Source organism: Argiope bruennichi, chromosome X2 (genome assembly GCF_947563725.1).
Source record: "Argiope bruennichi chromosome X2, qqArgBrue1.1, whole genome shotgun sequence".
Lineage (NCBI taxonomy): Eukaryota > Metazoa > Arthropoda > Arachnida > Araneae > Araneidae > Argiope > Argiope bruennichi.
The window spans coordinates 35711879-35856057 of NC_079163.1; the positions used below are offsets into that span (position 1 = coordinate 35711879).

Sequence of the window (144179 nt, forward strand, 5' to 3'; positions counted from 1 at the left end):
AAAGATATGAATGCGAACAAGTTTTCAAATTTTACAAAACTAATTTTATCAATCAATTTTCAGATAAATTGCGTAGGTTATCAAATGATATTTCTAAATGTAATGTATACATAATCGTATGCTACTCGCTCTCTTCATGAGTATGCTTTCTTTTGCAGATCCCGAATGAGTCCACTTGCACAGTATTTTGTAGAGCTGGAAAGTAGATAAATATGTGTATGTTTCTTTCAGAACTGTATTCAAGCGATTAATTTTTGTAACAAGGAGTAATATAATGAGCTATGGCTTTTCAAATATTTAAAGGCACAGGATTTGAAAATGATATTTTTACGCAGGGTGTTTCAAAACATAACATATCCACTTGTAAAGGTATTAGGAATCTATAAAATAAGCCAAATTCCCTTTGTAAAGAATGGATGTAGGAGCCAACAGGATGAGCTAAAGGGCGATGTTCGTCAGTGCTATTGTTGGATTATAGCTCCACTCTTTAAGTCTTCAGCTGTGGTCGAAGAAAATACAATAGTTTATGAATTCTAGGATGATGGACATGCCGATCTAATCGCAAGAATCTCTGTCGTCGCTGCAAGTGCTTAGGAAATACTGGATCTTTTAAAAAGATTTAGTCAATCCATGTGTCACCGCTGCAAATGCTTAGGAAATAATGGATGTCTTAGAGAGAGTTATTCAATATATGTACAGCCACAGTGCAATCTACATGCTTTTTATGCTGTTGTTGAGAAAATAGAGGCGTGCCTGTATATCCAAGTGCAAAATATCAAATTTACAGAAAGAATTTGAATTCCCTTACTGGCTTGTCATTTCTGTATCTTCCTGCTCCTTGTAGCTAACCAGAATAGCTTTTACGGACATATATTTCAACCTGATTCTGCCTTACGTGTGAACTTCCACTGCTGCATTTTGTGGAGCGAAGTTGTATTATCTGTTCACAGTGCAGAATTACATGGCTAGTCCCAAAATAACCGTTGCATTGCTTACAAAATAAATATATATAAACGTATACTTTCTTCCTCCACTAATAATTCGTATGCTACGATTTGAGCTACCTTGTATATTTAGGATAAATAACGGAAGTGGAGTGTTAGACCAAAAAGTATTATATATATAAGTAACTTATTAAACTATATGTGAAATTAAATACATTTTTATTTATAATTAAATTTTCACGATACCGAAGTGAATGTATTTGAATTGCTACAATAAGAAAGTACGTTGTGAAAGTGAATTAACTTGGAAAAGATGTAAAAAATGCCCCCCCCCCATGTTTTTTTTCTTAAACTTGAATCCGAGATCTCCTTTTGATATTCTTTGGTAGCAATAATTGCACTAAAAACCGTTTTTTAAATTGCATCTCAAAAGTTATAATGCGCTAAAGTTATTATACTTTATTCCATAGCGTGGTCGAATAGTTACTGGAATATGTTTTTGTAAATGTTTTTAACAATTTATTTGTTAACATTCTTAATTCTAACATTATCCGTAAATTCAATCAGTAAATCAGTAAATTTAAAAACATCAAATAAACATTTTGATAATACTTCATACCTTAAAAAAAATTGTGATGTTTTAATATAAATTTCAGTATTATTAATTTTGTTTACACACTGCAACTTAACTATACATTAAATTATTTAATGCATACCTGAGAAGTTCTGATAATGGTTTTAAATGCTTTCAATATATTTTTTTAAGTAATACTTTTTATTTAATAAAAAATAAGAATGTTCTGGATTAATTTTCAATTATATTAAAGCTGATAACAACATTTGCTGAACCAAACACATAGCGCCGTGACATGAAACTGGTTATATTAAGCTTTTAGCTCGGTTTTCGAATTTTTAATTTTTGATGCAATTTCCACAAATGAATGAAAAATTGATGCCTTTGTCTCATTTAAAATAGGCTAGACTTTTCGTTTTTTTTTAAATTTATAATTGCTCTTCCACTGATTTCAAACTAACGAGGCGAAGAATTTAAAAGAGAATTAAAAGAATCTAACTCAAAGGAATCATTCATTCATACCGATACGGTTTATTCACAAGGATGACAGGATCAGGAGCATTCATTTCTGGCAATGATATATAAAACGCCACCATATTAGATATAACACTTCTAAATAAGAAAACACAATGGATAGATAGTTATAAAATGATAGAAAGATGGACTCTTAAGCTCTTAACTCATGTTTCGTATTTTTAATTTTTGATGCAATTTCTATACATGGATGAAAAATTCATCTCATTTATCTCATTTGAAATAGGCTAGACTTTTCGTTTTTTATTTATTTATTTATAATTGCTCTTCCACTGATTTCAAACGAGCGAGGCGAAAAATTTGTAAGTGTATTAAGAGAATTCAACTCAAAGAAATCATTCATTTATACCGATACGGTTCATTCACAGGGATGACAGGATCAGGAGCACTCATTCCTGGCAATGATATATAAAACGCCACCATATTAGAGATAACACCTCTAAATGAGAAAACACAATGGATAGATAGTTTTAAAATGACAGAAAGACAGATTGCTCCGGGAACAAAAGAGACTTCTTAGTTTCACGCCCTCATTCTTTTATTTTTTGAGCTAAGGAACATCAACTTTTCTATTTACATTTCTTTGAATCTGTGTCCTCTTTCCATGAACTTTTAAAATTCAAATTTTTACTTATGTCGCGTGTGAACAAATTATAGACTTTTAAATTTTCTTGCGAATTAAGATATATGATAGTATTTGTTCAGCAGCTGATAAAGAAGTAATAAATAGGTTATTTTTAGATCGCATCTGGCAGTCGTTCAGTTTCCCATTCAGTCATGCTAAATGAGATAAATTTAGAGAAATAAAGGTTAAATGAACTCTTAGTCTTGTACTTTTAAAAAGTACTATTATCTAACTTACAAAAAAAAAACCCCTAATCTTCCCTTTTCCTACTAAATTATTTCTTTATTTTTTTAAGTAAATTAGTTAAAATTCGTCTTAATTAATACATTTTTCTACTATATATAAACTACAGCATTGTAAAATTTATTATTGACTTATATCAATGGAAAAATATTGCTGAGTTTAAAGAATTTGTCCGAGGTTGAAACCCAGCAGTGTAACACGCTTTTAATGACTTCACTACTGCATTCTTTCTTCCTTTCTTTTTTTTTTTACTGCTTTTAAGTTATTGATTAATCAATTTCAAGCAAAGTTTGCATATTTTCGTTTGTGAAAATAAAAGGAAACACGTGAATCATAGTTGTTAAGCTCAAATTTTTCTCAAGGAGAAAAAAAGAAGGTCCAATATAATAATGGTAATTCTCATTCTTTTATGATGTGTTGGTTACTAAGATGTATAAATCTGAAATTATATGCCATTATTCTTCTTGAATAGAATTGCTAATCTCTCTAACAAGCTAAGATTGAAATTTATCAATTTTGCGAAGTAATGTAAATTTGTTTGTAGCAATGAAGTGAAATATTTAGACATTCTTTAGAATAAATCTTTTTTTAAGAAAAGGGTGCATTACTTATGAAATATTATTGAAATGATTTACGGAAATGATGCTGCTTGATAGTATATCAAATATTTAGGAAACACTGTTGTCTGGAACGAATGTTAATGTTTTTTAACCTAAATTATCTGTTTTTAATAATAGAATTAATATCTTAAAAATTGATTTGCTTACTTCGTATAACGTGTAAAAATCGTTTGATATTCATATAGACATTCTTTAGAATAAATCTTTTTTTAAGAAAAGGGTGCATTACTTATGAAATATTATTGAAATGATTTACGGAAATGATGCTGCTTGATAGTATATCAAATATTTAGGAAACACTGTTGTCTGGAACGAATGTTAATGTTTTTTAACCTAAATTATCTGTTTTTAATAATAGAATTAATATCTTAAAAATTGATTTGCTTACTTCGTATAACGTGTAAAAATCGTTTGATATTCATATAGACATTCTTTAGAATAAATCTTTTTTTAAGAAAAGGGTGCATTACTTATGAAATATTATTGAAATGATTTACGGAAATGATGCTGCTTGATAGTATATCAAATATTTAGGAAACACTGTTGTCTGGAACGAATGTTAATGTTTTTTAACCTAAATTATCTGTTTTTAATAATAGAATTAATATCTTAAAAATTGATTTGCTTACTTCGTATAACGTGTAAAAATCGTTTGATATTCATATAGTTCCGCATAAAATTCTTATCAATGGACCATTGATTACATTAGTATTTTTATTATCATTAAGTGGATACTGAATTTAAGATGCTTACGTTTATAAGCAACTTCAGTTTCATCTGAATATATAGGTGATGAGACGAGGCACCAAAAACACAATTCGTTTTGAAATGTAGCAAACAGTTGTCTACACAATGTGCGAGTAAATATTTAACATTTTATATATTTGATCTAACTGTATACTTATAAGGAATTTTCCTCTCTCCTGCAGAAAGCAGGACTTCTAATAAAACTAATCATTAATGTTTAGCATAATATTTTAATATTCCGGATGACAAAATTAAATTCTTTAAATAGTTTATTGATGTGTTTTTTTTAATTCTTATGGAGTTTTTTTTTTCAATATATCCGGAATTTTGTGTTGATTTTACATTGGAAAATAATCTCTTGAGACTCAGAAAATTCTATTGCAACCCCAGTGCAAAAAAGGAAAAAAAAAAGATTATATAAAAATTCCTAATAAATTCGAAATAATTAGATAAAAAAAAATTCTTGAGTGTAATACAGTTTGGAGTCCAGGGTATTTCATGAAAAAAAAAATGTATTTACTACCAACGCATAATACTCGAAATCATTTTTTAAAGAATTTCTTTGACACTAAAATAAAATTTCAAGAAAAGGTTATTTTCGTTTTTTTTTTCTCTTAATTGATTTTTTTCCTTTTGTTACTTCCTTTAAAAAATAACTTGCATACTGGTTAGATCCCTATGCAGTATTTCAGAAAAAATAAGATCTTTTGTTTAAAAAAATAGTAAAATACTGCTTTTGTTCTTTAAGAAGTAAGAATGATATTGGTATTATCTTTTATTCGTAAATTTCTAGAATTTGCGCTTTGTATTGACACTTCACATGTTTTAAAAACACATTTCCGTATCGATATAAAAAGTGTTAAAGAGACACTGTATGAAATCAAGAATAAAATAATTAAAAGAAGTGCAAAAAACTATAAATGACAGCTAAAAATGTTAAAAAGAAAACATTATATTTCACAACAGATACCAGCATCTTTTTAATGCATAAGCAGGTGTATGTGTTGCCTCTGATCTTTTATAACAATAATGGTTGTTTGGTAATGTTTAGACGAAAGCTTTTAACAAAGAACCGTTTTAGAAACCGTTCAATGGCGTAAAAGAAAGTTTTAATGGAGTAGAAAAAGCAAAATACCGCTCTAATGATTGAAAATGGGAGTTGACTTCCACAAAATATAAATATTTATGAGCGAGTCGTCAACATTAAAAGCATAACCTTTTCTAATATGACAATTTACACCTACAGAGCAATGAACCTTATTGTTAAAATAACGACATAATGGCATATATCTTATTAGCCAGGAAATTCTGCTTGGGCCAGAATTGTCAGGATTTGAGTTATTGGTGCTTGCATCTAAAACGAATGAAAAATTTTTTAAAAAATTATAGAAAATAGAAGTACCTGAAAAAATAATTATTATATATGACGACAAATATTTACCCATTGGAAATGTTTTTTATATTATTTACCGTTAGGTACAGTAAACGTTTTTTTTTTTTTGTTTTGTTTTTGTTATGTAAAGTTTTCCGTTTTCCAGTTAGCAAATAAACTCTCCCAACAACCCTTCGAACTCTTTCTAACAATAAACAAGTAAGGAACTAACTAATTGAGAACTTACAACATTGGTTGAAATTGAAAACCTTAAAAGAAATGGATTTTGTTGGTTTTGAACCGAGTCATATAAATATTTCTTAACATGGCAATTTATATGTAAGAATGATACGGTCAATTTTTTAAAAATTTAATGTAGTGCATTTAATATCACAGCAGTGTTTTTATGATTAAATGAATGTAATATTCATCAATGAATGGGGAAAAAATGCTTTCTAAAACAATAATTTCTCAATTCATTTAATTCCAGGCAACAAATCTTAAACAACAACAACAAAACATCAAGGGTACCTTGAAATTATTTACTGGATATACATTAATTTAGATATGTGTATTCCAGATATTTAATTGGTATAAATCAGCATTTGTAATTGTCTCTGATTGTGAATTTGAAATTTTACTTTTTTTTTTTTGGAGATATGAGAATCACAACAAAATCAGTGGAAGTTGAGTAAAGGTTTTCTTTAGGATAGACGTCCTTTCTGATTTATTGACTTGAATTATTTCAATCATTCCGATGAAAAAAATACCACTGCGTAACAAACTAATAGCATTTATTACAATTTTGCAAATTTTAGATGAAAGAGCTGACTTTTTCGTAAATTAATAACGAATATTTCTGATTTTTTTCATATCTGCTATGAACATGCTGTCTTAGGTTCATATCAGATGCAAATAATAATAATAATAATAATTCACTATGGGTTTCATCCTCTTCTAAAGTTTGCAAAGTTGGGATAGATTAGTGGTAATTGTTGATTGATTGTATAATCTCTCAATATTCTTCTAACCTTGTTACTGAACATCATAAAAATGTGTTATTTTTGATGTTTAGAACGCCTGGTTTTGACAATGATGAAAATATTCTATTGGGGTTATATTCTAAAGATTTTTAGAGCTCAAACTTTAAAATATTTGCCCCATGTTAAGAAGTAAGGAACATTATTTCAAAAATATATTTATTTGAATACAAATGGAACTTAAAATTCCAAAAATATCAAAGCTTATTTACTCACGCTTATAAAAATTTACAATGAACTCTATGTTAGAATTAAGGATGTTGCTATTTAGAGAACAAGTCCTTATTTTTTGTGATAATTCTGAAATATAATAATAAAAGCAGAACCCATTTGAAATAAATCTAAATTAACAAGTTCCCAGTAATATATCAAATATATTAGCAAAAATCAAAATAATGAAATCACATTTATTTTATCCAAGTTTTAGCGAAACTAAAACGAAACATACTTTTAAAATCGCTCAGGTTTATAACTTAATGAACGAACTAATAGTAAATGTTTCCTTGATGCTGAGTATTTCTAAAATTTCTTAAAACCTTATTTTATAACTTTAGGAAGTAATATTTTTCAAAATCTCTAAAAATGAAATTTTCTCGGAAAACTTACAGAACTTTAAATTTAAAACAACCTTCATCTAACGTAAATGGAATACGGTTGCTTGTTAGTGTTTCCTCTTTAAACTGAGATCGATGCGCGAGAAGGAGCCAGCGAAGAATGATTTCGATGCCAAAACTTGGCGCAGAATTTGGCGCCACCAATCCTCGCTCCAGAAATCTTGCAACCACTTCAACGAGCAGCTTGGATTTGAAGGCGGCGGTCAAAACTCCGTTTTGGGGTTTTCTTTTCTCGCCAGTGTTTATCATCTGGGAATAACGCTTGAAAACTATCGTTGGAAGAAAATTACCTCGACAATTCTAGCTCTTAAAATTCGCCCTGGCCATCCAAGATAAATAGAAAAGTGACGTCACGACGGTCACTTAGAGAACCATGGCCGAAGCTGTCGCCGGAGCTATCCATCATAATACCACGGCTAACTCTTCTCAAGGTAAAAATTGGAATTTTAATATCTTTCAAAGAAGTTTTAAGGATGAATATTTATTTAAAAAAGCGAAATCTGAAATTTGAATGCCTTAATTTGCATCAAAACACCAAGAACAGTTTGCAACAAATCATGAATAATTAATTACTCTGAAGTTTCTAAATGTTATACAGACAAAATTAAAAATTAATTTTCATATTTATTAGCTAAAAAAACATATCTTCAATTATTCTCAGACTCAATTTACTATTTTAACATATAAAATATTTTCTTGCGTGATTTTTTTGCCTACTCTGCAACATTTCAAATTTTCTGTTTTTCATTAAATTTCGTAAACGGGCGTTTAAAAGCGGTATTTCAAAATATTTTTCTTCTAATGCAGAGTAAATCCCAAGGGTGGTATCCAAGAAATAAATGTGTAAATAAATTCAGAAATGTTTAATATTTTTAACATGGGCGTCAAAAATATTGAGAATATTTAAAACCATTATCAGAACTTTTCAGGTGTGCATTAAATAATTTAATATATATATTATTCGCAATGTGTAAAGAAAATTATTTACATTAAAATATCTATAAAAGCATCAAAATTTTTTTAATGATATGAAATATTATTAAAATCTTCATTTGATCTTTTTAATGATGGTCGAATTTACTGATAATGTTAGTATTAAAAATATTCAAATGGAGAGTTAAGTCAGCTTTCCATTTTTTAAATGGAAATATAAACAATGGTTTCCATATACTTTATATGGATAAAATAAATGATACTTTATTAAAGTGATTTTAAAAGGATACTTTATTAAAGGGATTTTAAAACGATACTTTATTAAAGGGATTTTAAAAGGATACTTTATTGAGCGTTAACTCCTCAGGTCATGTGTGTCTCATCTGTCACTTCCACTAAAAATGACATTTCGCAATATGATACTTTCTGGGTGAATAAGATGAAGTAAATTTCGGCACATTTCCAAAAGAACATAAAGATTCAGATGAGTAAGTGATCCCACCTAGTCTAAGCCAAATTTCACCCTTTCCCCACCCCCTCGTTATGTCTGTAAAACAGATTAAAAATCTGCATATGCAAAAAGTTTAATGGCAATCCTTGAAGATCAACGAATTATTTATTTCAACTTCGAAGCGGAGATTCTCACCGAATAAATCTGCAGAGTAAAAGTTTTGGTGTTTGTCCAAAATGACACAGCATATACGAAAAGGAGGGGGGGGGGGAGTTGTTCCAAAACGAGCCATTAATCTTTTGTTTTTAAAAAAATGTTAGAAACGCAAATTCATAAACAAATAAAATCGATTTTTTTGAAGATAAAACGTCTAAAAATAAATAGGAATTAAGAAGTTAAAGTCGAAGTTTTTCATTCATTTTGGCTCATCAATATGTTAACATTGGAGAGCAAAAAGATTTAAGGAGGTTTAAATCTCCTTGCTCAGCGAAAGTTAAGTCATTTATTTTAGCATACAAGACAGGATCAAACTATCTCCAGAGACCAAAAGACGATAAAATACTTTTGATGTCTGTCCAAAAAGATGAATAGTGGTGAATCTGTGATACTACTCAACCTTTAAGATAAGTCATTGTAGAACAAAGTGATAAAGTCAGTAAAATCATTGAAGGAACCAGATATATTGTAAAAAGAAGATAAAAATTATGGTAGCATACCTTCCAAGAAGTGAGTGTACAGTTGTATTTGAAGCTCTGGTTTTGGGCCAGAGCCAGAAAGGTTCCCGCTGATGCCTGTTGAGTTAAGGGTGATTTGCAACGATTCTGTTCGATAAGCTGACTTAAATTATAACAGCTTGTTTATAACGAAGGTTGTGAAGGTGATTTTGTCTGTCACTATGGTCATTTTTCTCAGCGTGCTTATACACGAGAGTGTTTTTTTTTTATTCCGTAAAAATTGTTTGACTCACTCAGTAGTTGCAGGAAGCTTGACGTGAGGATGCTTTAAAATGTTTTTGTTGTTGTTTCCGTGTAAGATGATTTTAAAATTTATATTCTATGATTAAGAATATTAAATATAGATTATTCTGCTGACTACTTTTCTCCTTCAAACAGACTTCTTTAAATGTATTTATAGCATAATTTTAATAGAAATTAACTTTATTTTAAGAATATTAATTTTTGCGCATCAGCAAACTGGGTATATTTTCAGTTCTAATGATTTAGTAACTAAAAATGAAATATTTATCTACTTATTGAAGATTTCATTTAAAAATACTTTTAAGCCATTTCATTTGCTGCGGTAGTTACATATTTTATTCATATAATATTGAATTACTTTTTTATTGTTAATTCTGTATTATTTTGAATATTTTTTGATAGGTCATTTACAACATCAGCAAATTTTGTTACAAATATAGATACGTTTATCTGCCCAGTACAAAAGTAATACAGTTTACCATAAATATTTAAAAAATATTCATGGAAGAATCATTTTGTTTTTCATTCAATCTACCGTTGCTTCATTTTGTTAAATAATAATTCAAAATCATAATGTCAGTCATTGTGTCCAATTTTCAATTGTTGTATAATTTTATTTGCTATTTTCCTTTGGTTTGAAAACTCATTAATAAAAATTTCAATTTAAGATTTCGTTAAGAAAATATGATGCAGATTGTGCCGCTTTAAGAAGCGTAATACGATAAAATTAGGATAATTATTTTATTGTGAACTAACAAATTTAAAATCATTCAAAGTTTTAGTTTCATTCGTAATTTTGATTTCCTTTCTATTCACTTCTAAAGAAAATGACTAATTATTATGAAAAATATTTGAAATATGAGAGTAAGAAGACCAACTGGTTTTCTTTCATTTCTTTTTCACTAATAAAGAATAGATTAATTTATATTCAGTTACAAAATTATTCATTCAATGATTGAAAAGCTCGCATTTAAATAAATGTATGAAGTAACTTTGCTTGTGAGATAAGGCGGAAATATATAGGTGCAGATAAAATTTCTATGGAATTTCGAATCAAGCATTTTTTCCCTTGCTTGTTATATATTCAAATGCTATCTGCATTGTTCGGCATTGTTTTAAATACAAAGAAATCAAATTTATTCGAAATAACAAGGGAACTTTTTCTTGCATAATATTAAATAAAGAATAGATAGTAAGAGGAAGATAAAAAAAAAATGAAGAAATTCTGAAACTATATTAGATAGCTATCTCGGCCTTCAGAACGAAAACGGGTTAATCGGTTTTCATGACTGAAATGTTAACGATGAATATTTTTTTTTTAATGAAGCATTCTAGTCATAGAAGTTTAATTAAAAAATCACGTGTAATTAAAATATTTTCATTTATGGTTTAAGGTTTAGGAATAGAATTATCTCGTATATTAATTTATTAGCCACCCAAAAATTTAAAAAATGAATAAAGATAATGGATTTAGTTTCCTTAATGAAGTGATGAAAACTTTCATTTTGTATGACGAGTGTATTACATTGAAAAAGAAAGCACGAATACACATTTAATAAATTATAACATCAATATTTTCTCTAAAAGGACCCGAGTGGAATAATGAATGAATTCACATTTTAATAAATAATAATAGCAATATTTTCTCCAAAAGGAACCGAGTGGAATAATGAATGAATTCACATTTTAACAAATAATAACAGCAATATTTTCTCCAAAAAGAATCGAGTGGAATAATGAATGAATTCACATTTTAATAAATAATAATAGCAATATTTTCTCCAAAAAGAATCGAGTTGATGTTCATCTATAATAATATCTTTGACTAATTTGAACAGTGTTTTATCAACTGCTAGAAGTGTTATGGTTAGTAATATTTACTATGAATAAAAATTTGATATTTGAATTGAATAATGCGCAAAATTTGATTTCAAAAATTACGTAAATAATGATATCATACTTATAAACAGAGAAATGCTTTTAGAATATTTACATAGCTGAAAAAAAGATTTAAATTTAATAGTGAAACTTTAAAATGCTGCATGAAAGTATTTTGATTTATATTGAGTAATTCATGTTGAATAAAAGAATTTTATATGTTATAGTAAATAATCATAGTGCATCATTCGTTTTCACCAGTAATATAAGATACTTCAATTACAACAGTTTTTAAAGTCGTTATTTGTTCTCAGAAGGAACTGTGTTTGTGTATATTTTATTTTTAAAAAATTAAAATATCGTTATTCTTGTATATTAAAATATTTAACTGATATCTTGTTGATTGATATATTAATTTATTGATACATTAATTGGCTTAATTAAGTAATTGTCTGGATCCAATAAAAATTTGAGCAAAATTTTAGAAATTATCTCTGAAAAAAAATTGGCCTTGGTTTTTGGATAATCTCTGTTGATTGAAAAATTCGTTCTTTTTCTAATTGAAACATCAAGCACTACATCTTAATTAAGGTATTTGAATCTATTAGAAAATATATTTTATAAACACTGAAATTGAACAATTTAACAAGTGCCTATATCCGGTGTAAGGCAGCTGAATTTCTTCAGATCTATACTATTTATGAAATAAACCTGTTTTCAGTTTCAAAATGAAGCCTAATTCAATTTAATAAATATTGTTGGATATGCACTCTGGTTCTCAACACCTCAATTTCAAAACGTAACAAATAATTTGAAATTCTAATAAAAATATTGAAACTTCATCTTAATTGAGATGTTCAAATCATTAGTGGGTCTGGGAGCAGGGGCATATTGGTAAGGTCTCGGCTTTGAGGTTGGAGTATTCCAGGTTCGAGGCCCATTTCATGTGATCAACCACCGTGCATACGGGTCTGTGCATTCAAAATCTAGCGGGCTCCAAATTTCTTACTCGTGCTAGTGTGAGGTGGAAATTTTGAACAGAAAACGCCAACTCAGGTATCATCCTTGACATCAGACCACTGCTAAGGATTTAGAGGTCTGCTCTACTAGTTTTTCTTTAAAACGGGACATTAATATAACAACTTAAACACGAGTGGGCCAACTGACCATGTTTCGTTAAACTAATTTAAGCAACGTATTTTATGAATATTGAAATTGAACTATTTAAAAGATGCCGAAATCCAGTATGGAACAGTCAAAATTCTTTAGATCTAATCTGCTTGTGGAAGAAAATATCGTTTCAGATTAATGAAAATTCCGGAATGGTCCATTTTGATTCCCAAACCCTTAATTTCAAAATATGTAGAAACAAAAGTAGAGTTATATCGCCATATTGATAGAATTAATGCCGAAATCCATTCAGTTCAAAGACTTTTATCTTCTCTCTAAGAAACTATTGTAATAAAAATGACAGTTAACAATCGAATAAAATGTCTAATTCGAAACCAAATCTATCTGTTTTGGAATTCCGGGGAGGCAATCATGAAGATTAAGTTGTTCAATTTCATGGAACGCTGCTTGCGCTTATTTTCACAACACGATGACATAAAGACAATAGACTCATCGATTTCGCATTAGAGGCTTCTTAGTTGTAGACCTCTGACTTTCTCATAGAATATCATTAGGGAACATGTTTGATATCGAATGAAATCGGGATTCTTATCTTGACAAGTTTGACGAGTTGCTTGTATTACAAAATGCCAACTGGAAAGAGAAACATTTTAGATAAAACTTCTATTAGCGACTATTTTTATGCACTTTATTTGTCTTAAAATATCGAGATTATGATATTAAGGCTCTAACTTATGGCAAATATTGGGAAATTATAATAATTATGATCACAACAAAATATTTTTGAATTATCTTCATACTCTTTTAGAACCAACACAAAGCTCGCAAAATCGATGATTTGTAAATATAATGAAAATAAAAAAAATGTAATTTCATTAAAAATATATTTAATATGCTATATAATTTACATTCCTATTGTCTTTATTTCAAGGACGAATTTCGAGCTATGCAGCTTAGGCAGTTGCCTAAAGCCGCCAGGCTGAGAAGGGGCCACAAACAAATCAGTTGAAAAATGTTATTTTTCTAGCTGCCAAATAAATAAATTGTTAGATTTATAAAATAATTTATAATAAATTAGAACGATAAAATATTAGAATAATATTAACATTTTTATCAAGTATAATTGATCAGTTTCCCATATGTTTCATTACATTCACTTAGTTATTAGAATATTTATAAAATAGAACATCTGCTTCTATAATATTAGGTACAAACGCGGATACCTGACAGTCTGAGTTATAATAGATAAATAAAATCAAATACATATTCGTAAAGTTAATCAAATAAAAAATATCTTAAAATTATAATTAATAATCAATAACTTGATATTAATATTCGGAAAAATGAAATAAATTGACCATCTTATTAAAAAAGGGGCCTCATAATGTGCTCTCCTTAGGACCTCAAATGCTTATATCCACTACCACATAATTTATTAAAATCATTTAAAAAGCATGATGTTTTTATTGTTTCATCACGGCTTTATGAATCAATTCCAAATAAAGGTTAGCTAATCCATTGTTGTTATTAATCATTTACTTAAAAGATCCAGATTCAGTTTAAAAAATAAATTACATATTCAATTACAAAAATTTATTGTAATTCTCAGAATTATCTGATGAATTTACACATAGCTTAATCACCATCAAGTCATCAAACATTCCACTTTTTAAAGCGGTTATTTAAACTAAATCAATTTGCATTAGCTTGTACTATAGATTCTTTTACTCTTAAATCTCTGCAAAAAAAAAAAAAAAAATGTTCAAAATCACTTTTGAAATCCTAAAATATACTTAAAATGTATTGCTGTGATTTTTTAGTTATACTTTCCTTTTTAACTTCTTAAGGTCGTATCCCGAATTAATTCGTTATAAGTTGTTCATGCAATTTCTTTACCCTTAGATAACTCGGGCTGATTTAATTGCATCAAATACATTGAAAAAATCTTAAGTTTTTAGCAGTTAATTAAAACATAATGTGATCCTTAAACGGTTAATACCATAGTCTGATGAAATGCTGTAAAGTATGTTTGTGAAAAAGATGGAAAAATCGTGCTTAATTCTCGAAAGAAAGGAAAAAAAAATCTATGGGATGTTTTTTTCTGAATTACTTGACATCTTGTAAAAATTTATGTGTTCAAGAACTGTAAGATAACAAAAAGATGAGTCTGACGTAATAACATACTTGAGAAACAATGATATGTGGATTGAACCAACTCTTTTCACTTTTTTTTATTCTTAAAATTTAATAATAACTTAATATAAATTTTTAATTATTTCAATATTTTTTGTAATTATCTTTGATTGAAAGATAATTCCGTCTTTTGTACCTACGCACATATTAAAGATACTAGTAGAAATATTTGCTTTGTTTCACTTGTAATGTGAATTTTCAAGTGGACCTGTATGTACAGAAAATATGCTAACTTTAATAAAGCTTTTAAATATTCTGTATAATATTTCTGGCAAAACTAATATATTTCGATGTTTGAAAAAAGCATTAAATAAACTTTTGTTTGATAATGTTATCCTGTAATAAAGTTCGGGTGACCACTTGCTTATCATTTGCAGCAAAGAAAATCGCTTCATTGTTAAAACATTAAAAGAAGACCAGTTCATGCTTCAAAATGTGTTTCACCTATTTGACTCTAGAATCCTTTGACATGGGCTTAACTGCGTCACTGCCAAAAATAAGACAACGATTATTTCGATGTTAGATAACATTCGTAGTGACATTTACCGTATGAATGTGACTAATTGACTAAGTGATTGTGACTAAGGGACTAACTCAACTTAAAACCTAAAATCTTATGGTTAATAATTCATAAAAATAATCAAAAATTTATTTTCAGCTTCTATCTCTAGACCACCAATAATTCAACTAAATTGCTTTGTTTAAATATAAAAATTCATGGCAATAAAAAAGATTTCACCAAAAATTTAAAATTTACTTTCCTTACCCATGTAACCTAATTAAATATATTCTTTATATATGAAAATAAGATGTTTTGTAAGCTGCAAATATTTACATTCTTATAATAAGAAATTCAAAAAAAAATATATTCAGTGTTTATAATTAATTTTATTTGAGCTATTTGATTTTTAAGAAAATGCAATTCTGGGATCTTTTAATTTATTGATGTATGGAATAACGTTTCTAAAATAATTAAAAAAAATTTCGAGCGTTTTAAAGAGTGCTTTTCTAAAACATTAGTAACAACTTTTAATTATTATGGATGATTTCTGTTTAAATTTATGCATGCCTCTATAATATTATTGTTAATAGGTAGACCGATTTTTCAAGGTTAGACATATGTCATAATAACAACTACTCTATTTGTTTTGCAGTTTCCTTGAAATAAAATAACAAAAAATTTCATCAGCTGTTTGTTATTAAGTTCTCTAGTAGGAAAAGATCAATTGGAATTTTGCGTTGGTGTCTGAGGGGCAGGTGTTTTTCCTAAGAGGTCAACACGTTTTCGACCCGAGTGCTTTTTGCCATAATTAAACTAAATCACGTCTTGACTTCCAAACGTACTACGTGTATCCGGAACTGAATCTCTGGAGTGAAAACCGCAAATTGAATTGAAACTATTAGAAGATTAATCTTTGAAGAACACCCATCAATACAACACTTGATGGTTTTAAAATTCGTGATTTTAGACTTTAACTATCGGCTACCGAATATGTCATGAAACTTTGAAAAACTTTTATTTGGGTTTTTAAAGTTCCAAAGGATTTCTATATTCTTTTATTATTTTATATAAAATACTCTATATTCCTATATAAAAAATATCAACTGGTTATAAAAGTATCCAGGAGATATGATTAAAAAAATTGGATTATCTTATTTTCTGAAGTAGTTCTACATTTAATATTGTTTTCTTTGTATGCAAATTATTTTTTTAATAAAGTTTGCTGCTTAGTGTTTGTGGAATTGTTAGAATGAAATATTTTGAAACTTCATTTAAAAAAATGCTTCTAAGATGTCTCAGCGCATAATATATGTAATGCAGTTTATTTAACAAGTAACTGTTACAAATTCTCGTGTTGCGGGGATAAATCCCGCGTTTTTATTAAAATAATTTTATTCACTTATTACAATAAAATAGTTGATCAAGAAAGTAATTATTCATGAAATTTCCAATACATTAATAAAAAAGAGCACTTGAAAATTTCTATTCTTTTCTTTTTATGGTGCGTCAAACATATATAGACAGAAATCGTTTCAAACACTTCTGTTTATCATTCTTAGATTTATTTCTTTGAATTTTTATTCTTAGGTTAAATACATATATACATATATTTATATATATATACATATATACATTAATATACATATATTTTTTTAATGTTATAGTATATCATCTTAATGAAAATCTATTTACCAAAAGAAAATGTTATTTCATCTTCTTCAGCAAGTTCCATTGCTTTATAAAAATAGTAAAAGAAACTGGACATACATTCTGTAGATTTTTTTAGCTTAGGTCTGTAATTTTTTTTGTTAATTATAACTATACGGAATCATTTCATACTTAAAGAGGCTTGAAATGAAAAATAAAGAAGTCAAGATCCTATTCTACGGGAGATTAATCGTGTTAGTGGTCTAGTACTTATTATGTCATATCACCAAGGGCAAAATATACTCAACTCGATGAACTAAAGAAGCTAAATGAAATGAACATCTTTCAAGTGTTATATTCAGCTTCTGCCAGTGATTCAAAATTGGGAAGCCTTACGTTATTATCTACAACTATCTTTAAAATGTGGCATTAATCTCGCAAGTAATCAACAATGAAGTTGAAATCCGAATATCATTTAATCAGTCACACTTACAGGAAGGTTTGTACCGTGGTCGGTGATAGCTATTAGGTTTCAAACTTAGTTCCTGCCAGTGCTGTCACAGCTGTCCTGTCATGCAGATTATTTCGTGTGCTTTCAATACGGGTCGAAGTTTTCGTTTGCGATCTTTTAATCAGTCAGATATTTGCTTGGATTGTCAACATCTTGTTGTAATTTTTTTAAAAATTACGTTACAATCTTTTCTGAGTTAAGCTATTTTGAGCAGAGACAGCAATCAAGCCAAATAAACTCGCTTTTATCGATGCATGATGTACAACTCGCTGTCAAAAAGGCAGACGGTACTTCCGAAATTTTATTTTATAAACAAGTGTGGGTGTGGTTCAGTCATGCATTTTAGCAGTGTTACGCCGACTACTAAACGTGCCCTACTTTCCAGGACTATTACATACCCTGACATCAGAAATTCTAGTCGTGTCAGACGGCACGAAAGGATCCAGTAAATTTCATTAGCAGTAAGTGAGAAAATAGAGACCACTAGACTGCCCTGTCTTTAAAGTAATTTGTGGGATTCTATTCATGGTTGTTTTGACAGCGTGGAAGAGGACCTCTTCTTTATTAAATGAACACACTAAAAATTCTAATTATTTCTTTGCCTGTGACTTTAAAATATGAACACATTTTCATTATTTATTCACATCATTTGGTACTTAATTTGATGAGGGCACGAATGGAAAAGGAAGCAAGAGCCGGACTTCATTTCGCATTTTTGTGTACTTTTTGTATAGACATATTTTAGGCTTTTTATGCAATTATTATATTTTCATGTCGTAAGCTGTGGTTTTTTAAATAACACTAATAATATTTTGTTTTATTTACCACGATTTCAAATTAATAGAAATTAACTTTAGATCAAAAAAGCTGAATTTTAATTGTTTAAATTCTGGGTTACCTTTCTAAATGTTAAAGTTAATTTTTGAAGTACTTATAAACTTTTTTATATACTGGTTGGAGCCTCTTTTGCATCTTTTGACGTTAAAATAAATAAATTTCTTTTGCAAATAGAATTTTTCCTGCGTGTTTATGGTTTAATAATTTTATTCACATTTTTCTTCCCATGGCAATGCAATTTCTGAAACGCCTAACTTTTATAACTTAAGAATGTAATGTTTTTATTACTTGTTCGTTATTTAATCTATTACTATCCAGCATCATACTATTTGCGTTGAATACTAACTTTCAAATGTTATTTTATTGAGATATTTTTTATTGATGATTCAAAACTGTTTTTGTTTCTTTATCTATGTGTTTAATGCAATATGACCAATTATGATTTTTTTTCTTTAAAGCAAACTTTAGTCAATCGATAAATTTAGTCATCATTTCATCTATTATTTTCACAAATTTCTTAGAGGATATATTATTTTTATAAAGATACATCACCTTTTAATTAAGATCAAAAACATTGTATTATCCACAGTATTTCAAAGCTTAAAAAAATTAGTAAACTATCTGAATCTAACTTCTTCTAACACAGCTTAAGTTTAAAAGTAGCGTTTTTTGTCACTATATACATATATAATCTTTCATCACTGTTATATACATAAATACAACATTATAAAAGAAACTGTGGTACATATTCAGAAGCTGTTTCGAAGCATATATTGAAGAGCAATTAAGTCTAAGCAAGTTAATGAAATCAACTAATTAAGAATTATATCGGCTAATTAATACTTATATTTTATTTTTAGGATGATAGAGAAATATTTGTTACAAAATTAATTATACTTTAAAATATGAATGCTAAAATCCTGCACTTTTTTTACTCCATTTGAACATTAATTTTATTATTTCTATTTTAATCGGATGTTTTCTACTGACACTAATTTTATTATTTCTATTTTAATCAGATATTTACCATGAATCACATCTCTAAATTAGTACCAGACTAGAACCACATCTCCTAAGAGTTAATAAAGTTACTGAAACGAATTTTAATGACGAAAGTGTCAAATGAAAAGGGTTAGAATTGTATTTTTTTTCTCTCTGAACGGAAATTTGAAATTAAAAAAAATTTATTTATATGATAGACGTCAAACTTAAATTTATGCTTATATAAACAATTGTTTCATTCTAATGTATGAATAAATATTATTTCTTTTTATGCTTGTATAAATATTCTTTCATTTTAGAGTTGTATAAACATTATTTTTATGCTTATATAAAGCTTTCATTTTTTATTCTTCAATAAATATTCTTCCGTTCTTTATCCTTTTGAAAAATTATATGTCTACAATAATTTTTTTGAATCATCTGTTTTAAAAATCGTCTTTTCGTGTAATGACTTTTCCATTTCAACCTCTTTGAAAGATATAGAAAAAAATTTGGTTCGAGTGTTTTTATATCTTGGCTTTTCTACATTTTTGTAAAGAATTTACTTTTGCAAAAAGTTTTCTCCTCTATCTTTGTAGTTGAAATACTTATAAGGCTCAACTGCCGAAAGGCAAATGTGTAAGAAACTTAGTGATATCGTTATCAGATAGTTTCTTTTTAACTTCCCCGCTATCAACGCATAAATCATTATTTAGAAGGAAAGGAATAGTCGTTATCGTGAAGTGTTACTGCTGTATGTTTAGATGTTTTTGATCACCTTTTGGCGAGTTTCTATGTTTGGAATGCATTTCATCACAACAGATTACAATTCTGTGAAAAAATAGCAAGCTAGATTATTTTTCTTGAAATATCTAGTTCAAAACTTTCCAAAAAATATATGGAGATCTAAAAACGAAACTTAGATATGATTTTGAGTAAAATTTTCTGAAAGTAATGCCTTTCCATCTTTCTTGTAATTTAACATAGTGAAATAATATTCATAAATATTATTGTATGCTCGTTATTTTTACAGTAAGGTGTTAGTAAAATGAGGTCAGTGTATTTTGCTGTAGCTTGTATTAGTGGATTACAACGAATAAAAAATTTATCATTTACAGAAAAAAATTATGAAATTATACATGAGACAAATAATTTGAAGAAACAAATTTTCCATCTTTGAATGAAAAATATAAATAAAATAATATATTGGAGGGAAATGTAGTTAAATGATTTTGGATTTAAAAAATTATAATTTTTGAGGAGAAATACAAATAAAATATTTTTTGGAGAAAAACAGAAATAAAATTTGGATGATAATTAATAGTATTCGTAATCAGCAAGAAATTTTCTATATTTGACATTCGAAACATAAGCATTATCGCATTTATGCTTATTAAGTGCGAAAGTGCTCAAGTTCTGATTAAAAGCAGAATTGTTCTAGAATAAATTAGGAGGAGTTATGGTTTTTTTAAACTACCAAAACTGTTATTTTTGTCGTATGATTCCGCTATTCAATTAACAACTTATTAAATATCCCCCATTATTAAAAAACAAAGGAAGAATGCTAATGTAATTTGATTACTTGACACGAATGAAAAGCTGGTTTTATAGTCCCAGCTTGCAGATATAAATGAACGATATTTATTAAATATCATCCCTCCTATTTTTAAAACAAATACATTTGCTTTCAATGTTTTATAAAAGCATCATATGTTAAATCTGACGAAACATTTTATTTACACAAAACACTTGTATAAGTTAGCTACATCATGTTCCAAATTGTACGTGATATACGACTGTTGTATGTTTTTACAAAATGCATATGTTTTTATACTTTCCAGATGTTGCATTAATATTTTATATGTTTTGATGATATGTGACTTTTGGCATACGGCTTTTTAATAAAACATCTTAAATCACGATTGACTATATAATATGTTCAATAATTATTGATTAATAAATAAATTGATGTTGAATTATAATAAATTCATTATTTTTCGTTTATAACTCACACATGATGAACAAATGTACAATGCATATACAATTTTAATTCATTATTCCAGAAAGTTTTCCTAAGAGGATTTTTCAAATATTGCTTCTGGGAGAGTGATAAAATTATCTAGAACAATATCTGAATTTTTTAAAAATGTCTGAATTTCCAGCCCCCCTTTTCTTTTTACCCTCCCTTCATTCCATTTGCTAATGTTTCTTCCATACAAAACAGTTTATAATGGCGGTGTTAAATCATTAATAAGAATATATGTTTTTGAAAATATGAGATATTTTTATGAGCAGAAGGTATCATAAATCATAAAACTAAATATTTCCTTTTTTAATATCGGCATCGTAAATTGATAATTTACACTTTTTGTAAATATTCATCATTCACAAATTCTATTTAAACTCTAAACTTCTGAAAATATTTTACAGCGATTTGAATTTATAATCGTTGCTTTCTGCCCGACAGTAGCTTGAATCTTCACTATTTTGCTTTTCCCCTTAATCATTATATAATATGATGTTGAAAAATTGCCTCATTTTAAAATCATTGTATTGTAACTCAGAATACCATAGCTTAGAATATTCTGTCACTGAACGATTCTTGTTATGATGATAAATTTTTCTAAATTCGGAAGTTTACCTTAAACGCGCTATGAAGCATATATACATTAAGGCATTCCATGACTACTCGAAAGATTTATGTGTAACGGCTTTAACTATTTTCTTCCTTTAAATAATAAAAACACACAGTTAAATTGCAGTTGCATGAATCTTTTAAATACGTTTTGTGAAAGTTAAAAAAAAGACAGCTTTTTTCAGTAAGTGCAGATATTTTTCTTGATTATACTTCTCAGTATTAGAACTTCTGAAACATTTTCGGATCTAAATGAGAAATATTATTCCTAATCAAGCATCGAAGGAAACAGAACGCATGAAATTGCTTTGTCAGTGAATAGAGAACATATTTAGCAACCACTTTTTATTCCATGTAAATGAGCAGACGTTCGTGAGCGGAATGTTAATGGTTTGTATTATTTTCATCTATTTCCATCGATTCAATTACTTAAACGTTTAACAGCTTCCTTGTGAAAAAAAATGTGACTGTATTTCTGACAACATGACATATATTTAATTTGTTGGAAAGCATTTTTTATTCGATTCATATATATGGTCGGTATTATCACATGAGGTCCCAATGGTCGTTTATAATTATCTTAAAGGAAATGTATTCATATAAAATATCAATATTTCAATCGATCATGGAGTCGAAAACGCAAATTGCATGTGTGTTACACGGGGCTCTTAGTCGTAGCTTTTAGTAAAAGTAAACAAAACAACAGTTGAATTTACAGCAAAAATACAAATTTACTATAGTTCAACAGCCTAGATGTGCGAGTAACAATAAGTAAAGTGCATATCACTTCAGATGGTAAATTCCTTTGAAAACTTACTTTTTCTTCAAAGGTCAGCGGTTGATATTGCATCCTACTCGTCATTATCGTATCTGATATAGAGCTGTTATTCTGTTGTAAATTTGTATTCGATTGCATTCAGTGCTTGATCTGGTGTATCCTGTTTTGTTTACTTAATTCACCGACAAACATTCTTTATTCTTCCTAGGTCATTCTTTGAATTGTAGAGCTGCAAATTGGCTAACCTTTGTTGTTCATTCTGTTGCAAATTGCTTTGTTTCTGTGTTCTGACTGACTCTTAAGATTTATAAGGTTGACCTTTCGGATCGCTATTTATAAACCTTTTTAAAGGGTTTTACAGGACCGGGTGTTATTTGAGATTACTTAATTATTCAGTTATTTTATGAGTTAAGTTGATAAATCTGGAGAGTTTCAGATAGGACCTTGAAGTAAGGAAAAGTTCAATATGATTCTTAAATCAGAACCAACCCTATATTTAAATAACAGATGATTTAGAATAATGCTCTTGAAAATTTATGGCTATGTAATCCTAAACAGAAATAAAATTTCATATACATGACTCTGTACAAACTTGTGAAAAAGAAATATCATAGATATTTTAAATTTTTAGAGCAAATTATTTTGCTCTAATTTTAATTATTTTGCATAATTTATTATTAATTTTTAATTATTTTGCATAGATATTTTAAATTTTTAGCAAGAAGTAAAAAAAAATCTAGAAATACTTCATATTAATTTTTTTTTTATTTATCACGTATTAATCATTTACTCAGTTAAATAATTACAAATACTCATTAATTTTTCTGCTCATTAATTTTTAACTAATTGCTATCTATAGATCCATCAATGCATAGAAAGGCACTAGCAAGAACTAACTATTATATTTTATATATCTTGTAGTGAAAAATTAAGTTATATTATTTAATACAGTTAAAACCCTTATTCTGTTTAAAAAAAGAAGGCAAAATGTGTTACTTGATCATATTTAGTTTAGTATTTTCTGATAGATTATTAAATTATGATAACCAAACTGACCATTATTTTTCCCATGCATAATTCTTTTAAGGCGTTCTGAGATTGTCTGCATGCTTTTATGATTTTCTCGGGATTATTTTTGGAGTCTGCTTTGGATTATGAATATACATTTGAAAAGAAAGATTTTAAAAAGAAGCAGAAAAAACAATGAGACGTCTTTCCACTGAATGCATAATTTATGGAAATGAGCACTAATGACGTTAGATGCTGATGTAGAACTCATTTCTATTGTTTTTAGAGAAATGGAATAGATTTCCGTGTTCCCTATTTGAAGAAGAATGGGTGACATCAAGGAAATTTTTAACATTTAAATTTTGCTTGAATAATTCTATTGAGATTGCAATTTTCTCGCAAAAAAATTATGCTTTGAAAAATGGCAGTAGGCCAACTTTTCTATATTTAAATCAGTTAAGAATTTAAAAGAAAAGTTAGAAGAAATCTTTGTATAATTTGCCATTGCTCACTGATTCATCGTAAAAACTGTTTTAATGGTAGATCTAAAGAAAGAAAAAGTATTTTTAGCAGATTACTGATGGCTTTATAATATCTTAACTAATAATAACTGACATGTTTAACAAACTATTATATTTTTATGATTTTCGTAATTGATATGTAGTACATGCTGATAACGAAAATCAATAAGAAAACAGTTATTATTGATTACCGGAAACAGAATGAACGCATGTTTTTTTTCATTGTGACAACGAAAATGATAGTCTTTGGTGCGTTAATCTGTAGATTACTTGGAGCGTTGTAAGTAATGGAACATGCTTCCATTAAGAATCTTGATGACATTCCGGGGAGAGGCCTAAACAATGCAGCTTTTTTTTTTTTGAAACAAGAAAATTTATGCCTCTGAGGGGGGATTGAGTTATTGATTGATGTTTTAAATCTCTCAGAGGAGTAGCGTTGAGGTCAATGCACTGCAGAAATCCTAGATGCATTAGGCAAATTTGCACATAGTGATTGCTTTCTTATTTTCATGGGAAAAGTGAGTTTGTTGGTATCCATCAAATACATAATTCGAATTGCATTAAATTTTTTAAGTGCATTTGCTCGAAATATTGAATTTTTTAGACCTTTTGAAATACATTTTGAAAACCTAGGCTTGTAATATGGAATGGAATGAAATATACTTAATGGAATATACTTAATATGAAATATACTTAATGGAATATACTTAATATGAAATATACTTAATGGAATATACTTAATATGAAATATACTTAATGGAATATACTTAATATGAAATATACTTAAATGGAATTGAAACTTTCAAAGATTTTTCCCTTAATTATACATAAATGCGTTTTAAGGATTTTTAAAGTAATATTCTATTTCATAGATATTTCAATTTAGAGATCAAAACCTAAAATTCATAACTGTTTTATAAAGCAAATTTATATTCATAGAACTTTATAGTATATATTATTCAAAAAATGTACAATGATTTACAAAGCTCACTTTATCAGATTTTGAGTGCATGTTCATTGAAATATTTCGGGCCATATTATATAAAAATTTAAATCAAAATCATGCTATGATTTTATTATAAGAATATTTTTCATTTGTCTGTCCAAGTTTGATTAAAAACCATTTTTATTTTAATTAGTAAGATATTGTATGTAATATACTGCGTCTAATGAATTGTCTTGTTGTTTTAAAAATTTCTTTCATAGATTAGTTTTAATCTCATATTTTTGTATAGATCCATTTTTAATTTTTTCGGTTGAGTTCTAGCTAAACTGCCTTCATTCTATATTACCGCACATTAATCAATATAAAGCTTTCATCTCTGTTCGGTTTTTAGAAGTTTCTTAAAAATATTTTAAATTCATGTTAATTTCTGTTAATTTATAATTATTTTTAATATATATTTGTTTCAAGTATTATTAAAATGCTACTATCTGCTCTTATTGTTTATTTATTATTAACCCTCAGATAGAAGAAATTTTATTAACTTTTATCTACTGGATTGATAAATTTTATATTCTGAAATGATTGTAATTCAAGAATTCCATTTAGAATAAATGAAATTAGACAAGCGAAGATAATTTTCTTGTAGCAATTTTTATTATCTGTTACGATTTTTCATTTATACTTTCAATTAATGATAAACTAAACTATTTTTAAAAATATTTTCAATACATAATCATTTGATGGAAAGACTAGCTTGGATGATTTTTGAGCTAAAAATCTAAATTATGGTATGAATAGCTATAAAATAAAGCAGTAACAAAATCTTTTCATTGTAGATCTTTCGAAATTTTCAGATGCTATCTGAAAATTACTAATACTACAGTCAAATGATTTTAAAATACTAAATTAATAGCGTCGTTGTCTAGAGAATTTTTATGGACTAAGAAATTTATTAATTAAATTAAGCGAAGGCATATCAAACACTGTTATTAAAAATTTTAATTTAAACATTACATTAAATTGAATAAAAGAATGGAGAATATGAAATTCTTATCAAAAATTTAATAATAATTGTAACAAGCAGTTTCATAATTGTAATTGTAAAAATTAATATTAATTGTAACAAACAGTTTCACAGTGGTAATAGAAAAATTAAATATTAATTGTTCAACGTCGCTTATATTCAATGCTTTTCGTTTCATCTGAGGGCATCTATATATTTCTTGATTTTTATTAAGTGTTTTAAAAGAATTTTACTACTGATGGAGTTATTGGATTTATGATGGTTTAGAAATTTGGTCATTGTAGACATCTTTACAATATTTGAATTCACAATGGCATCTAAAACTTCAACCACATCTCTTAACTGACTCACTTCACCTATTTGTCCCACAATGATAGATTAAGTGTATCAGAAACACATGCATGGCGTATTTTTGATGGAAGGGGCTTCTACTTTGCAGCTCTCAAATGTCGAAACTGAACGTTTGCCAAATTTCCATTTCTCGTTGAAATATTCAAGATTTACTGACTAAGAATCAACAAAAGTATATACCTGCTGAATGATTTTTACATTTTGAAACTGGACTGGCCTTGAAAATATTCGTAGATTTTATTTGTAGCATGTATTCGTAAATAGAATATTTGCGGTTTGGAGTGAGGCTGAATTACGCCATAGCTGTAAATAAAATATATCTAATTCGGTAATTATTTATTGATAGAGATTACTATTAATAATGAGCGCAGTTTTTCATTTCAAAACAAAAGTTACAAGGGATGCTCTGCGAAAAAAGAAAGGAATGCGATCAACCCAAAGAATGCAATTTACCCAATCAATTTATCCAGCGATCACGTCCCAGGCAAAATGACTCCATCCATAATTAGAATCTCATAAATTCGGAGAATACTGAAAAGAATGACCTGAACACGGAAAAATGCTTTTGTACTAATCAAAGCGCAGTTACTTAAGGTAATAATTCAGCGTTTACCTTCAAAGACAGGAGTTATGATGATCAAACAAAAACGTGCGGTAAAAATGCCTGTACTTAGATATTAACGTGTATAAGGAAAATATAAGACATAATTCACCTTTATACAATGCTACCAAGTATTTAATTGAGGCTTTATTTTTTGGAGATTTCATAATACCCTTTAAGATCTTTCTGGAATACGATTCAGGGACAAAAAAACCTAACGCAAGACAGTTTTTGAAGTATTAACCCTTTCTAGGGCCGTGGGAAGTATGCTTCCCACCAAATTTATCAATCTTTGTATGAAATTATGTAGATTGGCATAAGTTCTGACAAATTTTTTTAGTAAGTCAGAAACTTAGATGCTTCAGTTCTTTATCTCAGATAAAATGATGTGTCTTTATTTGTTACTTAATTATTAATTAACCAAATTAATTAATTAATCAAATTAAATTTATCTAATAAGCTAAATGAATCTCTTTTCTTATTCTAATTTCAAGCCTAAAAATATTTTAACATAATATGACTAGAAAAAAATGGCCCTTTAAAGGGTTAAAGTATTTTCAGTTATACCTGAAGCAAGTATAATATATTATAAAAATCGTGCATTATAAAATACAATTTAACACTATGAAATACAATTACTTTAATATAAACAATGGCTGTATATAGTTCTAGTATATAGTGTATCAACATGAGCAGCAAATGAATAAGTATGTCAATGGAGAAAACTTGAATATATATAGCAAAAAATCGTTTTTTTTTCATGGGCGATCAATTGAAAGTGTTTACTTTCATCTATAAGTACCTAGAACGTGATTCGAAGTATAAAATCTCACAGATACAAACAATTGCTCTTCCCCTTTTGACCTACAATATCTGACGTGCTCTTTAGTTTCATTAGTATTCTTTGTTTCCGTCCTTTGTTCATGTTTCTTTTCAAGCCTTTATCTCTTTTCCTAATCTTGTCTTCTAAATCGAAACTTATTATGTTAGAGGACATCAATCTCGATGTCGTCTGTACAATGAACTTCCATTATTTTATCATAAAATTTAGTATCATATCACTTCTTCTCCATCATATGAGAGCTTAATTGAAAGTATTTTCATTTTTATCTATAAAATGAATACCTTTTGCCGTTAGTTTCTCAAAACACGAAACTGCATTAAAAAATCATTGAAAGTAAAATGAAAATCAACGCTTTATGGCTTGTCTGGTCAGAAATGTGATTTTCTTGTTACAAATGTTTTTTAAATAATCATTTTTGCATTTTTGTTTTTGCATGTAACTTTAATTGGCAAATCAAAGTCCAAACATATACTTTTGCTTATATTTAAAGAAACTATCCAAGTAAATGGTGTCCCAAATATTGTGGCCAAATATAAGTAAATGGCGATTTATTCCTCATCAAGATTTAAGAATTTACTAAAATTAGAAAATACAAGTGGAACTGAAATCATGTTATTGTTATTCAAATTTGTTAAAATATTTTTGATTATGCAATATACTTTACATTTTTCTATAGCAATAACTGTGGTTTTTCGATTACATTAACTCTCGTCAGTTTGGGTGTGCAAATAAAGGGATAAAGGCCATTTAAAAATTTCAAATAAATAAGCAAAGTACAAGTAAAGTAATACAACAAAAATATTATAAAAAACCAAAGTAAAGTAAAATAACTAAAATTAAAATATATAAACAATAATACAAGTTAGTTTGTGAAAGGTCATTCGACAAATCGGAGAACAGAGAAATCAGAAAGAGATTTGAAACTTTCGGTTTTGAGACGCAGTCCAATTCTCGATAACAATCGAAAATAGTTTGAACAAAGATAATTGTCTTTTATTTTGTTTTTGGAGGATTTTAAAAGTCTATATACTTTTGTATTCGTTATCCCGTTTGTGCTTTCAAGGTCCTGTCGAATATATATGAAAATATCTGGAAGACCAAACCTCGCTTGGCAGTTTTTATTTTATTTTATTTTACTGTAAAATCGTGTTTTTTCGGAGATAATATTTAGATAAGAATCACATACTAATTACATATGAATATTTTTCAGTCTTACCTACATATGAATATTTTTCAGTCTTACCTACATATTAATTGGTCATTTCAATAAAAATAAATTATGAATGCACTTTGTTTAACACGTTATTCGAAACAATCTGCTATATTATAGTATTCATTTTACAATTTATCTAACATTACTCATATTTTTGAACTTGTAACGATTTTTACCATGGTGAAATCGGGCCCGGGATGGCGCTGTATGACATTGTCAGCATGAGATCAAATAGAAAAAGGCTCTAATAGTTGGTTATTAAAAAATGTTGTTTTTTTCGTAAAATCAAGGGGTTTTTTTCAGGAAAGACACCCATATAGATAAATTTTAAAAGTAAAAATATTAAATATAAATACATAAGTAAAAAAATAAAGCAAAAAGAGCTAATCGCACCGAGGACCCTCAACATATGCGTTATCCATGTTGTTCTTACCAATATACTGCACTACCCACACTTCGAAGCGGATGTTGAATGTACTTATTCTAATTGTTAGTTATTAAAAAAAACTTTTATGTGCAAAATCGATTTTTTTTTCAGAAATCAGATAAACCTGTACTGATAAACTTAAAAATCAAAGCATTATCTAAATATAAAATTTGTTCCAAATCGTTAGAACCGTTTCCGAGATACACGAAATAAATTTAAGTATATACAAGAATTGATCGTTTAAAATTATAAGATCTGATGGTAAACTAGTAGTGAAATTTCAGAAATCCTTCATTTTACAAAAGATGTTTCAAATGTTCAAATTTTGCAATGAATTTTATGAAGGAAGTATATATGGGGAATATTCTGAGATCATGTCAAACAAAACAGCCCGTTATTTTGTTCATTCCCACAAAATCCCCAACTTTTGCCCCTAGGTTACCGTACCTCTGAGACACTAACAAACCATATCACTAATGGTACCATCATTAAAGACTAGCTTCAAATTTCACCCCGGGTTCACTCAGGGTATCTACTTCCTAATGAGTCGCTTGGGACATTTGTTTGGGACGACAGGCTATTATGTGGAAACAGGAAAACAGACGCTCCCTTATTTTCGAACTAATAGCTCGTTATAAGAATAAGTCTAGCAAAATATGAAACTCTAGCTTTGTATGAAATTTTGAAAATGGATGCGTACTTTGACAAATACTTCATGTATTAATTTAATTTTTTTTACTTACCTTTATCAGCTATAAAAAAATATTAATTAATTCTTAAATATTTGTGAGTTGTCTGTTTAGTTAATTATTAGAATACGATGCAAGATATTTAGAGTCACATCCCGGCATAGATTTCTGTTTCGACAAAAAAAATCCAGCCTTTTTCTTCCCTAACAGACTTTTTTTTATTTGTTCAGTTGTTTCTAGTTTTGCTTAAATTTGCAAGATTTGTGCAGCAGCATCAGGCCATCTTATATATAACATAAGCCAGAAGAGATCTGGCATAAATAATTTATTATTAATTTGCATTTTGTATCTTCCTTTCCTAAGGAGGCAAGCTACAGTTTTTAAAAATTTAATACATCTTTTCTAATTCTTGAATTATTTTTGAGAAAACCAATCCACTAGCGAAAAATATATATGTGAAACCAGCTTCAATACAACAAATAATTTTATGAAAATTTCATTCAATTAATAAATAAAATTGATTGTTTTAAATGCAATGAAGGTCATTTATAAATGAATGATAAATATCCATTTTGTAAGTATTATTACTTGGATAGAAAAATGCAGTTTTTATTCATAAATTATTATTTATTGTTGAAATATGAATAAAACTCTTATTTTCTACACTTGAAGTATGTAACAAATTGATGGAATCCAGTTCATCAATGAATTAAACAAATTATTTAATCAATAAATAGTATTTTGTTCTTAACTGATGTAGTTTTTAGTATCGATTGTTTCTTTAAATTTGATAGTTACAGGTTCATGAATAACAGTTTTTGAATATTATTAAGTAAACCAAAAATTAGGATCTGTTCGTTGTCAGCATCCAACAATACTTCAAAGCTATCATTCTCAAATCTGATCACGGCTCAAAATTTCGAGGACATTTTCAAAATAAATATTGCATAACTTCAAAACAGCCAAGTAAGCCAAATTTTCAATCAAAATCACATATTGTCTCCTTAATTTAATTTAATGACAATATTTTGCTGCAAAATGATCATTACTGATACACTGGGTAAGTATGATATCAAGTACACTGGTTACCAAAAATTAAATATACAATTTTTTATAGTTGTAAGAAGAAGTCTCATAAATCATCTCCTCCCAATGCTGCATACAAACCATTATTACTAAACGTTTGACGAAACTGGTGTCGTTCTGATCTTTCACATATGTGCGTAACGATCTTTTTTTCTGGTAGCAAAAAAAAGATTCAACGGGAGGATAAGGAATAGAACAACGGTCACTCTTTCGTGACTCGTAAAAAGAGCTGTCCACGCAAAGAGTAAATGCCGTGACGAGCATTCATGATTTGTATTTGAAGACTGCCGAGCTAAGAACATCTATTACATTTCTAATACGTTACAATCCATGTTTTCTCTCTTCTCTGAGTTTCTCTAAAGATTTGCCAACATACTTTCTGTTTAAGCGAGTTGTTAATAACCATGTTTTCCCAATCTTTTGTTTACTTTGCGAACTTGTATTCGTTTCAGGATTATTTTCCCCCTAAATGGAAGCTCTCTGGTCTCGATGAGTTAAAGCGTCTCATATAATGAAAATAGAACCAAGGAAATTGGCTTGCTCAATAACTTATGAGAAATTTGTTTCAACTTCTAAATGATGTTTGAAAAATTAAATTGTTTACGTAAAAGTGTATTCTAAAAAGCATTTGAAAAAAATCTTGTATATATCTACCTAGTTGAAATATATTTGAAACAATAATAATCTTTGAAAGCGATTCGGTCAACATAAAAAAAAAACAAAAAACATAAATATTCATTTATTGTATTTTATAATTAATCATTAATTTAATGATTATAGGTGATACTGAATTTGAAATTATCGGGTTAATAGTGAATTTTTTCCTTAAAAAATAATGAAATTATTTGTATTTGAAAATTAAATAATAAGCTATATTGTTTTTTATTTAATTTTAAAATGTGAAGAATTTAAATAAAATTACGAACAGGAGATATTAGTTATGTTTGCATGATATATCAGGAAAATATATTTACGTCGGAATTTCAAATGCATTTATGTGGTAATAATTTGGCAAGCGTGAATAAAATATGTAACTTTTAATTACGATCTTTTAAACCCTGGAGCACACAACATTTACTTTTCCATTTAATAAGAGAAGTTATTATTTTCAATGTTTAACCACGGAGCTTAAAACCAAAAACATTTCACTGTTACGAACTGAATCAAGGTTATATCTTTTAAACAGTCTGATATAAGAAACAAATTTACAACTAAGGGGCATTAGTTCAAAAATGCTAATTTTTAAGTAGAATCTACGAGAGTCGTTATTTTTCGCATTTCTAAAAATGAGCTCAAACTCATTATCATCTAATAACGTCATAAATCTTCTAATCCCTAAAATATAAATGCAAATATTACATTAACATTTTAGTTATTTTCTAAACATTAAAGAAATCTAACCTTCATTAATTAAGAACAAATTATATGCTTTATATATTACGCTTTCATAAATCCAATTTCTCTCATAATTCCTTTGTGACACTATTAATTAGCCTGTCATTTTTCAAGGTGAATTATTTCTAACAGTTAAAAGGAGAAAAATTTTCCGTGAATATTAATGCGAATATTCATCTTGAAGCTATTATAATGTAATTAATAACTCTGCCATCATGGATTTTATGGTGTTAATCTGTCACAGTACGCATGCCCTAGATTACTGAGTTATCGAAAGCAGAATATGAGCTTTATTTTACCATTAAAATACTAGAAAATGCATTTTTAGTCTTGTATTAATCAGAGAAAAATATTTATACACTCTACAGTGAGAATAATTTCGTTCAAATAGGGTCCAATCCCTTTAGGATTCTAAACTTTTCAAATTTTCAATTTTCTCTGAAAATCTGGTGTGTGATATTCAGAGGGTTAAAGATGTAAATGAAGTTAGTTATTGGTTTGTAATCGCCTTAGAAATAAGCATGCTGTCGGAAGGAACTAAGAAATTATTATATTAATATGCTAAATTAAATTTTTATGAAAGTGGTACGTCGTTGATATGCTCTTCTACTTTTCGTAATTCTACCTAATCGTATAATGAAATTTCTGACTCTACCTAATACTATATAGCGATAGAATTACTTGTAGTGACACTTTCCTTTGTTATTTTTAATATAAAAGTTTTAATTATTAATTTGCGAGCTAAACCTCTCTTTGAGAAGAAATAATTTCTTTCTTAGAAAAGGAAATTTTTCTTGCTCAAGATTATAGCTGTCCATTAAAACAAACATTTAAAATTCGAAACACACTTGACCCCAGTATCAGTATGGTGTTTTAAGGAAATGAATGAAATTAAAATTATTTCATTACAATACGATATTTTTTAAATTTTCACTCAGTTTCTTCAAAACTTACGCTGTAAATTTCATAAATGTTAAATTATATTTTGCCTTAAATATTTAAAATTTGAAATTAGAAGGGTTTTCAAATATTATCATTTATCTAGTTAAAATATATTAGTATTTTTTACTGTGCGAAACATAACACCAAAAATTCAATTAAATGCAAAAAATAACTCCCTAAATTATATATATATATATTTCTAGAATCTAATTTCTACAAAGCTAGTGTTTTTTGTTGTTGTTGTTGTTGTTATAACGAAAGTTGTTTTTGAGATAGTCGATTGAAAAATCTGATGATTTTTGTAGCTGACAATTTCAACCTTCATTCATTTTGTATCCCTAATTAACGAAATTTTGACAGATTTGAGATGAAAATTTAAGAGAAATGTATTTGTATTCAATAAAAATACTTCTTATTGTAACATTTACATTCTGAAGCAGTTTATTATTAACTAGAAATGCCCTTGTTGATTGGCTGTTATTTTGTTAACAGATCTTATTGTCATAGATTAATTAACGAAAATTGTAGTCAAAAATCTCATGAACATTGGCAAAAAGCTTAAGAAATTAAAAAAATTGTATTTTTTTTACATTTTAGATGTAATATACAGTAAGATTAAAGGTTTTATTTGCAAGGAAATAAAAATTCCTTTCGATGGGCTCTTCCATATCCATAATGTTTACAAACATTGAAATCAAGACTAATCACTAAAATCGAATTGAAACAAATGGTGATCCACTAACATAAATAAAAAAAATGCGTTGCCAAAATGAAAAATATTAGCAGTGCCTTCAATTTAATCCATTAAGGGAGAATATAATAAATCGGTACAAATTTTATTCATTCATGCTTAGTTTATTAGCGCATCTATAAATAAGCCGCTTTAAACAAAAAGACAAAAATCTCCTGAGTTGTTTGCCTCCAAAAAAGAAGTTGAAGCTTACACATCCGAAAATATCACAGATAAAAGGAACGGGGATATTTTTAAATTTCGCCTAACGTTACAGACTGGAGTGGACGATTATATATGATATTACTAAAATCTGATCTTTTATTATTATTTTACTAAATCTATCTTTATATCGTAGAATATTAAAATGCTCTATTAATTGACAAAAATACGAAAAATTATTAATTTTATAAAAATGTTTCTAAATATTCATATCAATATTAAAAAAATTCTGACCACAAGCGCAAAAATAATTCCAAAGAAAATATGTAGCCCTCCAAAGCATCTCTTGCCAAGATCCATTTGCAAAAGTCTGTCACGTTTATATCTTCTTTTTTTCTGCAATCGAAAGACAATCTTCTCGAAGTCATTCCTTTTTGTGTATTGACAAATATACAATCACAGTTATGGTTATTTGCTGAGTAACTTTCATCTATTGTTTGTAGAAATTTATTTCTGTTCGACGAACCCTTTTCACCCTCCAACAGCATCCCTTTGGCTCCTTCCTATTGACTAACGCAGCTTCTGGATGGGTAGCGGCCTGAAAGTTGGAGATATGCCAGAAGAAGAGCAACCCCGTCTCCTCGAATTCCTTCCATTGATTGGTTCATTCCATCTTAATTCCCTTCAAAACTTTCCTCACTAATGAAGAAAAAAAATAAGAATCTGATTACCGCAATTATGGTAAAAAAATTGTAATTAAAAGGTTAGGGAGTGCTCCCATTTGGAGTGTGGTTCAGGGAAATGAGACTTAGAAAGAAATACTGGAACATTTCATGAGCATAGAGAAATAAAACAGGGTAAAAATGAAGATAATTTAGATCTATAAATAAGACTTTCATTTTGCAGAGACAATTGATGAATGGAAACTTGGAAGTAGCTCCGTTTGGAGTCTTCAATCAACCTTTTTGGTGTTCTAGTTATACATAGTTCTGGTTCTAAAAAAATCCAGGATTATCTATTAAATAGATCGTAATTTTCAAGATTTGAAGAAAAATCTGTGAAGTTCTTTTAATTTCTCAGATTTTCAAATAATTTAAAATAACGAGATTAATGACAAGTACAGAATTTGACTTCTATGATTATAACACAGTCATGCACACTATATGATCAACATTATCTGGACATTTTCAGATTTATAAATTTTTCCGAATTTCTCCAGAAAAGTTATACGAATTGTCTTTGAATATCGAATATATGAAAAAAAAATATACTTTAACTGACATTTTACTGTGAAGACTCAGCCAGTGGAATATCTAGGGTACCAAACAGAAATTGTAGAAGAAAGGGATATAACTCACCGATTTTCACAAAAATCAGATAATGAATTGGAATTTTCAAAAATCGTTTACGCGCATATTTATAAAAAATAGTGCGTATATATGGGAATATATAAATGTTTTTATTTAAATACCAAAATTTTCTGTAAGTATTCTGCTTAAAAAACGCAGAATTTTCAGTCAAATTATATGATCTATGAATATCGTATTTTATCAACCCGTTTCTCTATTGGAATGAATTCATGTTCACTGATAAACATCAAATGTGCCACATTAATATATTTCTTAAATTCAATGCACATTATAATGAAGGGCAAAAGAAGTAGAACCAAAGTGAAATTAAGACATGCCTTAGTATTAGAAAACATGCTCATTCATGTTTATTATGTGTGTTCTGTAATGTTTATTTTTGGCATGAGAACGGCAAAGGTAAACGCATACTTTTTTGCCAAATCTGCGCGAAATATTTGGTAACCTGCCATTTACAGATCTATACTATATTTTAACCACCTCCATACATTTGAAGCAGCATTACAAAAAATGACTCTTATGATATAAAACTCACAACCAGTTATCATATCATTTAAAGCAACGAACCTTTAATGATGAGGATTGCTAGTTACCTTTATCTGATGATTTCATTAAAATGACTCTAGGGCTACAAAACTCTCACCCAAACACCACATCATTTAGAGGCACAATGAACTAATAATGATGAGGATTGCTAGTTATGTTTATCTGATGATTTCATTAAAATAACTCTTGTGCTATAAAACTCTCACCCAGTCACTATATCATTTAAAGCTGCAACGAACCTTTAATGATGAGGATTGCTAGTTACCTTTATCTGATGATTTCATTAAAATGACTCTAGGGCTATAAAACTCTCACCCAATCACCACATCATTTAGAGGCACAATGAACTAATAATGATGAGGATTGCTAGTTATATTTATCTGATGATTTCATTTAAATAACTCTTGTACTATAAAACTCTCATCCAGTCACTGTATCATTTAGAGTCACAATGAACCTTTAATGATGAGAATTGCTAGTTATGTTTATCTGATGATTTCATTAAAATATTTAGATATAGTTAAACAAATTAAGTAAAATAAGAAAAAAAATATTAATAATAAAGTAGAAATCATCTGGCTGAAACTTGGAAAACTGGTCGAACAAGATTTTTATCCTATTGAACTATTTATAAAGCAAATTCTTAGTTAAAACGAGAGAAAATATGATGTTTGCCTTCTTTTTAAATGACATAATGAGGTCTATATATAGTTTAACATGGCGCTCACCTGGCAGTCAAAAGTATATTTATCTGTTGGTATATAAATGAATAAAACATCCGCAAGACGGAAGTTTCCTAATTCAAATTAGTCACGAACATATAAATTATTAATGCTAGATGTAAAACTAATAATCGATATAATGTAGACATGAAAATTTCTTCCGTGATTTTGAAATATTTAATATAATTATCCTTGTGAAAGTAATCTATTGCGATCAGTATTCAAAGGTTAATTAACTTCGTGTATTTCGATATTCTTTTAATTAGGATAGAAATTAGTGGTATTAAAGTACTTTAATCATAGAGCAGTCAATGACTTATAAATAAAAAACGCACCTCAATTTTTATTTCTGAATGAAAAATTTAATAATAAAAGATAAGTTGTTTATTATGGAAATCAAAAAATATATCAAAAAGGAATTAAATTTTTTATTGCATTAGCTTTTTTTAAGTTTTGGTTCGTGAAATGTGTTGCATTTATTTAACTAAAACTCATCTAATAGCCATGAATTAGTTGCCCTTGCACGGAAGGTTCTTTTCTTCAAAGTAGGTTTTAAAATTTCCATATTGCATGCAACCTTTATGTCCTAAATATCTCCGTTAAGAATTCGTCCTTCACGTAAAGTACTGAAAAATGCCTCACGCACTGTAAAACTGTACAAATTGGTATTGATCGAATTTCATCCCTCAGTTTTTTAAACGTTTAAGAAATATCCAAAAGCTTTATTTTTTCAATTTAAAAATTTTCGCTTACAGTGTTAATGAAAACATCCTTGCCATTTTCGATCAAAAACTTGTATGCGTGATTCAGCGAGATAGCACCATTTATGTTGAGGCAATTTTGCTTTCCAACTGTGCTGGTAAAAGCTTTTTCCATTAAAACATTGCTAAATGGTTGTAACGAAGTAGAACAAATACCGGGAAGAAATAATAGAGAGTTCTTCAACATAATCCTTTCTTTTGCTGAAAAAAGTTTTATTTAATCGTTATTTGTTTTATAATTAAATGTTTTATGATAATTTTACATCAGAATGACATTAACAAAGACATGTATCAATTTTGTTTCTGATGTATTATTATTTCCCGAATTTTTATAAATACTCAACATTTTTTTATAAAAGGAGAGTAACTAAAACTAACAAATTTTAATAAATATCTTTTTTTGCATTAATCTCTTTAAAAATTGTAAAACTTATGTATATAAAGTGTTTATAAGACGTCTATTAAAAATGTATTCATTTTACTCAAGCATAGAATTTAAGTATTAGTAAAATGGAGGACCTATTTTAAATTTGTTAGAATAGTATATCTACATTGATTGTGGATTACTAGAGTAGTATATCAGCATTGATTTTGGATCACTAGAATAGTATATCTACATTGATTGTGGATTACTAGACTAGTATATCTGCATTGATTTTAGATCACTAGACTAGTGTTTCTGCATTGATTTTAGATCATTGGAATAGTATATCTGTATTGATTTTAGATCACTGGAATAGTATATCTACATTGATTGTGGATTACTAGAACAGTATATCTGCATTGATTTTGGATCACTAGAATAGTATATTTTCATTGATTGTGGATTACTAGACCAGTATATCTGCATTGATTTTAGATCACTAGAACAGTATACCTACATTGATTTTAGACCACTAGAATAGTATATCTACATTGATTTTAGATCATTAGAATAGTATAACTGCTTTGATTTTAGAGACATTACAAATGATCTATAATTTAAAATCTATTTCACATACCTTTTATACTTTTCTTACCGGATCAACTCTTTTAGCCTTGAACAACGCATAAATTATGCTTTAATTGCTCGATATAGTTAAGAGTGTGTTTATATTATGTCTCAGCATATGAATAACAATCCGTTTCAAAGCTACTGCAATTTGGCTTTTTCCCAAGATTTGCGCTAAAATAATTTGCATGAAAATAATAACTGAAAATAGATCTTGATTGCTTACATTGAAAACAAGAAATCTTTTGGGGTTTGCGGGTTAAGTGGAATTAATTTTGAATTGTTTACTTTCGCGTGATAACATATCGTGAAGAGGCAATGAATCTGAAAACTGCGTTAAGATTCAAAATAAATGATTTCTTTTTTGATATTGTTAATTCCGATAAGATAAGAAAACACTTTAACATTCTTCAACGGACAAAGTATTTCTATTTTTAATGTATTCGACAGATAATTTTTCAATGAACGAATCTTTATTTTTTTTTTATATAGAAATATGTTAGAATAAATACTATTCTGACAATTCTACTATTCTGAAGTAGAATAAATACTATTCAGTAAATACTATTCTATTCTAATACTGTTTTTAAATATTATTCTGATATAGAATAAATACTATTCAATTCTATTCTATTCTGACATACTATTCTGATTCTGACTATTCTGATATTCTTCTTCATATTATCAAAAATCTGAAAATCCTCGTAGAATATTTTTGAAAATTTTAAACATTTCCTTAAAATTAATTTTTTATTGGCACACAATTTTATGCAGATTGTAATAAACATATTGTATCCTTTATAACGCAGGAAAAAGTGCATTTTAACGGTATGTCTTGGTATTTGGGAATTTTCGGAAGTCATTTTAATAAATGATGGCTATTAAGATGTTTGAAATAGACTAGTGAAGATTAGTATTCGTGAGCTTTGAGTCATCTACTCAGAATAACTCTATCCCTCTGTTATTGATTTTGCTCTACAAAAGACTAAAAATTCTATGGTTTTCAACCTTTTAAAGAGAAAATATTGTAATCATTAAAAATTTGACTAATATCTTATCGTTTCAAAATTCATTGAGTTTGTAAAACAAATATTTGGAATTATGACCGCCTGTTTCTGTAAACAAAACACACAAAAACTAAAGCTAACGATCTAGGTGATTGAAATTAGCTATGCGGTCTTTTGAACCAAAATTTTCGATTTCTACCAAATATTGAACAAAACCAACTGACGAGAAATCCTTCCGTGTTCGTTGAATCAAAAATGCAATGACCAATGAAAAAGTTGAATCAAAAATGCAATGACCAAGACAGAAGCAATTTGTCATTGCTTTATGATATCTGAATCAAATTTGGGACAAAATTCGCCTTCTATTTCTGAATGAAATCTCTGTGTCGGTCTGCTTATCCGTGTGCATGTGAACGCATTAATTGAAGAAAAGAGCAAACTAGATAAATGAAATTTTGTATGTGGCCTTTACACCACAATTGTAATTCTGTTTCTAAATTTGAAATAAATCTGTGGGAAGAAGACGACAAAAGGAGTACTTGATATTCTTTGCTATTTGACGAAACTAAATACAAAATACCTCAAATGGAGAAAAGATTCAAAAAAGTACATGAGAAAACATGCGTTCTGGTTAAGTTAATTGAGTTTGCAGAAAACAAAAGATGTTGCCTAGTTGTTATATAATGCAATGCAATTATAAGTAAGATATATTTTATAAAATTTATTTCTGAGTGAGTAATACAAGAAAGCACCATGTAATTGATTTTTATTTGTGTTTTTAGAAAGTGATAAAGGCATTCTCAGTAAAATATGAACAGCAAAATTAAAAGATGTTATAAAAAACATCAGGAAGAGGCTATTTATTTCTATATTATTCAATGCTAACTTGAGTGTAAGAGTAATATTTTATAAAATAGATTTTATAAAATAGATTTTATCTGTTTTTTTAGAGAATGAAAACGTTTTCTCTGTAAAATATGAACAGAATTATTAAATGATTTTATAGAAAACATTATAAAGTTGTTGATTGTTATTCAATTAAATTATGTTTTTGAGAAAGTGGTAAATGAGTTCTCAGTAAAATACAAACAGTAAACTTAAATGATGTTATCTAAAACATCTCGAAGAGGCTATTTATTTCTATATTATTCAATGCAAACTTGAATGTGATGTACTTTATAAAATAGCTTTTGTGCTTTTTTTAGAAAATGAAAATGTTTTCTCTGTAAAATATGAAGAGGATTATTAAGTGAATAATAGAAAACATTACAAAGTTGTTGATTGTTATTCAATGCTAGTTTAAGTATGATATACTTGACAATATTCATTTTTAAGTAAACAATACATGAAATCAAATGTCATAAATTTTAGTGGTCTTTTTAGAAAATGATGAAATCATTTTCCATCAGATGCAAACAAAATAATTGGCGTTGTTTGAAAGCTCAAAGAATTACTTTACTTATGTTTGCACAAAATATGAGCATTAAATCAATCAAAACACTCATATATATATTTTTATACCTCAAGGGAAAGGATTTTCAATTCCCAGGGATTTTAATCAATAATGACGCCAATACATTATGCTTTTGGTATGAATTGCCTAGTTTCAGGTTATATTTTTCAACAAGAGTCACGCCTTCAGTGGTCGTTCTGCTCTATTCATTATCTGTTTTTGCATTGGGATGAAGCCAAGAAGCAGTTGTTTCCAGAGTAATCGATGTTTTCACGCCGCAGCTTTTATAGGTTTCTAGGACGTCCCCTCCAAAAAAAGTGTACTAGTTTTTTGTTATGGAAATATTATTTTAGTTGAGAAAGAAAAATAATTTAATTTTAAGTGGATAACAATTGAGATGGAACGTTCTCGATCACTAAAGCCTTTGGAATTTCAGTTATAAATAGATTTTTTGTGTCTTTTTTTTAAATTAGATTTTACTGACCAGTTGTTTCTTTGGCCACTTCGGTCTGTACTAGCTACTGGTGACAAAGTTTGGAAGTTCATGTGTTTAGTACATCCACCAATTACTCAGTTTAGCTCGTTGCTTTTTGAAAGAAATGTTTACTATGCCGAATCAAAATATTCATATGATTTCACCAATGGAACGTAAATATTGCAAAAATTACTTTTTTTCTCATAACATTTCTTGATACTATTAAAAGATGGTGTTAGAATAAGCACACTGCAGACTAACTAATAGCCTTATTCTGTACAAATTATTCTTTATATTACTAATTGAACTACAAAAGTTTAAGTGTGAAATTGTATTTTGCTGCCTCTTTGACCACTATGAAGTGATTATCATTTGACTAGGACAAAGGCACAAACTTTTTATTTAGAAGGAATTATGAATATTTTTTCCCTAATGATTTTCTTAAACTGAGAGACAATTCGGTGACCTTTATTTGTATAACTATTTGACGTTTGGTCATACGGTTTAGGAGGAGGAAATTCAATTCAAACCGTCGGGGGGGTTGGTAGACAAATATATTTTGAAAGTCAGAAATTTTCCCTATCTCATTCTTCAGCGGATTGAATGACAGATGAAATATAATATTCCTGAGTTTTAACCAAACATCTCTCTATGATTTGATAAATAAAATTATACAATATAGTATTTATAAGTGGTTCACTCTTTATATTATTCCAGAAATGTTAAGAAAACTTGCCCATAGCTAGATAGAGAATTTCATTTTCCCAAAAAACTTCTCTAAGCAAGAATTTATATAAGTTGGTAACTTATGATTTTTATTGCTGCTACTTCAGCAATGTGTTGGACTTTTGAATCTGTTATTTCCAACGACGAAAAGATAGATGATTTGGCAACAGAACCACAGGGAAACAGTAGCCACTAGCCTATTGCTAAATCTCTAAATAATATGAATTATGAAAATGTTGGCGGATTTTTTTTGTTATAAATTTGTCTAAAGATTTTCCTCGTTCTCCAAATACTACAAAAATGAATATATTTATTTTTTTAAAAACGGAAAAAACTACGGAATCTTGTAAATAACTTGTTCTCATATAAACTTGATAACTCGCTTTCATAAAAATTTGAGTTTTAATCTTAAAAATTATTTTATTGTGTTTTTTTTTGTTGTGATTTTTAATGTTTGTTATCACAGTGTCCAGATCAGAGATATATCCCTAGGACAAAAATTCAACACTTCGTTGTACCTTTAACCACTGTGTAAGGTTTTAAAAAATGATTTAAAATATTAAAATAAAACTTTTGATCTTTCAAAATATGTAATAAATGCAAAACATAGCAGAGTTAAGTTCAACATTCACAACGTAATTGTAATATTGTAGATGAAACCAGTAAAAAATTAAAACCGAAAATGAGTCACTTTCCTCTCAATATAAAAAAATGATTTGTTTGTATTATGAAACAGCAGAAAAATATTTGTTTCTTAATACATAATATTGAAATATTTGTTTTTTAATATATAATACTGAAATATCTGTTTCAATAAAATGTTATTTGAAAAATATTAGTTTTCTTATAACAAATCTAATACGTGTTGTGATGCGATAATCGTAACTAGAAATCGGTAGCCCTAATAAAAAAGAATTAAAAATAAATTCACTCTAAAATTAATATACTATATAAATATAGGTTCAATAATTATAAGGAACTTGCATCAATTTTAATCTATTTACCCCTAAAAAATTTTTAAATGAATGTCGTATAGCTTCAAAATTTAAATATTACATGATATTAGAGTGTCTCAGAAGTTTCTTTCCTATTTCTAATATGAAACAAATACACAATATTTACTGTTTAAGATATTATCTACTTTGTTACATAAGAACCTTATTAATTACCTTCTTCCATCTGTCAGGAAGCCTCATTATGCTTTTTTTCCCCAAAATTGTTGTGTTTGGATAAGAAATAATCCTCGAGGTGCGCTTTTATTTCGCTTATGTATTCAAAGCCCTTTTCGCGAAGAGAATTTTTCAAGGACAAAAAAAGTAATAATCAGATGGATCGAGATCTGGAGAGTATGCAGGATGCAGTAAAACAACCCTAGTCAAACCGTATGAGCTTCTTTCTTTCGACTAATGCTATAGGTGGTCTCGCGTTGTCATGATGAAAAACAAACGCCTAGTCGGTTCAATAATTTTGGCCGTTTCTTTGCTATTGCAGCTTTCAATTATCCATTTGATGACAGCATTTCTTCGAATTTATTGTTTCACCTTCAGGAAGGAGCTCAGAGAAAATGACACCTTTTCAATCTTACCAAATGGACAAAAGAACTTTTTGGGGTGTAGTCTCGGATTTGTAACAGTTGAAGGCCTTTTGTCTTTGTGTGTGTGTTTTCTCTGCACATTTTTATATAAAATCCAAGTTTAGTCTCCAGTGACAAGCCTCTTTAAAAACGGATCATTTCGCGCGATGAAAAAGAAACTTTTGGGACACCCTAATAATTTTCCCTATTAATGGCCTTTTAAAGTTAAAATGCTACACAAATATGAATAAAAATTGCTTTAAAACCAAACAAATTATTTACAAATGTTTATATAAATGAATGCAATGAAAAGAAAGTTTTGTAATCGCACCGAAATTTGTAAACAATAAGCTCTAAGAAAGAAGTTAAAGACTGTATCTTTCTATCTCAGGTGTTTCTGCTGCCTATATTTTCAAAAGTTTTCAGAAATTCTGTAATTAGGGAAATACCCCCTATTTTATGAGAATGAAATTGAAGAATCGATTTTTTGAAGGCACAGATGTTTCCACTTTCCTTAAGGGCGCTTGAAGCTTGCATTAATTCTTACTTAAGAATTAAATACGGTGTTTTAATGGTTAGCTGCTGGGTAAATGGTATACCTAAAATGAGATGACCTTTCAAGAATTCAGTTATTTGGTCGCTTTAGTAGATGATTCTATAACAATGCAGTTAAGTTATCGCAAACAGTTGAAAATTAAGTGACATAAAAAAAATTTTTTTTGATAGTCAATTCAGGCCAAGCCCTTCGATAATGATAGCGATGAAAAATTTATTTTTTTAATTGTTAAATAAAATCAAAGCATTCAAAAGTAAGACTGATAAAAGTAAGTTTTAATTGTATGTATTTGTTGCATAAATGTTTGGTACTATGCTAAAGAATTTACATGGTTTGGTACTATACTAAGGAATGTATTACGGAGAACAAAAATTGTTCTTCGTAGTATCAATAACAGCATGTATGTATTGGATTGTACCGAACTTTATCTATCAGATATACGCACATTGATTTTTTTTAATGTTTCAAATTGCTTTTGTAGTAACGGAAATGATTTTCTGCATGATAATATTAAAAAATGCTAGATTTTTTTTTTAACAATTTTGTTTTCCAATTTTGACCAGATTTGCTATTTGCAGAATTCCATTTCGAAACTTTAATTCACTTTTTTCGTTGACCAAATATATTAATTTACCTGCTCTGCTAAGACGATATTGGGATATTTTATCGTTTGCTGGAAGTACGTTTAATATCTCCATTGCAACCAAATTAATATAAATCTGAATCAATTTAAAAATACCATTATTACTGTAAAAATTGAATAAAACCTATTGCATAGCCGCAAGGAGCTATCCCAGCCTTGGTTTAGTATTCCGGATAATCTGAACGACCGGGTCATTAAGAAAGTTAAAACGAGTTCTGTAGTGTGCATTAATGTACATTCTGTAGTGCATTAAAACTGCATTATTGGTACGTTTTATGCGCCCATCTCTGACTCAGATGTATAATCTGTCATTAGAATAGAGGTAACAGTCCAAGATGATTATTATACCCAACAGGAAAGTGAAAAGCAACCACTATACAGAAGATATCATTCCCATATTTGAGATGCTTCTTTTTGGAAAACCTAATGGATAATGATTATAAAACAGAAAGATTGTTTTTGTGTCATTAATGGACTCATTTGATATGTGCCCTTGTGTAAATAGTTGTCAGTTCATCTATATATTATAAAATAAAACATCGTATTTTGTAATATGTAATAAATTCATTCCTAATTAAGATTATTTCCCGTACTGAATTTATAAAACACTGTGTCACTCAATGCTCTCTTTTTTGAGAGCATCGAGTGACAGTTTACGATCAACATTGGTGAGATGGTCCATGAACTGAAATGAGCTAATCGGAACTTAAACAGATTAGTTAAGTAAGCAGCTTGATGTCTTTTTTTTTTCTACACCCTTGTACTTAACTCTACTTGTTTCATGTTTATAAGAATGTAGTTTTGAAATCAAAATTTGAATCAATGCCTGACTAGAATTTCCACTTTTTGTACACGTATTTGTTCTCGATGACAATGCATAATTTTAACATTTTCATAATTATAAGTTAATGATTAACGTAATTAAATTTGGATTCCATCCACGTCGCTTTATTTGGTAGTGCATTTGACAAGAAAAAATAGTTTCAGGATTCCATAATATTTGTAATTATGAATTATAAATGAAAGGTGAAAGACTAAAAAAATGATTTAGAAACTCTAATTTTTAGTACTCTTATAGAAGTACGTTTTAAAAAACTGCTTTTGTTAAATTTATCTCCCGATGGTGCAAGATTGATGAAATGGCGAAGAATGGAAAGACTATTTTTTGCTAGTACTACCACGTCCAAAATAATAAAGGATAAACTATGTATTATTCACTATTAAGGAATATTTATGTTTTATACATATAAACTTTTGTGTGACATAAAAGTCTGAAGAATGTGGTACTTCTTCAGATGTTGCCAATCTTAAAACTGACTACAGTTCAAAATTACTAGCATCAATCCTGAATAGTTCCAACTAAACTCAAAAGTTAGTATATTAGTATTAAAAGCACCAATATTTTCCATCTTTGGTAATGACTGCCTTTAATAACTGGAAGTTTCTTAACAATAATTGTTTAACTGTTATGTTCTGACGAGGATATACATTGGAAAAATAAATGGCTAAGTTTTAAAGTTAATAAACATGTTATTCTTATGTTAGAAGCATTTTTTATACAGCTGGTATTGCCCTAAAGCGTGGAACAGTATTCTCCCATTCCTAAATCCCCAGGATACAAATTCCCCATAAGGCATGGATGTTACTATAGCAACACATCCCACCCTCCTATCTATCCATATGTTCGGAGACTAGAGCCATTTTTACAGCGTAAAACAAAGGATATATTTTGATATTTGAATGGCTTGTAACTTTATTCGTATTATAAGCTACAATATTTGGAAATTTAGACTCTAGTTTTTATTTTGTTACTCTTAAGTCATAGGGAAGCTATCTAATTTGTGCTTATTTATTTTACACAAATTATTTTATTTAATATTTTGTAAAAAGTTTGGTTCAGGAATTTTTAAAGCCTAAACGTTTTTATTTCCATGATAAAACGATTAAACTAATGTAAGAAAAAGTAAACCGAATAGAAAAAACATTTCTCAAGAAATGCCCTATTCAATGTTTTGAGAAAGAGTATTATTTATGTTTTTCGCAACAAAGTTAAACCAAGTTAAAACGTATTTAAAATCAAGACAAAATAATTTTGTAAACTTCAAAACCCAAATCTATTTTCTTTGCATCAGTAATGCTTTATAAATAATTTTCAGATTTGAAAATAAAACAATATAAGTTTTTCTTTTTAGTTTATTTATTTCATGTTATATGTTTTATATATTTATTGTTTTATTTATTTAAAATCTCAAAAAAGTTAATAATAAAACAGTTGTAATAAAATGCGAATAATAAGTCAGACTGATGAACTATTACCCTTTTCCTGATGATAAAAGTTTAATTCGGACGGAATAATATAAGTTTAGCCGTGTTTTATTTGAGCTGAAACATTTTCTATTGAAAACGTCTAACACAGAAAAGGCAGCAATTAATCTCACCTATCAACACATTTTTTAACCAATTTTTGATCGATGTGTTGTAGCGAGAAGATGTTAGCCACTCCCCTTCTCTTTGTGAGTTTTTTTAGTGAATCATGCCTCAAATTGAAAAAGCATTACAGCATTTTTCGAATAAGTTTTCTCAAATTTATTGATTTATGAGTGCTTAACTGATTATAATGATTACGAATCCTTTGAGAAAGATTTGAGGATTCTGTGACGATTTATATTTCAAGGAAGTTGCAGATTTCTCAGCTGTTGGAAAATTTCTCTCAAATTCCTAGAATTGGCATTTAAAAGATATTTGTTACCTCTGCTAGAAATATTCAGCACAATTTATCATGGTTTCCATTATAATTAGTTTGCCGCTTCGCATTATTGATGTAAATAAAAGTTAAATACATTGAAAGTTTGTACGCTATAAAAATCCAAACTACTCGATATAATTTCTTTAAACTTTGCTCAATATATTTTGAAACATAAGGAAAATTTTATTGCAGATTTTTTTTATTATTATTTTAACAATAAATTTTAGTAAATAAAAATAATGATTCCATGTAAAGAATTTCATTTTCTAATGAATGGAAATAGTATGGGTATTTTAAATAATTTTATTTATTTGCCTCCGAGTTGCTATTCGAAGTATTCAATTATTTTTTATTATTTTTTTTATTCTTCAAAACCACTTATAACATTAAGAAAAAAATCAGCTTTCAGTTATTTTTAATTATCGTTTGGCATAGTTTATTACTTTTCTGGAAGTTACGAAGTTTAAAAATCGTTTGATGCAACTGATATTCTTCATAAAAAAAATTTCGTGACCTATTATATATTATATTAAAATATATTGCATCAATCTTATTTACATATATATTTGCTGGAAAAAAAAGTTGAAATTCGAAAAAATTTCAAAAATTATTTGATTTGGTCTAATTTTTCGAGAAATTGCTATGTTGAAAAATAGTTTAGTGCAACTGATATTCTCTTTTTAATCAAAATTAGCCTCAGACGATAAGAGAGCTTTATGTATTTTTAATAACTTCCGATTGGTAAATCAAAACGTTTGTTCATTGCAAAAACAATGAAATGAGAAATATTGCATATAAATATATTCTTTAAATAACTTGCATAAATATAAAAAGAAAGTTTGTATGTATGTCTGTTTCTCTTCTATAGAATATTAATTTACAGTTGTGTTTACAGTTAGCTAGTTATATATTTTAATCGAATGCGTCACAATTTAAAATTAAAGTTGGATGTATTTTCATTCCACGTAACTCCGGTTAAGTCATTAGTAGTGCATAAAATTATGCCACATTATTATATGCACTTTATCCATTTTGAAAAGATACGGTTTAATAATTTAAAAATAAATATAAGGTGTTTTTAAGTAGTGTTCTGGATAAGTTAACACGCATACATTATTTTTATCTATTTAGAAAATTATTTTTTAAGTATAGTTTTGATTTCCACAAGATGAGGTGAAGACCGCCTTTTTAAGAATTCGTTTCCTTTCCGATAAAATGTATTAAAAAAATTATTTTTTCTAAAATAATATCCCCTCTACTTCAAATAAGAAATAACTTGGCGATTCTGAAATTGACCGTTATTTTCGACCTGTCTTTCAACAATTTTTATCATTATATTTTTGTTTTATTTTATAGTTTCCCCCTGCATTAGTAACTTTAGAATGTTAAATAAACAGCGTAATGTAGTTAAATAAGTTCTAAACATAAATAGAGTGCAGTTAAGAAAAGTTTTTTTAATCACTTGAAAACAATTTTTCATTAATTTACTAAAATGTTAATTTAACTTCAGATTTAGATCGCATTGCACTAGAGAACCTACGATCATACAAAATTTTGTTCTCAAAACATTTTTCAAATCAGACGTTAGAAATGCCCTAAAGTCTTGGTTTTCTTAAAATATAAAAATACGCCCCCCCCCTAAATATAATTTTTTTTCACTATTAATACTGTCTATTAATACCTTCAGGTTTTTTTTTATCTAGATATTTTGTCTTTATTTAATTAATTGTTAAAACTAATTTTATCAGTAAAAAAGGAATATTACGCATCTAAAAAAAAAGTTTTCTAAGTTACTTAAGAAATGCCGTTTGCATTTATTTGATTAAAAAAGTTAATTTTTTATGTTTTGTAATTCAAACAAAAATAAATCGTTCGACCAGGTGAAAGAGTGATTTTAAAAATATTTTTAGATGGGATGTACCATCAGAAATTCCCCTCATGTATGGATGTCCCTAAAATATAAGCCCCCCTTTAAATATGAAAGGGAAGTTCCGACCCTAAAAGCGACTGTATCGGTGCGCGAGCGGCGGGTCGTGATTGGCTGTCCTCTGTTCTGCTTCCTCTGCAGTGGTCCTAGCGTCTTGCGGCCGAATTCAATTCTCTTGCTCTTGCCATCGCTGCAACTTTTCGTGCAGGTGAGTTACTTCCATCCATTCTTAGCATCATGGGAAAGACAACTTTGCCAGAAACTGTAGAACGGGAACAAAATATACAGTTGCGCTCAGAACCCGAAATTAAAAGTTGCATTCGTTAAAAAACTTTTTAAGATCGATTTAGAGTTCTGTTTGAAAATATAAATTCTTGCACTTTCATCTTTTGTTATTGCCTTCTAATTGAGGTTGCGAGAAAAACGCGAAGAAGAACTAAATTTTTAAAAAATATACTTGTTTTTTAGGAAGCTATTTTTTTTTTAATTCTTTTTGAAAAAAGTGTGAGACTTATTTTAATAATTTGTTAGATGTTAGATAAATTATTGATTAGATAAATTTTGATATGTTGTCATCATCTTATTTTTTTATGATTTAAGGTCATCATCTTATTTTTAAAATTATTTATTAACTTTTTGTGGTTTTTAAATAACGTTATTTTAGGGGATTTTTAAAGACTTTATTGAGATCTAAATTTTAATTACACTAAAGAAATTTTTGAAAGCTATTTTCAAAAATTACTATGACTTTTTTCTTATTAAATTTTCGAAAATTAATATGACTTTTTCTTATTAAATTTTCAAAAAATACTATTACTTTTTCTTATTAAATTTTCAAAAATTACTATGTTATTTCTATGAATTTTGACAGTTTTCAGTGGAAAAAAAATATAGTTAAATTATTTTTTTCGGTAAGTTTTAATTTTGATAAAGCGTCATTTATTTTTTAAAGAATTTGAAACATTTTTTCTAGGCTTGTATTTTTAAAAAATTTTAGCTTCAACTGACTGTCATTTTTCAGAACTGATAGTCTACATAAATATTAAAATTTACCATGACACCAGCAATTTTTTTCCAAAATTTCTTAAAATGACAGAATTTTATTTTATATAAATCTCTGAAGTGACATTCCGTAGAGTTATTGAAAGTGTTTTGCACATTCTCATTAAAAAAATCAACCACTTGTTTTTGATAAGACCGCTTGAGTACTGAACTGAATTATGTTTCATTTCTATGAATAGCTTTGCATTAATTGTTAAACAATTTATAAATATAGCAAAAAGTATTTGAGATGAAACGCATGTGGCTTGCTCTTGAAATATAATCGCTAACTCTTCTGTTATAACCATAAGGGAAACTAGACTACGCATTTGAATTATACATTCACATTACATTTGTATTCAAAATCAGAGAATTTTACTCACAATTATTACATTTTATTCTGGAGAATGCAAATGGTTTGAAATGAAAATACGTGGTCAAAAGGTGTAGCACTTAAGTCGCTGGAATTTCCGTAATCGCTGTAACATTTATAACAATAACAAAAATATTAATCAATTTGTACTATAAATTTAAGTTTCCAGGATAATTTAGCTTCAAGTGAAATTTAAAAAAAAAATCTTTAGCTTGGTTGACGCTATAAATAGAATTAACGTTCGCTTTACCTTACTACTAAACTAGTTTTGACAGTCTAGTGATTCTACTATCTTTCCGTTTCATTTATACATTAATAATATCTAGTTTCATTTTCCCTTTTTTTAAAATGAATTCCGTTAAATAATCTATTCTCATACAATGACATTTCGGGTTCGTGCCTCGAATTTGAGAATTTTTGAAAAGGGAAATCTGTAATTTTTTCAAAGTGATAATTAATCTAAAATAAACAAGCTCTTGAACATAGTTAAGTGTTTCAGGTGTCAGTTAAGTTCTTATGTAGATTGGAGTAACAAATAAAATTTTTTATTTGATTAGGAGGTTACATAAATCAGTAATTATCGCAAGGAGTTAACTACATTAAAATCATCCCGTTGAGGATTTTTCCCTTTTTTTTAAATTATGACAGCTGTAAAGGAAAAAAAAATATTTTGAAATTGTCCAGTTAGGTAGTCATACCAATATATTTTCATATTTTTTTAAGTAAAAAGTTCAGATGCAGAACATATTCATAAATATAAATTTAATTGTTTCGAATAGCTTTGGAAATTTATAGATGCTGATATCTCTCTATAATATCCGTATAAATATAAATTCCCCAATAATATTGCTGCGTTATCTTCATGATATTGCACGTCCTTCAGAATGTAGAACATCATAGTGGTACAATATTACAGAGTAGAATACAATATTTTGCGTTAGTAGGATTGTCAACATAAACTGCTTATAAAATACTTCTTTTATGGAAAAAAGGTTTTGTCTTTTTATATGCGAGCGAAGGTAATCAAAAGTTGAATAATTAATTATACGGTCTTCGTTCTAGGAAATGTTATGACGTATGCGCATCTCACAGAAATTTCTTAAAAGTCTAAATATATGGTAAATATCGCTGTATATTTTATGCGTATAATTACATACCTAAATTAATGAAATTCCAATTACTTGTAGAATTCTAGTTTAAGTAAATTATATTATTTAAACCAGGGGTAGAAACACGAATTCTCATTTGTGTTAAAATGTTCGAAAACTTCATTATGATATCTTAAGAATTGATATGAGATCTATCAACTACAATTATAATTGTACAGTTCATTAGAAATATTTTCATATAAATTAAGTTTTATCGCTATATAATTGTAAAGATCCTTAGAAATATTTCTGTGTAAATTATTTGTTTCTGAAATATTAAGTTGCAAACTTTGACATGAATTAATTGATTAATTTTAGCATAAACATATCATTTGGATTCCACCCTTAATATAATGCCTTTCTTAGTCGATCTTATTGCCAAACACACTAGCTCACCGCAGAGCAGAAAGCTCAATGTTTACAATTACCGATTTCCGTTTTGTCCTAGATAGAAAATTTTCATAATATGTTCGTAATTCGATAAACTTTAGTTTTTAAAAATAAGTCTGCTTGTTACCATTGCCATTTCCTTTCCTCACACTTGCGAAAGAATCCTGGTGAAAAGCAGAATGATTGCGTAGAATTCAGTCATTTGAATTCTACGCAATCACTTTAAATAATTCTTCACTTTTTGAATTCTTCAAAAATATGTGTTTGGAATTAAAAGCACGCGCATTTCCCCATCAGCCATAGTTATATATTTCGATAAACAGCAAAAGTTTATTTACTTAAAAACACGACATCTTAAAAAAATATGCGTGTGTATGTTTTGAACGAGTATATATAACGAAACGTGTGTTGCTTGTCAAACGGAATCATATTGATCTCTTTTTGTCTGACAGGATGGTGAAAAGCAAAATAAACAGCCAGGATCAAATAGTAAATTGTCCTCCGTTAATGAATTCTTGCACGCACGCTGTTTTTACTAGCAATAATATGGAATCATGGTCACTATAACGTTCTTGTTTCAAATTACAGAACTCATCCTTACAATTCGTAAATGTGCTGGAGCGAAAAGTATAATTCGTGAACGTGACGTTAATCCAACAAAACAAAACTAATGTTTTAATAGCATGAGGGGTACTATTTTATTATGAACAATTTTAAGATTATTCAAACATCAAAGAATGAACCATAAGTTACATCTTCCCCATCACCACCACCACCAAAAAAATTCCTTACAGCATTCTCATTAAAACGTGCAATTGTTGATATTATATAATACAGTATTTTGATTATTGAAAATTATCCTAAAAATATTAGCAATATGTTTGCGATCTAGAGAAACGTACAAACGTTTTCGCATCCCGTTTGAGTTACTGAGGCAATACGCTTGAGAATTATTTTTAGAAATTTCCTAATATTAGCTTCGATTTAATATAAAAATTGTAGAATTTTTTTTATTGAAAAATAAGAATTATTGGCTAAATATGATAAATACGTTTCTTTTGATTAAAAACTCACTAAATTTTCATTTCTCTCGTATTAAATGAGTTGCATCGAAAATAGCAATCCTATAAACTATTTTGAAAGGAAGAATAACTATATTTCTAAGATCACATTCGTGAGATGAGTCCTGTATGCGTCATACATTGGCACATAGTAAAACTGCTTCCTTTAGCCTTGTTGCTGATATGTACTGGAGCGTACTAGACAATTAAGCCAATTCCCTTCTACATCTATCCAATCAAATTCCCTTTACATTTGAAGAATAGCACCGACTTAATACATTTCTTAAAAACCTCCCTTTTAGATTTATTTTATACTTAACTTTTTTAATAAATAAATTAATGGAATTGTGTTATTTTCCCGACTGCTGGAAAACAGCTGTGGTTGTCCCTATTCCAAAACCAAACTCTGATTTGACTTTACCTCAAAATTTCCGTCCCATCTCGCTACTTAGTAGCTTGAGCAAAGTGTACGAATCTGTGCTCCTCAAACGCCTGAATCAATTTCTCAGCGACAAAAATATTTTAATTTCCGAGCAATTCGGATTTCGTAAAAACCTGTCGACGAATCACCAGCTAATTCGTGTTACAGAATTGATTCACAGTGGCTTTGAGAAGTCCCAAACCACAGGTGCACTTTTTCTGGACGTAGCCAAAGCCTTTGACAAAATTTGGCACGAAGGGCTTTTATTCAAGTGCATGCGACTTGGATTTTCGGCGCAATTTGTCAAAATTTTACGCTCGTACCTACTTTCTCGTAATTTTCGGGTACGAGTTAACGATGTAATTTCTTCCCCCAGACCAATCCGAAGCGGTTGTGCGCAAGGAAGTTTACTCTCTCCAACTCTTTTTAACATTTATGTTAACGATCTACCTAGAGCTAGCAATTGTCACTTAGCAATTTTTGCAGACGATACCGCCATTCTTACACAGCATAGGGACCCAAACATAGTCATATCAAACATTCAACAGTACATGACCATTTTGCAGTGCTGGCTCATCGGCTGGAAAATAAAAGTCAACCCAAGTAAATGCGCGTGCCTCCTGTTTACTAAAAAAGTAAATATGCCTGACCTAGCCCCTATCCAAATTTTTGGCCAACCCGTCCCCTTTGTAAATGAATACAAATACTTAGGGTTAATTTTAGACGCAAAATTAAGCTTTAATAGTCATATTAAAGCAGCCCTCACCAAAGCTACTAGAACGAGTGTTAAACTCAACAGCTTAATTTCTCCTAGGAGTAAGCTATCGATTAGGCTCAAGCTTCTGCTCTACAAAGCTGTTTTAAGACCAATAATGATGTACGGCTCCCAAATATGGGGGGCGACATCAGCCACAAACATTAAGAGGTTGCAAGTTTTTCAAAATAGGCATCTGATGAAGATTGTTGACGCCCCCTGGTATATCAGGAGAAAGATCTTACATGACGATCTCAAAATTGAACCTGTTTCGGAATTTATTAGAAGAACATCAATAAATTTCTTCGAAAAACTGCCCCAGATTCGTAACAAGTTACTTAATCTACCTGCTTATGATCCTGCAGTACCCAGCTCTAGGAAAAGACCTAGAGCTGCAATAGACAATGTCTATGTAAATTTTCCCTCAGTTAAAAAACTGAGAATTAATTAACTCTGTTACCAATCTGGTGGATTAAATTTTTCAAAATTATTTGTTTTGGCCTCAGATAGCTACGATGAGCTACACGCGTGAAATTCCTTGAAATTTTTCCTTCAGAAAGTTTAGTTCCAAAAAAGCCCCAATAGTTAAGGCACGTGCAACGTAATTCCACTAAAGTTCTATTTTACCCCATAAATAATTTAAATATTATTTTTAAATTAATTAATTGTATCAAAAATGATAATAATATGAATTAAATACCAAATTTCATGACGTTAGAGCTTTATTGCGCTCGTCCAAACTAGTTCAATTAAATTTAACTTTTCCCTAAACTAACAAATTAAAGTATCTATTCCAAATTATGATGTGGAGGTGCTCGTGACCACTTTGTCACATCGCGGAACTCCGAAACATCACGACGTTGCCGTTGCCGTTAATACATTTCATTTCTCATCACCAAAGAAGAATCTTACGGAATCCTGCTGTCCTCTATATGTGATCATTTTAACTAATTTTTTAATTGCTCATAAATGTCCTACAAAACATTTGAAGTTCTGTTTTTAGGTAATATTTAATTTAGAAAATAAAAAGAAAAGTCGGAAATTGGAAAGCTATTTTGTTAATTTGTAAAATGCTAATGAATTTTCTGGATGTAATACGTAAAGAAGAGTCATTAACTTTTTGTATACATTGTGTATTTGCGATAATTAAAATATATTAGTAAAACCAGTTCTACTAAGTTTAATCATACATTTTAATCTAAGAAATACGCATTTTAGTGCTGGGAGTTACGTAAAAGCTTTATAGTCCCACGTGCATGAAAGGAGCACGTGGTGCAAAAGTGCACGTGCTGCAAAGGTACACGCGGTGCAAAGGTGCACGTGTTGCAAAGGTGCACGTGTTGCAAAGGTGCACATGGAGTTCCAGATGCGTCAAAGGCGCATCTGAAGCATGTAGAGCCGCAAAACTCCCACTGTGGTATTGAATAGGTGTTTACAAAATAATGTAATGTATCAATCAGATGAAATATGTCTTCATCATCTGTCTTCAACATGCCTCAAAACTCCCACTGTGGTAATGAATAGGTGTTTACAAAATAATGTAATGTATCAATCAAATGAAATATGTATTCACCATCTGACCTGTATACTCCGACTTTAATGACCTTTAAATAGCCTCCAAATTGGAAATGAACTTACGAATTTTAGGTATACATGAAAAAACTGCGTAAGCAAATGCTAAATTTTCTACTATATAAATTAAATGCCGTATACCAAGTCAGCATTTGTAGAAATGAAATCAAAAATTATAAAAAGTGAAAATGGAATGAAAATTCAATTAATTTAGCTGAAAAAAATCTTTTACGGATAAAAAAAAGTACAAAATAAACGGTTAAATATAATTTTAATGAAATGGCATTTCAGCATGTTTTTATTTTATTCGTTTAACATTTTATGAGAAATTTATAAGGTGTATTGCTGGTTTTTATTTTTTGAACGTCAAAAAAAATTTGGAAGAAGTCTATAAAATTTAAATCACAAGTTATTAACAAACTGCAAAAAAAATATTAATGAAAAGCGGCTTACAAATAAAACTTCGCATTTAAATGCAGTATTATTTTTTAAAACTTTATTACATTGATTTTATTTTTTGAATGACCTTTTTCGTACATATATTTATTTTACAATTTTATAATCTTTTGAAAACTCCGAGTAAAGAATAATATTTGCAGATTACTTTTTCTGATAGAATTCTTTTGTGAAATAAAATATATAACTGAACATTTTATTCAAATATTTTATTAAATCTGTTTTACGAGTTTTTATCGAAGATCTCTTTTATCTATCTAGAAAAATGTAATGTTAAATTCTCCCTAAAGGGGAGAATATTCGTTCCGATTGTAAGGAATTCTTTAAGGCTTTAAAATTTAATACTTAAACTTACAGCTATAAATTTAAATAACTTAATTTATTTACCGATAGAAAATAAAAAATATTTAAAGTATATGTACGTAAAACTTTAATTATTTTTTATTATTTTACTCCAGTTATAGATTTTTAACTCATACTTAAATTAATAATTACTTTTAATTATTTTCATTGAAAACGTGTAATCTAAAAGATTAAGAACTTATTTTTAGTCTTTAAATTAAATATATATATATATATATATATATATATATATATATATATATATATGAGTGAAATATTTTTATTCTATAGTGAATTTACGTATCATTTAGAAATTATGTTCATTTTTAAAAACGGGATTCAACACAAGGTTATTGAAAAAGTTAGTAAACTTACTATTTTTATAAAATTGATTGTTAAAATTGAAATATATCCTTCCTAATTTACAGCAAAATGTGACTTGATTATTAATTTACAAAAACAGTTCAACTGCAAGGTTATGTTAAACTATATCTTAGTTTTGAATTAAAATGAAGAACAAAATAGCTATCTTTTGGCTCAGAGGTAACGTTCTGAAAAAAAATGCTCTTATTTTGGTGCATTTCATTTCTACAAAATGATAGTTTTTTCCTCACCAATTAATAAATTTTTTTGAATTCGAAGAAAAACATTTAAAGAGTTTTATTCGAGATCAATTCAGCAATATCTTCTGTCAGATAATAAAATCGAATTTTTCAATAAAGAGAGAGAAAATTATTTAAATTTTTTTTAAAAAAATTATCTTTTCATTAAGAAATAAATAATGAGTTTGGTTTACGACGATTACAAGCGTCTAATTTAAATTCAGAAATGCGTATATCAAATTTTTGCACTTCAATATTCTTGTGATGACAAATTGACGAGATCCATGGAAATCCTTTTCTTAAAATTCAGTGGCATTCATCAGATTTGATATTATTGTTATATTGCCATATACTAATGCAATATAGATATTTTGAATTCTGTTTGAAATCTTGTCACACGAGGAATATTCAATTTTGCGCAGTCTTAAGTTTTAATGGGATTTACAGTAAATGCTAAATGTTAAATCAAAATAATGTTGGATCTAATAATGAATCAACCAAAACAGAAAAATCGCATCTGAATTTTGAATTAGTATCATTCAATCTAGTTTGCTCCAGATCTCATGTGGGGACTCATACATGAATTTCTTGGTCGAGGAAACTAACTACCTGTGCATCTAACAGATTCTTGGAATATTATAAAGTAAAAATAATTCTTTAAGTTATTTACATCTGAATAATTTAATAGAATTTTCTTCAAATTTTTTTTCTAACAGCTCAATTTTTTAATTAGCTAGTTATGTGCAAAGTCTGCAAATTGATTCAAACATTTTCGAAATGAAAAGAATTAACTTGCGATTTATATGCAATGCTATAATAGTTTAATGTAATTCAATGGTATAAAATTAAGATGTAATTACTCCAGCCCACGAAAATCAAAGGATCAAATATATAGGAAAATCAAAGGATGCAAAGTAAATATATTAATTTCCAACTCCTGTAAATCATTGGAAACGCATTTGAAAAATTTATATATTTTATAAAATTTCTATATGTTTATCATGAATTAATAGCTTTCGGGCCTATTTTGTTTTCCTACTCTATTGCGAACTTCGGATCACGCTCCTTGATTCCTCAACGCTTCCGAAGCTCCTTGATTTCTTCCGCCGTCCCTAATAATGAAAAGTTAGTAGCAGTTCATTACAAGTCATCTAAATTTTATTTGTCATTTTATTATTTTTTTTTGTGCAGCGCGTATTAAATTTTCTTATGTATTGATATATTAATTATCAGTAATTATTAATTATCAGTAATTATTAATTATCAGTAATTATTAATTATTAGTAATTAGTAATTATTAATTATCAGTAATTAGTAGTTGATATATTTTAGGCATGGAACGATACAGTAAGATTTCCATCACTCTTTAAAAAAAAAAAAATGTTTTTCGTATGTATACAATACGTCCTTCAAAAATAATATAAGTAGAAACATGATGCATTAAATGCAATGCTCCATAGGTTCAAAATTTGGCTCATAGTTATTTCTTGAAGGTGCGCTTTAAGGAAGAGTTTTCATACTTTTAAGTTGATTTTTATTTAGTTAAATATGAGTCGAAATTTTAACGCTTTTCTTCAAGAACTTCGAAGCATAATATCGCACAAAAACTACTTTTACACAATTTTTTTAAAAAAAGTCGTAGAATTAAAAAAGTTAGCTTTCAGTGACTCTAATTATATTTCCATGCATTTTTCCTTCAGTTGGAATGAATTTTCAAAATAAATTTTAAATATAATACGTAAATTTTTTTATTATAAGGAAATTCAACTCAATTTTATTTTTCATCATGCTTTCGCTTGCTTGCTTTGGCCATTTTAAAGTTATATTTAAAATTACTTCATTTTTATATTAATTTCAAAATAGAATTTTTACGTTCGCTTTTTAACAGAAGAATTATTTTAGATTGCTATCCTTTCTGTAAGTTCCAAAAATAATTCATTAAAATAAAAATCATCATCAAATTTTCAAAAAAGTAAAAAAAAAAAAATCTCTAATTAAAGAATCCAATGGCTGATGCAATCAAGCCAGATGATAACAAGGCACGTGAAGCAAGCTACAGGGGTCTACCAGTTTCGGACTTGCGGTTCGAAATTTTAAGAAGCTTTCAAAAGCAGATATTTTAAATAAGAATGTACATTTTTTTTTTAAACTTTTTGCCCATGTAGATTTGAAGAAATCTCCTAAATGTCTTTTTAAAAAAGCTGCAAAAGAACTAATCAACTGAATAAATGGGCCTAGAACAATTTTACATTCATTGTCAATCGTAGATTTTTAGTCGCTAAAAACACTGTCAACCTACAAAAAAACCTAAACCCGGAATTAAAAAAAAAATTTTTTTTTTAGCCTTGCTGGTTTTTGGGGACAAAAAGAGGGGCGGGAGAAACATTTTTCGCCTTTAAAACACAGCAAGATAGCAGTGGTTGGGCCTCTTCATAAATGGACACGCTCTTTTTAAATCGTCTCCTGCTATTGATTTTTCACGCCCTCTCGCGGAAGTTTCCTGTACCTCCCCCCCCCCACTCCAGAAACAATCAGTGGAGCAATGACCGCATTCACGTCTGTGACGTCACCATCAAAATATCGTCTGGGGCTGAAATCTCGCACTGAGACAAACAACTGCAGTCGGCCATGTTTGTTATGCTGATGGGAATAGCATGGGGATGTTTAGAGTGTATATATATATTTTAATTATAAATGCTCTCTGAATGAACGACTGATTTTTTTTTCTTGGTGCCTTCCTTATCATGGATAAAATCCGATTTGAGAGAAAAAATGTGTATTGCATCTTAAAATTTCTGCACATAGAATATTATCTTTCTTTTGTCGACATTGACGGGATTCAAGGGCCAATTGGAAATAAACATTGGATATTGAGAAAGATTAATTATCATTAGACAAGAATTCAAACAGATAAATTCCTCTTATATTTTCTTTTTCAATAAATCAAGAAGGCTTATTCTGTCGTCAAATACTTATATTATAGGATAAAATAAAAGAAGACAATTTGTTTTCATTGAAAACTTGTAAGGGGATCTTAGATTATTATTATCCACTCCATTTGGAATATCTCTGGGTAAAAAATGGCTGTCCTCCCAATTCATTATACATTTTTCCGTTTCATTCATTCAAAACTTTACCAACTTCCTTAAGCAAGTGCAAATGCCCTCAATTGGCTGACCGCGGCTCGTTTGAAGAACAGGAAAATGTCTTTAGTATGATATTGCGTTAATGAGTAACTCTTCCTTTGCATTTGAAATGTAGTAGTATGCTGAAATGATACGGTTGACTTAATGGATGTGCTCTTTCTATTTTATGTATTCAGTCCAAAATATTTAAAATTAATGAAAAATGAATTTTTGAGGCTTGCAAATTCAATTATTTTTCTCGGTTAAATAATATCAAAATGAAGGTTATTACAGCGGCTGAAAACTCTTTAGAAAATTTAATAATGTACATAACATAATTTTCTAATAATTGAATAGAATTACACATATTTTATTTTCTATTATTTTCTATTGTCTACTGCAGAAGGTAAGCTACTCATTTCTTTTGAGTAAAAATAAAACTGTTAGGTTTGAAACATATATTAAAATTGTTTTATACTGCCTAACAGACCACAGCAATATATATATATATATATATATATATATATATATATATATATATATATATATATATATATATATATATTACCGTTAAAGTATATAATGCAGTTATTTCATAGAATACCTAGTTATTCCATGAAATAACTGATCGTGTCCGTTTAAAGTGTGTGTAATATGTTATTAATTTGACACTTTAACTAGTTATTCTATGAAATAACTAGATATTCTATAAATTAACTAATGAGAGACGGTTCAAGTGCAAAATAAACAATTTATCTAAAATGAAATTAAACTAATGATAGACAATTAAAATGAAAAAGAAGCAATTTATCTAATTTATGCAGCGTAGAAATGGTATTTATGGAAGCGTACCATAAAATCATTTGTTACAACAAAGATTACTAAAATGACACTTGGAATTACAAAGAACATTATTTCTAAAACAAAAACATTTTTTATTTCTAAAACAAACAAACAAAAACATAAATGCAGTAGGGGTGGAAGGTAAATGTATTTGTCGTGCGAGATTTATGATATAGATTATTTCACACTTTAACGGGCTGCATATCGTTATTTTATGAAATAACTAGTTAAACCATGAAATACAAGAGAGTTTTACACTTTAACGGTAATATATATATATATATATATATATATATATATATATATATATACTGATTCAAAGATGGTAATGCAGGGCTACTATAGAGCGCAATCATATACTTTACATATAACTACTTGTATTATCTCCCAAACCTTTTAATGTGTTTTTATTATAGTATAGCATATATGGTTTTTGAACTGGACTTTTTATCCAACATGCTTTATTTTTTAGTTACTTTTTATAACTTCCTCATTTCGCTGCTAGGAGAGCTGAAACCTGTATCAATATATTTAAAATTGTCACTTTAATATAATTACACGTTACTTCCTTGGAAATACGAGACGTCGTTAAAAATTTAAAGGTCTTAAAAGGGTAATGCTATTGCTATTGGAAGTGTTCCTATATCCAAATTTTCACAGAATTTCCATGTCAGTATTAATAGATTTTACCTCACCCACATGGATATGATTTTCAATGATCTGTGTGCATCTGGTGAGGGTTTTAAATACCTTCATTAAACTATTTAATATTGGCCTATTATATTCTTTTACCATTCTTTCTTATATTACTTATTTTTTCCCACCTTTGTTTACAGAATTCCTTTTAAAGTATTGTGCTCGAGAATGCTACAATTAAAATAAGTATTGCGAAAGTTGTTGAAATTCTGGTTGAGCAATCTAATAGCCAAACGAAAAATCTTATATTCTATTTATAATGTTTTATGACACAAATAGTTGAGCGCTGAAAAAATCATATAAATTATTTTTTTTAAATCAAAGATCAGAATGTAATACTTTGTTCGAAAGCGAGATGGTAGCCTTAACTATTTTTTCTGATAATTGGTTTTAATTCTCATCTGCTAATTACCGCAACGTCTGCACAGTCGAAGAATTTTGCTTTTATACATCAGGTGCAATTCCTTTTGAAATTCGGTTCACCCTTTTAAATAAAACAGCGTGAAATGCGATGTATAGAAGATAATTTCACTTTGAATACGAAATTATAGTTAATTATTGTTATAAAATTAACCATAGCTCCTTATGTATTTAATATGCTTATTCGTCTGGGATATTTTATCAAACATCATCTTGTACGTATAAAACTTTTCTTTCATTCTAAAATGTATTTTGCTATTTTTGCTATAAATACCAAATCGTGCATGAAACCTATGCATATGTATTTAAATATTTTCAAGTTTCTGAGATATAAAATTTGAGTTTTAATAGAAACGAGAGCAAGCCACATATTTTTATTTTCTAATATTTCTATAAGCATCATTCTTGTAAGAATCCTTTTATTTAGTCATTTATCAAACGCAAAAACCTTTTAAATGACAATACTTAAAGTAGCTTAACTTGAAAGTATGTAAGTAAAATGTTTTTTTTTAATATTAATTAATTCTTGAGCTAAATGTTTAAGTTGATTAAGGCTTACCGATAATCTTTTTTTTTTCTTAACTATATTCCCGCTTTCATTTTACATAACAAACCTTTGTCCTAAATTCAGACAATCTCCATGGATGACGACCTTCCGTCCAATCTGAAGCGGGAAGCACGCTTCTTTGACAAGCCCAGCATATCTCAAGGTGGTGATGTTTCGCTTATGGAAACGTCGAGCATGTTTTCTGACAGTGAAATCCAAAGATCTACTGAAAGACTAGCTTCTCCAGAAAACTTATCAAATTTAGCTGGGGAATTTTCAAGCGGTTCTGTTCCTTTATCTTCTGATAAATTATTAACGAATGTGCATCCTTCGTTATCTACTCATGATCATATATTTTCTAATTCTAAAGAAGTTACAGATAGCAGAAGTAGTTCTGAAAGAGAAATCGCATACTCACCTGAATTAGAAATTTACTTGCCTAAAGATGAATGTGGTAACCCCATAAATGTAAAGCATGAATCATTAGATAATAGACCTTTGAATACATTTAGTGAACAATCCCATATATTATACGATTCAATCAATCAAAATAAAGAAATATCCCATCATTATAGAGATGTAGACGATCCAATAGATTCCAGAAGTGACGAATTCACAATGAGAAATATTCAGGCTAATGAATCTTCATCTACTATGCTAGGAACAATAAACGGTAATTTTATCAGCAATATGAAAAACATTGAAATACAAATGAGTCCAGTTAAAACCAGAATAGCTGCGACTTTAGGCGAGGATTCTGTGACTCATGTTGATCAGTCGATGGAAGTTGAATTAGAAGGAGGCGACAGCGATCCGAATGACCCCGAAGAGCCTGCTGATGGAAATGATAACAATTTACCAGTAGCTGGTGCAATAAGCAATGAAGGTAGTGATAATCAGAATGAAACTGCCACTGTTAGTGCTGATGCTAATGGGAGTTTGACACAAAGTGAAGGAGGCGATATTTTTGTTGAAGAGAAAGAAAATGAGACTGATGAAAAGGAAGATAAATGTGAAAGTGGTGCTATCGGAACAGAAAAAGAAGAGAAGAAAATTGAAGACACCACTTGTGTATCAGGAATAACAACTTCTGGAGATCAAGAGGATGCTGATATCGATGAAGGAGTAGATGTTAACGAAGGAGTCACTGCAGAGTTTTCTGAAGAGGCTGAAGCCTCAGAAGTAAAATCTCCTGAAACAGCAGAAGAAGGCTTAGAAGATGATGGGGATAATTTAATAGAAGAATGTTCCGATGCAGCTGATGCTGGCGAAGATAAGACATCAGATAAAGAAGATGCTGATGGTTTAGAAGTAGAGGAGAATGGGAAAATTCGCGATCCATCTGAAAATTTAAAAAATGAAGCAGAAGGCATTGGATCTACCACTGATGAAACAAATAATGGTGAAATAATCGATCAGGAATGTGAAACTCTAGATTCAAAGCAACCGAAAGAACTTGAAGAAGAAAAATTTGATGAAATTGTTGCTCATGAAATTGAAGCGATTGATAAAATAGAAACGCTTTCAGAGTCTAGGGAAGATGTAGAAGAAGGTATATTAAAGGAAGAGACTTCGGATAATGAAAAAGGCAAAGAGGAGCAAATTAATGAGCAAACAAAGGTAGATGAAACTGATATTCATGAAGACACAGAGTCTCTGAATGATGGAGAAGTAATAGAAGCAACTGATAAAGAAAAAGAATTTTCTACTGATATTGAAAGAGAAGTAAAATATCATGAAAATACACAAGAAATTGAATCTATACCTAAGGGTCAAAAGGATAGTGATCAAGACAGTGTCAATATGGATAATTTACCAGAAAGCAAAGTCGATAGTGACGAGCAAGATGTTGAGAATGTAGGCAATGAAACTGATAATGAGATTTGTGAGAACGATGAGCTCATTTCGCATGAATCATTTGAAGAAGGAGCAGACAAAACAGATGAAAATAATTTGATGATTGATGAAGGAGATAAAGAAAAAGATGAAAAGGAAGATAATCAAGATTCGAATGCACCTGAATGTGAAGAAACGGTTGTCTGTAATGATGAAGCTGAAACTGAATTAGAAAATAGTGCAGGTGAAGCTGCTGCAGCTGAAATAACATTACAAGAAACTACGATTAAACAGGAAAATGATTATTCTATTGATGAACATAAAGATGACGGCAACGTTCTTGAAGAACAAAAAATAAATATCGAAGAGGATGATACTAAAATTAAAGATACTGAAACAGAGGATACAGGCATTGAAGACAGAATTACTGAAGAAAAAGTCGATTCTAAGGACGCATTTGAAGAAGCAGAAGATTTTGAATCTAAAGCTGGTGAGGCAGAAGAATGCATAAAAGATCGAGTTCTTGAAGTAGAACAGGAAGTAACTATAGAAGCAGAAGACAGTTTTAAAGATACAATTGATAAAGTAGAAGAGGATTCTGAGTCTAAAATAGACGAAGCAGAAAAGTGCCCAGAAGATAAAGGTCTCGAAGCAATTGACGATTCTAAAGACACAATTGATGAAGCCGTGGAAGATACTGAACTCAAAATAGACGAAACAGAAGTAAGTCTTGAAGACAAAGTTATTGAGGCAGAAGAAGAGAAAATTATTGAAGAAGATGATTCTAAAGACGCAACTGATGAAGCTGAAGAAGGTTCCGAATTTAAAATAGTCGAAACAGAAGAATGTCTTGAAGACAAAGTAAATGAGACTGAAGAAAAAAGAATTATAGAAATAGAAGAGGGATCTGAAGATAAAACTGAAGAAGCTGAAGAAAGTAATGAACCTAAAACAGAAAAAGTGGAAGAATATTCTGAAGATAAAGTTAATGAAGTAAAAGAAGAGGGAACTACTGACGTGGAAGATGGTTCTAAAGACGCAACTGATGAAGCCGAAGAAAGCTCTGAACCTCAAATGGGCGAAGAAGAAGAATGTCTTGAAGGCAAAGCTTATCAGACAGAAGAAGAAAGAATTATTAAGAATGAAATTGGTTCTAAAGAAGAAACTGATGAAACTGAAGAAAGCGTTGAACCTAGAATAGACGAAACAGAAGAATGTCTTGAAGACAAAGTTAATGAAAGTGAAGAAGAGAAAATTTCGGAAGTAGCAGATATTTCTAAAGATGCACTTGATGAAACTGAAGAAGGCTCTGAAACTAAAATAGATGAAATAGAAGAATGCCATGAACACAAGGTTAATGATGCGGAAGAGAATATAATTACCGAAACAGAAAACGAGTGCAAAGACGCAAGTGAAGAGGCTGAAGAATCAACTGAAGATAAAACTAATCAAGCATTAGATACCTCCGAAGATAAAGATCACGAAGCAGAAGATAAAAAAGTTCTCTGCGATGATATGGTAGAATCAAAGAATAATGGAGATCAGGATATCCAAAGTACAGAATCTGACTTACAAGCTGAAAGCGAAAATCCACTTGAAACTCCTTTAGAGGAAGATGATAGAACCGAAACTGGTGAAAATGCAGTAGAAACTATTGATGAAACAAAAGATGAAATTGTCACCGGTGAAGATGATAGAACCGAAACTGGTGAAAATGCAGTAGAAACTATTGATGAAACAAAAGATGAAATTGTCACCGGTGAAGATGATAGAACCGAAACTGGTGAAAATGCAGTAGAAACTATTGATGAAACAAACGATGAAATTGTCACCGGTGAAGATGATAGAACAGAAACTGGTGAAAATGCAGTAGAAACTATTGATGAAACAAAAGATGAAAATGTCACCGGTGAAGACCTTTCTGAAAGCAAATTGGAAGAAAATAAAGAATATGAAAAACCTGTAGATGATAGCGCTGCTTCTGATGAACAAATCGATCGTAATATTGAACAAACGGATTTAGCTCATCAGACGACTGATGTTCAGAAGGATTTTGAAGATGAAGCTTTAATCGAAAAAGATGACATCGAAAATAAATGTGATGAAGCACAAAAAGATGAAAGTGAAAATCAAAAAAGCATAGAAAATGTTGAGGAAAAGGAGAGCATAGAGCAATTATCTGATAGTGAAAATGCCGAAAAAGCTGCACAGGATATGGAAGATGCTATCAAGGAGGAAGTAATCGAACCCGAAATACAAGCATCAAAAGCTGTTGAGTCTTCAGCTTTACCTGGTAAACAGGGTGAACTCATTCTTGAAAAAGAAATTCCTAGTGACAAAGTTTGTACTTCTGACGCTAATAAAGTTATATCGCCCCGTAAAGGAATTAAAGTTGAAGAAGATGAGATTGAGACTGCCATCAGCAGTGTTCAATTTGATGATGAAATGAATGAAGGAAATGAAGCAGCGGAGCCTATATTCCCTGTAAAAGAAATTGAAGAGAATCAAACATTATGTATAGTGAAAGATAAAGACTTTGAACCAACTGCCGAGCTTGTAAGTCCTAATGATCTTGAAATTGTTCACGAGCAAACAAGTCAGGATGTCGTTCAGGATCGTGAAAGTCAAGAGAAGTCATTGAATTTACCTTCGCCTTCCAAACAAACTGGGGGTGAAGAAAAGGTAATATCTGAAGGAGCCCAAACTCCATCTTCTATAAGTCCTAAGAAACGAAAGAAGAAGCGAAAGACAGCAAGGTCTCGTAGCGCGTCTCAGAAAGGTGGGCTTGTACCGCCATATTGCTGTTGCTTCCGGCTTTGTTGCTTTTCAACATTTCTTCATTGGTCTCTGCTTTGTAGACTAGTTTTATTTGATGCAAGTAGAATTTTAATTTCTTTATATAGAGATATTAGATTATAGTTTTTATTGAGATATATTCAAAAGATTTCAAGAATGCGCAGATTTTCTCATTTTTTATTGCATTGAAATATTTCATGAAATTACAGATCAGGCAAATAGACAGTAGTTACGTTTTTCATTATTATAAGTAGTAACAATTCTCTATGATATTTCTATAGATAATTTAGATTTTGGTATCCAACTTATCCAATATTCCTAAAGTTATTAATAATTTATAGAAATATATAAGAATCAAACTTTTAACTGAAAAAATAATTTATTTTGCATTATTAGAAAATAATTTTTTCTGATAAAAATAGCGAAAATCTATGAATTGTTGCAAAATGTTCTTGGTTTATAAATCAATTGACAAACACGTTGGAAATAACTAGAAGATTTTTATTCATTTTAATTTAGAAACATTGGATTTTAAGTAATAATAAATTGAATGCACAGTGTTAGATTTTTCAGAAATCCACAGTTTTAAAAGAAAGGGAATTCAAGCTGAGATTAAATGATTTTAAGATACGCCTTCGGGAACAATACGAATGATTAAAGCCAAAATTTTGCAGTTAATGGCGGAGTAAAATATTGTATATCATCTTTTTATGTTAGTATACAAATTTTTCTTCAGTATCAATTTTTAATAATCAACATATACATGCCGACAAAATAATTTCTTTTAATACATAATTTACCGTCGAATAATTAAATCTATTTGCCCCTGTAAAAAGCAGGAAGATTTATTACGGAATAATGCTGAGCAATACAACGTAATGCTATTTGCTTGTCACTCTTTCAGACATAAAACTCTTTCCAAGTTTTAACTATTAATGAACTAAATATTTTTTTAAATCTTAAGTATTTATAAAGTGATATATAACGTTTAAATTGATAATTACTATACACTTTTTTTAATTCTCTTAAATTAACTTAAAAAAGAGAAATTTCAATGGCCTTGTTTTTATTTCTGGCACTTCCTACTAAAGTTTATTCTTAATTTTAAGAATTTTTTAAAAATTCAATTGTAAACCTTACCAAATATAAGTGAGCTTTGTTGATTGCACAGTTTTCTTGGTCATATCTTAAAATCTCTTAATCTCTAATTTCGTTTCGATACCCTGAAAGTGTGGTCATTAAACATTTTGATGCAGATAAATTGGTATTATACTTTTTCTTAATTTATGTACTTTAAATTGACAATAACTATAGAACATCATGGATTGCAATTCTAGAAATTCAGTAAAATTATTAAAGAATACTTAGACTTAAAATGCTCGAGACTTTAGATGCTTTACTTATTCAATTTTTCTTTCTTTCTTTCTTTATGATACTTAGAGATTATGCTGCATCCGTTTTGCGTTTTTCTCTCTTTCAAATATTGCATGAAATATTATAGTTATTAGTTAAGATAGAATAATATGCCATTCATTTCAGGACTATTAAGGTAAGTTTTTATTCTGAAACGTCAGCGCCACAAAGAAATTTTGTGTAGAGGTGAAAATTATGAAGAATTTTAAATATCATATATTAAAATATTTTAATGAAAAATAACCCAGATGAAATAATTAAATTTAGCGTCAGAAAAATACCGCTAAAATTTTTTAACTAATTTTTTATATGCATAAGTTAAAAGAAAGCTGCTTGTTTATCTGAAACAGATCTGATTGTGATTTTAGAAAATTTTAAATATAAATTTAAAGAGATTGATCATACGAACTAATGAACTAAAGCATTTATAATAAGAGTTAATGAAATACATAAACAAGCAGAAGTAATTGTTCATTGAAATTTTTATTTGCGCAAAACATTAAACCCTATATGAGTTATAACAAGAGAACAACGATGAAATTCAGATAATGCAGCAGATAATTTTCTGAAATTTTAAAAGAAAATAGGATCTTCGTCTTTAGATGCAAATAATTTTTTTTTCTATTCAGCAAGTAACTTTATCACAAATTAAACTTATATGTTTTTATCAATTTATTCACAAAACAAATAATTTCTTATTAAAGTAAGTTTTACGGAACTCCAAATCACATAAAAAAATGATTACTAAAACTCAAAATAATATTTGAATATTAAATTAAAGCTATTTGCTTACATTCAGCTTACATTCATTGCTTACATTAAATTAAAGCTATTTGGTTACATTTCAGCTAAACATTGACAAAGTTATAGTCGAAAGTATAATGTAATTGAAAGTAATTAATAAAGGAACAGCATTTACAAAGGAAAAGAATGCAAAGTTATTTAAAATCATGATTTTAAAAGAAGCAGCTAAAATACCTATCTAAATTTTTAAATTAAGACGAATAATTTAATAAAATTATTTAAAAAATCTTTTTTTTTTAAAGTGAGAGTGTTAATTACCTTCTTCCGAAACCTCAACAAAAAAAAAAAAAAAAAAAAAAGGATATACTGAAAGAATTATTTTACTTAAATTCTGCACACACCCCCGTCAAAAAAAAAATGAAAACAATATCGAATTTAAAATTAAAAACCAATTAATGTGCACGGTAAATTTTTTTCTTTTCCGAAGAAATTTCTGTGCACTTGCAAAATCCTTCAAATCTTATTAACTAAAAATTTATATATTATAGTATTTTATTATTTTTTTACTTTTATTAATTTTAAATTTTCTTTCAACAGGTGCCGCCTCTGCCACAAAAAAGACTCAGGTAATTCGAAACTTTGATATTTATTTTGTTTAAATGAAACTTCGTTTTACATTTATAAAGGCGTTTCATCATATTTTGAGATGACAAAAAAATTTGAAAGTCACACATGTGTTGCTGTAATTTATTTTCTCATTTTGATTATAGATTTAAAAACAAGTCATTTTTAAAATTGTTGGATCGTAGTTCTTTTTATGAATAACTGCTTCATTTGCTCACGAGATATTCACATTTCTTGCCTCCGTTTAAGAAACTGACTTATGTTTACTTTTAGACATTGTTAAACCAATTCGTCGAAATAAAATAAAAGTTCTCAAAAAGATGTGTTAATAAATTCAATTTTTTTAAAATAATGGTAGATTAATTAAATGTTAACATTAATTTTAAGTCATTTAATTTTTTTAAAAATAATAACAATCGGAGAAATACTGCTCAAAAATGAAATGAATGTCATTGAAATGGTAAAGTTTTGACATTTAAGATGGTATTAAAATATTTCTTGTAATGTTATTTGTTTCGAAGTTACTTCAGAATATAAAATTTCGGTTATTTTCTAATTGATTGAATATTTAATTAATTTTTTCACTTTGAAAAGTTGACTGTATTCTTTCTCTTGTCTTAATGAATAAGTGTACAAAGTCTGGTTGAAATCGTGTTTCCGTGTTTTAGGAGGAAATGTGGAAATATTCATGCATATATGCATGCATTCATATACTACATAGCCACAATTACTTTTAAGATTGCACTCGATTACACATGAATTGCAAAGTTTTAGAACTAGCACTTCAGAAAATGGGGAAAAAAATGGATTGCGAGTATGAAACGAATCAAGTTAAAGCAAAATGTTTAGAAAGCTTTATTTCTCATTAAGATTCTGATTACTTTTTAATGGCTTGAAGTTAAATAGGGTTAAATATTTAGAATAAAGCTGTGTAAGTATCAACGTCTTAACCTTCCTTAATATTATATTTATTTATTTTTTCTATTCGGTTAAACGTACAGAGAATGTAGAAAATGTTTTATTCTTTACATCCTAATTTCCTTCAAGATTAATTAAATAAAGTTACTATATTATATAACACTATTTTTCTTAGATATTTATAGTTTTTTATTTTTAATTTCACATACACAAGCGTAATTCCTCGCATATTTTCAAAGACATCGTACTGGCTAGGCATACAGTTCACCTGCAGGCACCGAATTTAACTAAATATATAACTGAAAATAAATTTCTTCTACAGACAGATTTTTTTATTGTTTTCACAGAAATAATACTTTTATAAATGATAATACTTGGATATTACTTTAAGTCATACACATTTGTAGTCATTTGATACTGATTGAAAGATATAACTTATTTACTTCAATGAAAAAAATTGGCATTCTTTCATTGCTTCAGCATTTTTATATATTTTTTTTCTATTGGGCTTCGAATTTTAATAATTTCGTAAACATTCAATGTCTATTTAGGACATGACTGCTTAGGAAGTTAGTTTAAATGACTTATTCCAGAGAAACTTACCTTTTGAATACCAAAAGAAAGTCATAACTCTCAGTTTGAAAAGTCCCCTTATCTCTAGATGATGGTGTAAAGAATTATATAGCTGTTTTTTAAGTAGAACCATAAGTTGTCCCTATCTGTGCCAGACAGTTTCATTGCCTATAACTCACTATCCCTACCTCGAAATCACCCACTCAACTCATTCCAGGTTCAGCAATTTCTCCAGTGTGTGAGGGGGGGGGAGGAGTGATCATAATTCGGAAACTCTGAAACCCATCGTCTTGTATCGTCTAATTAGCAGTTATAGCCAAAGATGAATTGGCTCTAAAGATTTCCGAAGAGCCCGAAAAATGTCTTGCCTTCTCCAGCGTAGAAAGCTTTCAGCTTTTAGCGCAAATCATATCTTTGAGAGGTAGAGCCCACTCCTTAAAAAGGGGAGCAGATTTGCTCTTAAGATGGGTCATTGCCTGCCCTCATATTACTGTTATTGGGTAGACGTTAGTTTTTCTGAGGGTCCATCATTTTAAAATATTTAACAAGTGATCATATTATTATATTTTTGCATAAAGCATGACAACAAAAATACGAAACCCGATTGATTGATATTTGCATTGATATAATTTTGATATAATTACAACTAAAAGGAAAAGCATAGTTATAATGCAACAAATTTAGTTGTAGCATTGGTGCCTATATACTCTGAAGCGCCTATTTAAATACAAAATTTGGAAAAAAATTATCATATCTTCAAAAGATAAAAGGATCTAAAATAATCCCATGAATTTACTGCAAAATTGAGTAAACCCAGGTGATTATTTTATCTCTTTGTCCTATAGGCTTTGAGAAAACATATCTGGATTACTGTCATTTTGATTTGAAAAACCGACAGCGTTATAGGAATATATTTTTCAGCCTTTAGATTCATTGCTGGTTTGAAAATTTTATAATAACGTAGCTGGAATGATGCAACCTAAAAAATAATAAAAACATTGAAAATTTTTTATAGTATTTAATTTTATTGCATATATTCTAGATTACAACAGAAAGACAAGAAATTGTTACCTCTTGGTAAGTAGGTGCATAGAAAACTTCCAATATTAATTTCATTTAAGATAAAATGAATAAAAATCATAAGTCTGAAAAAGTTAGCTTTTTAAAGCGACTTTTTGTTCAAAGAAAATAACTGTGTTATTACTATAAATCAGGAGCTTTTGCATTATCTATTGAGATTAAACATATGGAAAACTCACGAAATCTGCTTCTGTCAGATTCTTTAAAACTAGAATGTATGAATTATTAATAAACACCATCTTGATACGTTTATCAAAAATTTATTTAAAAAAATAAAGAAAAAAAAGAAAGAAAACTTCTGTTTTTTATTATTAAGCGATTATTTGCCTGTTATAAATGAGGATTCATAGACTATTGGATCTTTTTAGTTGGATGATATCCAACACATGGAAAGAATGAAACAGATTTATATTGCAAAAATTTTCAAGCAACACTTATGAACTTTTTAGATCCTGGATCAGTATTTACAATACACGATTCTTTTGCTCTTAAATTATTTAATTTTATATTTTATCATTCTCCAAAGGATCTGGTATTCTCAATTATTTCTAAAAAAATTTTTTAATCAGTGAATACATAAATTTGTTGGTGCATTAAAAATATTTATAAATCGATATATTACATTTTTTAAAATACAATTCTTGAATTAAGGTTATTTAGTTGGTTTAATTTTTCTGATTGATATTCTCAACTAATACGAATTTCATTGTTTTCTGTGAGGTCATGAGAATCATTGTGGAAATTTGCTTAAAGTATAATTTCCTAACAAAAAAACATGTCGGAAAATATAAATATTAATTATACATTTTTATATAGCTTTTAGCGATATATATTCAACATCTACAAATAATCTGAATGTTCTTCTTTGTTGATTTTGTCTTTATTAGACGAAGAGTTGAAAAATAATAAATGCTATATTATTCTTTATGCATCCTTCGTAGAATGGATAGCTTAGCTTAACTCTAGCTTAATTGTAGAAATAGTATAGATATGCTAACATAGAATAAGTCTGCGCTATATTTGACCAGAAAAAATATTATTAATTTAATTTAATTTAATTTTTTCATTATTAATTTTTAATTGTATCCAACAATTTTACTATAAAGCTTTTAAAAGCTGCAATATTTAATTAAAAATTGAGCGGTGTGTCCCATGTTATTTTCTTTCATTAATCATATTAGCGAAAAAACACATATTCTATAGAAAATTTAATCTATAATGCATAAAAATATTTTAAGCTTTGGCCAATACATTTCAATAAATAGTTTTCACTTCAGTTTAGAAGAAAATACAAAATTAAAGGCAACCACTCTTGAAAATGTATTGGCTAGATTTACTGGCTAGTGTTATCTATACTTTGAGATAAAATTTATATCCTTTATATAGATATAAAATAATTTGCAAGAATTTTTTTAATTTATTTATCTGAATAATAAAAATTTACATCACATTCAAAAATCAACTTTTTAATTTAAATCTTCTTATTTCTACTGAGCGTATAAAATTTATAGCCTCGGAAATTAATTATTCAAAGAAAATATGCTACATTCTGGAATGGTATTCTTACTCGCAGATATAAAAAATGGTATTTCGTTTTTGAAAATTCACCCCTGCAGTTCATTCGTAATCACATTACCTGCATTTTTCTATTCGATTTTTTCCCTGCCTTTGATTGCTCCCCTTCCTTCCACGCTTTTTTCTCTTATTGCTTTTTTCAAAGCAGTCTCCCTCGCCTATTCCATTTTGACCTGAAGACATTACATGAATTATTAATCCGAACAAAATTCGTTCTTTCCTTTCAATATTTTACCGAAAAAAAAAACAGGATATAAAAATAAATCCTGAAATCTCAAATGCTGCGGAATAATTTAATTTGAATTTTTATTTCCTAGGGGAGAAATATTTCTTTTTCAGTGAGGGCAACTCACTAGAGAACATTTTATGTGAAGTTAAATTTAGAAATAACGGTCGATAATATCTGGGGAGTAATTTTATTGAAAAATAGTGAAACTTGAAGATTGCTCTTAAATGTTTCCAAATTTAAAAGTTCGATATTAAAGAAAGTTTTGAGACGAATTTCTTAGAAATTGCTTTTAAATGTTTCAGTTTTAAAAGTAAGATATTAAAGAAAGTTTTGAGACAAATTTCTTAGAAACTGTATAACCAAAATTGAGACATTTTTTAACCACTTTAAGTTAACTTTTAAATAAACGACTCTTAAGATTATTAGAGGTCCTTTTAGATTAAAAAGAATATTTCAGTCGAATTTTGTAGAGAACTTGTATTATTGGTTTTTAAATGATTTATTAATGAATAAATATCCATTATTTTCAGTTTCCGGTGTCAAAATGAATTTCCTGCATTATTTTTTTATTAAAATTAAAGTATAATACTTTGCTGGTAAAGTATATTTCAAGAGAAATAGTATTCATTTGAATCTTCAAGGCCATGCTGTAGTAATAAAATAATTTGAATCTGTACAACTTCTTTTACTACATTAACTTCATACATTGAAAGCACAGGAAGGAGACTGTTAATAAGTCTGATATGAAATTAGAACTTAAAAATACTTTTCAGCTCTTTAATGAAGTTATTATTATTTTTAGCTATCAAATGATATAAAATCATATAATCAAACATATTAGAGGGTTTCTTATTTCATACTTTTTCAGTTTTATATAAATTTACGTTCTTACCGCCTCAGAATAATTCACTATACAATATTTACTTCTGAAACGTCACAATCGATGGTAAACTTATGATTTTATGAGTGTTTAATTTGGAAACTCGTTTGTTGTTCGAGAAAATTAATGTAATTTTTCCTTTTTTGTTTTGTTCTTTCTTTAATTAAAACTTGTCTTTCTCAATTTTACACTAATGTTGTTATTATCAGTATCTTGTTTTTTTAATCAATCTCAATAGTAGAAAGTTTGAAAAAGGTGCAAGCAATTGATTGCAAGCCATTGTATCAATGCAATACCGAACTCTTTATTAAATAGAAATGTAATCCTTTCATGTAGGGAAAAAATTGATGATGGATTAAATATCAGTCTAAAATAATTTGACGTGGCACTTCTGTTGAATACGCTGTCTAAGTTATTTGAAAATAATACATATGGAAGCTGTGAAATTGCCGTTAGTACTTTATCATATTTTTAATAATCGTCAACGATAAAATATTCCTTTACCTAGTTGTAAATAAATAATTCATTTGTCAATTTTTTATGTAACAGTAAGCGGGATGAAAGGAATTTTTTTTTATCTATTTAACTTAGATGAAAATAAAAAGAATAACTAAAAAATATAGTATTATTAAGAATAATATAGTAAGCTAAATATAGTAAGAGAATGAGAGTAATATAGTTATCTAAAGTCTAATTTTCAAAATGCTCTTTGAAACTTAATGACCTGTTGGAATTCATGACATTACTAATTCACTGTAACTAAAAATAAATATCTTAGTTTTCAGTGGTTTTAATTTTTTTTCTTTTTTTAAAAAGGATTATAACTTTTTTTAAAAATCTATATTAACCTTATCTTTCCACCGTCTAAAAGTTTAATGTTTAAAATAATTATTGTCAGAAAAGAAATATTTTGATTTTTCAGGATCCATTTTACTCTTTGAGATGCTATTTTTAAATATTCCATAGTTTAAAAAATTGTGTAAACTTGTTTTTGGTCCATCTATAATGCTATTTAACCCTTAATATGCATTTCTATGGTTAATTTTTTGACAAAAATAGTGACTTAACAGCTGAGAAAACTCACAAATTTCATAATTCATGATTCGTCAAATTGCAATCAAACTAAAGCTGTTTATTCGCATTGTCTTACTTTACTCTTAACAGATATATCAGATGACTGAACAGAGAACTAACGCATAAAAATAAATAAAAATGACAGAAAAGGTTAAATATATAATGTAAATTTTATTACTAAAGTAACCAATGAAGATTGAATGATAAGACATAAAAGGATAATAATTAGCTAATATTGATGTTTCTATAGAAACAATAACTATTTACATTTGCATTAATATGTTACCACTGTTTTTTTACTCTACAGTATGCGAGTGCGTCTCCATTCAAATTATTAGAGTTAGTTTAATAGTAGATTTTCAGTGACTTATTTTCTCTGTTAAAAGCTGAAATATTGCCCATTGTTTCTTTCTTTCAGATATTATAAAATACGAACGAATCCAGATATTCATGAAAATCACTAAAAATAGTCATGGATAAGATTAGTTTTCTTTTATAATGATTTATACATGAGTTTTCTTCCGAAGACTTACAATGATGGAAACTAATAATGAATCTCGCCCATGTTATTCCAGTGTGATTAATGACGTTAAGTATCATGTCAAAAAACACATGCCAAATCATTCTTAATCTCAAATATAACCAAAATCTCTATCATCTTTATGAAAAGATTTTATTTAATTCTGTCTTTTTCACAATTTTTATTTCCAAACGTTACCTGTTATGGAGTGCATAATGATTATAAACGATTAATCAAAAAAAAAAAAAAAGATTAAGCTATCAAAAGTTATCAAAAATCAAACGGGTAATATATATATATATATTAATATGATATGCGAACTATGTAGCTAAATATAGAAATTACTGCTTCAAAAATAGCTAAATGATCTTTCATGCGTTTTGGATATTGTGACATTAATATGTTCTATGTTTTATGTATATGTTTCTATATATATGTTTTGGATATTATAACATTAATATGCTAAGAACATTCATATGCTCTTAAGTCTTATTCCACCGATATTAAATATTTAATATAGGGACAAAAGTCAAGATTTTTAACATATGCGATATATATATATATTATAATTCATTTTTTAACTCATTTTTTTGAAAAATCGAGGTATATTTCTGTGGTAACCAGAAAAACTGATTTCAAGAATCGAGAATCAGAAAAATTGCTACTTCCACAGAACTAATTTGTCTTTCCTTTAGTTACCCTGTTGATGATTTTAATCTTACTTACTATTAAACTAGATAGCTAGATTTGTAACTATCATAGAAAGATAAGAAATGTACAAACAAATACATGAATGATCAAATATTAGTATATCGTCCATTGATGTGAAAGGCCATAGCACGTTTTTCTTTCTTCCATTGGAATCGATGTATTTTGTAAAAAAAAAAATAATAATTTTCTAATATTTAGATAATACCTAATTTTTTGCATTCGCTACGTATGCTCAGCAACATATCTGGATTTCACTACTCTCGAAAAAATTATCTATCTATACTTTAAATAATATGTGAATATTTTCAATTCCTTGTATAATTGTAATAGTTCGATTTGGTATTAATAACGAAAAGTACGAATATTTAAAGCCACGAACTATTAATGGGGACCACCTATATTATCTTCCAATGATATTAAAAAAAGAAAAGGAAGATTTTTATTTCCTTTTCGTTGGAATCCCATCTTAAAAGGACTTTTGGATATTAGTAAGTAAATAAGTAATCCTCTAGTAAAACTGTTGAGACTTTATAGAAGAATTATGAATAAAAAATTGATTTTTAGTTCTTATCTTAATGATGAATTTTACATGAATTTCAAAATTAAGATGAATTTCAAAATCTGATTTGTTTCACTCATTTGATAGTTTGTTGAAATTAATAGTGATGTTTTCTCCTAGGATTCTAAGCCCAGTTCACTGAAAACCGAGAAAGCTCCATCTCGATCCACCTCTTCAACCGCTTCTCGAAATGTTTCAGCTGCTGAAAAAAGTTAGTCATGATTTTTATTGTCTGACACATGAGTAAACTCTTTTTGCATTTTTGCATACAATATCATTAAAACAGAAATATATATATATATATATATATATACATTTTTTACATTTTTTAACTTTATATCATTCAGTAACTAATCACGATTTCTCTTGAAAATTATTGGAAGTCCGATTTGAACTTCTGCCTAGATGCACCAACGTCGGTTAGATGAACAGAAATTTCCACACTTTCTCTGTAACTTCAATCTTGACTCATGGATATGCTACATCATGTACTAGACCAAATAGGGTTAAGACCACTATGATAGTTGGTTTTTTGGTTTAAAAAAAACACTGCAAAGCATTTTTATTTCTGTGCTAGTGTTTAAAATGCGCTGTCTTTTTATAGTCTAACTCATGAATAAACTCTTTTTGCATTTTTACATACAATATCCATAAAACAATATATATATATATATATATATATATATATATATATATATATATATATATATATATATATATATATATATATATATATATATATATATATATATATATATATATATATATATATATATATATATATATATATATTATAACACTCAGTATATAATCACAATTTCGCCGGAACTGGAAAGTCCGATAGGTATTTCAGATACTACTTACATGCATCAATATCGCTTAGTTTAATAGTAATTTCCATTCTTCTCATTGACCTCAATCTTTGACTCATGAATGTGCTAGAATAAATAGAGCTAAGACCACTATGAAAGTTGATTTTTTTTGGAGAAAAAAACACACTGGAAAACATTTTTTTTCTAAGCTGGTGTTTAAAATACGTCGTCTCTTTCTTCATCTTTCTACTTATCTTTCGAATGAGATGTCTGAAAGAGATTAATTCTATTGAATTATCAAAGAGATCGCTGCTGCTTTTATTACTATTAACAAAAGAACAACGACGAAAAAATGAAAATTTTGTTTAGAAATCCATTAATAACTGCAATTCTTGTTTGAATTTATTTCAATTTTTATATGCAATAAATTATTTGAAGATGCGGAGAGTGTAAGATACAAATAATAAAATTATGTCAATAAAATTTCTCTTTTAATGCATCACTATGAAACTTGTAGAGGTGAAATATCAAGGGAATTTTGGAGTGTTATATTCATTATTTATTCCTAAGTGGATTTAATTTTTTTGTAACAGTTTCAAGAATATTTATTAATATACATAACGTAATTGTTCTATAAAAATACGATTTAACTTATACAATTAAAATTTGTATAATAAATTACTAATAATAAATTTTCTTCAACATAAATATGATATCCAGTGTAAGATTATATTACTTGTTATATTTAACTTAAGAAATATCCCTATAAAATAACGGAATATGTAAATTATTCTTTGGTACATAAGTTGTTTTAATAAAATTTATAAAATCGTGTGAATATCCTGATATGCAACAATACTACTTATTTATGAATATGATTCAATAAAAAACACAGATATTTCTATTGTAATTAAAAGACGATGGATTTTGCACCTAACAAAAACGAATTCTTGAATAAAAATGAATGCACATTAATGCTATAGTTTGTGAAAACATGCTAATTGTTCTTAGAATTAAAGTTTTTATTAAAATAATATAAATAATGATTATGCGTATTTTGATTTTTCTAACAAAGCATTTTTTTTTCAGAAATACCCCCGATTAAAGCTCCTGTGGGAAATGCACCGCCACCGAACGTTAAAAACGTAAAATCTAAAATAGGATCGTTGGATAATGTTACTCATAGGCCAAAAGGAGGTGACAAAAAGGTATTCGTCAAATATTTGAAAATCTATGATTATTGTAAACTGTGATGATTAAGCAATGTGTATTGAAGCCTCATCTGATCAAAATGTAATTATTATACAATCTAGCTATTGTAAATGATGTTAAATGTTTCAAAAATTTATGCTGTAAAATTATGATTATAATGTAATGTATAGTGAAAGCGCATATGATCAAAATGTGATTATTATATAATGAATTAACCGCTATATTGAAGTGTATTGAAGCCTCATATGATCAAAATGTAATTATTATATAATCTAGCTATTGTAAATGATGTTAAATGTTTCAAAAATCTATGTTATAAAATTATGATTATAATGTAATGTATAGTGAAGGAGCATATGATCAAAATGTGATTATTATATAATGAATTCGTCGCTATATTTCAGAAGTCGCTATATTCGCGACTTCTTAATTTATTTGTTCTATATGTATGTAAGAAACACAAAACACATATACATGCAAGTCATACGGTTTATATTAGTACAAAAAAATGGAATTGATAAAAATCATGTTAAAATTAATTTTGAAAAATTAATTAAAAACAGATAAAAGTCATACGTTAATTAAATTGATATCACTATAAAGCTAATTGTGTGAATTTTAAGTTGGTGTAAGAGTGATTTTTTTAAGGTGATTTATTCGGAAACTATGGTGGGAAAACCTAAAATATTTTAACTACAATTTCCTCCTCCTCCTTTCTTTTTTTTGGAGGGGGGGAGTTAAAAACAACTCAGTTAATACTTCTCGGTACTTAGGAACATACATGTCTGCTCAATTTCGTTTGAATATGTGTGTGTGTGTGTAATGATATTTTAAAATCTAATTTAAACTTAATTAATTTCTTAATTCTTAGCTCAATTCAGCACATATCAACTTCATTCTAAAATATTCTCTTATTTCCTGCTTCCTTTCCACTTTTTCTATTTAATTAATTCAACACGAAATCTAAAATTGCTGAATCGGCTAAAAGCTCCGAATGAAGGGATAAAAAAAGTGTAGAACTAAGACATTCTTTTAAAAGATCCCTGTGTTTCCCTTGTCTAAAGCGGCGCGTTTAGAGAAATACCTATCAAAATTTCATTGTATATAAGAACTGTGAAAATTATTTTCCCTCTCTATTACCTTCTTCTGCTTTTGTGCCGTGCTGTGAACGAACGTGCCTTGACCGTGCTGCTGTGGCTCCCGGGATGAAAATAAAACGAAGTTAAAAATTCAAAGTGTCTTATTTGATCAGATAGGTTATGGTTGGTTATCTAATATTAAAACATATATAATTATGTTTATTTTCTTGGATTTTCTGCTCAATTAGCAATAATGAAACTATTTTAGTGAGTAATTGCTTAATCTTGCAGTTATACACACTTTTATTACTTGATTTGTACTATAGAAAGTGATTAAAAAGTCCTAAGAAATAATTAAAGTGCTGGTCAGGCATTCCAAACTGAGTGAATTTTACAATGAAGCATGAAACCATAAACGCCAAGGGAATCGATACGGTAATACGGGTAATAAATTAGGAAAGAAGGTATTATAAATCAGTTAAAAGGTGCGGCACAAGTTTCATGGATGCAAATTTAACAGCAGCACAACAACATGGCTGCAGGAATAAGAACATGCACTTCGGATGCTCCTTTAAGCTCTTACTATAAGGCGTTATAAGCGTTTACTATAAAGTAAGCAATAAAAGCTTTTACAGTGCTTATGTACTGCAAAACCTTTTGAAGTACATAAGTACTGCAAAAGCTCTTATCCTATTCTTGGAGAATTCAATTGTCGTATCAGTCTTGTTGTTGTTTAAGATTGTATAAGGTTTATTATGAAATGTTGGCACATAATTAATATTAGTACAGATTCAAAGTCACAAACTTAACAACAGTACAAGACATTAAACACATTTGAATCAATCCTGTTTGTGTTTTTAGTCTATATCTTATTTTATTTTTCTTCCATGTAAGAGTAAGAATTCAGAACGTTTGTGAAAATTAAGCAATATATTTTGACAGCTGTTTATATTTACAAATCTAATAAAGCTCTAAAAGACCAAATATATTTTCTCAAAAATCTATTTTTTTTAAGTCCCTTATAATAAACCTGTTTAGATTTCTTCGAACAAACCTAATAAAACTCCTATTAAGAAAAAAAAATTTAATGCATTTTTCTTATTCTTGTAAAGAAAATTAGTAGGAGAACAAGCTCTTGAAACACATTTTATCGATTGAAACTATAAGTACAATATATATCTTTCTTTTTGAAGCACGTGCTTTCCTTTATGGTTTACATGATACATATAAATGTGGTATATTGTATTATGCAAATCATATGAGATAGAAATTTAAAATTGGTCTGTTTTGTTTGAAAATGTTTAGGAAAACTTCATCTTGCCTTCCTTGAGATTACAGCAATAGTAAGAGAAAACCTAAAATGATAGTATGAGGAAATGTTATGGCGCCTTAATAAGTTTAAATAAAATTTCAATCATCTGAAAGTTAATTTAATTCTCAATATCAATATTAAATGCGCCGTGTAATGAATTTTTGTATTTAAAAAAATTTTTATAGAGCTCTGTCTTTGACTCCAAGAAGCGTAGAAATACGTGAAAAAATTCGTCTGGTGAAAAAAGTATCTGCACTTTTCTTAAGGAAAAGGCTAAAGACAATTGTCATTTGAATTTCTCACATTATTTTCTTCTTGCAAGTATTAGTATGATTTAGATCTTGTAAAATTCTTACAGTTGACAATTATTTACAAATGAATTAATATTGATTTTCAATCACTATATAATGATTCAAAAATGAAATAATATGATTTTAAAAAATGTATAATTTCTCTAGAAGTTGGTACTTTGACATACTTTGTAGAATTAAATTATATTTAAGTAATAAGTTAGATATAAGAATTGCTTTTAATTCATTTGAAAAAAAAATTTTTGAATGCTATATTCTTAGACTAGAATAATCATAAATATTACATTTTTTTTTTATCAAAATTGAAATGCTTATTAAATCTCAACACACTCTAACCCAATGTCTTATGGTCTTTTTTTAAATCCAGGTTCTAATGTTTAATGTTTTTAAATAAGTAAAGAATTTCCTTATATAAGTTGAAAGACAAATCAGTCAATTTTTATGAATTTTTCTCAGAAACAAAGGAATAAATGAATAAAAGTACTCTAGTCTACTATGTATCAAATTTTTCTCGGTAATATTAAGTTCTCAGTATTATCTTGGTTTTTTATGAATGGCTATCCCAGCTTTGCAGGTCTGTTAAAATAAAATAAAACAAAGTATAGCATTGTTGTTCAAAATAACTGTTGAAAGTTTAAATTCAATGCAGTTTTATTTATTGTGAGTCCCTCAAAAAATGCAAAGGATATCGAAACCGTACGATAACTCATCTCACAAACGTTTCTATATGCCTGGTGTGAAGTTTAGAAAGAATACAGATATGCGCGTATGGAAGTATTTGATTTCGCAAACAGCAGGTGTCCGTTCCCTCGCTACCAGCAGATGTTGACCAACTTAAAACATACATACCTGCAGGCTTTCAATGCGTCACATCAGACATGCTGAAAAAGTATGGGTTGAGTTATGGTATCATATTGATATTATTTGTATTTTTGAAGGGATTTTCAATGAATACTTGTAACTGTGTTGAATTTAAGCTTCCAACTGTTATTTGTAATCTCCAATGAACAATAAGGTTGTACTTTGTTTTGTTTTCTTTTAATAGCCCTGCAAAGTTGACATAATCATTTATAAACATCCCATATTTAAATTAATGAACATGTTAATCGTGCCTGTTATCGAAATGTTTTTTCTTGTCCTATTTTTATTTTAGGTGGAATCTGTAAAACTAGAATGGAATGCGAAACCTAAAGTTGGTTCCCTAGATTATGCTACACATAAACCAGGTGGAGGAGATAAGAAGATAATAACCCAAAAGGTTGATTTTAAAAATGTCAGTTCCAAAGTTGGCTCTAAAGACAACTTGAAACATAAACCAGGTGGCGGAACTGTAAAGGTAGTTGATAATATCAAAATATAAAAGTGTTAATTCATTTTTGTGCATTTTATTGATTATTTTTCAGGCCATGTGAATTTTTTGTTGTCCTGAAACTTGAAGAATTAAAGAATCTGTCTGCCATTTAATAAATAGAATATTTTTATATCCTATTTATATTTAATAACAAATGAATCTGATAAAATTTTCAAGGCTAAAAATCTTTGTTTATTTCTGTTAAAATACTATACAGAATTTCTTAAATACTAATTCAATATCAAATTGCATAATATACATTTGGAAAGCAGTTCTAAATAGCTCCATGCTTGCAAGAGAAATGCATATTTGATAATTGTTTCCCTCTTTTATATATATTTGTATTTTAACGCACCAAGTAAAAACAAAAAAGAAATTTGGTCTATCTTTTATACACAGTTCTTTATAACACTCAGTCATTTTTTTTTTTTTGTCTAACTTCATGCAAACAATTATGAGTTTGTTTTCATACAAAATGATGCTAGAGAGAAGAATGTAACGGCTTATAAAAAAATCAGCTGCTTCCACTCGTGAGTCATAAAAATAATAAAAATCGTTTATCACGTATCGATAGAATCATGATGATTTTAAAGCAGTTTGGTTGCAAATTTTTTCTCAAAGAAAACCACAAGATCTATTACATTTTTTATATTCTTACATCTATATCTATTATGTTTTCAAATTCTGTCAAATGACAGTAAAGCTTAAATTATTATAATTGTTGCACTGAAACAATTGCTACTATTTCACCCATTACATCACTTTTTTTGTATTGACTAAAAAAATCATTCGTTTTTTAGCAGCTTTAAAATTAAATAATCATTACATTGTCACTGGTATTTTTTATTGTTTCATCATAGTATTATTTATTTAAATATTTTGTTTCCCAAATTTAAAATAAATAAATTTACACCTTTTCACTGTTCTGTTTACAAAATGCAATCCTTCCATTCTTAACTGTTTATTACTTTAGTATATTATTTAACATTTAAAACATAATAAGCAAATAAAACACAAATCAGAATTAATTCGACAGAATATGTATGTGAATCTTTCTCGTTATCATTAAAAATTCTAAGTATTTCTTTGCGTCCTTGTACAAAAGACACCGAATTCAAATTTATAATGTATTGCGTGAGTCAAAAACATTAAAAAGAGCAAAATAATCTATATAATCCGTGAACAAAATGATTAAGTAACTGCAAATCTATATTATTCTATGATATTTGAAGCATGGAGCATTAAATGTGTTGCAATAAATTATGTCCCAAATTTTTAGAATTGTACAGTACGGAATAAACAATGTATGAAAACTATGCATGGATTGTTTGCAAACAGTGGTGGTTTTTCGCATAGGCGCCAAAGATGCTCTCCTTTTGCTATAAGACCTTGAGGAGACCTCTAAATCCTTTCGATGTACATCAATGCACTAAGAGGGTGGTAAATTTACGACATCAAGCTAGCAAAGGAACCTCAAAGTAATTTTTGCCTGTGGCCTCAAACTTTAAAACTCTACTACTGTGTGCGAATTTTTCGTAATTAAAAATGGCATCCTAAAAAACATTAACCAATTATCATAATTCTTCAAGAGTTACTGTAGTTGTATACTTTGATTCTTTTTTTAAATCGTACAGAAAAATTACTTGTATTGAAGATTAGAGTTAAAATAATTTGATATTTCTTAAAAATTTCTAAACCCATACGGCAAGACTTCTATATTTATTTATTTGAAAACCATATGTATTTTTAATGCATGAAAATTACATGGGAGCGTTTATTAACTAATAAGTCAAGTTAATGTTTTGAAAATAAGGAATTGAAGTATGTCCTAAAGTTTCAAAGGTTTCAGCGTAGAAAACCTTGTAAAAAAACGATTATTTAGCCATAAATTATGAGTTTCTAGATGTTATTTATCTTTAAACAGAGTTAGCTTTTCAAAAACTTCTAAAAATACCGAAAACTAATGCTAACTGTTAAATAAAATATAATTTCGCCTAAATAATGTTCATTAGTAGCAATTTCAAATCTGAATATTTTACATGCCTACATATTGTTATTTTATTTTCCTTTTCTTAGGTATATTAATGTAAAATCAACAATTATTTTGTTTATATATTTCTTGTAGGTTACTACTGAAAAATTGGATTTTAAGGCAAAAGCTGCTCCAAAGATAGGATCTTTGGATAATACGAAGCACAAACCGGGAGGCGGCAATGTAGTAATTAAAAACGAAAAACTTCATTTCAAAGAAAAAGCAGCTCCTAAGATTATATCGAGATCAGGTTCAGAAAGGGGAAGCAGTCATGGAGGATCAGAGATTGGAGTAAGTAATTATTACAGATTGTTAACTTTAAATACATTAGCGTGGCACATAAAAGTGCACTACAAGTCATCTAACTTCCAACCTAGAAGTGCTTCAAAAACATTTTCTCAAACGAATGACGATGGAATACAAATTTTAAAAAAATTACCTTCTAAGTGGTCCACAATTTTTAATTGCGATTTTTTTCAATGAGCGACTTTTAACAAATAAAAACTCATATGTTTTAAAACCATATGTGTTTCTAATGGAGAAATATGTTAATAGATATTGTTACGGATATACTTCCGTCGGGGTTCTTTTGACGATTTGCTGGTTGATGAAAATAAACAGTCCTTTAGTAGGAAACACACAACGACGTCTACTAAACACAAAGACGACAAATTTATATAGCCGAGACGAACACAGGCAACACACTACAACAAACAGTAGCCCACAAGTAATTATCGGTAGTAATAACAACCAAAACACATAAAGCGGCCAGACAGAATTCAGCAAAAGGTGGGAATTCACGTAGCTTCACTCTACGGCCTCTCCAAACGTCTGCAATTCTCCACTGTCTCCTTTGCTTTAGATGCATCGATTAGACACACTACTACACCACTGGCTACTCCTCTTTAAAACCAGGACTCGGCAGACAGCACAGTTCAGCAATCGTTTGAGCTCCACACAAAACTTGTTCTTCGCATGACTATACTGCAGTTGTTTCGTTATCCTCTCGACGACTCGATAATTGACTACGACTGACTGCAGCTTGAGACTGTTGGCCTTTTATAGTTCCCGGAAGCGAGTCGAGAAAATTCTGGACCAATCAGGCGTATCTCGGTTCCAATTGGCTGAATCGTTAAAATTCTCGAAGTTTCTTGTAATATCTATTTTGTCGCCAAACTATGAGATCACCGACGCCACTAAAAACTGCCACTTTTTGATAATAAATTTAGGGAAAATTCTTTTATTAGCACTGATCAATGAACTAATTGTTTTGAATTTTAACGTTTTTGTAATTTGTCATATTGTGAACTTCACTATTTTTTCTTTTCTTTTTTTGTTTTACTTTCTCATATACAAAGTATATAAAAAGAAAGCATTGCAAATATCAAAAACATTGAACATGAGAGTAAAACGAATCTTCACATTTCACACCTCACTGAATTCGAAAAATATATTTTTTGGAATTATCTCTGTCTCTATATATATGTTCTGTTTTTCATGAATTGAACAAAACGAAGACCATTGGATCAATTTGTAGTTTGATTATCCTTCATTCATGAAGCCAACATAGTTTCTACGTCTTGATTGGCCCTCTCAACCGAGCACTGCGACTGGCTGTGACGGGTTTCTCATGAACAATCTTCAATTCTGGCCAATACGTACATAACTGTTCTATAACGGAATTTACAAATTCTCTCCCATTATCAGATTGCAATACACAAGGAGCCCCCAATATTAAAAAGATATCAAGTACTTACAAAGCCATCTCTTCCGTTCTTTTGCTCTAAAGTGGTCGTAGTAATACAAACTTTATTAAATGTTCCTGTTATAATAGGTAAATTATTATGGTAAACCATAATAAACCTAAATTCATTATCTGCCAGAGATTGCATGTTATTCAAATCTACTTGGCAGAGACTATTCATGTCTGAGTGAATAATAGGTTTAGAAACCAAATTTTTTTCCTTTTTAATTTTATTTTTTCTGTTGACATGTATCATGCATCGATTTAAAAAAATCTGTATCATTTTAGTAGTTCTGCTATCAAATTTTCTTGAAGTTTCAATTTTAAGTCTGTTTCTACCCCCATGACTATGACCACATTACATTTTCTGTCATATGATCACATGTGCAATTTTGAAAGCATCAAAAATTTCTTCAACTGGCTAATAATATTTTATGGGCTCATTTGAAGAAACCAATTTTTTTACTTCACTGATTTCAAGAATGTTCCACCTTTTTAATCTGCGGTACTGAACATACGTCTTTGCTAACGCCAGATTTTGCTTCTTCAACCTCAGATAAGAGAGTGTTCTATTCGTCATGTGTTATAACTTTAAAGTAATTCTGTTTTTGTCTTTTATATGCAAAAACTGTAATTGTTCAAGAAATGTATTTTTCCAATTTTTGGCACAAAAAGTATTAACATTTTTTTCACTCATCGTAAATAAATCAACAGCACAAACAAGTTCCAGCATGAATAAAATTAGACGAATGCACTTGCTTTGAAAATATCACAAATGAGAAATCTAGATTCATATGGTTTTAACTGGACAACACCGGAAATAATTGGAGAAAACGCGTTTTACCTAGTTAATTCGCGTTTTGACTGATTTCAGGTTTTCACTGTAACTTAAATATACAGGGTGTCTCAAAAACCTTGAACGCGGCTTTTATTCCTTAAATATTGATCGTAGACATATACTATAAATTACAAAGATGCAAAATGTTATAAAATCGATTAAAATTTTCAGGCGATTAAACTTTAAAAAATACAAAATTTAAATTTTTATATGGGCCCCGTACAAAAAATTCCCAGTGAGTAAAATGTGCCCCATCCTCTAATAAGGTCATGTACAAAATTTCAGAATTTTATCTTGAAAATTCTCAAAGATATGTTAAAAAAATTTGGAGAAGAATCAATCACAAATTAAAATGCAAATGTTTACAGCTTCAATGCAGATGACTCGACGCAAGAATGCATCATAAGAAAATAATATATGCTTCATATCTTTAATTTTAAATACAAATTTTAAAATATATGCTTCCTGAAAAATTCTTTAAAATTTTATATCATCAATTATAGAATATAACTTAAAAATAGCATAGTCAGTAAACTTGTAAAAAATCATATGTCATCTTTCCTTTAAGTTATTTCTACACATTTTTAATACTTTTGAACCAATAAATATTAAAATTATTATTTAATCATTAATTTCTTTGTTAATTTGTGTACGACCCCTAAAACACGAACATCCGATATGATTTTTTTTCTCTTTGCGAACTCATATCCAGGCATCGAAAAGTCAGCATTTCTGTAGTTTCATATCTTTGAGACTTTTTGAGATAAAATTCTGAAATTTCGTACATGACCTTATTAGAGGATGCGGCACATTTTACTCATTGGGAGTTTTTTTGTACGGGGTCCGTATAAAAATTTGAATTTCTTTTTTTTTATTTTAAATTTAATCTCCTGAAAATTTTAATTGATTTCATAGCAATTTGCACCTTTTTTTTTACGCAACTTTGTAATTTACAGAATATGTCTACGATCAATATTTCAGGATTAAAAGACGCGGAGACACCCTGTATATATTACTGTGAACACGGTAATTCAAAAATGCTTTCAGAAAAGCGAAAGAAAAACATGGCTTTTACATCAAATTTGCAAATTTCTATAAAATATTAAAGGAAATCCATTTGCATGTCATACATTTTCCTATCTGAGAGCATTTTAATTTTTTTCGATAAATTTTAAAAAATATTTTGAAAATAAGTTTGTTTGCATTTTTAAAGCTTCATTTCTTTCTTTTTAAAACTCCTTTCACCTAAAAAATGAAAGGGTAAGAGGATATTTGCAAAGATGTTTTATATAGTCATACACCAATGTATATCCAATTAAAATTTGATCATTCTAAGTTCTATAATTTAATTAAAAATTTTATAGAATACACCGTTTCCTTCAAAACTATCCTCTAGAACTGCATTGTGCATTAAGCTTTATTGTGCCAAAGAATTACTCGGGATTAATGACAATACATATGTGCAAACAAACTTACTTTTCAAAATATTTTATCCCCAATTATGGAAAAAAAAAGCTCTATATACACATTTGGGGACAATCTCTCAAATAAAATGCGTTCATAAGAATAATTTCATTCATTAAATATTTCATTTAACAATATGGCTTCTCTTATTACTTTCCGTAATATTTTTCAGTTTGTTGAGTTTATTCTTTATTTTAAAATATTCAGAAAATATTAATTCAAAATTACTAACAGTAAAATAATTATCGTTAGTAATATTACATTTGCGAAATATAATAATTTGATACCTAAAATTGAATTTGTTGCTTTAGATTGTGAAATACAGCAGATATCAAAGCTATTATTCTTCTCGACAATATAGGGTGTCCCACAAGTAGAGATGCATAATCCACGATTTTTTGAATAAAAAATAATATTGCTATTGTTATTTTTAAATATGCGTTCCAAATATCTGTTATTTTAATCATATTATTAATTAAAAATTATTACTTAGTATTAAATATAAAATTTATTAATTGTAATTAATACTTAATTTACTAATTTAATTAACGTGTGAATGAATTAATTTATCTGTTTCAGCTTACTTCTTAAATTTTATTTTTTTTCTCAAAACTATTTATTTAATTTATTTATTAGAGTGAACCATTTTCTGGAAAAGATGAATTAAAAATATATGTAATTTCTTTAAAATGTTTACTTTAGTCCTATATTCTACCAATAGATGGCGCCAGCAGTAAACAGAGTACATGTAATCAAAGTCAATCATGTCACGAGCAATAAAAAATTATCTGTATGGAATAGTGCATCATCAAATACGAATATCGGTGACTTCGCACTTTCCAATGAAGCCTCGCACTTTCCGGTGAAATCACCGCTCCGATAAATTTCAGTGATATGCAATTCAATGATACGATACGATAATTCCAATAACCGGCCCGTTCACTTTTCAATCCAATCACAGATTTCTTTCGAGAGCTTCCATTGGACGGATCGTATCGTCACCGCTCCGGCAAATTTCAGTGATATCGTATCGATTGTTAGTTTCTATCGTGATCCAAAACCTGTAATCGAAATATCATCAGTAAGATCGTATGAAGGATTTGAATCACACCCCTCTTTGAAAAGTATTGATCAATTGTATTTGTGACTTTTTGATATTGGTTACGTAATAACCGCTCTGAAAATATTCGTCATCCCTACCCACAAGGCATGCCGCGTCTAATATTTACAGATTCGGATAGAACACGTTAAGATGAGAATTTTGATGCATAATATGTGGGTGATTAGACTAGGTCGCTATATTTGGGGGACACCACATGTTATACATTAAAATACTCGTTTTAATATGCTCTATCTGAATCTATAAATATTAAAGGCTGCATACCTTGTGGGACGTCCTGTATGTAACCTATATATCTTGTTTAATGGTTTTTAAAGAAGATGTATACAATGTACATCTATAATACTTCATTATGAATCTCCATTATACTTACAAGTACATAAAAAATTTATAATTCCTCATTTTATTTGTAAGATGACTCTGTATGTTTATTTAAAACATTGTATTGCCTCTCTGCATTTTTAATTTTGTAAATTTCATCCTGAATAATTCAGTATTTAATTAATTGCATTTTTATTTCAAAATATTGTCGTTTTTAATGAGGAAATTTTAATTAAACATTTGCTATTTTTTAATTAATTGATTTTTTTAAAATTATGTTCTCCTATTTCTTACATCTATTTGTGGTTGAAATACAACAGTTAATTCTCATTAATCTTAACTCAACTATTTCTTAGGTAGTAGGAAGTACACAAGATTAATCAATTTTTAGATGTCCATGATTAACTGTTTCACCACCTATGATTAAAACTTCAAACGCCAGAAAACACAAAAATGTAACCATTTTGAATCCATAATGTAGTAATAATAATCACATTATTCATTATAATTGTTTTACAGTGGTAATATACCAATACTTTACGCTGAAAAGAAGGTTGACAAAAATTTTCACCAAATACTTCGAGGAAAGAAAACCTCAGATGTTTCAATTTTGTATCTGAAACCAAAACGAACTGCCTTGATTTGTTAATTAATAATTATTTAAAAAATCATTAACAAATCAAATTAAAATTTTCTAATTAGCTGGGTGAATTTCGTTTTTTAAGATAATTTCAGTACCAGAATATTTTGCTGTAGTATTATTGAAAGAAATGGCTCCTAGACTTACCCCTTTAGAAACAAGTAGTTTATTTTTTCATGAAAACGATATTAATGGTTAAATAAGTCAAACACACACAAACCCAATGTTGCCTTCTGTTGTTTTCATTAAATACTTAAAATATTTTTTTTAATAAATCACCAAAAAGACTATCATTTAAAGAAAAAAGAGCTTAAGCGTGGACTTTATTACGCACTCTTGCAAATTATTCACTTTGATTTGTGAATTTTTTTATGTATATGTAATAACATATAAATATCAAATGTCTTTAAAACTCTATAAAACGAAATATCTTATTTTATAAAAAAAAATTAAAATATATAATTTCTAAAAATTCCAAAATATTCCAGGTGACTTAATTTTTAATTTTTTTTCCCTATCATCCTATATAAATTTTTTTGGAGCAAAACTGTTTATGATTTTATAATTCCAACTCAAAACTAATTTTTTAGAAATATTTTTAAGCACCCGCACTGAATTTTCATAAGAATGTTGTGTCCTTTCAAACTGAAATTGGCTTTTAACTATATATATATATATATATATATATATATATATATTTAAAAAATGCCTCAAAACATAAAATACATATCCTGTTTTCTTTTAACTTTTAACCGAAACCTTTATAATCAATTTAATTTAATTTCCTAAAAAATTAAGACGCATCGAATATTCTATTCTAATTAGAATATCGTTTTGAGAAAAGTAGTTAAAATGTACCTTTCTTTTTTTTCTATGCCCTTTAATATTCATTTTATTAAACTAAACATTTCATATTAGACTTTTAGTTGAATATAAACATATGCAGCTAATCGCGTAGATTTTTATCCAATGGACACTTCTTAGTTGCCTTTTGCTCATTTACTTTTGCAATTCGACATCCCCCACACACAACATGGATAAAAATAACATAACATTTAGGATAGCACATAGAATCTCACAGTGAATATTACCGCTAACAACAAGCGAGCTGTGTCTAGTTGCACCAGTTTATTCCAAAACAGACACAGAAGTGAGAAAACACGTACTCGTCACTCACTCTCAAACTAAACAGGTTAGAGTACATGTAGCGGCAATCTTAAAAATATTAATTTGCCAATTTAGCATATGAATGATTACACAAAAAATAATAGTTACAAATAACAAAATTACATGAACAACATATATTTTGGTGATGAAATAATAAAACGAAATTTTTATATTTTGGTCCATATATGCTTATTTCAAAATCCACCGCTCATTACTTGCTCATTTACTTTTGCAATTCGACATCCCCCACACACAACATGGATAAAAATAACATAACATTTAGGATAGCACATAGAATCTCACAGTTAATATTACCGCTAACAACAAGCGATCTGTGTCTAGTTGCACCAGTTTATTCCAAAACAGACACAGAAGTGAGAAAACACGTACTCGCCACTCACTCTCAAACTAAACAGGTTAGAGTACATGTAGCGGCAATCTTAACAATATTTATTTGCCAATTTAGCATATGAATGATTACACAAAAAATAATAGTTACAAATAACAAAATTACATGAACAACATATATTTTGGAGATGAAATAATAAAACGAAATTTTTATATTTTGGTCCATATATGCTTATTTCAAAATCCACCGCTCATTACTTGCTCATTTACTTTTGCAATTCGACATCCCCCACACACAACATGGATAAAAATAACATAACATTTAGGATAGCACATAGAATCTCACAGTGAATATTACCGCTAACAACAAGCGAGCTGTGTCTAGTTGCACCAGTTTATTCCAAAACAGACACAGAAGTGAGAAAACACGTACTCGTCACTCACTCTCAAACTAAACAGGTTAGAGTACATGTAGCGGCAATCTTAAAAATATTAATTTGCCAATTTAGCATATGAATGATTACACAAAAAATAATAGTTACAAATAACAAAATTACATGAACAACATATATTTTGGTGATGAAATAATAAAACGAAATTTTTATATTTTGGTCCATATATGCTTATTTCAAAATCCACCGCTCATTACTTGCTCATTTACTTTTGCAATTCGACATCCCCCACACACAACATGGATAAAAATAACATAACATTTAGGATAGCACATAGAATCTCACAGTGAATATTACCGCTAACAACAAGCGAGCTGTGTCTAGTTGCACCAGTTTATTCCAAAACAGACACAGAAGTGAGAAAACACGTACTCGTCACTCACTCTCAAACTAAACAGGTTAGAGTACATGTAGCGGCAATCTTAAAAATATTAATTTGCCAATTTAGCATATGAATGATTACACAAAAAATAATAGTTACAAATAACAAAATTACATGAACAACATATATTTTGGTGATGAAATAATAAAACGAAATTTTTATATTTTGGTCCATATATGCTTATTTCAAAATCCACCGCTCATTACTTGCTCATTTACTTTTGCAATTCGACATCCCCCACACACAACATGGATAAAAATAACATAACATTTAGGATAGCACATAGAATCTCACAGTTAATATTACCGCTAACAACAAGCGATCTGTGTCTAGTTGCACCAGTTTATTCCAAAACAGACACAGAAGTGAGAAAACACGTACTCGCCACTCACTCTCAAACTAAACAGGTTAGAGTACATGTAGAGGCAATCTTAACAATATTTATTTGCCAATTTAGCATATGAATGATTACACAAAAAATAATAGTTACAAATAACAAAATTACATGAACAACATATATTTTGGAGATGAAATAATAAAACGAAATTTTTATATTTTGGTCCATATATGCTTATTTCAAAATCCACCGCTCATTACTTGCTCATTTACTTTTGTAATTCGACATCCCCCACACACAACATGGATAAAAATAACATAACATTTAGGATAGCACATAGAATCTCACAGTTAATATTACCGCTAACAACAAGCGATCTGTGTCTAGTTGCACCAGTTTATTCCAAAACAGACACAGAAGTGAGACAACACGTACTCGCCACTCACTCTCAAACTAAACAGGTTAGAGTACATGTAGCGGAAATCTTAACAATATTTATTTGCCAATTTAGCATATGAATGATTACACAAAAAATAATAGTTACAAATAACAAAATTACATGAACAACATATATTTTGGTGATGAAATAATAAAACGAAATTTTTATATTTTGGTCCATATATGCTTATTTCAAAATCCACCGTGCCCTTAATAAATCTGCCATGAAAGCTCTTAATTAGGGTTTCTGTTTGTCTTAGAGTCCTATTCCACCTTCTTCCCCTGCACCACCTGAAAACATGCCTCCTTTGAATGAAGATGAAAACTCTTCTGTTCAAGAGGATGAGAAGCCGCCAACAGCGACAAGCCCCTGCAACGGTGAGGCTTCCAGCCCTGACAAGTCGCAGCCACAAGACGCCTCCCCGGCTATTTCGCCACAAGAAGACAAGGGGTCAGAGCAGGACATTTCTCCAGCACAGGAAAAACCAACCACCAATGGAGATAACGAAGAACATTGTTGATGTCATAGAGACTTCGTACCCTGCATTAACTAACTGCTAAAATTGTTTTTTTTGTTACTTTTGTGTTCAATTTCTCTGTAATTTTTCTGTATGAAGCTTAACTACATTTGCTAACATGTATTCATTTCATGTATTGAGACCATACCTCGATTCTTAAGCTGCATATCTCATCGTGTATGCCGTACAAGCCACTTTCAGATAAACGAAAAATATAAAACTTTACTTTCCACTTCAGCATTTATCAAAAATGCTTTTTCAAATATTTGTTGTAATTTTGAACAAGTGATACACCAGCTTTTAAATGTAGCTAGAAGTAATCGGAATATATAATATCTTTATGTAGCAAAAAAGAATCATTTGTTGTTCAATGAAATTTCTACTTTGAATCCACGTAACAACAAACGCTTGCTCCTGCGAGTCATTTTTTTCCATAACTTACAACCAGAAGTCAAGGTCAGAGAGCATCACCTGAGAATCTATAAACAGTTGTACTCATTATTTAAAACAGTTGTGTCTTTTTCATTTCATAAATAAAAAAAAAATTGTGTTTCATTGTTTTCTATATATATTTTTAACACCAAAGTGTGACACCATTGTTTGAGTGATTTTCTATTTGTACACTAGTTATATCTATTAAAATTAATAAAAAGAAAAAGAGAAAGTATTTATGATTCTGGAGCAATTAAATCTCATTCTAAGATTGAGCCTTAGATTGCCCAGTCCTTATAATGATTATCACGTATGAAACGATATACTCTCAAAAGTGATTCTGTTTTTGAAATAGCTAATTTACAATTTTGTCATATAACTTGCCTAATGCTTAAACAGTGTACACCTTAAACCTCGTTGATAAACATAATGCAATTCCTTGTTTACTTATATCCCTAGTAGCATAATATATTGCATAATATTGTAAAATTTGAAAAATATCATTTTACAATATTAAAAGTGTAAATGCAAGACTTTTGTAATATACAATAGTTTTCCTATATTGTGCAATACAGTTTTTTCATATTATGCAACATAGTTCCCAGATATTGTTCAATGTAGCTGGCGTACAATGTATATTGCCTTCTATATCTATAATTTAAATTCTTTTTCTACCCTTATTCAAAAAAAGGTGATATTTTACATTCTTTAAGGGGGAAAAAATAATTCAAGTAATATTTCCTAGACTTCCTTAATTTTTCATTTAACTGTAATTTCAGGAACTTCCCAAAAATAAGCAGGATATATATATATATATTGAAATTAAGGATAAACCTTAATTGAGGATATAATAATGTAAGTTCATTGGAAATTAAAGGTTGACTAAAATTTTTACAATATACCTGAATGTTTTGAGAGTCAAAGCATAATAACATATATTGAAGATTTTTTTAAGTCCTAGTTTGCCAATGTAAAATTCTATTTATATCCAGTTCAAAAGATTAAATACTTTGGAATATTAGTCAAAAATTTTTTTAAAAAAATTAGTACAGAATTAAGAAAAGAGCTCAATTGAATTAAATAATTTTCTGAAATTCCATTCTTTAAAAAATAAATATATTTGAAATATAATCAATTTTGGTTTCGAAGTTCTAAAAAATTATAATTTTTGCTAGAAAAACATGAACAAATTTCTTTAAAAAATTATTCTACATCAAACAGAGATTTGAATTCAAAAATTTTTAACTTTTCTTAAACATATATAATTTAAATGTAAAACTGGTAAAAACGCTGAAAAGAATGAGCAAGTGAGTAGAGTGCAGGCATTAACATCCTTAAAAATATATATTTATACTGATAAGAAAGAAAAAAGACCGCGAAACCATTATCTTTTAAAAAAAAGATTCAGTTTTATCTTTTGATTATTGAATAATATGAATTAGTTTATAAACTTGTAAATTTTAAGTTATGTTTTTAAAAAAATCTTAAGTACATGTGTAAACTGAATAGAGCATACATGGATACAAAATTCCTTTATTCTTTCAATGAAAACTTCTTCCAATATAAAAATTATTTTATATAATCAGGGACATTTTTTGATACTCTACAACCGTCCCAGTCACAACCTGAAGCCGTCTTCCGACGGCCTGTAGCCTTTACGGATATGGTCATAAATATGCCAATTGACCCATTTTTGGACAGCCCCCGCCTGTGGACGTTGGTCCGGAGCAACCCACAAATTGTTTTTAAAATGAACAGACATCAAAGAACCCCGGAAAACCACAAGATAGAGAAAAGAAAGCAAAATGCGTCGGTCTCAAAATGCGCACAAATCGTCGGAACGCGGCTTGATGTGAACATGTGGCCATACTTCTCGGCTTGCTCTTATTTTTGGGCATCTGTATATTTTAAGGCTTCTTCAGCTGTAACAAAAGACAAAAACATAAGCTCCAAAATACTAGAATATATTATATCAACTCTTTTTTTAATTCAAGTATATATCTGGAATTTTCATTCTCATTTCTAATGATTCTGGCAAAAGAATTATTCTATGAGTCATAGTTTGTTTTGGTTATTCAGGAGCCTATCACTAAGTCTCCTCCTTTAAATTATGAAACATGTTTTTCAATTTTTCTTCTGAACTTTATCAGATAGAAATAAGAAAGTGAGTTTTGTGCACTTTAAACCTACCCAAACTACATACATTGTTTATTTGTTTGTTTTTAATTTCTGTGTATATACTATTTAAAATAGGACTTCAATGTTTGAAACAAAAACAATTTTATCGTTTTTTTAATAATTTAGTAATAAAAAGAATAAATAAAGCATCTTCAGTCTAATAAACCATTTCTTTATTGTCATGCCTTTGATACTGGCTCCCTAAAATTTTCCCATCATAACGAAATACAAAATAGAGCTGTACTTCTCTGAAATGAAAATAATTATAACAATTTTTGGCATTTTAAAACAGTGTTTTCAATGAATGACTGTGCAACACTTATTAATAAATTATATAAAAATGTAATTACCTGTCAAATTACAAAAATAAACCAATCCTTACAAGTAAACCAATATGCAAGGAAAGTTCCTTTAACCACATATTGAAATACAAATAATACAGATGAAAACTGTTAGAAAATACCTCTTTAAATATATTACTATTCATATTATACTTAAAATTAAATTATATATGTAATGATATCTCTAAATTAATTTAAAACCCAATTAATTTCCTAAATGTTATCTTGATTTAGCCCTATTAATTACATTCTAAAATGTTACTTTATCTCCTGATCCAGTTTCCACTTTTTTTTATTTTATTTTTTATTTAATTCTACATGTGCTCCGTTAAACTGCTGAATTCAGTATGTTCTCGTACTCTGAGCAAAGAGATAAAAATCCTTAAGGCTAACAAATTCTTTTAAAGATACCTAAGATTTCCTTACATAAGTCCACACGTGGTAAGGAAATCCCTGTCAAAATCTAATAGAAAAACTACTGAAGGGAAAGATTTTCTGGCTCTTTTGCTTTTATATTTCAATACAGACTGATGCATCTTTTATCATAGTTTGTTTCTTGCTAAAAATAAACTAAAAACTTGTTAAAAATACACTGAAATAAATTCACTAATGGTCAAGTCTGAAACTGAAAGGATGGACGTTTGATCAAATGAGGTTTTTTAACTACTACATTTTAAATTAAACAAACACCAAAACATTTTATTAAAAATTGCATATGTAACTTTTTCTTACCAAAGTTGCAGTCAAATTTTTATCTTCTCTAAGATGCATATTCAATTCTATCAGCTCACTATCATTTTCAACTGGTAAAGAAATACCAGCTGGTAATGCACAGATGTTTTTTGCAGGCCCGCCTTTAACAATAATTTCTGTTATCTGACAGAGAATTTTAGCCTGTTTAGATTTTATAATTTTCATATCTTTTTGTATGTTCTCCAGACACTTGAAAACTCTGTTAACTAATTTAAACAAAAAAATATTCAACAAATATAAGAAGATATATATTGGTAAGTTGTTTCAACAATAACAGCAAATTCAAAAGTATAACATTATTATATAACAAGTGTAAAGAAGAACAAAAAAATGTCTTTTATGCAAGAGTGTAAATATGAACATTTGCATAAAACTTTAAAATTCAAAAGTCAGATCTGTAAAATTTCAAATATTCAGAATATGCCTTATTTAAATCATTCATGAAAGATAAAATCTAATACAAATAGCTCTCTGAAATTGAAGCTCTAGAAAAAACATATGTATATAGAATTTATAATTAACTAATAGAGAATAAAATACTATATAATTTTGAAACAAACAAAATGATTATTTTACGAATTTAAAAATCATAAGTTTCCAAAATTTAAAACAAAACTGATCATACACAGAGTAAACATTGCATTTCTGTCTGAAAGAGGAGTTGCTTTGTGCACAGTAGCAGAAATCAATGACTCTAAAAAAGCAATCAACTTCTTTCAAGACATTAAATGTATTTTTCTTTTCAATTTAAAATATAGTCATACAAAAAATATATAAGAATTATGGATTTGTTATTCTTATTCCATTTTAAAATATATGATAAAATTATAAATAGAGAACAAAATTCTCTTTACTTAAAGGAGGACATTTTAGTTAGTGATTTAAATATTACAGGTGCCTATATAATAATTTCTAAGGCAATGTAGCTGATAGTTTGGAAATTATTACTTCCAATATCCATACAATTTATTAAATATTTCATTTTTATTTAAGTTATTTATATTAATATATGCATATTATAAGAAATTAATGCATTTTTATCTTGTTTTAATTATTAATGTTTCATTAGATTTATAATTCAAAAAACTAAGGAATTTTTTCCCCCAGTTTAAATAAAGTTTCTAAAAGGAACATTAAACAAAGATCTAAAAAAATCATGTATCTATGTTCGAATAATGTTCTATATCCAGGAATGTTACTAGTATTCAAATTTTAATAAATACTATCATATTATGATAGATGGCAATATTTCTAATATGACTGTACAACTACAAAGGAACATCTTATCGGTAAATAAAAAGCAAAGGTTATACTTGGTAAGCTTCAATGCAGTTCTACAAATATGAATAATACTTAATTACACATACCAGATAGAGATTTCTGTCTTTCTTCTGTATACAGACAGAGATTTCTGCGGAAATAAAAGAGAACAAATTTTTTTCTGCAAAAAAAAAGTAGGTTATTTTTAATTTTTTTTGTTAATATTTGAAATTTAATAAATACTATTTATATTACAATATACAATACCTTTAATGTGACCATATAAACAATTAATAGCTTTGATCAGAAAATAACAACCAAAGTCATTTAAAGACTTTAATGCATTTTTAAAATATCAACAATACATATTAGTTGATAACTACATCTATCAGAGAGAATTTTCTGGTCTTCTGGAGCTGCTATAAGGGATGATTGTATTTGCATTAATAATAAAATCATCTTGGGGGAAAAAAAAAAACTTTTTAGTTTTGTAAATACATACCTTTTAAAAAAGAAGAAATTGGGACATGGAACATTTTCTTTTTGCTCCCACCCTTTGGCATTTCAAGTTCATCATCTGTTGATGAATAAAATCTTTGGGGTTTCACCCTCTTTCTTCTATACTTTTCAACTACTGATTGAGAAGAAACTGTCCCAATATTTGAAGTGCCATGGGCTATTGTAGCCTTATGATTTGCACAACTGAAAGTTCCTGGGAAAAAAACTTGAACTTATAACTTGATAGTATATAAATGTTTAATTTAAATTTTTTTAAAAACACACCGACTGATTACTTACTAGCAAAACCCATAACTTTAGGTGAAATGATATTCCATTGCTCTTCAGGTAATTTGTATTCCCTTCATTGAGGCATTTATAGTAGAGCTATTGGGCTATTTCATAGCTGTATTGCAACCAACCAAAACAAAGGAACAACTTCCTCTTGCGATTTGTGAGTGAAACATACTATTGCAAATTTCTTTTCCTCAAGAATCAACAATAGTTAAATGTGAAAAGAATGCAGCTAATATCTGATAGTAGTAAAATTTTCCTGTTAAAGTTTTATCATATAAATATACATAATAAAAACTAAAAGTATGTAACATAATTAATGAGGTACAATTTTAAAAACATATTAAAAAAACATTTTTGAATATTATGAAATCATTCCATACATATAAAATAATAATATTTAAAAGTCAAATTTAAAAAAATGCAAATAATAGAATGCATTGCCATATAAAAAAGTTTCATCTCTCTCATTAAGTCCTGATTTAAAGTAGATCAGACTCTCAAGGATTTATGACTTTTGACCAATTTCATACAATTATACCATATTTAATAACTTAAAATGCATGGAATATTTTATATTTAATATAACGCTGTATCCTGAAAAAAAATTCCATTTTAAAATAATTTGCACATTTACAAGAAAAAAACACATTACGATCTTTGCTACATAATTTTATTATAGTCAAGAATTATATTTTGCAAATTTAATGTAAAAAAAAATTACAAATCTTACTTAATATATTTACTGCTGATTTCATGTGGTTGTACCTTTACAATATCATTCTTGATACAGTCAAAATTATATATTGAGGTGATCTCCGATTTGATGGGTTTTCATAAAAATACCCATTAATTTTTATTTCATTACATAAAAAAATATTATCATTACCGGCCATTTTAACAATATATTTTATCAGCATAAATCTTTTGTTTTTGATTTGAATATATTGGTCTTTACCATTGAACAAAGAAAATCTAATATTGCAATTTATAACTTCCCTATACTCTTCACATTCACAGAAGTGGTCTGATCATTTGCCCTAAAAATGAAAAAAGACAATTTAGAACTTTGATTGGGCTGTGATATAGTAATTTGTTCAGAGAAATGTCTACTTATATGAGACAAAGGTTTACCTATATCCTCAACATGCATTTAATATGGCGCAAATAATTTTCAAATTCACAGCAGAAAGAATTGTGCAAGCTATCATAATGTCTGACATCATCTGCAATGTGCAACAAATTACGTACATTGTAAATCAGGTTTTTCCCCATAATATTCAGCCATATTTTCTACAAACGAAAATAAAATTTTCTCAACAAAATCAATGAAAACCTCTTGGTTTGATAGCTCAGGATTCGATAGTACAGATTCAACATTCAAAATTAAAAAATGAATTCAGGTAAAATATCTTTTAAAACAACAGGCCTTAAATACAACAAAAATGGTCTAGATTATTTTGCTTTCCCTCTATCTATGTCTTTAAGAGATCTTGGTCTTCGATCGAATTCAGTTGACATACTTTCAGCTCAAGAAGTGACATATTCAGTAAGAAGTCTCTCTGAAATAGCAGCATTCTGTTTTTGAGTCATGTGCACACAATGCAATTTTTTTCTGTCTCCATTGCAAATGCAATAAAAATTAATTTTCTTGCTATACCCAAATGCAGTAAATGCTTGCATCCAATGGAAATTTTGTCATCAGACCTATTTTTAGCTTTGCTAAAGGAGAAATTCCAATATGATGCTCCTCTTGCATGAATGAAGCAAAGTTTTCATCTGAACGTTTGGAGGTTTTTATATCAAGAAATCTACCATGTAAATCAACTGTTGAACCTGTTATATAACATTTTTCGCATCCATAACAAGAACTGTGGGTTTTAATACTTTTTATATAAGCTCTGGCAGGGGCATCACAATTAAATTAATAAAGTGCAAATTTAAACAATATACTATTCTGCGTGAATCTACTTGCAGATAAATTTTTTGCTTCCAAAATAGAATCTTCAAAGAATTTTTCTAAAGAATCTGGTTTTGATGACCCACAGTGGCATGCAATCACAAAAGGTGACAATTTAAATTTTGAAATTATAAGACCTAAAATTGACCAAAACTGACTTCCTAAATTTTATAAAGAGATAGTCCATCAACATTAATCTTTAAGTGAATATAATGATCAGGGCTTTCATATCAAATCTACATCTTGCAAATATTTGTTAAGGTCATGATAGTAGAATTGTCCTGCATTAAATTTTACTGTTTAAGATTTTTTTGTTGTTTTTGATGAGGTTCTACCATCCAAAGATAATTTAAGGCAACAATCATGGAGAACACTAAGTAAATTGTCCAATCAGATTAATGTTACTTTATGGTTAGAAGCCCACATTCTTAATTTATGGGACAAAGGATCCTCTTGATATTTATATATTACAGATCATAAAGAATAATCTAAATTACTTATGGAAGTTAAATTCATTTCATGATTCATATTCAAAACTAAAATTATTACTAATACTTATCTTTTCATCTAATCCATTTGGAGAGTTTGAAATATTCATATTACATTCATTGCTGCTTTTTAAGCTTGAAAAATCATTTAAACTGTAAATATAAACAATTGATTTAATTTTTAGAAAAATATAAAAAAAAATTAATCATAGTAATATTTTTTTTTTTTTTTTTGAAATCAATGCAAAATGCTTTATAGTGTCTGTATTACAAAAGCATTTAAAATTAATTTTAGTTAGTAATTTAATTTTGAAATAAACAAACCATTTAAAAAGAAAGAATGTCCTTAAACCTATGACCCTGAACTCGCCATAAACACCTCATTCCATAGAAGCCCGATTTGGATGCTTTGAGGCATATGGCTTAAAGGTAAAAGTGAAAGGAATTCGTTATCACCCGTAATTATATTCTCTGTAAGGTATTCATCAATAAAAGAAAACTCTAAATTAGATCAAAAACTTTTTCTTATATAGTTTATTATGATTACCATAAGCCTGTGCTTTTTAAGCATTTTTATGCACAAGATATAAAGAATGTGAATTTCTAAGAGTAATAATTATTTTTAAAAAGAACTATATTCATAAGATTCAATATTCAATAATATTTAAATAATATGTAAAAAAGAGCACATGTAAGTTTTCAAAAACACATAGTCATTTGTCAAAATGTATCCTTTGGATAAAAAAGGGAAAAAAATGAATATGAGAAAGAAAAGAATAAAACGGCACCAAACGAATTAAAAAGCGATGTAAATTATGCAAAAACATTAATTTCAATGAAAATACTAATTTAAATTTTAACATAAGAAATAAAATTACATTACTACGAAAATAAAGGCTAGCGATCGGCTAGCGTAACATTTACTAAACAATGGTTTCATAAACGTTTTCGGCAGACATCCCGACATGCGCAGAACGGTTAAAAATTGAACAGAACCGGTTTGTTTGGTACCTGACACGTGACTGTGAATTGACCCCATTGAACAGGGAGAAGTGCTTCGCTGCAACTCAGCATTTAAATAACAATGATCCCTAGTGCCGTTCTCCCCCAAACGTTCCTACCTATGAAAAGTAAAGTTAGCGATGGATACGCAGATCCCATAGGGATAGCTATTGCGATTGACACGCTAGTACAATACACAAGCATCGATATGATTCCTTATTTAATCCAGCACCTGCAACCAACCACAGGGCGTTACTAAATTACTAATAATTTATTTTATTTTTTTCAAAACCAGTAAATCACCACATTTGTAGATGTATCGATGAAAACATTCGTCAGGCTAAAAGTACTTTACATTAATTTCAAGATTCATTCATATCAGGAAATTCTGAAATCTGTAAAATCAACAATAAAAGTCATAAAAAAACAGTAGAAAATAAGTAAAAGCCACCAGAAAAAAATAAAAAGTTTTTCATTTGTACTGAACGATTAACACTATGTAAATTTTCTCCAGCTTTCGCTGTAATGAGACACTATAGAAAAAAAAAGCTTATAAAATATGAAACGAATTTACATGAATTAATCATTCCATTAATATGATTAAATGGAATGTGCATTTAATATCCGATAAATAAGTAGAAAGGTTACTGAAAAATATGTTATAAGCTAACTGGTAGACATATCCTTTAGAAACTATTACCATTTCGCTCCCAACGCACCACGACAATAGTTGTGATACAACTCAACATTTAAAAGACAGTACTTATCCCTGGTGCCATTCTCTGTCAAATACTCCTACCTGTGAAAAGTACGGTTTACAACGGATTCTTCCATACTATAGCGATAAATGTTAGGCTCGAAATGCTAGTAATAACATTTAACACTCTACAAACTAAGATCATGGATTAAGCCATTTTTTTTTTTTATCATAAGCGCAGGTTAGGCACTGTAATGAATAATAAAGTTAACAATTTGCAGAAAGAAGATAAAGTAAGGACCGGATAAAGAAAATAATAATATTTTTTAAAAAATAGAAATAGTGGTGCGTTTGTAGTCGTATATTTCTATTTCAGTGCTGTTATATTTATTTGCTTGCAAATAGAAGCTATTGATACAACATCTTGCTTTACAGAAGAATTTCTAATTTAAATTTAAGGTTTCGGACATTTCCGTACTTTTACTAACCAAAAGATTGAATACTGTAATTGATTTGTATGGTTATACCAGAAACATTTATTTATCAAAAAAATTGTTAAATTTTAAATTGCTTTTATTGTATCTTAAATGATACCTCAGATTTATTGATCTTAAACTGCGTCTAATACGGTGGGAATGCATATGACTCAGTCCCTTTTTCTAACCGAATTTAATCAAAAATTCGACATCATGTAAAGTTATTGTGAAGCTTTAGTATTGTTTGTTTATTTGGATAAGATATATTTCCGGGGATAATGCATACATATCTTCAAGAAAGTATTTAGAATGAACTTTCTAACCCGAGAGGCGCTGCAGTGCCTGTCCAGGTAGAAGGAAATGATTGGGAACGACAAGAGCGCATCTAAGTCCATTGCTTTATTCTGCATTACCTCTGGTTTTGCAGTTCTGTGATAAAATATTAACAGACATTCATGTTGGAACTTGAAATTATATCATTTTGTTATTTTAACATAATTTGAAATTGTAATGTTGGACATGTTTATAGTAGAATCACTTGGAAGATTTATTTATTTAAGACAGATTAAAATTAATGTTACAAAAAACAGAAATAATGTTACATAAACTTAACCCATTCTTTGAGCGATCTCTAGGAGAACAAGTTTTCCAAAAACATGCGATCTATCACTGCGCAGAAGTAGCTGTAACTAAACAATATGGAGCCTCGCAAGAAACGCTTAGAAAACCTTTAAAACATAAAAATTATGACTAATTATTGAAATTCTTTATTTTTTAGGCATTTGATTGCTCTTTATAAAAGTTTTATTTAATATTTTAAAAGAGATTATAATGAAGAAGAGATGAAAAAAAATTAGTGTTTAGTATATTTCAGCTGTCATAACCTTAATTTTTATAAATGCTTTTATTAATTTTTCACTCCTAGTTAGCCAACTTGTAACGAGGTCCGTGCGTTTATGTAAATGTAAGACCTTGTGTCGACCTCTACGAATGGGTTTAGTCATTCTATTCTTGTAATTCTTTACTGTAAACGAATTTTAATTAAATGTCCCTGATATAAATTAAATGTCTGAATTTCATTAATTGTCTTTAATTAAATGTCTGATTTTACTTAAATAATGTCTGAATTAAATTTCCCTGAATTTTACATATAAGCAAATAATTATATTTTAAAAAATATTAAAATGTTTTAATTTGCAACGAAAAGGAAATAAAACACTTATTTTAATTTTGATTATTTTTTACTGCGTATTTTTTATGCATAAAATGATCTGATGTCTCAGTTCAACCGTGACCCTCGAGAGATAATCCGTTTTGTTACGTGTTCTTGTGCATCAGCTTTTCTAAATTTCTTAACACTCGAGAAATGCAATTTTGCGCTTCAGCTTTAGTATAATTTTGCATTTAGTAATATTATTAAAAAAGAAAGAATATTAATAAAATATTAATATTTTTTGTTGCTATTAATAACAAAAGTTAAATAATATGGAAATCAGGTTGAATATACTTTGCAGTTTCTGGTATTTAGTAAATTAATTGTTTATATAAGTAAAAATAATTTCAATAAATAAGAACCATTTGTTCAATTATATTTATTTTTAATGATATTTATTTCAATTATCTTTTATTAGTTTTGAAAGAATATATTTTTAACATTTAGTATTGGTTAGCTTAGTCGCATACTATTCTTTAAATTGTACAAATTCTTAAAAAGTACGGTTTACGATGGATTCTCCTACTTCAAAGAGATATATATTGAAACACAAACTCTAGTAGTTAGATTGCACTTCCCTTTTGAACAACAGAGCTGGAAAGAATAGAATTTTATTATTTATAAATGCAAACAAAAGTAGAAGAAAAGATTGAAACTGTTTGGAAGAAATAATAACTATAGTGATAAATGTTAAGCTCGAAATGCTAGTAATAACATTTAACACTCTTCAAACTAAGATCATGGATTAAGCCTTTCTTTTTTTAGCATAAGTGCCGTTTAAGCACCGTAAAGAAAATTGATATCAACAATCTCTGGAAAGAAGATAAATTATAACTTGGATTAAGAAAATAATAATAATTTTTTTTAATAAAAATAGTGGTGCGTTTGTAGTCGTATATTTTATTTTCAGTGCTGGTATATTTGCTTGCAAATAGAAGCTATTGATACAACATCTTGATTTACAGAAGAATCTCTCATTTAAATTGAAGATTTCGGACATTTCCGTACTTTTACTAACCAAAAGATTGAATACTGTAATTGATTTGTATGGTTATACCAGAAACGTTTATTTATTAAAAAAAAATGTTAAATTTTAAATTGCTTTTATTGTATCTTAAATGATACCTCAGATTTATTGATCTTAAACTGCGTCTAATACGGTGGGAATGTATATGACTCAGTCCCTTTCTCTGACCGAATTTAATCAAAAATTCGACATCATGTAAAGTTATTGTGAAGCTTTAGTATTGTTTTTTTATTTGGATAAGATATATTTCCGAAGATAATGCATTAATCGAAACATAACTTCAGGAAATTATTTAGAATAAACTTTCTAGAGCGAGAGGCGCTGCAGTGCCTGTCCAGGTAGAAGGAAATGATTGGGAACGACAAGAGCGCATCTAAGTCCATTGCTTTATTCTGCATTACCTCTGGTTTTGCAGTTCTGTGATAAAATATTAACAGACATTCATGTTGGAACTTGAAATTATAGCATTTTGTTATTTTAACATAATTTGAAATTGTAATGTTGGACATGTTTATAGTAGAATCATTTGGAAGATTTATTTATTTAAGACAGATTAAAATTAATGTTACAAAAAACCGAAATAATGTTACATAAACTTAACCCATTCTTTGAGCGATCTCTAGGAGAACAAGTTTTCCAAAAACATGCGATCTATCACTGCGCAGAAGTAGCTGTAACTAAACAATATGGAGCCTCGCAACAAACGCTTAGAAAACCTTTAAAACATAAAAATTATGACTAATTATTGAAATTCTTCATTTTTTAGGCATTTGATTGCTCTTTATAAAAGTTTTATTTAATATTTTAAAACAGATTATAATGAAGAAGAGATGAAAAAAAATCAGTGTTTAGTATATTTCAGCTGTCATAAACTTAATTTTTATAAATGCTTTTATTAATTTTTCACTCCTAGTTAGCCAACTTGTAACGATGTCCTTGCGTTTATGTAAATGTAAGACCTTGTGTCGACCCCTACGAATGGGTTTAGCTATTCTTTAATTCTTCACTGTAAACGAATTTTAATTAAATGTCCCTGATAGAAATTAAATGTCTGAATTTCATTAATTGCCTTTAATTAAATGTCTGATTTTACTTAAATAATGTCTGAATTAAATTTCCCTGAATTTTACTTATAAGCAAATAATTATATTTTAAAAAATATTAAAATGTTTTAATTTGCAACGAAAATGAAATAAAACACTTATTTTAATTTTGTTTATTTTTTACTGCGTATTTTTTATGCATAAAATGATCTGATGTCTCAGTTCAACCGTGACCCTCGAGATATAATCCGTTTTGTTACGTGTTCTTGTGCATTAGCTTTTCTAAATTTCTTACCACTCGAGAAATGCAATTTTGCGCTTCAGCTTTAGTATAATTTTCCATTTAGTAATATTATTAAAAAAGAAAGAATATTAATAAAATATTAATATTCTTTGTTGCTATTAATAACAAAAGTTAAATAACATGGAAATCAGGTTGAATATACTTTGCAGTTTCTGGTATTTAGTAAATTAATTGTTTATATAAGTAAAAATAATTTCAATAAATAATAACCATTTGTTCAATTATATTTATTTTTAATGATATATATTTCAATTATCTTTTATTAGTTTTGAAAGACAATATTTTTAACATGTAGTATTGGTTAGCTTAGTCGCATACTATTCTTTAAATTATACAAATTCTTAAAAAGTACGGTTTACGATGGATTCTCCTACTTCATAGAGATATATATTGAAACACAAACGCTAGTAGTTAGATTGCACTTCCCTTTTGAACAATAGCGCGGAAATAATAGAGTTTTATTATTTATAAATGCAAACAAAAGTAGAAGAGAAGTTTGAAACTGTTTGGAAGAAATAATAACTATAGTGATAAATGTTAGGCTCGAAATGCTAGTAATAATATTTAACACTCTTCAAACTAAGATCATGGATTAAGCCTTGCTTTTTTTTATCATAAGTGCCGTTTAAGCACTGTAATAAAAATTGACATAAACAATCTCTGGAAAGAAGATAAATTATAACTAGGATTAAGAAAATAATAATAATTTTTTTTAATAAAAATAGTGGTGCGTTTGTAGTCGTATATTTCTTTTTCAGTGCTGGTATATTTGCTTGCAAATAGAAGCTATTGATACAACATCTTGATTTACAGAAGAATCTCTCATTTAAATTGAAGATTTCGGACATTTCCGTACTTTTACTAACCAAAAGATTGAATACTGTAATTGATTTGTATGGTTATACCAGAAACGTTTATTTATCAAAAAAATTTTTAAATTTTAAATTGCTTTTATTATATCTTAAATGATATCTCAGATTTATTGATCTTAAACTGCGTCTAATACGGTGGGAATGGATGTGACTCAGTCCATTTTTCTGACCGAATTTAATCAAAAATTCGACATCATGTAAAGTTATTATGAAGCTTTAGTATTGTTTGTTTATTTGGATAAGATGTATTTCCGGGGATAATGCATACATATCTTCAAGAAAGTATTTAGAATGAACTTTCTAACCCGTGAGGCGCTGCAGTGCCTGTCCAGGTAGAAGGAAATGATTGGGAACGACAAGAGCGCATCTAAGTCCATTGCTTTATTCTGCATTGCCTCTGGTTTTGCAATTCTGTGATAAAATATTATTAGACATTCATATTGGACCTTGAAATTACAGCATTTTGTTATTTTAACATAATTTGAAATTGTAATGCTGGCATGTTTATAGTAGAATCACTTGGAAGATTTCTAATTTTCAAAGACAGATTGAAATTACCATCATAAAAACAGAAATAATGTTCCATACATTTAACCAATTCTTTAAGCGATCTCTTATAGAAAAATAGTTTTCCAAAAACATGCTGTCTCTATCATTGCGCAGAAGTATCTGTAACTAAACAGTATGGAGAGCCGCAGCAAATGCTTAGAAAACCTTTTGAACATAAAAATTATGATTAATTATAGAAGTTCATTTTTTAAGCATTTGATTGCTCTTTATAAAAGTGTTATTTGATATTTTGAAAGAGGTTATATTGAAGAAGAAGAAGAAGAAGAAAAATCCGTATTTAGTATATTTTAGTTGACATGACTTTAATTTTTATAAATGCTTTAATTTTTTCACTCCTTGTTTGTCAACCTGTAACGAGGTCTGTCTGAAAATTAGTCACTAGAAGAAAGAAGAAAATATCTATATTGAATACTATGAATTATTATAGTACAAACCCTTCATATGAGATGATAAAATAATAAATCTATGCATTAATTTTATTGATCTACATATAGGAAATAATAAAAGAAACAAAAATGAAGTGCAAAATTTATTTCTATTCTGATTTGATACTACAAGCAGTATTCTACATAAATCATAATTATTGTGATGTTATTTTCAAATATACATGTAGTAATTTTCTTTTATGGATAGAATGCAATTTCTTTTTTGATAATTGTTCAAATAATTATTTAGCAAGATAACTTATAAAAGCATTATTTTTAATATAACTGACATATTTCAGTAACTTTCATAATAATAAAATATTATTATATAAAAATATTAAAAATAAATATAATATGCAGAAATAATTTCTTCTATCAGAAAATCATTGTTAAGAAAATTTTCAAAATACTGAGAAAAAAAAATAAACACTCAATATATGAATGCACTGTCAACTGAATTTTATGAAAAAATATCCTTTAAAAAAATTCAATTTAGTTATAATTATGTCCTATAGTGCACACATTAACTTCATCATGAAGCAAAATTGAAGAGTAATAAATCCGTTACACAGTCCAGGATGTTTATGTAAATTTTAGTTAATTCTTTTAATGAATGGTATGAAACAGGAACTACTATTTCTATTTTCTACTGGCCAATATTTATTTCATGAGAATTTTGAATATTTAGAAGTTACAGCAATTATTTTCTCTTTTTGTTCACTGAATTTTTTTTTTCTCTTTTAATAATTTTAAAATTAAAAATCTTTTAAAAATTATTAAAAACAAAAATTCAATATTTCTTTTTGTTAGCATTAATTAAAATTATTTATTGATTGTAAATTAAACTATTATTAATGAATATCTAAATTCAACACTAAAATTAGATGAACATTAATTAAGTAAAATATAAAATACATAAAAGCATGAATGTAGTTCAAAGATAATTTGTGTGAATTATTCGTAAAAAAAATCCATAAATTAAATAACTTTTTAAAATAGGCATAAATTTAATGGGAATTTTTGTTAATTACTACACAGTATTAATTATTACTTAATAAATAATTGTAATTGTTTTCTTAAAACCTTTTTGAAAGCTAGGAATACTGTAGCATTCATAACTTATTCTGAACTCCTTGTTGTTTATATTCACTAAAAGATTTCTAAAATTGTTATAGAGAATATGAAAATAATTTTAAAAAATACCTGTTACGGCATTAAAGGTTCGGAAGTATGAGGGAAGAAACATTTTCATGTCCCATCTCAAACTTATATAGGTAAACATTAATTTAATAATACAAATTTCCCTCTTTATTTTCCATCTATAATGTAAATAAACACGTAATTCTCTAACCAATCACAAACCAGTAAACAACAAACCACATAGACGGAGAAAGATAGTTTATGATTGGACTCAAAAAGGTTGACATACAAAGAAGCTGCAGCGGCCATACAGGCGATAAATGACTGTTTGTTTCGCCAACTGGCGATAAGCATCAATCATACCTTTGGAGATGAACTTTGCTCTCCAACGGATACGAGTGACTCACTTCCTGCCTTCGCCAGCTGGCTTAGAACGTCTGTCTCGTGCTGGTCGATGGAATTACGGCCAATGTATCATGATCTATATTTGTTCATTTAATTTGTAATTAAAATTTATTTTTGTTATTTACATGGCTGGCAGTTTTTATTAAGTAAAAATGTTTTAATACTTTAATTTAAAGTAAATTTGGCAATGCGTGTTAAACCACGCACCAAAAAGCGATCTTTAGATTGTGTTTCGTTCGATAAGTGTTGTCATTTCATTGCTGAGCTGTAGCGTAACACTTTTCTCTGAAATTGTTACGTTACAGAAAATAACGCTCAATTGAATCGCTGAGCATGAGGGAAAGCGTTGTCGCTGATTTTATATGTGAATGAGAATATCAATTTCTTTTGTTAGAAAAATTTTTATTAACTACTGAGATTTTTAAATTTTCCTGTATTAATGTCTAGTTTTAAATTGCTATACCTTATCTTCGTAAATGTTATTTTGCAGCTTACAAATTAGCTCTACATTTTTTTTTTTTTTTTTTTTCCATTTCTTAAACAGCTTATGAAAAGAAAAAATACCTTGTATATATCATTATACTGAAAAATTTTTAGAGATAAATCTTATTTCATTTTTTAAAGGGATGCTATGTTGATGATTGTTAAAAGGTTTCCATCATATCATGTAATGAAAACTCATTGTGTGTACATATAATGAGTCATGCTCTGCAATAAAAATTTGAATTCACATATTTATCGAGTGTGATTGATTTGATTGAAATACAAAATACTCTTATACAATGAAATTATTAAAAAGGCCTGTTAAATATCCCTAATATGGAATCTGTGTGAAATGAATAATGGCAAATATACTTCTGTTTGTCATTCTTCTTAAATGTGTAAGTTAAATATTAGAATAGCTTCAGATTTTTTTAATGTACTAAATTGATGTATTTTATTTTATTTATTTTCCATCTTGCGTTAAGAATTTTTCAGAGGTTCACTATGTTGCATTATATTTTAGAAAAAAAATCAATAAGTAAGATATTGGAAAAATGTAAAACTTTCAGATAATATCAAGTTCAATGAAATAATCAAATTTCTGGCATGAGTAAATTAGTCAAAATCCAGTAATCTTTTTTAAAAATAAACATATTTGTATTGCACAAATAATCTGAATTATTCAAAATTATTTTAGATTTTTAAAGCATGTTCAATTTTAGAATTGAGAAATGGAGTTGTTATAACCCTTTACTGTAATCTATCTACTGAATAAATTTGCTTTATATATGAATTTACAAATTGCAAGTTATAGTAATATTTGGTATGGTTTGTCATAATTATCTTTATACATTAATGTAATTTATATTTGTAGTACTATATGTTCCCTGTTTTAAAAATCTTATATAAAAATATTTTTTTAATTAAAATTATTTTTCTGGGATTCTTAATCCACTGTAGACTTCATACATAGGAAATTTTATTTTGCATAAAAAAAAGCATTTTAACACAATTCTGTAGCTTAATCCTTTCCCTATTCCAGTCATAACTTCAAGGTTAAATTTATTATAATATTTGCTGTGTTTAAATTACATGCTTATACTCTATTTAAGATGTAGGGTATAATTCGGTTTTAATGGTGACCAAAAAGCGCCAAGAAAAAATTTCGCCAAATTTTAAAAATGTGCTCAAATATATTATAAATATATTCAAGTACTCAATATAAATATTATAAAAATATATTAAATTATAAAAATATTTACCAAATTGGCAAAATTTTGGCATCTTTTCGTCGCTGTTACAATCAAGAAGTTCCCAATATATATACATGTATGATATTTTGCATTACCAGCTTCACTTACAATCTGCATTAAATATCTCTTTCGAATAAGCATTCAAAAATCTTAGGTAATAAAAAAAAATGAAATACGTAATTAGCTGACATTAAGTTATCAGTATTAAATGGTATAAATTAGCTGAAATAAAATTATAGGTATTCTCAAAACAATATTTATTTAGTTAAACAGATTCCTGACCCATGGATTCAATAATTTGTTTTAAATATTTATACAAAATCTTGCTCAACTCCATTTTAAAATATTTAATTTTTTCATAAATTCCTCTCATTCTTTATAGCAATCAAATTCATATGTTATCTTGGCCAAATTAAACAAGGTCTATATGGACGACAAAAAAAAAGGCTTTTATTTTTGGAAATGTTGATATATTTTTAAAATGTCATATAAAAATAAAACAAAGAAAGAATAACTGTTGTCAATGCTTCCTTCTTTTGCATGAGACATCTTCAGCTACCATCATTCCTATTTCAGGAAATAAGTTGTTAATAAGGATTAATTTCGAAATCATACAAGTTAAGTATCAGTAATTCTTTATCTGACAGAGAACTTATTTCATGTCAAGCGAAAATAATTGCTCATATCTATAAGTACTTCAAAACATGGAAATAACTTTATATCTTAATTTTCAAACCAATCTGAGAAATATACATTCTATATCTGTGGAGAAAATGTAGAGAAATGAATAAAACTATACTTACAAAGATTTTAAAAGGGTCACGGTAGTACTAGTCGACCATCCATAACATCGGAAGTATACCTTGCTTTAATCATTTCTATCAATAGTATACAAACTTTTATTAACTGCATTACTATAACAAATTCTTAAATTGCAAATCGACAATGTTCACAAAATTAAGATGCATCGATTTTAAAGCGGACATTCATAGAAAGAAATTTAAAATTATTTTTAACTTTTCTCTCGCTTTAGAGTTAAAATATTGTTTCTTCCTAAAAGAAAAGGATCAACGTTCACGTACAAAAGCATTCACACCAAGTCTCCCTGCGCTCAGTTGAAAACGATTCAACTGAGCCGAAAAAAGACGTGCGCTACAATTCAACATATTATAAACAACAAAACACGAGAGCCCTTTTCTCTCAAACGTTCCGATCTCCAAAATGTTCGGTTTGCGATGAATTCAATACTGCATCTCTCGAATCAAGTGATCATAATTTCTTTCTGAGAAATTGGAACTAGAATTCTTTATATGTATTTATTTTTTCGATAAATAAAGAAGTTATGTTTCATTATTCTCTTATCTTCAATTCATACCAATTTACGCTAATAGTAATATATTCCTGTAGTGTCCTCTATCTACAGTTACACTGAAAAAAAAATATTTTTTTTGAAAAATATTTTGGTTTGGGGAATTTTTAAAAAAATTAGCTTTATTATTTTGAAGATTCTAACAATTTAAAGCGATTTTACATGAAAATAGTAAAAAAATATAGGGAATCCTGATAAAATTTAGATTTCCCCAAAGCATTTTAATGAGAGTATCAGAGGAAGGAACTGTTTTGTAATTTTGTAGGGAACTTATTCAGTATTACTGAATATGAAGACATTACTATATATATTAAATGCATAACATAGATTCCAAATTATAAATTATCTTTAAACAACACCAACTGAATATCATTAAGGGCCGCCTGCAATGTTCAAATTCATTCACCACTGCGAGATACGCACTAGATATTGGTTCTGGCATCAAAACAACATTTCTTTGCCAGCGCATCCATTCCAGACGGCTTTGATTTCTGTGGTGGTAATATTATAAGCCAGATAACAACTGCCGGAGAAGAGAGTACTCTTTTGTCTAGTGGTTATGCTACTCGGCTATGAACCCTAACGTTGCGAGTTCGAACCTCAACCCGCACATTGGTGACCCGGACGTGATCTGAACACGCAAAACTCCAACCCGCACAATTTCGAAATCAAGCTTCTGCTATCAACTTCTCCATTTGGTAAATTATCTATAAAGATATCTTAATTACTTTTAGTAGTAAATAAATTAATGTAAAAAAATGTATCATTTTGTGAAATTTTAGATGAATGTTTTAATGTTTCAGATTCGTTCAACAGTGTTTTATACACCGACTCAATATTTTATATCTTAACATATTTTAAATAATCATACTTACCTTGATGAAATTGAATATTCTCGTCTTAATTTTGAACCATTTTCGTCTATGTATGCAGAGATATTCAGGCTTGAAGATTGTTGAGATGTTATATCTTTTTAAATGGCATCTTTTTATGAAATGTGGCATAAAAAATTCAAAATTATTGATTAGCATTTTTTTTTTTCGTCATCGGCGATAAGAATAGATATGAAAATATAATTTCTCATTTGAAATTTAAGGTTGGTATGGCGGTCGGTGCTTTGGCGAAGTGAATCTCCTATATTAGCAGAGTGACAAAAAAGTTAATGTTATAGATAAAAATCCTTCATTCCGTTCATTAAAAAAAGGGAAGGGAAAAAAAGCACCCCTATGACTTAGAAAAGGATGGAGTGATAAAATACTCACAATCGGACTGTCAAATAAATCATTATAGTCCAGTAGTGGCTATTAAAAATTTTTCACTACACTTCGAGATTTTTAATTGAAATGTACACGAAAGTTTGAAACGATAGCTTAAGTAATAATAATGTAAATTCTGGCTTCCTGTATGCAAATCCATTTTTTTCCGCTGGTTAAGTAGCATATAAGAATTAGTAAAAAGCAAAGTGAGAAAATTGGATTTAAAGATGTATAAACAGAAATAATACTAATAAACCAGCTTATATTAAATCAGCTATTTTTCTCAACAGTAATCAAATATATATAGGCAGTATATTTTCATATACAGGCAGGCATATTTCTCAACAGTAATCAAATATATATAAATAAAATATGTCATTTCCATAGTTATTAGTAACTATTTGAATTCAACCTAATTAGAAAACATAGAAAAAAAAATTAAAAAATTAGTTTTTAAATTTATTAATGTTTTTATAGTCAATATAATTCAGAAATCTTTGTTAATTCGTTTAATCAGATGCTTATTTATACTCAGAATTAATTGTACACCGTTTAAATCAAAATATGCGAAGTTCCTAGAAAACTGAATTGTATCAAATTGGGGTTTAAAACATCTAAACAAACACTTAATCACAATTAATTTATAAAAAAACCAACTGTATGGCATAAAGCAGTTGTAAATTTCGTCTTGTTGAATCTCAAATGTTCTATAAAACAATCAGAGTCATCAATTTTTGTCTTTCTAATAGATTCGAGTCAAATTCATAACCGTTTCATTTGAAAATTCGAGTTGCAAGGACTAAAGCTCTTAATAAAACCATTAATGAATGAACAGGAAAGCATATTATCAATATGCTTTCCTGTTCACAAAATTAATTATTATTTCGCATTTAAAAATATTATTTGGCATAATGGTATTTTTATATTAAAATATTAGATATGTTTATTTTAAAAAAGGCTTAGGATGATTTGCATATGCTTTGGAATTCTGTCAGTACTATTGTTATATGTTAGGAATTTAGACTGGCTGTTATCCTGTTAATAATATTTCGGATCCAACTGTCACAGATTAGGTAAGGAAAGTTGTAACAGAAAATATCATGGACATACATGGAGGATTGACCCTTTTTAAAAATATTTTATTCGCAGTACGCTTCAGATGTAAATGTATAGTACATTAAAAGTTTTGTTTCCTTGCAGGAGGATCTTCTCTAGCAATAAAGTTTACGAACTCTCAAATAAAAATTAACAATTAAAATCAGATTAAAACAAATAATGACCCACTAACAGAAAAAAAATGCAATGCCAAATATGAAAAAAAAAGAGTAATGCTGAAAGAAATTACTAACAAAAACCTCCAAATGAAGTGAGAATATCATGAATCAGCATAAACATGAAATAATTAAAATTTCAATTCTCAACTCATTAACCTTTGCTACGACCTTGTATAAAAAATATTAATAAAATGTTTAGTTTGCAATTCCATAACTAATAATTTTCCAATGTTTTCCAAGTCTAAATTTCAAAAAGAAAATGTTGTTACTTTATATCTTGATTAACAATTTTTAGAATAAGTGTTGTATATGATTATTTTCTATTTTGATAAAAATACATAATAAAAAGATATGGAAAAATGCAACATTGTTTCTTCTGCTTCCTAGCAAATTTTAGTCGTCCCGCATTTATTCGAGTATTTCAGTCGAACTTCCGAAAAGAAGCACACAAAAGTATCATTTGAATGAACAAAAAGAGCCTAAAATTACATAGCTCTAATTGTAAAAGGAATAATATAAGCATAATTTTGTATTTTTAAAAAAAAAAAAAAATTGTCGTTTTTACAGTACTTTTTTTAATTCATATAATAGTTTTTTAAACTTTCATTTCTTTTGCCAATATCAATGTTAGATTTATACCGAAAATTGAGTTGAAAAAAAAAGAAAACATGTTAATTGTAATGAAAAAAATCAGATTGAAAATAATACTAGAAAAAATGATTCAATACAATTTAAAGAATAGTTTGCGACTAAGCTAACCAATAATAAGTATTTAAAATATAGACTTTAAAAAATAATAAAAGATATTAAAATATATGATATCATTAAAAATATAATTGAACAAATGGTAATTAATATAAGAGTAATTTTTTTTATTTATATAAGCAATTAATTTACTAAATACCAGAAACTGCAAAGTACATTCAACCTGATATCCATATTATTTAACTTTTATTTTTAATAGCAACAAAGAATATTAATATTTTATTAATATTCTTTCTTTTTTAATAATATTAATAAATGGAAAATTATACTAAAGCGGAAGCGCATATTTGTATTTCACGAGTGGTAAGACGTTTAGCAAAAGCTGATGCACAAGAACTGCTTCACACCTAACAAAATGGATTGTTTCAGTCTCAGAGAAGAAACGAGTTAATGCCTGGGTCATGGTTGAGCTGAGACATCAGATCATTTTATACATAAAAAGTGAGCAGTACAAGCTGAAAAATTAAAATATGTATTTTATTTCATTTCCGTGCAAATTAAAACATTTTAATATTTTTTTAAATATAATTATTTGCTTATAAGTAAAATTCAGGGATATTTAAATAAAATCAGATATTTAATTAAGATCAGGGACATTTAATTAAAATTCGTTAGCAGTGGGGAATTATAGAATAAAAGTACTAAACCCATTCGTAGGGAGCGACACAAGGTCTTAGTTACATAAACGCACAGACCTCATTATAGGTTGACAAACTAGGAGTGAAAAATTAATAAAAGCATTTATAAAAATTAAAGTCATGTCAACTAAAATATACAAAATACTGATATGTTTTTTTTCCGTCCCTTCTTTTTTTTCTTTCTTCTTCATTATAACCTGTTTTAAAATATCAAATAACACTTTTATAAAGAGCAATCAAATGCTTAAAAGATGAAGAACTTCTATAATTAGTCATAATTTTTATGTTCAAAAGATTTTCTAAGCATTTCCTGCGGCGCTCCATACTGTTTAGTTACAGCCACTTCTGCGCAGTGATAGAGATAGCATGTTTTTGGAAAACTATTTTTCTATAACAGATCGCTTAAAGAATTCGTTAAGTGCATGGAACATTATTTCTGTTTTTGTGATGCTAATTTCAATCTGTCTTTGAAAATTAGAAATCTTCCAAGTGATTCTACTATAAACATGCCAACATTACAATTTCAAATTATATTAAAATAACAAAATGCTATAATTTCAAGGTACAATATGAATGTCTGCTAATATTTTATCACAGAATTGCAAAACCAGAGGTAATTTAGAATAAAGCAATGGACTTAGAGGCGCTCTTCTCGTTCCCAATCATTTCCTTCTACCTGGACAGGCACTGCAGCGCCTCTCGGGTTAGAAAGTTCATTCTAAATACTTTCCTGAAGATATGTATGCATTATCCCCGGAAATATATCTTATCCAAATAAACAAACAATACTAAAGCTTGATAATAACTTTAAATTGTCCCAAATTCTTGATTAAATTCGGTCAGAAAAATGGATTGAGTCACATACAATCCCACCGTATTAGACGCAGTTTAAGATCAATAAATCTGAGATATCATTTAAGATATAATAAAAGCAATTTAAAATTTAAAAATTTTTTTGATAAATAAACGTTTTTGGTATAGCCATACAAATCAATTACAGTATTCAATCTTTTGGTTAGTAAAAGTACGGAAATGTCCGAAATCTTCAATTTAAATTAGAAATTCTTCTGTAAATCAAGATGTTGTATCAATAGCTTCTATTTGCAAGCAAATATACCAGCACTGAAAAAGAAATATACGACTACAAACGCACCACTATTTTTATTAAAAAAAAATTATTATTATTTTCTTAATCCGAATTGTAATTTATCTTCTTTCTACAGATTGTTAATGTTAATTTTCATTACAGTGCTTAAACCGCACTTATGATAAAAAAGAAAGGTTTAATCCATGATCTTAGATTGGAGAGTGTTAAATGTTATTACTAGCATTTCGAGTTTAACATTTATCACTATAGTATGGAAGAATCCATTGTAGCGATGCATAATCCACGATTTTTTAAATAACAAATATTATTGCTATTGTTATTTTTAAATATGCGTTCCAAGTATCTGTTATTTCAATCATATTATTAATTAAAAATTATTACTTAATATTAAATATAAAATTTATGAATTGTAATTAATACTTAATTTACTAATTTAATTAACGTGTGAATGAATTAATTTATCTGTTTCAGCTTACTTCTTAAATTTTATTTTTTTTCTCAAAACTATTTATTTAATTTATTTATTTGTGTGAACCATTTTCTGGAAAAGATGAGTTAAAAATATTTGCAATTTCTTTAAAATGTTTACTTTAGTACTATATTCTACCAATAGATGGCGCAAGCAGTAAACAGAGTACATGTAATCAAAGTCAATCATGTCACGAGCAATTAAAAATGATCTATGGAATAACTCATCATCAAATACGAATATCGGTCACTCCCGTAAAGTGGAGCGGTGACTTCGCACTTTCCGGTGAAATCACCGCTAAATAAATTTCAGTGATATGCAATTCAATGATACGATACGATTATTCCAATAACCGGTCCGTTCACTTTTCAATCCAATAACAGATTTCTTTCGAGAGCTTCCATTGGACAGATCGTATCGATTCTTACTTTTCAGTAAAGTCACCGCTCCGGCAAATTTCAGTGACATCTTATCGATTGTTACTTTCTATCGTGATCCAAAACCTGTAATCTAAATATCATCAGTAAGCTCGTATCAAGGATTTGAATCACACCCCTCTTTGAAAAGTATTGATCACTTGTATTTGTGACTTTTTGATATTGGTTACGTAATAACCACTCGTAAAATATTCGTCATCCGTAATCCATTGTAAACCGTACTTTTCACTAGAGGAAGGACGAATTGAGGTTAGTTGCGGAGGAGATTGGTTTGGTTGTTGTGGAGGACCTAAAATTGATTGATTTGAAAAAATTAATCGAAAAGAGCCAGGTATTTAAGTAAGAACGGATTTTGTACATGGTGTAATTGATAATATAATAGAGGATAAAAAATTAAAGAAGGAAAAGGAAAATGAGATAAAAGAAAATGAAGTAAGGAGGTTGGAAATGGTACGGGTAAAATTGGCGCAATTAGAAAGACAGTTGGAGTTGCAAAATGGGTTGAATGGTTTAGGCCAAGGTGATTTGGAGGCATCAAATCAAAGTGTTGAGAATTTGACTAAAAGTATCAAAACGTTGACCATTCCCGTACCTACTAGAGCAGAGTTCTTTAATTTGTTCTTCCAGTCGTTGGAAAAAGCGTTTAAAACCAAAAACGTGCCAGACAGTTTGAAAGCGGAGATCTTCTTAAATATGTTAGGAGAAAGGATTTCAAATTTATTGGTTTATGTAACTGAGGAAGACATTGCGAATTACGATAAACTTAAAGCTATCGTTTTGAAGGAATTTCAGCCCACACCCCAGGAATGTTTGGAACAGTTTCGCACCTCGGAAAAAATTTCCAACAGAGAATTATGTGCAATACTCATCTCGATTGAGTGCTAATTTCGAATATTACTGCAGCTTGAGAGCAGTTGAGGATTTTAAATCGTTATGTCAATTGATAGTTTCTGATAAACTATATAGTGAACTTGATCGCGAGTTAAGAACTCATGTGGCGGTAAAGTAGGGAGAGTCCTGGTTTAGACCTCAGGTTTTAGGCAGGGAATGTGATATTTATTTGGCTTCAAAGGGTAAACAAAAAGTAGAGTCTACGTCTACGAGACCATATTCAGATGTTGGAGGTGGGAGAAGTGAAGTGTTTTTGGCTAACAAACACCGTAATTATAACAATAAAACTGTATCTAATGTGTATCTATCTAGTGCGAGGAATGTGAAGTGTAGATTTTGTAACACTGGGACCCATCTGTTATCTAACTGTATCTGGTTTAAACGACTTTCAGTGAACGATAAAATAAGCTTTGTGAAAGGTAATAATTTGTGCTTCAAGTGTTTTTCTTCGGAATGTTGTGCGCGAACTTGCAAATCAAGAAATTGTTTCTGTGGTGGTCCGCATCACACGCTTATTCATTATAAGAGATGGTAATGAGGGTAAAAGCATGCAGCCTATATTGCAACAAGTACGCAGTGCAATTCATCTGTAACTAGTACAGGTGTTCTTTTGCTTTCATGCAGTGTTTATGCTAGTAATTCGGAATTAAATGTGAGTAATATAAGAATTTTGTGTGATAATGGTATGGAAAGAAGTTGATGTACCAGATCATTGGCTAATTGCTTAAAATTGAAATCTATTCGGAAAGAAAGGTTGTCTCTTTTTTCTTTTGGTTCTGTCGAGCCTGTAGAGAGAACATATGACGTCGGAATAATAACCCTGATCAGCTAAATTTCTGTAGAAGTACTAATAGCCGATACAATAACTACAGCTCCTGTGACTATTCCCAACGCAGATGTCCGGAAAGGTATGCAGTTACAAGGCTTAAATCTTGCTGACACGTGTGAAAGCAAGGCAAAAATTGAGATTTTGATTGGAGGGGATGTATTTTGGCGGATAATAGATTCATCTCACTTTGAGAAATTAAACAACACGTTGACCTGTGTTCCTATTATTTTTGGGTTCGCATTACAGGGTACTCAAAGCGGAAATAGTGGTCTTTGTTCAGCAAATTTTTTATTGTCTGCGTCAGATGTTCAGGCGCTCTGGAACTTGGAAACGTTGGGCATCAGAGACAAGACTGAAATGAGTGTAACCGATAGGGAATTGTTAAACCAATTTAATAGGGACCTAGAATTTAAAGAGGGAAGATATGAGGCCAAGTTGTTGTGGAGGACTGATCCCAGAGAATTGGAAAACAACTTTAATATGGCCAAGAGGCTATTCGACGAATTGAAAAAGGGGTTCAATAAAAATGAATGGATAGCTAGTGCTTATCGCGATAAAATTAGGGATCAGGAAACTAATGGAATAATTGAAGAATGTGGTAGGGATAGGAATGAATATTTCATGCCTCATAGAGCAGTGGTCAGAGCGGATAAGGAAACAACTAAAGTTCGCATAGTTTTCAATTGTGGCTCCAAATCTGGACAAAACTGGTCACTTAACGATTGTTTAGAGGCTGGTCCGAACTTGAATCCTAGCATTCTTGAGGTAATAATGAAATTTAGGAGATTTAAGGTTGCATTTCATGGCGACATAGAAAAGGCATTTTTAATGATGGGAATGGCTCCTGAAGATCGTAAATTTTTGAAATTTCTTCAGAATGGAGGTAGCGATCATGAGGATTATAGGATTATGCAGATGACTAGATTACGCTTCGGATGCAAAACTTCTCCGTTTATTTTGAGTGCAGTAATTAAACATTACATTGCAAAATTCGAAGTCGAAAGACCCGATTCAGTGTCAATGCTAAATTCTGGTTTGTATGTAGATGATTTGTATTTTGGTGCGGATAGTGTGATGGAAGCGTTTCGTTATCATCAGATGCTGTGACAATTTTGAGAAGTGGTGGGTTTAAGTTGAGAAAATTAAGGTCCAACGGTAGTGACTTGAGAGCTTTCTGGGTCAAAAACGGGTTTTGTGAGAGTGAAGAAGGCGTTGAGTTGAAAGTGCTGGAGCTAAATTGGAACCCCGACAAAGATGTTTTGTCATTGGAAGTAAAAGGGTTGGTGGATATTTTGGGAGGTTTGAACAATACCAAGCGTTGTGTTTTACAGACTGCAGCGAGAATTTTCGATCCTGTGGGATTGATTGCACCCTTTGTAGTAAGAATTAAGTGTTTATTACAAGAGATCTGGGAAAGGGGTATGGACTGGGATGATGGTTTGCCAGAGGATTTACAACTTAAGTGGATTACATGGTGTAACGAAATTAGGACGTTGAAGGAAATAGTTATTCCTAGGAATTGTTTACAGGATTGTGGGAAAGAATTGGCAGAAATTCCTATATTTTGCGATGCATCGCTCAGGGCCTATGGGGCAACATCCTATACAATGTATGTCGATAACACTGGGAAACGTAGTGTCCTTTTTGATGTCAAAAAATAGAGTAGCATCACTTAAAACATTAACGTTACCTAGGTTGGAATTGATGGCTGCTGTGTTAGGGGTTAGACTTGCGAAATTTCTAGAAGGTGTTTATTATAAAATTGTTGGGAAATTCATATATTGGACGGATTCTCACATAGTGTTTTATTGGTTAGAGGAAATGTCAAGAGGTGGAAGCAGTTTGTGGCGAATCGTGTTGCAGAGGTGCAGGAAAAGTCGAATCCGAATGATTGGTTTTATTGTCCATCGGCAGGTAACCCAGCAAATTTGCTCACTAGAGGAGTGTCTGTTGAAAATTTGATATCCAGTCAAAAATGGTGGTATGGGCCCAACTGGTTGTTGCAGAATTGTAATTATTGGCCGGAAAAATCAGTCAACCAATCGCAGGATGTGGGTAATTCAGAAATATTGAGAGAGCAAAAGGCAGATTCGGTTGTTTGTTTTGTAGTTAAGGTGAAGGTTATCGAGGAGCTTTGGAATAAAATTTCAGTTTAGAGTAGATTACAAAGTGTGGTTGCTTGGTGTTTGAGATTCATGGGAAATAGTAGAGGAAATAGGGTTTCGGCACCGTATTTGGAATGTTTGGAGTTGAAAGAGTCGCATGATAGGATTATACATTTGGTTCAGAAGGTTGCATTTTCGACCGAAATTTCTGTACTAGAGAAAGGAAATGTATTGAGTGCAGGTAAATTGATTCTGCTTAATCTATTTTTGGATAGTAAAGGACTTCTCAGGGTTGGGGAAAAAATTGGAAACTCCAGTTTTCCTGCGAGTGTAAAGCATCCTTTGATATTACCAAAACAGCATCCAAAAACAACTATGATTATAAGACTGTACCATTTAAATTATCTTCATGCAAGAATTCAATCAGTTCATTCTGCAATGGGTCAATTCACGGTCACGTGTCAGGTACCAAACAAACCGCTTCTGTTCGATTTCCAACCGTTCTGCGCATGTCGTGATGTCTGCCGATAACGTTGACGAAACTATTGTTTAGTAAATATTACGCTAGCCGATCAATTATTAAAAACTTCTGATTTTTTTTAAAAAATATATTATTTTGAATTATTTTCTACAAATTTTCTTAGTTATATAATTTTATTTCTTATATTAAAATTTTAATTAGTATTTTCAGTTGAATTATTTTTTTGGGTAATTAATTAACATCGGTTTTTAAATCGTTTGGTGCCGCTTTATTCTTTCCCTTCCCATATCCTTCTCCCCTCCTTTTTCTATCCGAAGGATACATTTTGACAAATGACTATGGCAATGTTTTTGAAAAATTACATATGTTCTTTTTATCATATTATTTAAATAGTATTGAATGTTGAATCTTATGAATATAGTTCCCCCAGTTAGTTCTCTTTAAAAATAATTATTACTCTTAGATAATTTAATATAATACTAATAAAATTATTAAATTTTTTTCTTATGTAATTACTTTTATAAATATTGAGACTTTGATGTTTTCAGTTTGCTCATGGGACAGAACATGAAACTCAAATTTGTATATATTGAATAAATTTTGTTTACAATTTCAAATTATGAAATACAAAAGGTATGGATACCTTTTTTTTAAATCTATGCAACTTATGAATAAATAGTTTCATTTTAGTTTGTAGAAATCATTAAAGGAAAACAAACAAAATCGCATTTTCATAATTTTTATTTATACATTACAAATATATATATATATATATATATAGAGAGAGAGAGAGATAAAATATATATGATAATTATTTGAAAAAATATGATCAAATTTATGTTTTAATGTACACACTAATTCAAAAAACTAAAAACAACTATTTACTATTTATCAACATTTATTTTTCTAGACCTTTAGAAATAATATAAACACAGTATGACAGGAATGTCAATGTAAATGATAAAATAAATTTTATTCAACAGAAACATCCTAGATACTAAAAAACAGTTTTTTTTATCACTAATAAAAACAATGGTGAACAATATTTTTTTAATTGCTATTTATGCAATGAACATTTATGAAATATTTTAAATGCTAAAGTTACACTGATAAAAATTACATTGAATGAATATCATAAAATAAAACAAAAACATACAATACAGTAAATTTAATAAACAAGAAATAAGGTCATGAGATTATATATATATATATATATATATATATATATATATATATATAGAGAGAGAGAGAGAGAGAGAGAGAGAAAAGTTAAATGGAATATAAAGAGGAGTTGAAAGAAACAGTTTTATGCTTTCACAGAGTTTTATAATTCAAAATTGCTATGTTAAAGAAATAGAAAAAAAAAGTGAAACATGCATGCAGCAATGAAGTTGGGAATAAAAATTATATAATAAATGCTGATATGGAAATTGATTTTCATTGTAAAGACCTTTATTTATTAAAACAGAAATCACTGTGGTGCATAGTGTTATAACAGAATATTTTGATAACAGTCAATTTCAGTTTAAATACAATAAATTATTGACATTTTATTTTTAACAATAGAAAATTTGTTTGATATAAATTCACTTTGAATCCATCACAAATCTGCGAATGTAATTAAAAAACTAGTAATATTCACTTCTACCTAAATTTAGCATTATAGCAATTGTTATTTTTGCAACAGGAATGTTTGTTTACTCATATTAATTAAATTTAGATAAGATTTTGTAAAAAATGGAGTGTAATATTCATGTGAACATTTTTAAACCTTCTAAGCATATTCAAAATTATCAGAAATTTCATCAAATGTGAATAAAGTAAATTAGAAATGCACTCAAGATTTTGTTTGATTGTTTTTGACGGCAAATCGCTTTCCGATTTCTTTTTCTTCGAAGAGTTTTTCTAACAAATTACTTTAACAGCTATATTTAATAAATGGGCACACACTGAATGAATTCTTCAAAATGATCGGAGCATATCACCGACTTCGAAGGCTTGAAAAAATCTATATCAAAGCTATCAACCCAAGTCAGGATTGTTGAAAGGAAAATAAGAAAACATTTTATGATGACAGTCACTCTTGTGTTTCGCATTAAAGCATTCATCCATCAGCACACCAGTATGTCGGCGCTGCCAAGCTTTTTGAATTTTTATTTCTCATCAGAAAAATTCATAAGGCAAAGACTGCCCTTTTAGTAAGTAAATGTAAACGAAAATAATTGGTATGTCACCATATTTAAAATTTTTTTGACAACATTTAATTGACGTAGGACGAAACATAACATACAAGAACACTATAACAAAATTTAGTACGAAAACATCATAGAGCTCCGAACATCCATCTTTTTTCTCCCGGCATCGTCTCTCCCCGCGGTTCTACTCCTTCACACTCTTCCCTTCAGTTCGTTTTCTGATTCTAATCATCAGCAGCGCCCTCACACAGTATTTCCTCTGTTAAAACATAATAAGAGTAAAGAAAATGACTCTAAAATTATAACTTCAAATGTAAACAAAAAATCCGCTTCATACTTGGCGGAGAACCTTAATGGCAGACTAATTGACGAAAGCGGTGAGGATGAAACTTAAATGCCATGCGCAAGAAGTACATGACATGCGACTTTTACGTCACATGAATTGACCCCATTAAAAAGGATTTGCATGGAATAGGGCATCATTAAATGCGAATGTCGTAAAGTCAACGTTACTCTCATAAAGTGGAGTGGCGACTTCACACTTTCCAGTGAAGTCACTTCTCCGATAAATTTCAGTGATATGCAATTCAATGATACGATAATTCTAAAAACCGGTCCGTTCATTTTTCAATCCATTCACAGATTTCTCCTTTTCTGTTTTCTTCGAGAGCTTCTATTGGACAGATCATATCGATTGATACTTTCCAGTGAAGTCACCGCTCTGGTAAATTTCAGTGATATCGTATCGATTTTTACTTTCCATCGAGATCCAAAACCTGTAATCGAAATATCACCAGTAAGATCGTATCAAGGATTTGAATCACGCCCCTCTTTGAAAAGTATTGATCACTGGTATTTGTGACTTTATGATATTGGTTACGTAATAACCGCTTGTAAAATATTCGTCATCCCTAAAATCTACAGCCAGAGCTATATTGCTGTCCTTGCCGAGTTGGCTAGCAGGAGATTCAGCACAAACGTCTTACCCGTACCCCTTGGTACGTCAAGAAAGAATAATCTCTCCTCTCCACTATTTACTCGGTTCAGAATCGTTTCGTAAACTTGTAGCTGCTTGGGAAGTAATCATAGTGTCATTTCCTTGACCTGCGCTTCTAAAACCGCGGTGTCGTAGTTTAGCTCCTTCACAACTTCGCCTGATAATTCCCTTCTTCGCTGCCGTGGGGGTAGGCCAAAATCGACGAGACATTTTCCAGATATGGAAATTTTTTTATCCTCAATCAATACCAAAGCTTGGTTAATTATTAGGTCATTTGAGTGCCATCCAGCCTATGCACGATATCTTCTGAGAAAGTGTCCTTGTATTTATCCCGCAGCTGTTTCCCACAGAATTTGATTGTCCGCAATTGCTCACTAACATTGCAAACAGGTCTTCTAGCTACTTTCATAGCCCGAGCTTGCCGGCCTACTTGCATAGGGGTAGCGCATCTTCCCCTGTGATCCGGGCGTCCCGGGTTCGAATCCCGGTTCGGGCATGGTTGTTCATCTGTGAGGTGTGTGAATGTTCCCCCCTGTAAAAAGGGGTTGTGCAAGCGAATGTGTGTGTTTCATCTTCATATGAGCTAGAAGTCAGACTTCTGCCCTTGGGTGCTCAGGGGTCTTTACCCTCAGAAGCTACTACACCCCCTTTCCGTGATAACGCGGACACAACATCATTATCATCATCATAGCCTGAGCTTTATTACTTCTCTTTGAAAGATTAGATTTGCGTTTTCTGAGCATTTCGAAAAACTATCAAATAATAACAAATAAAAAACATTAAAACTAACTTAAAAACGATGCACTTAAAACTATAAGCATACAGGAAAATATATAACTAATATAAATAAGATTTAATTACAAAAATACTCAACTAACCTAAAAACAATTTATTTACATAGTATACCTGAAATAAAACAAAACAGCAAATCACGTCCGTGTTTCTTTAAAATCAAGTCAAGTCTATTTTATTTATCGATCGAGATTGAATACCTACAACAGTATAATATACATAATTTTTTAACTTTTAATTAAAATGAAAAAACAATTGTCAACAATCAGAACACACTGCGCATGCTTAACTTTTCAGCGCCAGTTGGGGTAACGCAAATGTGTGAATTTTCTACGCCAGTTGGGGTAACGCAATGCAGATTAGAAATTTTCAATTTCCTTTATTCATGTTTTATTTTAATTTAAAAGTACTTCAGAATGAATCCAAAAGATCGATTAATTAACAATGTTTAATTTCAAATGCTTCAAACACTAAGAAAATAAATAGAATCGTTTGAAATATTCGGTTGAAAACATGTTAAGCCTAACCAGATTAGCGTGGGAAAAAAAACTGGAGCCTTATTCATTTTTGGCGAGATTTGGCCTCATATTTTTGGCGAGAAAGTTAGTTTTTAATCAATAAAAAATTAACCACTCAATTAACCGGAATAAATAGTAGCCTATGTCCTATTCCAGACTATAATCTACCTCTGTGCTAAATTTCATCCAATTCCCTTCAGCTGTTCTGACGTGATTGACTAACAAACATCCATCCATCCATCCATCCAAACTTTCACATTTATAGTAGTAGTAGTATAAATACAATTAATTATTGCATGCAAAACATAAAAGAAAAGGTGGGAGGGGAATGCCCCATACTTTTGTTATTTTTTGTCTTTGAAAAACAATGTTATTTTAAGTAATTTATTATTTTCTTTCCATAAACTGAATTAAAGACGCATAAAACGGTCAACAATGGGATAAGAAAATAATTTCTTTTAAAATTAAAAAAAAGAAACAGCATGCTAATATTATAGTCTTCAGTAAAGTACAATAAAAATAAGACTAAAAAGTGTTATTTGTGTAAATGCGTATTTGTACTTTTGATCCTTTTTTCATATCATAACACTAAATAATGTTTTCTTTTAAACTTATTACACAATATTATGTTAGGCTGTAATATTACTATGTAAAAAAAACTGAAAATAATAAAATTTATATTGGCCTTGAATGGTTATGCTTATTTTTAAATCTACAAAATGTTAACATGTTTATTACTAACTCAGTTTTAACCAAGATTTACTGTTCTCTCAAAATAATAACAATAAACAAAGAAAACATACATAAATAGAAATTATGTATGCAACAGAGAGATATTATAAATAGTACAGTAATACAACTTTAATTTTGCAATTACATACAATATTTTTATGAGACAATTTTGAATGATAAATAAATATTATGTAAAAATAGATCTTATAATACTTACTATTTATTTATAAATTGATACTTAAGTTGTATTATAATAGATAATTTCCTATTTCTGTTACTGGGTTTACTATTTTTTTTTCTGATTTTACTTTCTGCAAAACTATTAATTGTATCCCGCGATCATATTGATCACGTGGCTCAAGATTTACTTCAGGTGCATTTCCATCATATAACAACCTACTTGAAGGGGTGACTTTTTTTCTTTTTACCTTATACATACTGTTTTCTGGCAAAGTTTCTATCGCTTCAGCTTCATATTTATCAAATTCATTTCGAACAGACTGCACAAAATCTATTAAAAATTCCAAAAATGGTGATACTATATTGCATTTTGGGATATGTAAAAATAAAGACTTTTGATTGGCCAAATTTGTCCATCGTAATTGCGAAAATTTAGAGATGCATAATCCACGATTTTTTGAATAACAAATAATATTGCTATTGTTATTTTTAAATATGCGTTCCAAATATCTGTTATTTCAATCATATTATTAATTAAAAATTATTACTTAATATTAAATATAAAATTTATGAATTGTAATTAATACTTAATTTACTAATTTAATTAACGTGTGATTGAATTAATTTATCTGTTTCAGCTTACTTCTTAAATTTTTTTTTTAAAAACTATTTATTTATTAGAGTGAACCATTTTCTGGAAAAGATGAGTTAAAAATATATGTCATTTCTTTAAAATGTTTACTTTAGTCCTATATTCTACCAATAGATGGCGCCAGCAGTAAACAGAGTACATGTAATCAAAGTCAATCATGTCACGAGCAATTAAAAATGATCTGCATGGAATAGTACATCATCAAATACGAATATCGGGCACTCCCGTAAAGTGGAGCGGTGACTTCGCACTTTCCGGTGAAATCACCGCTCCGATAAATTTCAGTGATCTGCAATTCAATGATACGATACGATAATTCCAATAACCGGTCCGTTCACTTTTCAATCCAATCACAGATTTCTTTCGAGAGCTTCCATTGGACAGATCGTATCGTCACCGCTCCGGCAAATTTCAGTGATATCGTATCGATTGTTAGTTTCTATCGTGATCCAAAACCTGTAATCGAAATATCATCAGTAAGATCGTATGAAGGATTTGAATCACACCCCTCTTTGAAAAGTATTGATCAATTGTATTTGTGACTTTTTGATATTGGTTACGTAATAACCGCTCTGAAAATATTCGTCATCCCTAATCTCTACCATAATCTAATTCCTTCATTGAGATGATCCGTTCGTTCCGACCAGTTCGTTTGTGGACGACCCATCTCTACTACGCATACCATATCGCGCAGGTTTGTCATAGAGTCGAGCGGCGAGATCCATTAAGTGGGGTTCGACGATACCATCGACAAATAGATTGAGGTATTTCGATCTCTGAAGAATCTTCGATAATTTACAATTAAGTTGTTGAAAATGGAGTATTAATCGATGAAGTGTTTTTAAAGGTAATCATGGGCACCTATTCATGTCCCCATGTGAATGAGCTTCCGTATGCTTTAAAAACTTATAATGTTATATTGGGATATTATGTGACTTGTATAGCCGAACATAAGCCGTTTGAAAGACTAGCAGTGGATGCGTATTGTGGTGTCTGCGAAGAAACTAATGGAAAATTACATGCATGTTTGCAATGCGCATTTTTTGGTTGCTTTAAATCTGTGGATGGGAACGTTAGTCATATGAAAAGTCATGCATTGAGATATAAACATTATTTTGCCATTAATTTGAACCACGGCTCTTTATTTTGCTTCCAATGTGATGATTATATGTATAATGAAACATTTGATGAATCGCTCACTGAATTCGAAATAGAAGCTAGAAAATTGAAAATCACGCAATCTTTCTTAACTTGGAAACCAAACAATCAGGAAAGAGCTCTCCTGAAAGGCAAAGTTGTAAAAATCTCAGATTTGTCATATTTTGGTTTAAGAGGTATATTAAATATAGGAAATAGTTGTTATATCAATTGTATTGTCCAAGTGTTGATGCACACTCCTCTACTGGTAGACTATTTCTTTCATGACAAGCACGTATGTACCTTAACATCTTGTCTTTTATGTGAATTGCTTCTGGTGTTCCAGGAGTTTTACTCTGGGAAATCAAATCCCTATGATCCTGCAGAAAGATTTTTTTTTAAATTGCAGGAGTTTTGTAGTCAACCTCTTGGAATGGAACAACAAGACTGTTATGAATTATTTCAAGAGATTTTAACAGGATTACATGCTAATTGTCCTACTAAGAATGATATTAATTGCACGTGTATGATTCAACAGATGTTTTATGGAATAGCTCAAGGCTGTAAAGAATGCCAACATTGTCATGATTCATCATCTTTACCTCCTGATTGTTTCATGGATATCCTGCTGGATTTAGATAGAAGAGATGATTGTCTTATGAATGTTTTGAATAGAAAATATTTGGAAAGACAATTATTATCTGACTATAAATGCTCTAATTGTGAAAAAACTGATACGACATATATACATCAGCGTATTAAAAAACTTCCCAATGTCTTATGCTTTCGAATGAATTGCTTCCTTTTGGAAGTTGATAATGCTTCATCTCGATGCAGAAACCGAAGAATGCAGAAGAAATCGACTGCTTTTGCATTTGAAGAGTTTCTAAATATGTCGCCATATTTAAACTCGGAGACTATTAATTCTTCTGATAGAAATGGTGCATGTGCTACTGCTTCTGTAGCAAGTGAAAATATTTTTCGGTTGTTTGCAGTTATATTTCATAAAGGTACTTTACAAGGTGGACATTATGTAACATATATTCGGCACCGGCATAACTGGTATGAATGTGATGACAGATTTATCTATAGAAGAACCATGGATGAAGTGCTGCAATGTGAACCTTTCCTTTTATTTTATCAGAATTATCAGTAAATTTACATGTTATTGATTTATATATATATATGTTTTTCGTTTAACATTTGAAATAATTTTAAAGCTATTAGTTTATTTCCCTTTTATTATCAGCTTATAATTATTTACTCTTGAATTGTTTTCCTGACAAGATTTGATATATTTTTGTAAAGTTAGTATCCCCAAAACATTATACTAAAATATTTTATACTCATTTTGAAAGTAAGACATTTAATATAAGGTTTACTTTTACTATAAAGTATAAAATGAAATATTGATGTTTAAAAGAAAAAAAAGTACCCATTTCATATATTATTTAAAAACATAATTGCTTATGTAAATATATATATATATAATATATCCTTGCATATTTGTTGTGATCATCCGTGAAATATTAACTTCAAAAAATTGGCATTGTTTATTTTCAAGTGCATTTTTTAAAAAAAATTTGTTTATATATCCAGTGTATATATAAACAAATTTTTATTGTTTGTCTTGTGGCTAAGGATTTAACAGCAGTTGACAATTCATTGGAGGCATTATCTGGGTAGCTGCCTAGATATCTTAAAGTAATAAACATAAAATTTTAGTTCTACTTACTTGTTTCTTTTTCAGAAGTATGGTTGTGGATCTGTTGATTGCTGAGCGGCTATCTGTATGTACTTTAATGAATAGTCCCCATTCTTTTTCAGTGTTTTGGTCTGTTGTTCTGTTAAGTATTGAGCAGTTAGTTCTGTGCATTCCCTTTAGTGAGTAAATTTCATCCTCTTTCATTAATTAGTCTGTGGATCTGTTGTTGATGCAGTTAGTAGATGTTGACCAGTTCTTTACATCCACATTTGTGAGTAGTTCACATTCTCTTTCAGTGTTTTGGTCCTTGGATGTTTTAAGTGTTGAATAGTTGTATACATCTATTTTAGTAAGTAGTTCACATTCTCTTTTATGTATCTGCTTAGTAAGTAATTGACATTTTTTCCCCTAAATGTTATGTGATTGTGCGATTCTGAATAAGTATAAAAATATTTTTAAAACCAATATTGTTAAAAAGAATGAAATGAATCAAGAACTATACAAAACCAAATTATAATATTCGATGTTGAGCAATCTTTTGCATCCACATTAGTGAGTAGTTCGCATTCTCTTTCAGTGTTATGGTCCTTGGATATTGTAAGTGTTGAATGGTTGTATACATCCATTTTAGTAAGTAGTTCACATTCTCTTTTAATGTTATAGTCCAGGGGTCTATTATGTGTTGAACCATTTTATGTATCTGTTTTAGCAAGTAATTGACAATTTTTTCCTTACATGTTATGTGATTGTGCATTTCTGCATAAGTATACAAATATTTTTTAAAAACAGTATTGTTAAAAAGAATAAAATGAATAAAGAAATATATAAAACCAAATTATAAAATTATCATTTACATTTTCTTCCCTATATAGTTTGCATTTCCTGTTTCTTATATATTAAGTGTCAATGTAATTAAAAATAAGTATGTTTATAATACTTAATTTACAATTATAATATTCATTACTTATTTTAAGAATGTGTTATCAGTTTTTAAATATTAATATGCATTTCATTATATTTAATAAAATTAGCATTAGTTTCTCTTGTTTTATATTATTCTTAAATTTGCATGTATTGTTGGAGATGTCACCAATTTGTTTACCTTTCTTGTTGCCAAACATACTGCTAATCTCTACACAGTTCTTTTTGGTAGAAGCAGATAGCAAAAGAACGATCGTGCAATGTTAACGAACTTGAAAATTTTCTGAACGGGAATGAGTATCTCTGTGCATGCATGCTCAGATTTAACTGGACAAAATGAGTAATATTCACTATGTTGCTAAGTTCGGACTAGAGAAATATAATTGCAGATTCTAGTCAGGAGTACCATCAGGAAGATTTTTTTTCATGTTTGGAAATCAAAAATGTTTAAAACACTTTATCATTTCCAACACAAAAAAAAAAAAAAAAAAAAAAAAAACATTTTTTCTAACTGCATTAAAAAAATGTTTTATAGCTAAAAATATTTTGTAACTCAAACTTTAAAGGTAGGATTGATTTTTGGTTTTTTTAAATATTTCAAGATTCAATGAAACTTCCTGAAAAATGATAGTAAAATTAATTTGTTTTAAGCACTATATTAAGAATGTAAGTTAGGAAAGTATGATGGCTCTCTCCCATATTTAAAGTGAAATAAAGGTCAACCTTAACTTTTTTTAAATGCTTTATTTTAAAATGTAAATGATCAAATATACAAATCTATGGATTTAGTATAATAAATTAAAGAAATTTATCTTCCTTTGAGGAATTTCTGAGAAAAACATTTGAAATCATTCTAAAAAGTGTTTTTGAGCAACAGGGAAGCATAAAACGGCGTATTAATTGAAGCTGCTTATTTTCTTCATATCTTCTCTTGTTGAGTAAAGAATTTTCTTCTTCTTTTTTAATTGAAGGATGAGCTAATGAAAAATTACAAATTCTAGATCTTATTTTTGTAACAATGTGAAGAGAGAATAAAAAATACAATTATATATTATAATAAAGGTTCCAATTATCATTTTGATCCTGGTTCACAAAAACCAGGATTATTTACATCATGTTTCCTAGTTTTTCTAAGAATTTAATAAATCTGCCAATTAAAGATTTCATATATTAATCAATGCATTTTTTAATGAAATAATCACATTAACTATTTTTGAAATAAAAGTGCCTTGTGTACATAATAATTAAAATATAAAAAGGGACACAAATTTGATATGAAACATTGGGGGAGGAATTTAAGGATATATACTTTTACTGATTTCAATAATTCCTTAAATTTTATTTCAGTCTAATAAAGCATTTAAAAAATAATAACAATGAATTATAGCTTTAAAATTCATTTCTGGAAAAGAAAAAAAAAGCCATTTGTCAAATTAATTATGATAAACTTGAACTATTTTGCAGCTGCATTTTTTTTCTTCAGGGCAAGGACTTCCTTTTTAAACATATATGCTTTTTGTTAATGTATATACTTTAAGTTTGATGGATACTTAAATTTGTATTATTACAGGAGTATCAGAGAAAGATAACTGAAAATAAAATAAATCATCAGTCTAAATTAATAATAATAAAAAGTTTACCAAGAGACACAATAGTAAAATTTAATTAGATTTCCCCTAAAAATTCTTTAGATTCTTAAAAATCAACAATATTTAGATAAAATTTAATATGACAACTTACTCAAAAGGGAGTTAGTCATGGAATTGCTTCATCTTGGTCAGTAATTCAAGGATAACTAATAATCATTCCTTTTTAAAAAAATCTCTAAATGTCTCATCTGATTTCAACTTTTGTCCATCCAGGACTACTGGTGTAGCTGCTGAGATTTTTCAGCATTTTTTTTAATTCAAGGAGTAAAAGTAGCTTTCTCATTCTTTCAAATATTTTTGAATAATACTAATATGTTTTTAAAAATTTGAATTCATGAACATTTTAATATAAATTTCATTTTTTTGTTTGAAATTATGAATTATAAATATAAATAATTTTATATTTTCATAATTATAAAAATGTGATAAAATATATTGTGTTACCACTCTAAAATGTTCTGTAACGACACTAAAATGTTAGTGTTCTTACAGAAAAATTATAAGAGATTTCTTCATAATTTTTCGAAATTTCTTTCAAAATTCTGTCATCATATTCATTAAAAAAATTTTAAGCAATAAATATTTGGATATTTTCACTTTAAATTTTTCTAAGCTAAATGAAAGAAAAAGTTTATTGAAATGTTAAAACAGAATGAGAATAATAAATCAGAAGAATTATAAACAATTTTGAAATTTTTATTACAGACATCAGAACTACAAAACGCATCTCATTACTCTTTACAAAATATAAGATGCACAAAGTTATAAACATTTCTCAAATATCAAAATCACAAAATATATTTTGAAATTATAAAATAAATTATTCTGAGTATTATTTAAAGCAGAATTTACAAAAGTCTTACAAAGCTTTGTTGGAAAAAATAATAATAAAGGAGGGGGGGGAAATTCTGTAAAATATCTGAAAATAAGGTAACATAAATATAATTGTCATTGCATACAAATTATAAAAATGAAAAAGCATAACTAATTCTGAATCTTCTGAACTAATTAGTAATATAAAAACTATAACAATATAATTGAAGAGATTTGAGGAAAAAATGCAGAATAGTACTAGAACTCTAGATTGACAAGATAGAGTCCAAAATAAAGGTTATATCCAAATTATCGAATATGCATAAAATGTAACATACACTGTGCCATTATTGAAAATTAATACTATTTTTGATGAACCTCAAGTAATCAGTAATACAAAAATTCAAACAACAATATAATGAAAATTTAAAATCATATATGTTTACAAAATATGGAGGGTTAATGTAATACACGAGTTTCATGACACAGAATCTAAAGTAATGTAGAATTTATAAATGAATCTAAAATCAGATGTGCAAGATTATTATATTCCTTATTAAATTTCTTCCTTATCATCATATTTCTTATGTAATAATTGAAGAAAACCCATTGTTTTTGGATATGCACTAATCAGAAATATATAAAAATTCAAATGAAAGTGGAATATGTAATTGTTAAAGTATGTGGTTAAAAATGCATATGTTGTGAAACAATTCAGAATCATCAAGAATTTTATGTGGCTCAAGCAACACAAACAGTTTTAATATAAAGCTTTATATATATATATAGTGAGGTAATATATATGACTAAATAGGAGAAAATGATAGTAAATCAAAACATTTTTTTTTTTACAAAATTGACATTTTTAATATTGTGAATTTTAATTTTTATTAATTGCCGTTTCAAACATTGGTTAAAATTAATTACTCAAATGATTAAAATTCTAATTTAAATCATTGAGATAAGTAATTCAATTAAAATTATTTATATGCCTATCTATACATATATGTATAATTCTAGATAATGATACAATTTAAGTGTTAAACAAAAATCTAAATCAAAGCAAAAATGTACAGTATAAATAAGACAAATAGTGTAAAAGTATTTGCTCACAATAATAAACTTAAAATAATATATCTGATCGAGGGAGAGGAAGTTACAAAAAGTTGGATGTATTCTTTAATGAATATATCCATGAAATATATCATTTATATACTGATTACAATTTAAATAAAAATAACAATTAACTTTCTAAACGGTCATTATCATCTGTTTTAGATTTTTCATTAAAAATTAAGGCATTAGAGATCTCTAATATTTCTTTCCTTGATGGTTTATTCAAAATTTTCTTTCAATGCTGCAGTTTTTTTCTTAAAAAAAAAAAAAAAAAAATCCTAGTCTTTTAATGCTTTTATTATGAGGTTCAGAGATAGTTACAGAAAATGCTCTTTTGTTGGGAGGAACTTTTTTACATATAATTTTAAAACCCATTAATGAGGCCTGGACAATTTAAAACTTTTTCATTAATTCTTAGCATTCTTCCATTGTTGAACAACTTGCAATCATTTCTGCACTTAGTTTGCTCATGTTCTGATTGTAATTTATGACATTCTCTAGATTGTTTTTCTCCTTTAATTTTAACACAATTTTTTCTTCCTGGTTCTGTAAAGGCTCAACATAATGTTCCTCAACAATGAACCCTTTCCCATCCTCTTCAATGCTTTTAGTTATAATGCAAACTAAATGTATATGTTTACACATGTTCCATTGAATACTATTATCAATGGAAGTACAATAATCATTATGAATGCAATACGAACAACGAGTACATTTTAATGTACAACTCTGTGGGCAAGAGCCATTATAACTGACTGTATATAATTCTACGGATGCAGAAGATGAAACTATACTGTTTTTCCTGGTTTGATAACAATGTCTTTAGAAAGATTGAGACTGTGCCGTTTCCTTAGATTTGACAGTTTGCTGCTTATTTTCCCTCTCTTTAAAACAATTAATTTTGTAGCAACTTTATCTCTTAAAAATTGCATTAAGGCATGCATCAACACATCCAACCTACGGGCTTTATGACCCTTTAAATAAATATATTTTATAGAGTGATGTATACACTCAATATGCATTGCCCATTTTCTATAGCAATAAGCCCACATTTGGCATTTGTTGCTATAAGTACTATACTTGCTAAATTCTTATGTTAGTTCATTCTTTTGTAGGTAATTAAAAAAAAAATTTGATGCATCAATACAAAAACATCTATATCAATCTCTGACATTAGGCATCACAAAGCTTTGTACACAATAATTTGCTCATCTTTATTTTTTCTCCATGCATTATCAGTGGGAAAGGTGCACAAATGGTGATTTTCCGCTTCATTAAAAACAAAACACCAAACATTATAAAATGATTCTCAGTCATCTAGCATAAAAACTTTAGGCTTAATGTTTATGTTTCCATAGGATTTGATGTTTCGGAATGCAACTTTCAGCGCGATGCTCTCTTGTCTATTGCTAAAAATGAAAGCCGTAGGAAATCTTTCAGACTTTTGATCAATAATTGAGATTGTTGCTAGATCAAAGTTGTAAGGATTCATACCATATGTGAAGTCAACTGTGATGACATCATTGCCAATACGTACTCAGCACATCCTTTTGAATGCCATTCATCAATATAAGCATGCATTCATTCAACTCTAATCATGAAAAATTGTTAACTATTTCTCCCTGAATTTTATAATAAATTATGGAAGAATTTTCATTATCTTTGAAGCTATTTACCCATATTTTAACACTCTCGGCATCTTTTGTACGATTATTACCTTCATTAATTACATTAAACTGGTATAGGTATTATTTCCAGTTAAACTAAGGAAATATCCAGTTAAGAATTTTTGAATTTGAAGAGTTCGTTTTCTTTTTTTTTAAGTAAATTATTTTATAATTCTGCATTGAAAAATAACGAAATCCTTAGAATCTCCTTTCATGCCTTTTGCATCAACAGATCCAAGAAATATTCTTAACAGAAGATAATGCAGCATACAATTTATCGAAAAAAAAAAAAAAATCATAAGCAGTACTAAAAATGCACTGAACGATTGATAAATTTATAATTTTTTTCTTTGGCTCCACTTTTGTTGCCGTATGAGGTCATAAAACAGCATTTAACATACTTTTTTCCAATTCAGAAATAATAATAATAAATTAATCAGATGAAGATATTCCCTTTTTTTGCAAAATGGATTTTTTTTTTTTTGATTTTTGCAAATCGAAGATTATATTCTACGTAGGAGAAAAGGCTGGGAAGTAGAATTTTCAGAAAATTCTTCTAAAAAACAAGATTTAATAAATATTTTCTGCGCAAACTTATACTTTTAAATTAAAAAAAATGACATTTAATTCAATTTGTTTTCCAAATCTAAAGTAGGCGTAAATATACAACCACCAATTTGGTGGTCTCATGCTGATCTGCTAACCACTTTCTAAAAGTTGGCTTTATACTATTTTTCGGCCAAATAATGAATGCCATTGATTAATTACAACCTTCGGAAATGTTTAGTTTAGCTTAGTTACATTAACGTCCCGTTTTAAAGCAACACTAGGGCTATTTAGGGTAGGACCTCGTAATTTTGAACAGCGGCCAGATGACGAGGATGACACTTCAGCTGACACCCCACTCTCCACACCACACCAGCGGGAGGACGCTTGTCCCGGACGGATTTAATGTGCACCAGACCACTA

The 144179-nt window shown here is 28.6% G+C and overlaps 2 protein-coding genes and 1 long non-coding RNA gene across 3 annotated transcripts; 2 read left to right on the forward strand and 1 right to left on the reverse strand.

The window, feature by feature from the left end:
• Positions 1 to 50362: 50362 nt before the first annotated feature.
• LOC129960273 (microtubule-associated protein 2-like) lies at positions 50363 to 97955 on the forward strand. Its single transcript, XM_056073567.1, has 8 exons — positions 50363 to 50407; positions 64075 to 68605; positions 71377 to 71405; positions 79643 to 79733; positions 81424 to 81542; positions 85402 to 85584; positions 87725 to 87922; positions 97143 to 97955. Exons 2-8 carry the CDS (start codon positions 64084 to 64086, stop codon positions 97401 to 97403), a joined length of 5403 nt encoding a protein of 1800 aa, XP_055929542.1. The 5' UTR covers positions 50363 to 50407; positions 64075 to 64083; the 3' UTR covers positions 97404 to 97955.
• Positions 97956 to 102866: 4911 nt separating this feature from the next.
• On the reverse strand, positions 102867 to 103222 carry LOC129959966 (uncharacterized). The gene is made up of 2 exons (XR_008783493.1): positions 103163 to 103222; positions 102867 to 103076 (listed from the first exon to the last, which is right to left on the reverse strand). It is a non-coding gene; the product is annotated as an uncharacterized LOC129959966 (long non-coding RNA).
• A 31424-nt stretch (positions 103223 to 134646) lies between these two features.
• LOC129960969 (ubiquitin carboxyl-terminal hydrolase 22-like) lies at positions 134647 to 137931 on the forward strand. Its single transcript, XM_056074749.1, has one exon. The coding sequence runs from the start codon at positions 135056 to 135058 to the stop codon at positions 136493 to 136495; it is 1440 nt and encodes a 479-aa protein (XP_055930724.1). The 5' UTR covers positions 134647 to 135055; the 3' UTR covers positions 136496 to 137931.
• The last annotated feature ends 6248 nt before the right edge of the window (positions 137932 to 144179 follow it).

Bases quoted from the DNA above. Each gene is read 5' to 3' on its own strand.
- LOC129960273 (XM_056073567.1), top strand. From the start codon at position 64,084: ATGGATGACGACCTTCCGTCCAATCTGAAGCGGGAAGCACGCTTCTTT. The intron at 68,606-71,376 runs GTGGGCTTGTAC...TTCTTTCAACAG, and splicing joins TCGTAGCGCGTCTCAGAAAG to GTGCCGCCTCTGCCACAAAA. The intron at 87,923-97,142 runs GTAAGTAATTAT...TGTTTGTCTTAG, and splicing joins ATGGAGGATCAGAGATTGGA to AGTCCTATTCCACCTTCTTC.
- LOC129960969 (XM_056074749.1), top strand. From the start codon at position 135,056: ATGGGCACCTATTCATGTCCCCATGTGAATGAGCTTCCGTATGCTTTA.